Source organism: Mastacembelus armatus, chromosome 5 (genome assembly GCF_900324485.2).
Source record: "Mastacembelus armatus chromosome 5, fMasArm1.2, whole genome shotgun sequence".
NCBI classification, from domain to species: domain Eukaryota; kingdom Metazoa; phylum Chordata; class Actinopteri; order Synbranchiformes; family Mastacembelidae; genus Mastacembelus; species Mastacembelus armatus.
In genome coordinates this window covers 2,323,555-2,467,733 of record NC_046637.1, presented here as the reverse complement: position 1 = coordinate 2,467,733, position 144,179 = coordinate 2,323,555, and the positions used below count along the sequence as shown (strand labels likewise).

General features: G+C 40.2%; 8 protein-coding genes and 1 long non-coding RNA gene across 11 annotated transcripts; 7 read left to right on the top strand and 2 right to left on the bottom strand.

The window, feature by feature from the left end:
- The first annotated feature begins 63,561 nt into the window (after positions 1-63,561).
- Positions 63,562-65,047, top strand: LOC113129988 (nuclear factor 7, ovary-like). The gene has a single exon (XM_026306269.1). It carries the CDS (start codon positions 63,800-63,802, stop codon positions 65,045-65,047), a length of 1,248 nt encoding a protein of 415 aa, XP_026162054.1. The 5' UTR covers positions 63,562-63,799.
- A 2,471-nt stretch (positions 65,048-67,518) lies between these two features.
- Positions 67,519-69,335, top strand: LOC113130996 (tripartite motif-containing protein 35-like). Its single transcript, XM_026308027.1, has one exon. The coding sequence runs from the start codon at positions 67,759-67,761 to the stop codon at positions 69,169-69,171; it is 1,413 nt and encodes a 470-aa protein (XP_026163812.1). The 5' UTR covers positions 67,519-67,758; the 3' UTR covers positions 69,172-69,335.
- Positions 69,336-80,085: 10,750 nt separating this feature from the next.
- Positions 80,086-84,537, top strand: cyc1 (cytochrome c-1). The gene is made up of 7 exons (XM_026308033.1): positions 80,086-80,208; positions 82,015-82,205; positions 82,309-82,435; positions 82,619-82,776; positions 82,878-83,038; positions 83,162-83,262; positions 83,895-84,537. The coding sequence occupies exons 1-7, from the start codon at positions 80,128-80,130 to the stop codon at positions 83,997-83,999; spliced, it is 924 nt and encodes a 307-aa protein (XP_026163818.1). The 5' UTR covers positions 80,086-80,127; the 3' UTR covers positions 84,000-84,537.
- A 602-nt stretch (positions 84,538-85,139) lies between these two features.
- On the bottom strand, positions 85,140-87,094 carry LOC113130997 (nuclear factor 7, ovary-like). Of its 2 annotated transcripts, none has more exons than XM_026308028.1 (2): positions 86,995-87,094; positions 85,140-86,914 (listed from the first exon to the last, which is right to left on the bottom strand). In XM_026308028.1, coding segments are annotated over exons 1-2 (1,407 nt in total). In that variant the 5' UTR covers positions 86,997-87,094; the 3' UTR covers positions 85,140-85,509. The 2 variants fall into 2 exon arrangements, with proteins under 2 accessions (XP_026163813.1, XP_026163814.1); XM_026308029.1 differs by having other exon boundaries at positions 86,999-87,068.
- A 2,340-nt stretch (positions 87,095-89,434) lies between these two features.
- LOC113131005 (homeobox expressed in ES cells 1-like) lies at positions 89,435-91,120 on the top strand. Its single transcript, XM_026308040.1, has 4 exons — positions 89,435-89,555; positions 90,446-90,600; positions 90,746-90,847; positions 91,010-91,120. The coding sequence occupies exons 1-4, from the start codon at positions 89,435-89,437 to the stop codon at positions 91,118-91,120; spliced, it is 489 nt and encodes a 162-aa protein (XP_026163825.1).
- A 743-nt stretch (positions 91,121-91,863) lies between these two features.
- On the top strand, positions 91,864-106,709 carry ergic3 (ERGIC and golgi 3). Of its 2 annotated transcripts, XM_026308030.1 has the most exons (14): positions 91,946-92,033; positions 93,291-93,361; positions 94,177-94,264; positions 94,370-94,489; positions 94,888-94,984; positions 95,077-95,242; positions 96,025-96,082; positions 98,038-98,052; positions 98,845-98,876; positions 99,048-99,144; positions 102,533-102,597; positions 102,751-102,887; positions 103,086-103,141; positions 103,274-106,709. In XM_026308030.1, the coding sequence occupies exons 1-14, from the start codon at positions 91,946-91,948 to the stop codon at positions 103,351-103,353; spliced, it is 1,170 nt and encodes a 389-aa protein (XP_026163815.1). In that variant the 3' UTR covers positions 103,354-106,709. The 2 variants fall into 2 exon arrangements, with proteins under 2 accessions (XP_026163816.1, XP_026163815.1); XM_026308031.1 differs by lacking the exon at positions 98,038-98,052 and having other exon boundaries at positions 91,864-92,033; positions 103,274-103,359.
- On the bottom strand, positions 99,902-102,131 carry romo1 (reactive oxygen species modulator 1). The gene is made up of 3 exons (XM_026308041.2): positions 101,984-102,131; positions 100,436-100,566; positions 99,902-100,164 (listed from the first exon to the last, which is right to left on the bottom strand). The coding sequence occupies exons 2-3, from the start codon at positions 100,564-100,566 to the stop codon at positions 100,056-100,058; spliced, it is 240 nt and encodes a 79-aa protein (XP_026163826.1). The 5' UTR covers positions 101,984-102,131; the 3' UTR covers positions 99,902-100,055.
- A 10,718-nt stretch (positions 106,710-117,427) lies between the features above and the next one.
- Positions 117,428-120,796, top strand: LOC113131010 (uncharacterized). Its single transcript, XR_003295750.1, has 3 exons — positions 117,428-117,688; positions 117,794-118,014; positions 119,554-120,796. It is a non-coding gene; the product is annotated as an uncharacterized LOC113131010 (long non-coding RNA).
- A 15,392-nt stretch (positions 120,797-136,188) lies between these two features.
- mych (myelocytomatosis oncogene homolog) lies at positions 136,189-142,526 on the top strand. The gene is made up of 3 exons (XM_026308032.2): positions 136,189-136,439; positions 138,082-138,631; positions 139,646-142,526. The coding sequence occupies exons 2-3, from the start codon at positions 138,097-138,099 to the stop codon at positions 140,230-140,232; spliced, it is 1,122 nt and encodes a 373-aa protein (XP_026163817.1). The 5' UTR covers positions 136,189-136,439; positions 138,082-138,096; the 3' UTR covers positions 140,233-142,526.
- The last annotated feature ends 1,653 nt before the right edge of the window (positions 142,527-144,179 follow it).

Below are 144,179 nucleotides of genomic sequence, written 5' to 3'. Positions count from 1 at the left end.
TCATCATTTTTCTTTATTTACCCCCACTTTTCCGCTGATCGTACACACTGTTGGTTTCAGTGAATGAGAGAAAGGGAGAGAATTTTACAACATTACTTGTTTCTAACATAAAAAGTAAGTTGAACACAACAGCAACCTGACAGCACCATTCACTCTTAACAAAATGTCTTCACCATCTGCTGCACTGAGGTGAAGCTGAATGTCCAGGATTTGCTGTGTGTTTTCTTTTTTAATTGCATCTAAATGCTGACTCAGACGGCCTTCAGTCTCAGCAATAAGAGAAGAAAACTTGGCTTCTGCAGATGTCTTTCTCACACGTGAATTTGTTTTACTGTGCAGGGCGTTCGAGATTTTCTAAACTAAGGTTGTGGTCTGAAATCACCTAATTCTTCCTTCTGGACCCCCCTTTTGTGCGATGAAATATTATTAAGCCCAGTCCTATTCAATGAAAAAGGTTATCTATAAACTTCTATGTTGCTGCCATTTGAGCTTCATCCATCCGCAGAGTAAAACACCACATCTGATCTGATCTTTGCATGAAGCTGTTCTATAGCTCTGACATGTCATGAGTGCACCGTGTTTGCCAGAGGAACAGTCTTAAATTTGCTGCTATTGCTTCATCCATTATTAAAACTACATCATTTGCTTTTTCCACTGGGTGACTCTGTAGCTGCTCTACAGGAAGCCAGCTGAGCATTGGAAGGTTCAATAAAGTGACAGCTTAGTTTGTTCCTAAAGAATCAACTGGCTTCTCTCTGGATAATAAAGTCTCCAGGTGGCGTCTTAACTTGTTTGGCTTCATTCTGTCAGAAGATAATGAAAAAAATAATTTTGAGACACTCAGTCTTCATAAGCATTCATAGTACTGGTGATGCCAAGGGCGAGGTCTGCTTCACCATCTTTTCTTGTCACATTTGGAGTTGTTGCTCATGGTTTGCCATCTGCTTTACCTCTCTGTCTTTGTACAAACTTCTCCATGCTAGCAGTGCAGTGCCAGTTATATTTAGCCATCGCCGCTGACCCACTCCACACGGCACTACATAGTGAGGTTGTCTAATTGTAGTGGTGTCTGGATGCTGACTGTGTAAATATCCACTGTACAGTGCACTCTAAAGTTCAACAGCGAACGTAAATACAGACTACTTTCTGCTAACAATCCCACAATGCAACATTCTGTATCTAATTGCAGGGAAGGGTTTAACAGCTCTACAGCTGTTGGTGACCAAAGATGATGATGATTAGTTAATGCCTAAAATCTCAATTTACTGCTCACAACTGAGTGAACTACTGAGCGCACACTATGCAGTGAGGAGTGAATGAAGGAGTGATTTCAGCCTGAGGGGTCAGTGCCAAGCAGAAAACTGATCAGGTGATGTTCAAAAACAAAGACAAAAACAAAATGAATAATTAATAATTAGTCAATTAATAATTCCACAGTTGATGTTTGAAACTTGAAAACACCCTGTACCCACTAAGTCACCTTTAATCGGTGGAACCAACTTTCTGCCTTGAGCTCAGCATAACTAAAGATTATTTATCGTCATTCTACGTGAGTGAAAAGGCAAAATAAAAATCAGTTTAAAACTTACCCAAATGTCATCCTTCAATTACATTCTCTTATCCCCGAGACCAGTTGCCAGTTTTATGTTGGGAAACATCCACAATTATGATCACAGGCTTCCCAAAAGGTCTGTCCTAGACTCCAGTGGACAAACAGAGCTCCTTTAAGGAGCACATTATAACTTCCTCAGGACCTGAAAATAAACCTCTCTGAAACATCTGTTGAACCATCTCATTTTCTTAACTGAACCTCCTGAGCAACTTTCTACTGGACACTGTTCAACTACACACACACACACACACACACACACACACACACATTTTTTCCCACGGTGTGATTAGACGTTGAAAGTCTATCAGAGTCACCTGGGCTCGTTAACACATTGTTTTCTCCTCGTTAGCTGAGATCAAAGTCAAGGGCTAATTAATGAGGTTCTCGCCATACAGGCTATTGTTCAACCCCAGTCCCTGTAGTGATGCAAGATGCACACACACAGACACACACAGACACACACAGATACGAACACATATAGCATCTCCTGCACGCTCACACGTCACCTGGCTCACTCACTCGTATACAAGTCCAATCAAACATATGCTCCACCCACTCACCCACCACCGTACAAGCTGGTATTCACATTTTTCATCAGCACTGTCCACACTAACCAAGCAGTGAATTTAGACTGTGACGGACATGATGAATCTACAGAAAAAGAAACACTAGATGACCCTGCATATATATAATTCATCGTAAACTCTTTCATAGAAACCAATCAGTCATTGCCCTGGGATGGACTAATTGTTATTCCACTAATGTCAGAGGAGGCAAGAACACCTGTAACCATGGTAATGCTTAGAAGATATAAATATTAAAAATGTAAGAAAAAAAAGGACACAAAAGTCTTTAGATTTGAAATGAAAACTAGACTCGAAACTAAAAATAATATCCATTTTTATCAGTCCTAAACTAAATCAAAATCAGGTGCCAAATTTAAGACTGTTCTTAATAAAAACACCAACTGTTGTTGATTCACTTGTTCTTTTTAATCCTCTTAATGTGCGCACAGGGCTGCGGGAACATCATCTGGACTCTGTTCAGAATTTAATTTACACACTCACATACTGCTCACTGTGCTTTTTTTGTGGACCTTTCTTCTCTTTTTATCTTTCAGTGGCTGAGCTACTGACAGTATCTGGCACTGTGCAACAACTCTGCATTAATTTTATATGAATTTTCAGACTGGAAATAAGAGTCTGAATGCAAATCTAGTACTCTCCCAATGAACACAATGGATATAAATAACAAAAAGCAAGTGAATATTAGTGTCAGGTGAGGCTGTTTATAACCTCAGTAAAAATGGTGACAGCAGGGGAGGAGTCATAACTTCGCAACCCACATTAGAGACGTTTGATACTCATTTACATTTTTCTCAGCAAATGAATGTAATGTAATGTAGTAGGAGGATGCATTTTGTTAGTTAATTAGTTGACTTTGTCCTCTCCGTGTTTAACTGACACACAACTCTTCACAGAAAAATTCACAAAAGAATAAATGAGCATTGTGCAATCTGTGCTATACATTTTCTAAGCGATGCTATTTTCTTTCTCACGCCAGCCCTATTAAAGGACATGGTAAGTATTTCTATGGCAACAAACTGTCCAATCAGTGTGTGTGACAATCCTTGAACTACAGGATGTTGTAGTTGTCTATCACAGGTATTTTACATCTCACAGATCCAGTCCATGGGTTTCTCTTTCCACTGTGTTCAGACATGTCAATTATAATGTACAATCAACAGCCAGTCTTCCTTCACCTAATGAGTTAAAAAGCATCTTTCATCTGTGTTGTCACTTCAAACCATTAAAATAGCAAGGCTGCTGTAAAAATGTTGATAAATTTCTCCTCCATTATTGACGGAGGAGAGCTGGAACAGTTGAATACATTTAAACACTGGGTATACTACAGCACCTAGGTTCATTTTATTTCCATGAAGTTTGGGAATTTTCAGGGCAAGTGATTCTACAGTGTTCATTTTAAAAAATCCCATTAAATATCATCAAGGAATGCAGGACATCAGTGTATCAAAAATAGAAAACCAGCACCACAGAATTTATTTATAACTGAGTTTGCTGCTTTAAACAAATTGTGGCTGTATCATTGTGATCCAGAGAAAATGCACATTCCCCACCACAGACCCAAGAACAATTCTGGTTTTGTGCATATACACCTTATATGCATTTCTTCCTCCTTGTAAGAAACATCCCTAAAAGACCACTATGATTCAAATATGACATGCATATTCAATGCAACATGTTAAATACCCCTGAATGCACACACAGATTTTCCCACACAGCACCAATGTGCCTGCGGTGGTGAGGGTAGACATACTGGAAATGAGAGGTGCTCTGTAAGTGTGTAAGCAGGCTAATCCTCAGCAGCATGCTGTTAGGTAGCTGCCCCAAAGCTTCAGGAGCTGTGCGACTGCAGCTGTGCCCAGATCAGCATGTTGGAAGTTTAAAATAGCAGCAGAGCCGGTGTAATGTTCATACACATATACCCGTGGGCCATGAACTGTTGCCATAAACCTATTCTTCACAAAGCAGCGGGGTCTTTAAAGAGATCCCAGGTGGCTTTGAAGAAGTTTTAGTTTTAGCCAAAGAGGTGCCCAAGTGGTACTAGGGGTTCTTGAAGATGTGATTACTAAGGTGGTGGTTTTAAGGGATTTTTGAGTGACTGCTCAAGATCAATGGCAAGGTGACTGAGGTCCCTGATGGGTTCATAAAGGTCCTTAATGGCCTGCATCTCAGGGTTTTTAGGAGCTTGTAATAACTGAAGAAGGCCTGTGGTTTCTTTAAGGAATTCAGGTTTTCTTGGGTGGGGGTGTTCCTCTTGTGTACTTATGTTCCCATAGACCTTGATAGTTTCTTGGGATCTTGAGTTTTTGCAAGAGAGATCAGAGCACATGAGGAGGTTCAGGGAGGACTTCAAAGACTGTGATGAACTATGGTAGTACAGAGGAGAGGAGAGGAGAGGAGAGGAGAGGAGAGGAGAGGAGACAGATTCCCCTCTAAAACCCTGTTAGGTGACAATCTCATTTCTGTTTAGCTTTAAACAGTTTTTCAAGCTAAATAATAAAGGGAGAAAGACCCACATGAAGCCACCAGCCAATGTTGTTTGGTCATTGATATAACAATGTTTCTACAGAGCTCCATCTCCTTTCACATGCTACAGCAGATGTCCGCACTGTGGAGGCCATGTTGGATAAGACTTTTAGTGTGGACTGAGACACAAGAGGAAAACATGCGTTTACGTACTCAGCCACCTGACTGTAGCTGTGGGAGGGAGAGGGAGAGCTAAAACGAGGGAGAAACTGTGTGTTAAATAGAGCACAGTGTGTTTGTGTGATACTGTTTGTCTGCAGCTTTGTGGGAGGTAATTAAGAATTATAACACAAATATGGGTGACGTGTGTGTGTGTGTGTGTGTTTGTGCGTGCTGCTGTTACAGAGAAGCCCACCTTCCCTCTGCTACCTCTGGGCTGCTAAACAGGTTGACTGATTGTAGCAAGTATCATTTGAAGTCCCATGATTCATTTCAGGTGGCGAAGAAGAAAAAGAGGGAGTGTGTATGTGCAAGATACACCATTTAGGTTAGGAAAAAACTGTGAGTGTGTGTGTTTGTAGCCCTTGGGGACACAAGGATGTAGGAAAGAGGTGATTATTTTTCTCTCTTTAACACTATATTACATGATGGATAACCACATCCACTGGGGCACATGATGGATAGATCTCACACACATTTACACACACACTTTATCTCCACATGGAAGCCTGTTATTCTGCTGTCATTGTGGGGACTTCAGGACTTAAAGTCAACTAAACTGGGTATAAACAGCTTTGTATCCTTGGATTAGCACATCCGGCTACTGTACTCTGACTATCTTTTATGTGAAGACCCCAGCAATTTGAACTGCTAATGGACTACTTGACATGTTACTAATAATATAATAGTTTTTACTATAATAATGAAGTGTGCTGAGTAAAACAGACTGCTAACATTCAGCCAGAGAGGGTGCTGGTACACTGCTTTCAGACTATATTTAAGAATGGGGATCACATTTTATTTGCACCAGATGTGACTTCTTTTCAGGGTTCCATGGGATTCAAAGTGTTTTTGCACTCTTGATTTGTTACTACAACACATGGGTCCATCACACATGTTGATGCTGAGCACCAGCACAACCAGCCCATCAGAGAAAAATCAGCAAATTTTGATTGAACAATCACCGGATCATGGTGTCTTCCTCATGGAGTGTAAGGTCTGTGAATTTACTTTGAGAATTTTCAATTTTTATGAGATGAAATGAAGAGAAGTCTAAAGAGGAGGAAGCCATTATATTATTTATGTTGCATTCATTTGCCCCAAACTAAACTACCCATGATGCTCCACAGTTTGTCAATATAGTCACCAAGCTTCCAGGACACATACATGTTTGGTGCGATCAGGCACTTGAGGAGGACAATGGACTCGAACCATGTTCACGTGACCCCAAATTATGAAATACTTTACTTCTGATACCTGTCAGACTCAGCAGAACTTCACCTGGATGGATTTCCCTAAATGCAAAGTTGAATTAACTGTTTTTTATTGGTATATAATAAAAACATATCTACATATACTTGATATCCTCTGATGACCTGGAAATTAAGCACAAATCATTCATTACCATCATTACTTAATAATGACAACTGATGCATTTAAAGCAGCAACATTTCCCTGGAACAGATCAGTCGCTTTTCGGAAACAGTCCATTTGTTCCTAAGACCTTCCTGTTTTTAGCCCGACTTTGACTGCCTGCCTGTCTGCAGTTGATGAGACAAAATAAGATGTTCAAATGTGAAAAATCAGAATCTGCCAAAGACTCAAGTGAAATCTTGAACTTCTGTTGCTTAAAGATTTTGAAATACGAACATTTGGTAACAGTTCTCTCCTGGGACCATTATACCAAAATATCATTTGAGTATTCAAATTCAGGATGATAACTTTGTACCTACTTGTACCAAGAGTGATATTTCACCATGTTGACCCACTTAGACAAACTATTTCACTTTCTTGGATGTCAACTTCTATTACCAGGACATCCATCTCAAATATTAACATCTGCTATTTGGGGAAATGAAGAAATGTTTAGTATGCCTGCTGGGAATCAAAGCCCAAACACTGTGGGCTGTGACAAACTTTGTTGAAGCTTATGTGTTTGACTACAGAGGCTATGTGGTCCGTAGTAATGTTAGGGTTCCAGTAATAAGCCAGTAAGAAGTAATAGGCTAAAATTAAATAATGTAAGAAAAAGTAATGGCTGTGGTGGCTAAATATCAATTCCTTCACCTGGGACATTTACGGCTTTACATCATTTCAACACCTTGTTTCCTCACCACAGATGCTGATGTACCAAATGTACAGGCCTCAGCTGAGAGAGGGTTGGATTTTCCTGCCAGGTCAGCCAGACTCACTTCCTATTCTACACAAAGACTTAGTCTGGAATCTCTTCTGCTGAGATCGATCTCCAGGGGGTGGGCCAATGGACGAAGAGTAAACCAAGCAGAGAAACGAACGATATGACGCAAGCAAAGCAACAGTGAGACCAGCGAATGGTGTGTGGTAGCGTAGAGATGCTACCATAAGCTAATTGTTGTTTTTGTTGTGAAAACACGAAAACACACGGTGTTATCACCAGCTCTGTGCATATTTTTGAATGGAGTAAAGAGCAAAAGCCAGTTGCAGAAAGATTTGTGGACTTGGGACTGGCATTGAGAAACACATTACAAACAAGTCAGTGCATATGTGCAAGGCTTGTTTAAATCTGACTGGACAACTGGAACATGAAGCCCACCCCATAGCAGATAAATGGCTGTGACTGGCCCGGCTCTTTTGAGGCCAGAAGGGAAAAAGCCTCTCTATGTGGGTCTGCCTGGTCGGGCTATAGACTTTCAGCCTCTGGGCAACGTTGTTAGTTTGTCAATCACTGTGATCCAGGCTGAAATATTTCAGATTCCAAGATTAATTCCAAAAACTAGTTGTACAGACATTCACACGTTTAATACTAAACCCATGATGATATTTCCCATCAAAACACTTGCCTCTTTCTGCAGGAAGTATTTCACATTGTATTCTAATGGACTGAGGTATCCCTGATGCTATATCAGCATGCACATAAGTTAGATAGCCCAGGGGCTCTTTAAACTGTAACTATTCACACTGGCTTAAATGGTATTTGTCATAGACTGAATGAAAACCCTTGGTTTCCATTTTTCTGAGCAGTAAATTCATTTAGTATGCTTTATGTACTCACTTTAGTATGTGAGGTCAGGCTTACTGTTTTTCTTATATAAATGTTATTCACTATTGCTGTTTAGATTAACTTTCCATCTAAACTCATGTTGTCTTTTGTGCAGGCAGCTGCTGCAACCTTGACCGCCTCAGTCTCAGTCCCATCTCCATAGAGTCAGTCATCAAAGACAGATCTCAGTCGTTCTGTTGTCGTGTCGCTGGCACAGATAATAGAAATCATGCAACTGACTTTACAGTGTATGATTTTGCAAGCCACATCTAAATGTTTCATATTCTTTACTGTAATTATATTTATCACAGAAAGTTAAATTCCTTCTGAAAGTCCATTGGTAAAACAGAATACATATAAGTAATAATGATTTTGTCACCTATGAAAAGAACACGGTGTCAAGAACAGGGCAAATTTTAAAGTCTGATACTACAGCTCGAGCATCACGATCTACTTTATGAAATTACAAGCCTGATTTTATACAATTGAAAATGCTATAAACTGATACAAAGCCTTTCACAGGTCACACTAGTAAGCTGGGTAGAAAATGGCGTGGGAGTAAAGCTATTGTTGTTTCAAAATCCAATGATATAAACTACATAATAGTCAGAAAAATAACGAAATCCAGGAACAACTGGAGACTGGATGAAGAACCAGATTTACTTATCAATTGGCAGCTCTTTCAGTGCACAATGCTAGAGTCTAATACAAAAGTCCAGCTATAAATCTTCCCTTCATGGAGGTGATGATGCTCAGTTTTGCTGCATTATAGTGAAAACTGTTATTTCTATGAACAGGTTAGCTAAATAACAGAAGAAACATATGGTTCAACATGAGTTCAAAATGTATTTAAGCTAATCATTTATGTAATGGAAATCTATTTTCATCAACAGATGTGCACATCCACCAAGTAAATCAGACTTACAGCAAATATGGCCCCTTCACTGTACTGAGCTCAAGCACTTTCCGCACCGTCATACCACCAAATCTGAAATGAAACCCCATGCAAGAAGATGTGCGGTCTTGTGTATGAATATATGAGGCGATCATCTTACAAAGTTTGTAAGCCTTGTTTTTAAGTCAATGAAGGAAAGGTTTTTTTGGTTTGTTTATGACTCTGTACTCAGTTGTCCTTGAAGTCAAACCAAACACACCTCCTCCGCAGACAAAAGAGGCCTATTCAGCTGGCAGAGGTGCACACGCAGTCATTCAGCCTTGAAAAGTGAATGAATCACCAGAGCACAATACAAGTCTGCTCATTGTCAATCCAGTCACCTACTTCCAAGCTCACTCACACTGTCTGTTCGCCTGTTCTCCATGGATGGGGGGAGGAGTATGGGCATATGTGTTTCTGGGTGTTTCCACCTGAAGTTGGATTTCAGCAATTTTGCAGAAAAGGTAAAGCTGCTGTGTTTTGTTAACATTTAATTTGCGTTCCAAAACAACTGGAGGTAAATAATTCAACGTGACTCGAAAGTGGCTCCCTTATTGGAGAAAGCTTTGGAACCCATTGTCCTACTTACAATAAAATAGTAACTTTCCTTTGCCTTAATTGCTTGAACTTTCTAGTTGCATCCTGTAGGGGGTTCATAAGAAATAATTTTTTCTCCTACTCATTCACTGCTGGGCTTTTGTTGGAGTTGGATATTGCTGAGGATCAGTGTTCCTTCCTGGTCTCCCAGTATCTAATCAGCTAAAGAAAAATTTGCAGTAGCTCAGGACCCAGAGCCTTCTAGATCTCGACTATGTGAACACACCAGACTGAACTAATGAGCTGTCAGAAGAGCAGATGCTGTTCCCAACCCAGCTAGCTTAAATCTGTAGGTTCAAATTTGGCTAATTTTAGACATTACATTTCCATGTAACTGTATTATTACTGTCATTCTACTGTTACTGAAATTACCGGAAACCAAAGCGCAGCTAAAAGGAGAGCGGCACAGGGAGGAGATGGACCACTTGGCTGTGTGGTGTGCTGACAACAACCAAGAAGACCAAGGAGCTCATTGTGGACTTCAGGAAGGATGTACAGACACACACACCCAAGTGGAGCAGTGCTGGAGCGTGTTGCCAGCTTCAAATTCCTGGGTATCCACATCTCTAAGGATCTCTCTTGGAAAACCAACTGAGGGCTCTGAAAAAGAACCATTTCTCTTCAGACATCCTGGGGAACTTCTATGGCTGTACCACTGAGAGCATTTGGACCATCTGTATTACAGTCTGGCATGGGAACTGCTCAAACACTATCACAAAAAGACTCCTCCAGTCCGCCCATAGTCTGTTTGCCCTCCTGCCCTCTGGGAGGCACTATAGAAGCATCTGGACCAAGACCATTAGGTTCAGGAACACCTTTTTCCCCACAGCTGTTCCCCTGCTGATCTCTGCCCCCTGGTGACACTAATCTGCCTACCCTACTCAGACCTGAATACATGAACTGAATACACATACCCCCCCCTACCTGCACTGTTTAAATTATTGGTATCAATAGTATTGTATCACTCTCTTTGCACTGTCCATAATATATTGTAGATAACTGTACATACTAAGAACCATTGTCACATATGTTAAATTAGCTATGGTTCTGTACTGCACTTACTCGAGCCATCCTTAGGGGCCAGGGCTCTGTGGTCACCAGAACTCACAGGTGTTGCTGCTCATGGGTCACAGGTTTTCAAGAAATGTGTGAGGGTCTTCATATATCTGTCACAGAGGGGAAAACATGATATCACTCTTATCTTTCTAATGCTGAGGCTGAACAAAGCACACTCCTGAATGTGCCCTTAATTGAAATGAAGCAGTGATATGCATGGATGTATCTAAGGAAGCTGACTTACCTTGCCTTACTCGTCGATGCACAAAAGTGGAAAACATTCACATTAAGGAAAGAGTCAGAGTAAGCATTTTAAAAGATAAAAAGCATAAGTGTTTCTGAGCAGTGTGACACCGTCTCAAGGTAAATGAGGCCCTGCTACCATGCACTGGAATTTTTCATTTGTGTTAATTTAATCCAAATTGTGATTTAAATGCAAGTGTTTTCATGATCACATTGATATTATGTATCAAAGGAAGATGCTTTTGTAGCTACGAGTGCAGGAAATCAAGATGAACGGATGAACACAAAACAGAGAACAGGTCCCCAATAAATGAATGAGTGAGTGAATCAAAAACAATTTTGAAAATATATGTAGCAAATATAAAAAACAGTCTCCAGTTGAAGGTGAGTTTTTTTATATAGTAAATTTAGTAAATTAATTAGTAATGATGAAAAATAAAATTGATTCTGCTCTACTGGTCTTTTCTTACAAAATTTAAACACATTTCTAGTTGTTTACTTGTACTCACTTTTACTAATTACTTTGGGGAAGCTTATTGTTTTGTTGCTTTGAGCACATTTTTCATTTTGGTCTAACCTCATTACAGCAGATTTGGCTCCCTCCTGTTAGTCGTGTTGATGTGTGTTGTGCCTCGCAGGTAAGGCTGCTCCACCATGAGAGAGGGACATCTTCTTGCCAAATTGGTTTCAGGTGTTTCACTGCAGAAGTAAGAAGGTTACCAAGCTTGCCTGGTTGTTAGGGAAGTTGTACAAGGTAACGGCTTTAGGAAGAATCACACATGAATGAAACCTTTTCCTGCAGTGTCCTATGTTATTTAGAGCAATATGGCATTTTTCATTACATGTTCATTACAGTCTGCAAGTGTGACATGACAGGTCCAAGAGGCCTGCACCACTTCGAAAAAATATCAAACTTGGAGGACACAATAAGTAACTTCCAATCACCTGTTTTATGTACATTTTTCAATTTAAACACAAACAATGAAACACAATCTTTTAAAGGTTTCCTAAATCATACATCATGATGTACATGGAGTGTGTGACTTAAACATCAGATCTGTGTTGAGCAATAAGGAAACAAACCTTCCTCAAATTAATACATGAAATAAACTCACAGTAAATGCCAGATATCATAATGTTTTCTACACTGTTGCTGTGCCTCACTGGAAAATTAGCACCACCCACTGCTTATCTCTATTAACCGACTCCTAGAAACTCCTAAAAATAAGTAAATGGATGTACTCATTTGCATTTTTATGAAATTAAGTTAAAAATATGTACTTTCTATCCACTTTCTCAACAGCATGTGAACACTGATAGGTTAGTGATGGGTTAAATGTAAAGTAAAGTGGCTCATGCTTGAAGTTACTGCAGATTTTTTTCTTTATGAAACTTAGACCACGATTGTCCCCTAAGCTCAACCAACTCTGTCCTCCCAATAAAAACAAGTGCATCAAAATCTACGGTAAATGCATAAAATGTTAGAGTAACAAGTTCAAGCCCCCAGATGCCTGTAGTAGTTGTCACTCTTGTCCACTGGCAGTAAAGAAAGGGGTCAGGTAATGTTACTGGAGCCAAATATTTCACATCTGTAGTACATGAAACCGAATGTGAAACATTGATCTAAGTGATGTAAAATCAGAAAACAGCTTTGGCCATCTGATGATGTTGGTATATGATCAGAAAACATTTAAATGTGCTATTATGAAGCATATAGACCAAAAATGCTGTTTCATTTAGAGGATGCTGTCTTAAAGTACTGAGACGTAATACATTTTATTTTTTATTGTACTGCAGTTGCTACAGGTGTATAATGTATTTGGGGAGTAGATATCTTTGGAAAAGCAATTAAATACACTGTCCTGAAAAAGCACTGTTGGACTGAAGCCTGGTACATCTCTTTCAAGTAGAGCAATTTGGACACAGTAACAGTGTCATCATGTAACAGTGTGAAATTCGCAGTTTGGGTTTTACTTTTTGTATTCCAGCAACTTAAAATAACTACGCATAAAACGTAGTTAAAAAAATAAATACATAAAGTACACATAAATAGTAGTGGACATTGACTGCAGCAGTAATTAGACTGTGTTTTGAATTTGTTTAGAAAAAGCAATTATGCAGCTAAACAAAGACTATATGTTTCCATTTTTATATCAGTACTTATTTTTAGTTTTGCAGCTTACAAGTTCATTTAAAGCAAAACCGTCAGATGTGATTTTAAATGCTTTGTAATTATTTAAATTTAAATCTATTATTATCACATCAAGTTCAAGTTCAGACACTGATCCTCCTTATTGAATCAGGTCTTTATGTAGAAATAAATGTGTGCTCTGTGAATGGGTGTACTCAGGCACAGAGGTGTCTGTAGTTGTTCCTCTGTGGGAAGAAAATTGACTGTGTGTGATGAACAAAGCAGAGAAGAAACTCTCTCTCTGTCTTCCCATATCATTAATAAACTGGCCTTAATTGCACGTGAATGTCCTCAGAGTAAAAAGATATTCTTGTGTCTCATTTAAAAGACAAATCACTGAACCTGTCATCAATAATCTCACTGAGTGGGGAGACTGTAGGGGTGTGTGTATATGTGTGTGTGTAGTTCTATTTCTATGCTTATTATATGTCAGACTCAGTGTATTAACCTGTGTTATGTTGTAATTTGAGTTTTTTGAGGAGTTAGGTTAACTCTAACCCTAACCCAACCCCAATCCTAATCCCTAACCCTAGCCCATAAACCTGACCCTAACCCCTAACCCAACCCTAAACCTAAATCTAGCCCTAACCCCTATCCCCTAACTTAACCCTAATCCTAATCCCTAACCCTAGCCCATAAACCTGACCCTAACCCCTAACCCAACCCTAAACCTAAATCTAACCCTAACCCCTATCCCCTAACTTAACCCTAATCCTAATCCCTAACCACTGACTCTAAGCCAGTACCAAACCAGAACAAGTGAAGAGTGAGCCATGCCAACCAGTAGGTCCTCACTTAAGGTTTCATATTACATTAATACTCTTACCATCACTCTTGTTGCTGTAGTTGCAAAGTCTCTCTTGTGTTATGTGATGACTCAAACAGAAACTACAGTGTTTTGACCAAGTGCTAACAAGCTGCAAAAATACATGTGGAAAGGACACATCAAATTGGAAATACATTATACAACCAAACCAAAACTACCTGTATGTGACAACACAGTAATATCAGATGCCTCGCAGCCAAGTTCATGCTAACAAAGCTCCAGAGTACTGAAACAAATAATTAGCTACGGTAAGATTTATTGTGAAGCTAGCACGGTCAGTGATAATGTGGTAACATCAGTAATTTACACACAGACAGTAACTACACAAAAATATATTCTGTGGCAAAACAAGTATTAGTAAATAATTTCATAGAATGGGTAATATTGGCGAGTCAGATTGTTAACTTTGCTACACTGCTGCTATTGCTGCTACTACTACAGGTACTGCTGATACTACGGCAGTACTATTACTAGTTGTACCTCTGCCAAGCACAGATTTAGTCAGTGAGCACTGTTCTCTGTTATACAGCATGCCTATACTGCTATTGGTATTACTGTTACTATTATAATGCTTTCTACTACACCCCCTTGTCATATCTAAATAAAACATTGCAACATATTTCAACCAGAACAAAACTGATGTGCTGGCACTGCAAAGCAGCTTTTATTTCTTTTTTTCTTGTCTGATATTTTGTTCATGTAAGCCAATTAAATTTTATATACATATTTATATATATAATTCACAAAAGAAACAAGCAGGGGTGAAAAGAAAAAGATGGCGGTGAATATAATGACTCTGCAGTGTAAATACAGTGATATAATCAATTACACATTGGTTTATTATCAGTACAGTCTAATGATGACGCCATGCAAATGAATGAATGGGCTTGAATGGGAGGGTTTACTGAGATGCAGAGCTGGAAACAGCAACAATGAAGGGCTGGGACTGTACAATATTTGGCCAAACATATTAGCAGAGTTTGAACATATTTTCTAGGAGATGATTTGGTAATACTTCATAAAGTAATGTGCAGGGGGGGGAGTAAAAATTCCATAAACTTTCTTTATAATCGATGTTTCAGTTCTAGGACTTGAACCTCTTCAACTTTACTGGTTGAATCATCAGTAGAAACGATGAACAGCTAAATTAAAAATGATCTTGTTCTTTGATGAAAAGTAAAAAAATTGAGCATAATATTGGAGAAACACTAAAGATTATACTGTTGAGACAACCAGTACCACAACCAGCAGCTTCAGTGATTCAGGGTCAATGGCCAATCTGTTTTTTCCCCAACTACAAACCATTTCAAGCCAGAGTGGTTTATTCTGTTGATTAGGTTTTCCATAGAGACAGATTAATGGGTAGGTTCTCAACAATGAAGCTGAAAGAATTAAAAACTGGTGGTCATAAATAAGGAAAACTACTTTCACAAGTAGCCCCAGCCCAACTTCCATCATCAACAATGTTTAGAGGATGGTTGTTCTCCTAGAGACATTCTCACGGTGTCAGGGCTAGGCTAACTAACTAGTTAATATATGGCATATTGATAGTCTGCAACAGCTGGGTGCTTTGACAGATTCTATGGACCACTGACACTGAACCACCCTCTTCTCTCTTCTCATGAGATCTGAGAACATTCGTCTTTATTGCTCTCATTATTTTCCATCCAGGAGATCTAGTCCAGAATATTAAAAACTGTGCTTTTCAGTGGATGTTTGAAACCAGCAATCTTTCAAGTTACATGTGAGAAAAGAACTATAGTGTTGTCATCATCATCATCATCATCAGCTCTACTGATTAATTTTTGTGTAATTATACCTATTTATTTACTTCAGACTGAATCCTATTACTTTAAAAAATATTTCCTAAATAAACTGCACATCCAAGTTCATTTCTACAAGAAATATGTGATCAGTGAAGAGAAATCATACGATTATTGCCAAAACATTTATTGAAATTAATTAAATACCTTGACCTTTGACTCTTATATAAATGTGTTATCCATTTCTATCTGTTTATACATTTAACTGATGTGTTTATCCAGAGCCAATTACATTTCCTTCAGGCTTTACTCTCATGTACAATCACAGCACAAAAAAGCAAAGGCCAAAAATATCCTCATTTGCCTTATAATTTCAGGTTCGTCTGCAGGTGGAATTTCTGATCATGAATGGTGGAGGATTATATTCAATAGTATGTAGTCATCGCAGTCTAAGATGTCAAACAGTGTCCAACAGCAGTCAGCAGACTGTGGAACTAGAAAAGTGAGTGAAATATGTCAATTCTGAGGTGTGTAGGTCACATAGTTGGGTTGTAAAAATAAAAGAGTCAGTAATATAATGGCTAAATGCAGAGTGTGTCTGGTGGTGAAGGATGTTGAGCTGTGGTATTTGAGCTGAGGGGTAAGGAGGTACAGGGCATCAAGTCTATTTACCAGTTATGTTTCAAAGCCATTTCAAAAGCAAATTTATGTATTTTGTGATTTTTATTGGTCTAGAGTAAAAAATGAATAAAAAAATACATTTCTTCTATTTCAGGAGTTCATTAATGTCAAGGCAGATTTATTTAAACAACACATATCACACATAGCAGCCATCCAAAGTGCTTTTCACAGATCCAAAAAGTGAAAGAGACTTAGACACAGACACTAATGATAAAGTCAAAGTACCAAAATCTGCAGAATCTCTGATCTGGAAACCAAGAATGTTTGTAAAAAAAACATTGCGACAATCCATCCAGTAAACTGTTGGGAGGATATAAGATAAGACAGTCAAAGGCTCTGTGTTCACATTCACCACCCTGACTTCCACACGCTTCATCAAATCATTTTATATTCCTATTACCGTTACCATTTACACATGGCAATAGCAGTTTCATTGATTCAGATTCGCATCCATCTGATGAATGCACTGTAGGTCTAATTTCCACGCTTCTTCTACTGAAGCTCTGCTTATAGAAACACCTGAGAAAAATAGATCTTTTAGCTGCTAGATGATGGACTTTCCACTTCACCAGTTATAGTAGACATTTGTTTTCATTTAGTGTTGGGCAGGTAGTGCACCGTGGGATTATGATAGCTTATTTGCTGAAAAAGTGGTTGATGAGAGTGTTAAGAATGAACCAAAACCATAAAACCACAGGCTATAAAACCAAAACTAGGAGCTAAAAGAGACTAAATGGCTAAATGACTAAATGACTCTTTGTGGCTTCAGGACTACTTTACTCATCCATTCATCATCTATGCCCGCTTATTCCTAACTAGGGTCCCAGGGATCTGCTGGAGCCTATCCCAGCTCTCTCTGGGTGAAAGGCAGGGGTCCACCCTGGACAGGTCCCCAGTCCATCACAGGGTGATTGATTTATTGATAACATAAAAAATACCACCCTTATCTTTGAACAGGGTGGGAAAATACTATGTCTGAATAAAAGCACACAACGTGTTTGCAAAAGGTATGTCTGGTGTTATTACATTGCACCTCCTAACCTCGTGCTGTACCAGCATACTGCACGGTTCCATACGTCATTAACTAAGTCCTTAATTTACACTGCAGCTCACTTTCATTCTCTCACCACCTCACCTGTCACATTTTTTCTTTTCCTTTTCATCTCCTTTCTCTGTTCACATTATTTTCCTCACTGTCTTTTTACAGTACCACTTTCAACTCTTCTGACCTTTTGTTTTACTCACCTTTCCCTCTGTATCTCTGTATTTCCCTCTCACACTTTGAATACTCATTTCTGACTGCTTGTTTCATTTCACTTGGTTTCTCTCCCCTTTTCGTTTTTTTTAATCTGTTTTCTTTCTTTCTTTTACCTGTTTGTCACATTTATTTCTTCTCCTCTTGGCCTTGTCTCTCCTCACTCTCGATTGACATATATATGCAACAGAGAAAGCCCCCCCCCCGACACACAGACATGCACGTACCAACACACACACTCTCTCTCACAGCCATCAGAGGCTCTATTACAGCAGTACAGGAACCATCTGTTGGTCGGAATTGAATCCTGCTCAATTAGCATCTCGTTTGCATATGATTAGCATGTCATTAATGGAGCATTATGCAAAGTAATGTGATCACTAAACGAGTTTTGCTTCCCCCGCTGAGTAAAAACCTCTGTTCTGCTAATCGCTGCTGGCTCACCGTCCTCCCTGTCAAAGGGGAGAGTCTGTGTGTGTGTCTGTGAACAAATAGATGAATGTGATGTGTGTGTGAATGTGTGGTAATACATACACACCTGCTAGATAACTTTTGTGGTGTGTGCAGGGTGTTAGTGCAGAAGTGGGAAGTCATTGTTCTTAGGTTGTCATATCATTTAAAATACAAGACCGTTTCTGTAGGTTGCATTTCAAAACGTGGTGGTCTTACTGAGCCTGCAAGAGGGAATGCTGCATTACATCTGATTTGTAGCCTCAGTCTTGCTAGGCTAGTGGCTTAATCAAGTATGTATAGTGAACCTTCAAATCAGTCAGTCCTTAAATAGTTTAGTGATCCAATTTAACCCTGAAGTTTCTGAGAGCTCATGTAATGTGTTCTGCTGTCATAGAGACAATAAATTCTACCCAAGTGGGAACAAGTGAACACCGCCCCCCAACATCTTTCCTGCAGAAACAGATGGGGGACTGAATCATCTGTCAAGCTGGCAAATAATTTACCAAGGTCACCGACTGTCATGACAAGTCTCCCAAGAAGAGTGAAAAACGCCTGAGAAAATCATTTCAGTTTCTGCTAGAGCCTGACAGGAGGAACAGGATGACAGGAGAGATAGCTGCACTTAAAGCTGGACCATTATCTCCTGCTTCACAAGAAAAAAAACTAATGTATGCCACCACTAATAACAACTGCATTTCATTCTGGTGTTGTAGTTGCATTTCCCAGATATTGTTCATTCTGTCTCCCTGGCACGACTTTATGCACCAAGTCTCTGTAAATATTCACTGTCTCTCCTTTTTCCAGGCTGAAGCCAACATCATCACAGGTCACATTTGCTCACGCTTGTTTTTCCATGTGAGACCCACCAGCTCACAATAAACTTCAGCTTTGTTCTCCAAGGCCATTTATTGTTTGTGATCGTTCTGTTTATTTTACCACATCAGAACTGTAACATCAGATATTCTGAAATATGGAGGAATTTTGATTGACAGAAGACTAACGTGACTTGACTGCGAGGGTTGTTGTGATCTGTGTAGGTCTTATTTGGAGAACACGACTGACTGAACATATAAAGATTGAGTTAGTTTTAACAGTCAGGAGCTGAAATCATTTCTGCTGTTGAAAGATTTTAATTGTTTACCCTCTTGTTAATACAGAGCTAAAATTTACAATTAAACACCTGAATTCAGGAAGTGCAACATCATGCAGCAAAGCAAAAGGTTAAAGAGGGCACAACAGAACTCTAATTATTGTGTATGTGTTAGTGGATATAATCCAGGACATGGCATGGTGCGTGTGTTGGCCCAAACACAAGGACTCATTGTGATTATATCAAGGTTTTTGGCTCCTGAGTCTGAACTTCGCGGATGTTTTAGCTCATTAGAGCCACAGACTTAAACTTGACTCACAGTTTTCCTTTACAGCCGGGCAGTTTGCCCAACAGAAATTTTTATGCTTTATTTACACATTTTCCTTTAATTAAAAACTTCCACATTGATCCATATTGACTTTGGTCCAGTTCGGAAATCTGTGCACTTTTAAAACTTCTAATTATCTGGGAAAGTGCTTTAAATGTATGCACACACACACTCCAACTGGCAGGTGACCAGTAAAACTGCTGGGCCCACTGGGTCTTAATTGACCAGGAGTAATTTCTGTTTCCTTATTCCTGTGCTCTTCTTCAATGAGTTTGGGTTTGTTATCAAATGGAACTCACTGTTGTGTAGTTTGATATGGGCACAGTGTCATTTTAAGCTGTTAAATTAATGACCTTGGAAACACTTTTTAGTTTATTGTGAAAAAGTCTGAATCTGGTTACACAGGCACCAACTTGGTAAACTTGTTGGTGTCATCAAACCTAATTATTTTGTTTGTTTTTGACTAGAAAGCTCTGAATGTAGCTCGTTCTGGTACTTTTGTCTAGCAGCAGATGAATCTGACAGTATGTCAGTCTGTGGTAGCCAATCAAACAACAGTGTTGTGTGTGTTCATGGTAATGAATCAACATGTTTACAGGTGTTTTTCAACAACAGTAAACCAAGGGCCCAGAGGAATGAGACATCATGTTTCTAACACACACACACACACACACACACACACACACACACACACACACAAAGCCTGGTAGTTGTTCAGTTCACTAATGGTTTTTGTTGGCAACAGGAAAACTCTAGGATATTAAATAACATCCGTTTACACAGGGACAGGAGATATTCAAATAGGTTTGTGAGCATTTAACTCTTTGTCCAAAATGGGACAACACTTCTGAAAGAATGTTTGCAGTCCAGGTAGATACTGAACTGTTTTACATAATATATGGGAGAACTGATAGTGTCACAGTGATGATACACAAGCAGAGGTAACAATTCAGGGGAACATATCTAATGTTAATGAAATAATGAATTACCTATTAAACTAATTGTAGTCAGGAGTTTAGCTGTTACTTTACTATTCTTTTATGTTTTCAGGTCAAATTTGGTGTTTTTAGTTTCCATTTCTTGAAAGACGTAGACAAACTCATTCCTTTCTACACGACTGATCTAATGCCAATAAACTGTGAAGGGCAAAGAGAAACCTTCTACGTTTGGTACAGGATTGAACCTGTAGACAAAAGGATATCAGGAGTGTGTTTGGCAGAGATGTGGAGTATGACAACCTGCTGTCAGTGTGACCTTCTTCAGCTGGAAGAGTTTCCATCATGAATAAATTAACTCTGGATCAAAGCTGTAACCACACCGACCTCACTGGAGGTGCAGTAGATGAAACTGCACTTAAGTCAGAAAACATCAGTGCCCCTGTTTATTTCCGTGTTTTAGAAAGGTTGCACTTCCTTTATCTTTACTTCCATCTATACAGGAAGTCTGTTGTTCATCAGGTTATGACATGTCAGCTTCTGAGTATACTTTGGCTGTGTAAACCGCTTTTATGATGCAACCTAAGGTTGATTCTTCCTTTGCTTCGACTGATCTGTCATTTACAGGGTTAAAACCTGCCTTCATCTTATCTCTCTCCTCTTTTCATGGTCACTCAGGGGATTAAGTGCTCCTGTCAACTTTCTCCAGAATGACCTTTTGTCATTTTTTGCTTTTCTGACATCCAGGAGGTTAAATGCTGTAGCTCAAGGTTGCTCCATCTCTCAATTTATTCTCTTTTTAAATTCCTTGTAATCTCTCATATGCTCCCGTCACCTCGCTCTCTCTTTAATTTATGGCGCTAAGTGTTATATCACCTCCCTCATACCCTAATTTCTCTCTGGCTTTCTCATTAAAGAAATTATTTATTATCACTGTTTCGCCGAATTAGCTCCATCCTGCCAGCCAACATATGTTCTCTTCTTTTGACAAAGTACACGTCGACACAGACAAGAATTTACAAAAGAGATTTACACAAGGATGATTATTTTACACATACGCTGGGTGTTTAACACTTCAAAGTAATTATCTACTTCTGACACAACTGGGTTTTCCCTTTTACTTCTTTATACACACATCAGCCATAACATCATGATCACTGAATGGTAAAGTGAAAGACGCAGATTATCTGGTCACAATTGCACCTGTCCATGTGTGTATATTAGGTAGCAGGTGAACATTCAGTCCTTGAATTTGATTTGTTGGAAGCAGGAAAAACAAGCAGCGTCAGGGTCTGATTAATTTTGTGATGGTCGGATGTCTGGGTCAGAGCAGCTCCCAAACTGCAACTGGGTGTTCCCGCTCTGCAGTCGGTGGTGCTGACCAGAATTAATGTGCACCCATGTGCACCCATTTTATTATTTTCTATAGTGCGTCATGTTTGCAGTGTAGTCAGAATGAGTCAGACACACCAGTGAAAACTTTATGTTCCACATTACAAGGTCACTTTCTGAGAAGTCTTAAGAAAGTTCTATGCTGTCGATGAGAATTTGAATGTAGTGTGACTTGTGAATGGAATTAACAGGACTTGAAATAAACAAGTTATGTGTCTTTGTAGGTGTAGGCAGCCTTAGCTTGGCAGTGTTTATGTCTTGTTAGCAGCAAAGGCGTCATATGCTCTGACAGCTTAAACACGCTTTTGTCTTTTCTGCTTTTTCTTTCCTTCCTCTCTGTTTCTGATGTGCACTCCAAGAGGCAGGATGAGTTGCCATTTCAGGAAAACAACACAAATAACTCATCTGCTTTTTTTTTCTTACAACTCCAATGACCTGCATGAACATCTCTGCATCATATTTCTTTTCTCCTTCACTCTGTTTGCTTCTTCTCCATCCCATTTATTTCAGTTTGATTTATCAGTCAATTGCTCTGAAATCATCTGACCCTTTTTCAATTTCAGCCATTTGCTCTTTGTGCCTCCTGTCTGTCTCTCTGACTTAGTTCTATCGTCCATCTGTGGCTTTTATTTTATTATCTGTTACTTTATTCCACGTCCATCATCCATCCGCTGCCTCACTCCATCGGTTTTAATCATCCATCCTGTTCTCCCTGTTTATCAGTCCATCTTGCTTGTCACTCACATAGCTGTCATTTCTCTGCTTGTAATCCTTTCCATCTTCTACCTTGTCAATTACAGTTAATTCTTCCACTGAGACGTTTTCTGCCACTTGTCAGTGTTTTCTGGTGTTTTGTTCAAATTTGCTTTGCTATTTTTTTCATTCACCTAGGTTAATCTTAGGAGGACTTCATTTGCTTTATTGTCACTTTCTGGGTTCCTCTTCACATCAATTTCCAGACTCTTTTTCCAAAGTCACTTGCATGTTTTGGTGTTTACTGTCTTGTTCGAGGACGTCTCATGAACTGTGGGTCAAACTACCGCCCTGATTAATGGCTGACCCAATTTTCTGCATAAGGTTGTCACGCCAGTGTCTGAGTGTCTGTCACAGTTCAGGTATTGGGCAGGTTTAGGCAACAAGGGCACTTTGGTAGAAGTTTAGGAAAAGACAGTGGTTTGACCTAAATGTAAACTGAACATGTTTAGTCTCATATTTCAAGTCACTTCTTTATTTATTGAGAAATAATTCATGTTTTGTTCAGATGTTTACATTTAGTCTGTTTACTTTATGTACATTTCCAGTTAGAAATAGAGAAACACAGCAGCTGATCAGAAATATTGACACGTTCTGAAAACAAGTTTTTTACATTTACTTCAGATGGATTTCTTGAATCCTGGATTTGAACTCTTTAAATGCCAATTTCATAAGTGATGTTACAGGTTTGGGGAAAAACACACAAAATGATTTATTTTCTATATCAAAAGTGTAAAAGGGAAGTGTTTTCAAACAGTGCACAAGGGTTAAATCTATAGAGTGTTCAGCTCCCTTCACTCACTGTGGGATGTTTTTAAGTGTTGCCAATGTGTTGTCTTGATTTTTTAAACTGAAAGTGACTCACAGTCAGGTGGAGATACAGTGTATTCTCCCTGTTAAGGGTGGTATACTAGCAGGGAAATAAACTCTTCACCTCTGCTACACTTCTCCCTCTGGGGTCTCTGTTACCTCTTCTTTGCTCTCTATCTGCTGCAGGTTCAGTCAGTCCATTTCTATTCTTCTTCTCCCTGGAGCCGAAGTCTCATTTATCTCAACACCAGCCCTATCCGTCCATCCATCTATCCATCCATCTGTCCGTCCATCCCTGATGGGCTGATGGAGAGAGAAGGCAGAGCAGGAGGAGGGAGGTGGGGGTAGGAAAGCAGTGGTTATTCTCTGTGCTCCTCTCCCAGACTCTCTGTACGCATTTCTTTAATGCAGTTACTGTAAGGGGATGTGCAGTTTTGACATTTACAATAAATTATCAGTGGCCTGGCTGTGTGCTAATGCTTTTAAGTGTCATCTACTCATGGGATGTAGACTCAGTTGTCAGAAATAATTTTAAATTAAAAAAATATGTGGCCTGTAATAGACTAATAGCTGGGGCTGTTAGCCATGGAGTGCAACATGCTTTACACAGATCTGAGAATGGAAGAATGTGTGTGTGTGTGTGTGTGTGTGTGTGTGTGTGTGTATCAATACAAGTGAGTGCTTATGTGTTAGGCCATGGAGGGTTTATATTAGCAGACAGCAGTTTTGGTATATTTTTTCATTCTGTGTTCATATGTGTATGTATTTGTCTAGTCCATGGTAAAACAGGTTTCATAAACCCTTTAAATGTGCTGGAAAGTTCCTTATACAGCTTGCATGGATAGTTGTGCAGTGTTTAGCACTATCACCTCACAGCAAAAAAGGTCCCGGGGTCCAGTCCCAGTCTACCGTTCTGTGAGGAGTTTATATGTTCTCCCTGTGCATTTGTGTGTTTTCTCCCGGTGCCTTGGCTTCCTCTCACAGTCCAAACAAATGCAGGTCACACTAAGTGACTGTGAACGTGATTGTCTGTCCAGTGTTATCTAGTTCTCAGGTTTATTGTCAAATACTTGCTATTAAAATTGTATTAAAGGCTTAGCATAGTTCGTAGTTTATTCCTTAGGAAAATAGATTTTTCTTGAAATTTGTTGTAATTGACTTGAGTTCAAAATGACTACAGCCTTTATTCTCTGTGAAAAAAAGCACATAAACAAACCATCATTCAACTAAAGAAACGGATAGATGGGTAGTTTTCCCTGCTCATATCCACTGTCCCTCTACTGTTTTCTTTGTTTCCTGACTCCTGTTTTATTTATTTGTGTACCAGTCTCAATCTGTGCTGGGTTTTGATGTCATTTGGTTTCTGTTTCCCAATTCTCTTTTGTCTGTGTCATCCTGTTTTTCTCCATCATCTTGTTTGTGTGTCCTCCTGAGCTCTACTGTGGCTCATAGTTAGACAGTTTGCTCTTGGCATACATGCTGGAGGTATTTCATTACAGTGGACAGGTTGTGAGTGTGAATGTCGGTGATGACAGTCACCTGGTTGTGCTCTGTGCTGGATTTAGTTTTATTATTATATATGTTTATATGTAACTAAACTTTTAAAATTAACTGTATATTTCCTTTACAAATAATTCTATAAATTTATCAATGCTGGCTCCAGCAGTGAGCAACATAACGGCTAAGACACTTTCACCATGTTTAGTTCGTACTCTGGGCAACACCACCTGACCATGACCTACAGATCTGAGACACCAGGCTTGTAGCAGCAAACAGAGTGGCAAGTCAATCAGTCAGTCTGCTACTGTTGGATAAATTAGTGCCATCTGCAAAGCAATGATATGAGACAGCCAAACTAAAGAATATTAACATAAGAGAATGAAACAGGTCCCACAGCAGAATCAAGGAGAATCAAGACCTATTCTTCTTTCTTTAGTGGCTAAAGAGACACGACCTTGAAATGAAACAGAATTATTGATAATGGGGAGTAAAGGAGGACCAATGGCGCTTAATACGGCCTTGAATAATTTAGTAAAATATCAAGGTAAGGGGACCTGTCCAGGGTGTACCCCTGGCTTTCACCTGAAGAGAGCTGGGATAGGCTCCAGCTGATCCTCCTGGTTAGGGAAAAGCAGTACAGAGGTACAGTCAGGGGGATGAAATGTCACCTGGTTTGTTTAATGTAACAGAAGTGAAAGTGTCCATGGTGGCAGGGGAAAAACAACAGCTCTGATTGTGAGCAACTTATTGAGAAAGGCTAGTTGTTGACATCTTTGGATGTTAAGGAAATAATGTGAGCTTTACTGACATTGGCATTGTGAGCATGTAAACATTCAGTTCAATGCATTACTGTGTTTCACTACCACCTCAGAAAGCTGCCAGCCTGGCTGCAGATATAACAAATTATTAAAGCAGTACAAGAAAGACTTTTTTGCTGTATTTTTAAAAGGTGAGAGCCATCCATGATATTTTTTCTATAATTTTATGACATGTGTCTGTTAGCACATATTTTGTTATGGACATTTTAGCACCATGAGACCAGGCATTTATTTGACGAGCATGTCTGTACACACATAGTGACCAAGATTCAACCAGACCAATCTCAGGGATGCTGTTACCAGACACAATCTTGCACAGGTGTTCAGCTGACAATAAAATCTCCCACAGTAAGGATGGTTTTCTACATCCTTATTGCCACACTGTGCTATGTTGTTGGAACATAAATATTTGTTAATAAGGATCCAGAGTTTTTCTGTGTGTGCTACCATCGTTCTCTCTCTCTGGATCTTGTTGAAGGACTCTTATTTAGATCCAGTCATAACCTGAAGGAGCCCACATCAAAGAGACACCTGATTGGCGACATGCAGCTTTGATCACATGCTTCCTGCTCTGCCAGATGACACCAGCTGCTACCTGTGTGTGTGTCTTGTATAAATTGTGTGTCAGAGCTTTAGCCACACATTGTGCAGGAGACACTCAGTCTAAATCCTGACTGAAAACTGTTGGCATTCTGTACGATTTTGAGACATTAGTTCACCTTAAACCCGAGCTTTTTCTGCATGGGCCCCCTTTTTAGGCAGGGACACACACACCACCACCACCACCACCACAGATATACATGTCTTTTGCTTCCGAACTCCACTGGCATTTCTTTTAAATATTGTCACTCATACAAAACTGCAACTTCTTATTCTTATTGTCTGGATTACTGTCATGGTTTATATGCAGGGATCTATCAGTCCCTGATTGCACGGCGCCAACTGGTGCAAAAGAAAGAAGCTGTGACATGAGTGGATGAAGACTCAACCTCTGCTGTAACGTTATGTTTCCCTGAGACCCCTCTCACAAAAAGTTATGTGCTCAAGCATGTCTCATGCCTCCCTGCTGGAGTTCTGCCCCCCTTAGGGGTCCTACCCCTTACTTAGGCTTTAATAAGTGGTTCCCAATTATGTTTGCATCAGAAAGTGAAGCTATTGCTCTAACACAGAGATACGTTTGGTAAAGGTGGACAGCTATAGACTACTAATTACTGATAATCGCCTGTTTTGATGTTTTCTTGTAATAGATCTGTTTTAATGGATGAGTAATTTATTCACTATCCAACCCGGAGTCCCAATCCCATTACTCCATCGTGTTTCCTGTTTTGAAACCAAATATATGCCCTTGTGTGGAGGGAAGGAGAATAAATTGACAGGGACCAGTGAAGACACAGAGTGAGTTAAAGTGCAGAACAGCAGAAGAGAAAACGACTTGGAATGAATACATATTAAAGTTCAGTTCTGTCCGTAAGCAAGGCACCAATCTCACCCTTCAGCCTGCGTGCAGATGCGCGTCCCTAATATTGATGGATGTGCATTTGTGGCAACGACATACTGTGTGTACTATGATCTTTGCATGTATGTGCACTTTTATGTGTGCACGTTTGTGCAGCTTCCCTTGTGTGTAGTATTTTTTCTTCATTTGTGTATATCTACTTAGTGTGTGAGTCTCCCCGGGCTTTAGTAAGCCTCTATGTGATAAGTGCGACTCCCTGCAGCAAAGGGGAACAGCTTGCACAGTCAAACTTAGTCCAACAACTTTTCAGTGTCTGACTGAAATTAAATGCCAGACACAGCCTGACACTCTGCTCAGACCTCCAGCCTACAGATACATCCCTTTAACTGCCTTGTTGGGCTACACAGCTCTTTAATCTTTTAAGATCATCAAATGTCAGAGCAGACAATAAGAGCTTAATGCATTTCTGTGACCAGACATACAACATGGTTCACACTGAGAACTGGATAAAGGGGAAAGGAACAGGACATGAGAGACTGGCAGGAGTGAGCTATGTGGATCTTATTTTGTAGTTCTTTGAGTTATTATATGTCTAAAAAGTTTTTTATTAATTTTACTAACTTCATTTTGCACTTCACTCACTGGGTTAAACCCTGAGGTCTAGAAAAACACTAAAATAGTCTCAACTAAACCTAAGAAGACAAGAATTCGAGGCAACAGGGGATCATCCATCCATTATCTCATCCAGGCACATCCAGGGTTGAGTGATGCTGGATCCAGTTCCATCTGACACTGGGCGATAGTTAGGGTCCCCCCTGTCCATCACAGGGCTGACATGTAGAGACAGATAAACACATTCACATACACAGGCAATTTAGAGTCACCAATTATCCTAACCCCAAAGTTAATGTTTTTGTACTGTGGGAGGAAGCTGGAGTACCCAGAGAAACGTGCAAACACCCACAGAAAGACCCTGGGTCAAACAGGTTTCAAACCTTGAAACCTTCTTGCTGTGAGGCGACAGTGCTAAACATCACCACACAATGTCATCATCGGGGAATCAGAACAGAGGAGTCACTTCGTTTGGATATAAAACAAAATGAATGAATACACTTAAAATGACAATAAGAATCACCTGTTGCACAAGTAGAACCGTGAAAATCTGTTTCCAAATGGTCACATTCAATGTTCTCTTCTCGTTCACAGTACTTATAGAAACATATGGTAGTAACAACATCAAATGTCAGTGATTTTCCAAGGACCATGTGACGGCTGGTCAAGATGCTTAAGATTTTAAGCTCTTGCAGAGTTGGCCATGTTGGGGTTAAACATATGATGATATAGCAAATAAACTCTTACATTGTCTTGACAGACTGACTTTGGCTGACATTAGGTCATGCTGCCCTCACAGGCAAACATGTTTTGGATGGTGCTGGTATTCACAAGTCAGAAACTAGTAACTATGGTAACTCCTATATGACCTGAATGCTGCATTACCTCTGAAAGGTGGCTCTGAAAGGCCTGCAGCTCATAGTGAGCTTGGTGACTCAACATCACAGTGTAAAATAAAAACCACGGGGAACCTATTCAACTCTAATTTATTTTGGAAAGTTTTAAATTATTAATCCACAGCAGGGGCGCAGATGTGAGCGTGTTCTGAGTTGATTGGTGATAACATGATTTATATGAAATTCTTCAGCAGATTTGTCTATTGAATTGGCCTAAGTGATGGGTACACGTTTTTATCCTGAGGGAGAAGGGAATATAAGAATAGAAACGGACTGAGTTCAGCTCAAAAATGTGTTTGGATCCTACTGAGCACACAGACTCACGGTGGGAAATTGGATTAGTGGTTTCAGAAGTTTTACTGTTTTTTTTTTTCCATAAAACTGTGTCACTGTTGTACAATCAGTTCAGTAGAAAGCGCCTTGCTATGTGCGCATTCAAACTGAAAAGAGGCATGACCAAGATCAAGTCATCAATGAAAGAGAAACTAACATGAGTGCAGTCCAAGATCTCCAGCTACAGACTGATTTTCAGTTGCATCTGTAGACTAGTTACAAGTTCATAATGTGGTTATTGCTTATTTGACAGTCAGTCGGTAACTTGTTTTATTATTTTTGTTAGGTGCATTTTGGGTAAACATGTCTCTTCTCTGTCTGCAACCCTCACTTTTTACAAGCACTACTCCCCATCTCCCTGCCTCTCTGCCCGCTCACCCATATTTTCTCTTTGCACCTTTATTAGCAGCAGTGTCTTTGATCTGAGCGACGTAGACGTTAAATGTGCTGTGAGCCTCAGACAGACCAAACACAAGAGCAACATTGAGTTGGACTTGACGATATTTCCCATCATAAAGCTTTCAGTGGTCATGTGCAGGAGGATTTCCACTGCTGAGCTGTAATCAGAGTGTAAATGGACCAGCAGAGTCCAGCACATTATCCAGGCGGCTGATAAGTCAACACCAATGGGTCATTTGTTAATAAAACAGCAGCAGCCTTGAATCAACTGCAACAACGTGTGTGCAGAAAATAACTAGAGCTATTTTATAACAGAAAATAATAAAATAAATAAATAACTGGAAAATCACCTGAATTATTTATCAGCGATGTCTGATCAGTGCCAGGTATGGTACCTGAAACCTGATCCACATGATTACATCTCATCACATCCATTCCAAATGCATGATGTTATGTAAATAAAAATAATTTCTAGGCTAACATATGAACTGTGGGGGTTTTACACAGCATGGAACAGGTGGTCAAAGGGTTACTTAAATGTGTTGGGCTAAAGAATGAGTGTTTTTAGAGGCCTGTAAATAACTGCCAACAATTTGTTTTAGTGCTGGTAGAGGCCTGAAGATAGAGGACACCTGAACAAACATGTGGGGTCTTTTCCAATATGAGTCCACCCCTTTGTTGTCAAGCTATATAACCCTGAACTCTGTTAGTCTTCTCTCTGTGCGCACGTCATTAAACCTGAGATGATTCATCACACTTGTGTTTGTTTCTGAGACTTAGCAACTCTCAAATTTCCACGACAATTTGGCGACGAAGGATGGGATGGACATGCCGCTGACCAGCGCCTGTTCTGGACCGAAGGAAAAGTTCCACTCCGACAAACGGGGGCCTGGATCCCGCCTGAGGTCAGAACGGGTGGCGGACAGTGGATGCTCCATTCATTTAATAAGTGAGTACAGTGTTATGAATCATTTCTTTTGTATGTCTTTGGTAAAGTGTTGAATAAGAAAAAAACTAGGTGCGTGTATGTTAGCCTTGAGAGACAAGGTAGTCACCTGATCGTTGTAATCCCTTCATGGTAGAGAGACCATTGACTCTGAGGGACAGACGCCAGATGATGAAAAAATAATCCGCAGCTGTAATACATGTGATGTCTCAGATCAATACAGGTGAAAGTCAAAAATAAATAATAATATTAAGTAGATGATTTGAAGTTTTTTTATTTTTAGTCTAGGAGCTGTTTAACAATGCTTTTAATAACGGTTAGGGCAGATCTAAGATGAATCACAGTGAATGACAATAGAGAATTTTAAGGAGAGACATGTGGACAAAGGAGCTGCAGATCAAACCACCACCTTAAAATGAAATGTGTCTGTAAGACCAAATGCAAAGGGACCTCCATGCCTGGAGCTAACAGCCAAACGTGGTGGACATAAATCAAACTGTTCACACAGACATCATGTTCAAATGTCAGAAGACATGTTGCTCCTCTCGCTTTTGATAAGATTTTTTATGAATTTAGTTATGGGAGGATTTCCTCTATCATGGATGGAGCCAAATGTCCTGACCACTGACAGCTAAAGGTTTAAATACTCACAAACCTTCATACTAAAAAAACATGTGAATATCAAGAGTATTACTGTAATTTTACAACTCTTCAAATATAAACCAAGTTCATAGAGTACTAGCATACTAAGGCTAACACTATGAACATGATAAACCAGGAACCGGTAGAGTCGGAGATGTGGATGTTTGGGGCAGTGAAAGGTGGAGTCTGATGACTGTCAAAGACCTGCAGAGGTGTGCATGCCGAGATGTTAAAAGAAGTGAGTAGAAAGTGAGAAGCCTTTCTGAGTCTCAGATAAAGAGAAAGCTGAAAATCTAAGTTTCACGCTTTGTGCTCAACAGCGGGGCACCACTTGTGGGAGTAATTAGCACTGCAGCTCTTCTTTTGAAGTGAGCTTGAAGAAACAGTCGAGGGGAGAGAGCTGCTGCTGCTTGTGAGGGCCGCATGCTGACTGAGATATGAGGAGGGGAAAAAAGTGAAGCTGGAGGTGACGGTTTGATTCATGCAATCATGTAATTTGGCACAAAGTAATGCAGGGAGAAAGGATAAATTACATGGCCTCTGTGCAGCAGTTGAAAGGAAAACCCACTGGACTCATGATGAATTTTAGCTTCCAGTAGAGCTGCACCAGCATAACTGATTTCCAGAGCTAATGACGATGCCTTAACACCCTTTCACATGGAGTGTTTCAGAAGTCAAAGTGCTGTAGGAAACGCCCCATCAGACATACTGTGTTTACATCTATCACCACAATAATTTGTTCCACCGTGGAAGAAGAAAGAGCCAGTTTAAATATGCTTTGCTAACATAGCTGGTGAGTTATGCCACTCTGATATTAGTCATGCAGTGGAAAATAGAACCAGGGGTTAATATGGTCATAAAATCAACACCAGCAACAGTTTTTATCATGCAGGCTTCAACTATTCACTCTCATGAGCTTTAGGAAAATGTGCTGGGTCCATGTAGACCTTCGTGGAATTCATGTTCTCCTGTTATTGCTAACGGCAATTGGAAATATCGGAGTCTTTATTTCTGATCTTTTACAGGGAACAGACTGTCGTGATTCGCTGATCTTTTATGATTAGGAGAGAATAGAAAAGGAAATGAACCCAGGAACTAATGAAAATACACCATGTTTGATTTAACATGTTTATTACATGAAGAGCTAATTTACTGCCTAAGAAGTTATGTTCAATTTTCTAATGTGGAGGAGTGTTTGTGTCTCTGTGGCTCAACACTTCAAGCTTTTGAACTCTAAAATGACATAAGCAACAACAAGAAAAGCAGCATGACAAAGATTTGATGGACAAACTTCATTTTTCATATTTATAAGGAAAATCTTTCCAGTGGATATCATCCTCCCTTGACAGCACCCAAAGTTCTTCCTTTGTTCAATTTAATGCCTCCATATGGCTGCGAAGATGGCTTCAAAAGACGATTTAAGAAACCTGTGGGTGACGTCACAGATGCCAATCCCATGATTTCCCTAAGTCTATGAACATGACTTATTGTTTTGGACTGAATTTCATGTTGTTCATTAGCTGACAGCCAAACATTTCTATGTTTGCTGTCCTCAGGATACCTTCCCACAGTAACAGGCACAGGTGAGGTGAAAACACATTCTGGGTAAATTGGACAGAGACTGGGGCAACGTCCAGGTCCGGAGGTGGTCTCTGGTGAGCGAACAGAGGGAATATGCAGCTAATTTGCATGTTATCTTCCCAAATACAATTTGTTGGTGTCATCTGCTCATGTTTGTGAAGACAATGGTGACTGTGAGATGCCAGATAATCAGGACCTGAGCTTTTAAGTCCTCTAAAAATGCAGAGACTGATGTTATTTGGGCCTCTAGTAAATTATTATGTTGGAGCAGAATGTGCTAACACTCTTTCCATTTTCAGTCTGAGAGTGACCCGTTTTTAATGGGAACTATTTTCTGTCACACATTAAATCCATTAAAGGTCCAAAGCCAACAATTAACTGACAAGTACTGTCTGTGTTTCGTCTTCCTCTGTGCCACAGAGCTCCATTGTTGGTGATGAAAAACACATCAGTGAGCTTCACTGTTACACCGGGTAACATGTCCCTTCATTACCATAAACACACACTAGTAGTTTATTTTGACTCAGTCCCACATGCACATTGGAAATGTGTAGGCTGAAAATATGCAAACCTCAAATGTGGATTAATCCACAGTGGAAACAAAGACACAAGCTAGTTTTGCTGCGGTAAAAAAATATGGCTGTCTGGTGAAAGTAGTGGACTTTTTAAAAAAGTAAAGCTATACATCTGTGAGCTTTTAAGATTTATATCTTCACAATGTTTAAAATCAGCTTCACAGCTGGGTTTACATTAAAATTTGATTCTATCAGTTTAAACTAAATATAACAAAATATGATCTTGCTTCATCTTCTTGTTTTGTGTTAACTGACATCAGGCTGTTTCTTGGATCAGATGCTGCTCAGTGTGCAGAGCAGATTTCCTGTGAGGGTTTGAGCAGGTCACATTCACACTCAACATGCAAGTAAATGGAAATAAATTGCAGCAATGCTTACAGGGTGATCACATTATGGATCTACAGCCAACCTGTTCCCCAGGCTGTGGATGAGGAGTGTGTGTGTTGCTGGCATTTGTCAGCCGTCTGGTTGGCACAACCTGTACCCGGCAAGCGACAGGTGTGTCTATTTAGTGCTCACACACACACTAATTAAAAGCCTAACTCACTGTCTGCTCGGTTTAATCTGCTGTGGAAGTCAGAGGTTTCCAGGGTTGTGTGTCTTTGTGTATGTTCATACTCACACATGTGTGTATTACTGCTGTGGATGTGCCCGTTTGCTGTCCTCGAGATGACTTTTACCCCACTTTTAGTTTTTTAGTTTAATGAAACTCATCATTTCACAGTTTTAACTTATTTCCCAAGAACACAAAGACAGACTGTTTGTTTGGTTTTTTAAAAAGCAGTTCATTTATTTTCTTGTGAATCGTTACTATTTCTTAAAAATGGCCCTGGTGCCTCAGTAAATACAAATCACTACAGAAGACAAAAATATGTGCTCATAACACTGCAGCTCACCCAGTTCCCACAAAGCCCCAATATAAGAAACACAGTTTGTTTTGAAAGATTTATATCAAACAAAGGAGAATAAATAAGTCTGAAACTTTCATTTCACTGTGAGGCAAATTATAGGAACAGTCCTGCCATTTCTTTTTCATCATTGTGGATGATGTGGAAGAAATAAATAAAACAAAAAACAATACTTCTTGATTGCTAAGGAGAAGAAAAGAGGGAAGTAAAGGGCAAAGTAAAGTGAGGGGAATATTAGACCTGGTTAAAAGTTAAATAAAGTTAAATAAAGAAGTGAAAAAATGTCTAGACTGCTCAAGATACCAAGTCAGTTAAACTTCACTTAAACTTCAGGGGTGTTCGTCAGTTTCACCTGCTTTGGTGCTAATGAAAGTGACAACAGGAGCACAATGGAACTGTGATTACTTTCAAGCATTGTTTCTGTGTCTCAATATGGGGATCGCTCCCTCAGTTATCCTCAGGAGCCGCTATATCAGGACTCCAGTACTGGCTGCCAGTCGGGATGCTTGCATCAAGGCGCGACTGTCTAATGAGCTAACACCTCGGTCACCGGACGCTAGCTCGAACCGTGGCCATCTGACAGCCTGCCCCTCTGCCCACAGTGGGCTTGAGAAACCACGTTAGCTTTCCCCACACAACTAGCACTGTGGTTTTCTGGAGCACCGACATATTATTCTACATTTTAGCTCACTAACAAAAGACTTAAACACAACAGACTGTGATCTTTTTATGTTATGATTATGTTTTTCAGCAGGTTATAGTGAATTTGAATGTAAGAACATTGACATGGTGTGTGAGAATTATGCACTGAATCTTCAGTAAATTGGAGCCTTGAAATAGTTTGTCACCTCAGTTACCAATATAATGTAATGTGCCTGTGTATTATTAGATTATGTCAGTGGTACACTGTAAGTTCAGCACTGTTTTTTTAATTTTGAGTAATGGATGTTGAGTATTGCAATATATGGTATTATATATCGTTATCATATCGATATCGTATCGTACCACATTGTGACCCATGTGTCGAGGTACTTATCATGACGTCCTTAAAACCCAGCTCCAGTAACAACCAGCAGCAGCCCGGTATCTGCTCCTTTGTGCAAGGACAAGAGGAGGAGCCCTGTAAGGCCCTGCAGCAGGATACTAATGTACATGACTCTGACCAGACCATCAGAAACTCACTGTATGACAGGGGCATGAGGGCCCATCGTCCTCTAGTACGACCTGTGTTCACAGCCCAGCACCGTGGAGCTGGACTGACACTGAGTTGCCATGATGAAAGTGATGCAATTTGGATGAGCTTGTGATTTAAATGTTTCATTTTGATTTTGTGTGATTTTGAAAATAGCCCTCCATAGGTTGATGGTTTTGTTATGTCATGACAATGTTGAATTTTATAATGTGCATTATTAGCCTTTGAAGATTTTCTTACAGTACATACTGTACAATTCCATACGATGTATTTAAAAGTGAGCCAAGAACAGAGACACAGGAAAGAAAATAAGAAGATAAGGAAGAGGAGATAAGACGAGAGGAGAGATGAGGAACAACAGATGGGTCAAGCACAAGGAATTAAGGAGAAGTTTTCCATTTCCTCACATGGCATTAGTCTTCCCTGGAAAACACTCTCGAGAGGATGAGAGAAAAGAAAAAGCAGACAGAGATTTATGAGTGAGGGGAAGCTCCTGATAACACAAATACATAAGCCAATTTGCCACAGTGATAGTGGAGAGGGAATTAAATAAAAGCTTCCCACTTAAATGTGAAGGACTGCAAGGAGGAGGGTAGGGATGATGAAATAAAGCAGGAGAAAATAATTGAAAAGGTTCAGGAGGAGAGCAAAGGAGAGGAGAGGATTTGAGAAAAGAACCAAAAAGGCAAATACTGAGTCATTTTGTTTGCTTTGAATCAACCTGATAACCAGCTCTGTGTCAAAACACTCTCAATGTTTATTACTGCAGAGGAACATTTCATCCAGAAGCAACCAAAGCTCATTTATGTCATAATATTTAACATCTAGCTATATTTTGTCTCTTCAGGGAATTTTTTAATCCAAAAAAAAAGTGTAAAAAAAAAGCTACAACACCACCAGCATTATCCTTTAGGGTCAGAGAAAACCTTTTCTGGTTAATTTAAGTATAGTACAAGTGAAGTACTTCCCCAAATTTGTTATTTTTTATGAACAAGATGTTTTTCTTTTCAGATAAGTTTTTTACACAAGTGGGAAAATGTTGAAAATAACCATAACAATATTGTGAAAGGAGTGTAAAGGAAGGATGAGGAGGCAGTTTTCTAGCAAGTCATCCAGGGAAAGAATGAAGAGACAGAGGAAGGAGAAGGACAAGGGTCAAGAAAAGGTTATAGTTGAGAATGAAAGACAGGGTGGAGGAGAAACACAAAGCAGCAGGTAAAAATAAGAGGAAATGGGGAAAGAGGAGGTAGAGGGAAGGAGAAAGTCAATTAAGGGAGGTAGAGGAGATTGAAGGAACAGAAAGGGGAAACAAGCTAAGAGATAAGAGTATGGTGGCTTAAATGCGAAAAAACTGAATGTACTGTATTGATCCAAATTCCTCCCTCTACGGAGAGAAAACTGCTGGTGAGGCAGAAAGGAGGCAGGTGGCTTGTTGGAAGAAGGATTTGGTGGCTTCACTCCTCTTTGGCTGCAAAGCTCTGCATGAGAAAGAAACCCCTTTTTCCAGCAGAGAACAGTTAGAGAAACATTTCATCAAGAGATGATCACAAAGGGAGAAACCTCCTGCTGGCAATTGTCTCCTGGCTGAACCAGAGCTGAAGTTGTACTTTTTGTCTGTACACTCAGTAGGAGACTTTGAACATTGGTCCTCATCAGTTAGAAAGTCCAATGTTTCCTCTATAATGAACACACAGCGACAGTGATATTAATCTCACCTCCTTCTGACGCCTGGTACAAACGAAGGAGGTGATGGAATAAACAGTCACTTTGAACCCTAAAAGATTCTGGTTGTCTGTACTTGCCTCATCAGAGCCAGGACGGTCGTCTTGTTTCATCAGCTGGAAAAGTTAATTCCTGGTTACAAACCATTTCTGTCTGATGGTGAAAATGCTATTTTGAGCTGTGATTCATCAAAATCTGTATAGACTGGAGTTCAAAAGAAAAGCCCATTTCACAACACACAATAAAAATAACTCAGCACTGCCACAGTGTAAAACAAGAAGGAGCAAAACAACCTTGACGTGTTTCCTTTGGCATAGCCTGTTATTTCTCCTGCTGTAGCTGCATATGCATAATGACACTGTAGATCTGTTGCACGTTGACACCGACGGCAGGCTGTGGTTGATAGTGTTACAAAGCTGCACTGGATGTGACAGGCCTTGCAGCAAGAAACAGTCACTGAATATCACACAGAGGATCGCTGAAGTGTGAAATATCACATAATAAAACTGGCTCATAATGCCCGATTACATTAAATAGCATAGACTTTTAACTAGGGTAACATGTAATTCAGAAAGGTCCAGGAAAATTAAAATGGAAAGACAAATGATCATATTACAGACCAACATAGTGGGAAAAGGCATTAAGATAAAAACCTAAAGGAGAGACAAGTAATTAATGTATATTTGCATGATGTGCCTTGTAATCATCAAAAACAGGTTTAAAACTAAGAATAACAGCGTTACAGAGAGAACAGAGCCAAGGAGCTGTAGAGTTTCAGGCTAATCCAAGTTGTGTGCTTTTCTTTATTTATTCCCCCTGAGGAGGAATAAGGAACCTGAGGGTGTCAGCAGAATCCTCAGGCCCTGGAGACCACGTGGGATAAAAAAAGAGTTAATGACGGAAAACAGAGGAGGAGGAGAGAAGCTGGGCTTTCACACTGAGTCAGGGGAGGAGGACGAGGGATGTTCTGCAGGATAAAGACAAGGAGAAGACAGCAGGATGGTTTAAGTACGAAATGTGCATCCATTGCAACCAGTGTGTTATTATTTGAGAGCAGGCTGGTATTTTTAGGTAATCTAATTATTTTTGAAAATAGTTTCTGTAGCTCAGAACTGACAGAATGACCTCAATCCCTCAGTCTAGCAGAAAAAAATCAAATAAGTGCTAATAGTGAGTGCAGTGTTAATAGTCGTGTCGAGATGCTGAATACTGAACCTGCAATGATCTGCTTCTCTGTTTCAGTCCGGTTGCACTGTCGGATTTTGTTTTTGTAGCTTTGTCCCATATCTGTCACTTCTTGGTTATGTTTTTCAGTGTGTGTTTGTGTGTGTGCCTTGGCTAGCACTACTGCAGCCCACTCTACAGAGACCTTGGATAAAAAATGTGTGTGTGTGTGTGTGTGTGTGTGTGTGTGCAGGGTTGTAAACAGATGTTTGTAATAACTGCTGATTGCATAACACACTGAGGCTTCATTCTACCCTTAATGCAGGGGGATGTGCGTGTACTGGCTGTGTGCTGCTGTATTTTTATAGCAGTTAGAGGAAATGTGAAGTGATTAGGATGGGAATAGAATTAGGACTCTCATGTTTCTGAATGGGTGTAACTTTGGATTCTGTAACTGGGTCACTGGTCACTACCTGTGGATGTGAATGTTACAGGTGAGAGGCAGTTTTCTCATCCTAGTTATTACTAAGCAGCCCGTGGAAACAGTTTTCTAACGCCCTCTACAACTCTGCCTCGTCTTACACTAAAAGGTTCTTAGTCCCCTCTTTGTTGGAGCACCATACCAGCACCATGTTGCTTTTTGTCTCAGTCCACACTGGTGGCATTGTGACAGATTTATTCGTGATGATGATCTAACATGAACTAAGTGTTTGACGAAGGGCCTTATGGCACATTTGCTGCTCACAGTGTCACAATATTTGTCTCTGCCAGTTTCAGACTGCAGTGAGTGACAGTAAAATAATTCTCCCTGTTTTGCTATTGGTGATGTTCTTTGATTAGGACTGGGCTCATTTATTCCCTCTGCAGTTCTTCCTTATTCGTATGTACGGTCAAATGCTGACACACCTTCTACATCAAAACCAAATCAGAGCAAAAGTCAACATTACTTTTTATTATATTTATGTGAACAGACTTTGAGAACATAAATTGAAAGGCAGTACAGCTCAGGCTGCGTCAGCTAGCTCTTTGTTTGCAGCCTGGTGGTTCTGCAGTGAACCTCCATGATTGCACAAGCTCACTGGGAGATTTATGAAATGCGCAGCCACAAGGCCTCTAGAGGCTGTTGTCATCTTGTTATATGCATCCAGTTTCTTTGTTGATCCAGTCCAGTGTGTCATGAAACCAATGTATTTTACATGAGCGTGAAAATGGGCCGAGTCAAAGAGACCGTTTAGTCTCCAGCCTCAGGGGAAATTCAGAAACGCTGCTCTGCTCTACATTTATATTCTACCCTGGAAGTCCAGAGGGTGATGAGACTGGACATAAATGGCTTACACACAAACACACACACACACATGAGGAGCACCAATAGTGTGTCTGCTTTGTGCTTCTTCTTTGCTAATACTTATTTTTCTGAAATAAAACTAGCATAGCTCCATCGTATTCACAATTAGAAGGTTTTGTTTTATAAACATTTAAAATCAAAGTCAAAATCTAATTTACAACCAAATCAAATAAAACATATACAACCCAAATAATTATTGATTGCACTTGATTGTTACATGGTGCAAGTGTCTTTTTTGACTGATGGAAAAGTCTTTAAAACAAACAATCACCAGTAGTAGTTGAGATGCTGCAGGGTCTTGCTCTCATGTTTGTCTTAGTGCCAGTAATCCTGTGGTTTGTAATGAATGAGGGAAATTATACGAGTACGATTGTAATGGTGTTATTTTGCCTCCTATCACTAGATGGAAGAGGCCCACCTTACTTTTTATAGGCCTACCCACCCTATGTTTTCTGGCTCCGCTTGTGGCCATTATAGTATAGAGTACAGCCAGAACATCAAAAATTTACTTATGGCAAGTTTGTCAAAGGTGCAGAAGTTCAGAGCAGCGTCTGTGCTCTGTGTTTCTGAGTCTGTCTGATCAGGCCATTAGTAGCAGACAGCATAAAGTTGTGTGTTTACTTTTATGTCCAATTCCCTTATACATTCAGAGTCTGTGTGTCTCTGTCTTTGAGACAGTGTGCGTACAGTTCTTGTTTTGTTTGTGTGTGCTTTTTTGCAGAATTCACACTTGTGATCATTAGAACGTGTGACTACTTAGTTAGCAGGATGGAGGTTTTGCAGATTTATTGCGTGGTAGACAGCAGTGACATATGCTTTATGTAGGTGCTGATTAATGTTGCAGAGTTATGCTCTTTTAGGATATCATTACCGAGAAAAAGCACCACGCAACTGGGTCACATCAAATAAGTGATGAGTCTGGTTTGTTCAATATTTCACTTCCACAGAGGAATAAGATACAGTAGGCCTGTATTTTGTGATATTTATTGACAACAAGAAAGCAAAGATATAGTCAGAGTTGTAAATTTATAACAATCTAACAGCTAGATGCTGCAGCATTAACTGACACCCTGCAGCCCTGTGGTCCCTCTCTACACCCTGTTATTCCACAGGGTAAGAAACAATTACACAAAGGCTCAAAAAGCGCTTCACTGAGGATGTCACACCCATTAAACTGTCTTCAGTTTCATTTTCTTTAAAGAAAATTGCTGTCACTGTTAGTGCGTTATTCACTTATTTTCAACTGAGCTTCCCATCGCCTCATTACACTGGACTCAAGATCAGCAGCTGAGCAGTCATGCATGAAGTTCTGCATACATGATGACAGAAAACAGAAATAAAGTGGCCCCAGCACTGACTCATGGATGTACCGTGTAATTACACTATATCTTCTACAACCATTCAATTACTGAATAAAGAATCATGATAATCTTAATTAACCTTGACAGTGGGGAGGTTATGTTTAAGAAGGAGCAACTTAAATGAACAAGGTAATCAGATTTAATTATATTTCTCCTTCAGTGTTGTCACTGTTGAGCATCTTACGTGGTCTCTTTTCTCATTTACTTCTCTCGTTACATCTGCTGTAATGTCTTGGTCTTTCAGACTTTATGTCACTTTGTCATTAAACCTTTGTGATCTTTTCTAATGTAGCGCTTTCTGTGTACGCACTAATCAGTGAGACGCTGACTGACTGTACCTAACTTGCTCTTGAATGGTGGGGAAGAGGTAGTCCAGGCTCGGTCCAGAGGCCAGGATGCAGAGCACCCGGTAGCTGATAGCTAACAGTTGGCTACTTGGCATTAGCACTATCTCAGTCCCAGCCCCTTAACCAATCATAGAAACATGATGTCTCTCTAGACTGACCAGTCACATGGAGGTCAATGCTCATAAGGGATTTGTTGGGTTTTTTCTTTTTTCTGTAAAGTGCGTTGAAATGATTGAATTGTGATTTGGCACTATACAAATAAAACTGAATTGAACTGAATTATCTGACAGACCTTCATTAATACAGCTATAGACCACTGTTATGTGTATGAAATATTAACTCTGGAGCTATGACCCTGAGGTTATACGAAATAAGTGCCATTTTCAGGAATAATATAATTTGACCCTCAAACCAGCCTTGTGAAAGGCTCCTGTTTAAAGCGAGGCCATTTTTTAATAGCAGTAAGGATACTAGTATGAAACCCTGCTTAAAAGGTTCCTTTAAAATTGTCAGCTATTTAATAAATTAAAGACAGAAAAGGCACCAGAGTATTTAGTATATATATCCAGTTATTGTGACTGTCTTCTCATATCATTCTCAGTAGAATTAGAGCATTAAAACACTGGCACAGTGATGAATCCTAAAGAAACTTTGTGCAATTAAAATGCAGCTATAATCCTCATTATGCAGTTATTGAGTGTGATAAACCCTCCGCCTGTTTAGTGAAAGCTCTGTTGCAACTGACCAAAAAAAAGGATTTGTAAAAGTGACTGATTTAAAATTTTATCGATTGCTTTTAATTGTCACATTGTTGTATACTGTACAGTTTAATGCTGGGATGCTGCATGTGTTTGTAGAGTTTTTATTTATAAGATTAGTTTTCCTTTCATTTGTGTGTTTGAGGGGCTGCTTCAGTCATTTACCTACTTTTTATCAGTCAGTCCCACTTTTATCACATATTTTCATATGAATTGCTTTTACTTCTGTCCCACATTTTTCACGTCTCCATCTGTTAAACTCCACGGGGAATTGAATTTTTTTACCCCCACATGTAACTTTAGAAGCTTCTCAGCTCAGTTATTTTTGACACTGCTGAGTGCAGGACCACAGAGAAAAGGGAACTGATTAAAGGGGGAATCTGCAGAAAATGCATCTTAATGAATCCTTTTTTATGTCTAATTAATCATTTAGAGGAAATGCACCCCATGAATACTTTGTGTGTGAGAGTCGAGGCAGCTCAGAAAGCCTGATGGTGGGGAAGCTGTTACAGAGTGGTTGTAGGCGTGAACCTTGTCTGAAACCTGAAAGACAAACTTCTACAACAGGAAGCTGAAGCTGTTCAGTGCTGAAGAAATTCAGTGCATGTTTGAATCAGGAGGAAAACACTTCACAGACGCTCCATGTTCCAGTTATTGACAACCTGCTTTAATGATGCCAGTGTCATATATAACTGATGTATGCTTATACTAACAATTTGTATGTTTGTTTAGTACGTTATTATGGGTTTGAACAGTCACATCCACTTGCTAAACGCAGTCCAGTAAACTGAAGCGTGCTCTCATTAGACCTGATGCATTTGGCCTGCAGCAGCATGGATCAACATCAGCATATCATTATGTGGAGGGAGACAAGTGACTGGCAGACATCTCTGGGCCTCCTCATCTCTGGAGGCTCACTGAGCTTATTTGTCTGCTTCTCTTGTGTGTATATGATTTAATTGGTCTTTTCCCTTTTTTTATTTTCTGTTTCTCTTGCATGCTCAATGTTTTTCTATTCCCCATGTGACGTACTTGCTTTTGTTCCATCCATGTTTTTCTCCATATTCGACATAACGTGCTCCCATAAGCATTAATGAAGCTGTACAAAGTACATGTGTGCTTGTGCAAGTCCACGTATGTCCTTGTGCTCGTGCATATACAAAACCTGCTTGTGCAGCCATCGCTCCACATGCTTTATCCAGTCCCATTAGTGTTTGAGCCAATTAGCAGCAGCAGTAGTTTTACAGCTACACAGGTATCAGCTCTGGGAGCTTGTTGACTCATGTTAGCATGAAAATTCACATATTCAAAAGTATTTTATTGAATTGACTCAATCTGACTTTTATTTTACAAGATGGTCTCTCTTTGACAAAATTACATTTCCACAAGGCATGTTGATTCTTTGCTGGGCATGACCCTAATATGGTCACACTGCAAAAATCACCAAAAACAAGGAAACTATATAGTTAATATATAGCAAGTGGAAAATAGCTCTGTACTTAGAACAAAAGTACAGGAGTGGTATCGGACTTCTTACCTGTTTGCCGAGTCCACACACACAAGTTTTTTCTTTAGACTTTAAACTGAAGGCGTCTCACTCTTTCCTCATTATGCAGCGGTGCTCTACATCACAGGTAGGAATATCTGAGCATTTGTTTGTCTAGTTGTAATATTTAAAATGAATTTGATGGATTTTTGTCAGTGCTGCTGATGTAGTGTGTTACCCCCAGGAGCTGTCCTCAAATTTAAAACTGCAGTTTGAATGATTTTCAACTACACCCTCTACTTTATCTCTACAGATATTACATTGTTACATTTGTATGTACATTTGGTATGTAATATGGAACTGTCTGTCCTAAGTCTGAAGGAAACAAATTCTTATAGGGTCCACATTATTTATTTAAAAATATGAACTGATTCAGAGGGACATGCTTACATGGCACCACATAAGACCTGCATATGATTAAGATGAACATGACAGCACATTGACAGTGAAGTGACTTGTGGCCAAGTATCATGCTCAGAATTTGTGCTCTGCTTTTAAACCCATCCCAAGTGCACACACACAGTAGTGAACACACACACACAGTAGTGGGCAGCCAATGCAGCTTCCTGCCAGTCCTAAGACTCAAACCCGCAACTTTTTGGGTTACTAGTCCGGCTCTCTATCCATTGGGCCACGACTGGCCACGACTGACAGCCTGACGACTGACAGCCTGACGACTGACAGCCTGACAGGCTCATACTTAAGTGTCTGTGTCTGATGAGGCCTGAAGGTCTCCTGGAGCCGAGTGTCTGCAAACTACAGTGCTTATTAGGACAAAGTTCAGAAGTCTCACACAGTAAAGGGAACCTGCCCCAACCTGCGATTCAGACTCAGGAGTGTAAACAGGCTTCATGGCAGAACTAAAAACAATTATGATCATCTCTGTTGTACTATTGGAAAGTATCTCCATTCGATTTATTTGGTTCATTGCTTCTGTTTACTGAAGTAATGCACTGTTTTCTTCTAAATGGATGTGCGACATCCAGAACTAGATAGGAATCTACACCCTGATGACAAGTCAAACATCTCCTGGATCCTGGGTTAACCTCAGGCACCTTAGTTGCTCTTTCATTATAGTCATCTTTGCTGTTGTCGTGCTGTCTTTTGGAGATTTTTGTCACTGCTGTTGTCAGTTTCCCTGGGTTACACTTAGCAGCAGGTTTCTGTAGAGAAAAACAATGAACCTGCCAGCTTTTCTAATGTTTGTAACTGTCTGGAGACCAGTAGCAGTGCTTTAATGCTCAGAATCCAATTTGGACTTTTTGGAGTTGCAACTTTCTTCATGGAATCAGAAAGAATTCAAACTTTCCAGCAGAAAAAACATATTTTTCTGTATGAAATGTAACATTTTTCAGTCAATTGGTATGTTTTTAAGGCTGTCACTACTTAAGTGACGCAATTTCATGTAAAAACTCTTTGTAATCTACAGTATTTGCCCACTTTATCATCATCCTTCTACTCGAACATTTATTCATTCATTCCTCTACCTCCTCTTTTATTTCTGTAATCCAGTCTCCTCTAAACTTTCCATCTGCCATCCAGCCATTCATCCATCACCCCGACAGCCTCTGGAGTGCCAGTATATTTATCCTCACATTTCTAAGTCTCTAATTATCCACACAGTCCAGGCCCACAGCACCAGAGCTGTTTGTTAGCAGGGCTGACAGAATTAGACTGAATAGAAGAAGGTGTTTCCTGATACAGCATCAGAATCTATTGAGGTGTATGTAAAATGAACATGGCATGATTTCAGGAATTGATTCGTAGTGTCCAACAACATGGACATTTTAATGAGCAAACTCTCATTTCTCCTGTAGAAACAATCTGTTCATCGGGTTAAGGAAGCGAGTGTCTTATTCCTACACAGCTATCTTCTGAAGCACATGTGGAAAAACTGTAGATGAGACTGGTGTAGCAGACATGCTGTTTGTTGCTTTACAGAAATGACAGCCCTTAAAGCAACATATTTCTTCTACCCACGTGAAAAACATGATGTTCACTGCTCTTCGTTTCCACTGTTGAAACATTTGTGTCATCTTTAAATCTTGTCGGCCCGACAGATAAGTCACCCTGAATGCTTTCTAAAAAGAAATTAGCGCTGACCTGGGTGAGAGGTTGGTTTGTTTACAGTTTGTCTGATTGCCTGACTGCTCCAACGTGTTTTTGTGACGTCACTTTGTTCCAAGATCTCAGCAAATCCTTTAACTACACTGTTATAATACAATGAGCAGCAAGATTAAATGCTGGCAGGCTGAAATGTGGCTGAGACACTGAACCAATAGGGTCCATCTTAGTGGGAATACACATGTCTGATGGTGGCACTGCACAGCTGTCAAAATATAAGTCCCCAAATCTGTGAACACCTGAAGCTTCCACCAATACGACATAGTTTGCATAAAACCTTGATTTTATTTATTTTTTATTTTTTGCATATCATTGGTCTTAAATTGGAGTAATATGTTAAAAAAAAATATGTGAAAAGAAGAGAGCCTTCCCTAAACCTTTGACACAAACCACATCATTATCTGCAATATAATTCTATGTTGTAGCATTAAGAGCAATACAGAGCGTAGACCAACCTGTAAATGTAAAGACGTATCTGCATAACCTTTGGCCAACATGTGATCTGTGCTCTGGACCACAGTGTTAGACTCAAGAACAGACTAATGCTTCATCGGAAAAACTACAATTTCCAATACATACACAATGATTCATCATTGTTGGTCCAAATTAAAGGCGCCCTGAGACATTTTAAAATCAGTAGTGGAGTGAAAGGACGTTGGCATATTTCCCTTCATCTCAGTGGAAAGATGGAAAGGGAGGTCAGTGTTTTTGAGAAATATGCCCTTAGTTTGGAAAAACACAAGCTGCCAGCATTCACGGTAGACAGAAGCAACCAATCATTTCTCTCATTATCACACTTGCTGCAGTTAATTATACGAAGTACTGAGTACTAATTAGACAATTATGTATTTCTGGTTAAAAATGATCCACACAGCACCTTTAAATGATTATAATTATTCAATTTATCTTCGATGACACTGTGAGGCTCTGTGAATCCTCTCTGTGCTTATCTTCTCATTTCCACCTGAAGTAATTTGGTAAAACATGAAAGTGTGCTTGTGTGCTTGTGTGTGTGTGTGTGTGTGTGTGTGTGTGTGTGTGTGTGTGTGTGTGTGTGTGTGTGTGTGTGTGTGTGCGTGCACGTGTGTGTGTGTGTGTGTGTATACACGTCTTTCTCTGGTTGTGTGGACACACTCTGATACCATTCTTGTGTGGACATTTTGGCCGGTCCTAACAACTACAAATGGTTGTGAGGGTTATGACTTGGGTTAGGGTTGGAATTAGGTTCAGGTTGGGGTTAGTTGTGATGGGTTAGGGTCTAGGAAATGCATTTTGTCTATGAGTGTCCTCACAACTATAGTGAGACATGACTGTGTTAAGGTTCATACCCATCACTGTCAGCATGTGATGCCATGAGGTTTGAACGTGTTGGCTTGTCATGGTAAAAGGTTGTTCTGTTGAAATCATCTGCCAATGTGGCTCCAATAGAATAAAACTGACAGAATATGGCATCAGTTAATGCTAAGCTAATGTGCTGTTGATTTACTGTAGTGTATTTGCTGCATGCACTTTTAAAAAAGTACTGTTCGTGTTCATGTTTTCAAAGATTACTTTTGAAAAGCTACTGCGTCTTTCTCTGTCACACGAAAACACCACCATATGTGTCGCATCCGTTGACACCGACAGAAAGAAGGCTACCGAACTCACAGCGCTAATTCTCATGATGTTAGAGTCCAGCATGACGTCTGGTGCATTAGCATAACATGTAAACAGATTCATCAAAGTGTCAGTAGCAAAGGGCCTCAAACACCTTGGAGACTCACACAGCCTGAGTACACACGGAGGTTTGGACTTGATGGTTCTTGGCATTTTACATGAATGTATGACACAATAACATGACACGGTAAAGCAGTGTATATACTTTGTGTGTGTGTGTGTGTGTGTGTGTGTGTGTGTGTGTGTGTGTGTGTGTGTGTGTGTGTGTGTGTGTGTGTTTTCAGCATTCACTATTCAATATGTCCTTCAGGTCATGTTTCCCTCGATGTTTACTTTGAGGTGTCGGTTCATCAATAATCCACAGTAATGTCTCTGCCAACACACACAGTAACTACTTCCTTCATCTGGTCTTATTACAAATTTATTGTTCACACACATTCATTTTTTATTGCTCTTTGGTCATGACAACTGTAAAGAAAAATAACAAAATATGTGGTTTTGTCCTGTGTACACTCACAGAGATGCATACACCCATCTAGCCTGGCCAGACAGACTCACTCTTTTCCTATTTATATGAGTATTTTATATGAGTATTATGTAGTCTGTAATCTCGGGGGCGGGGCAATGGATGCAGAATAAACCAATGAGAGAAACGAACAATACGCTGACAACAACACTCCAGGGTACATTAACTGTAATAATAGTAATGGCTGTGGCCTACAATTGTTGAATATCAGCCAGAACAGCTCGTTAATGACATATATTTATGATGTTGCTGAAGTGTGTCCTGTCAAATGAGTAGTTCAATATTTGGAGAAATGCGTTTATTTTTACACGAGGCATCATAGTGATGTGGTGTTTAGCACAGCAAGAGGGTTGCAAGTTCAAATCTCATTTAACCCCAGAGCCTTTCTGAGTGAAGTTCGTGGGTAAGTGTGTATTAATTTCTCCACTAGTCCTTTCTTATTACAGCTGAACACCAGCAACCTTTAAGGAGATTATAAGGAAATAAAGTGGAAAATACAAGACTGGTAAAATAAAATGTTCTGTAATACCTCAATGGTATTTGATTAAAGTGGATGTTTCACTGGACTGTGATTAGGCTGATTAAAATAACTGAGAACAGACCTTGACATGACAGTTTCAATAATGGTGACCGTTTTAAATCTCACATACCTTTTTATATTCATAGTCATTGTTCATAGTCATAAATATTGTAATATGAATGTACTGGGGCATGAATAGAAGAAGTGAATGTTTTCTGTCCTCAGAGGCTCAGAGCTGCTTCTCATTCAGCTATTACACAGTTAAGTATTTTGTCTGATTAGTCGAGTGTTTACCAGCCAGGCCTGATTCCTGACAGAGCCACTGTATCCATCCACATATCCATTTTAATTAACACTTAATCACAATTACCTTTGTGATCAGCACCACAGTGGCTGAACACACTGCGTGTCCACACACACATTCATGCACACACTCCTCTAGAGCCTACAAAGGCTCTCTGTGTTAGAACATATTTTCCATTGAAGCTCTGAGAACAAAACATGAAGACTTAAAGTCAGGTTGGCCGACCTTTCTGCACTCTACAAAAACTGATGTGTAGCCTCTGTGCTGCACAGTGAAAAGAGTAATATCACACCCAGCTGGAACATCCATCCACATTTTTGAAAAATGTACGACAAGAAAGAGACAGCAGAGGGTTAGGGTCAGACTGGATGGAGGGACCGGACAGACTCTGTGGACTGTGTGGCTGTGCACAGGTTTTGACAGTATGAATCATGTTGTCATGAAGAAACAGCAAAGAGAGAGAGAGGACCCAAGTGTAGTAACAATGGGTAGACAGGCTGGCAGATGCAGTTGAACAGTTTATTATCAAAAACACAAGAAAACCTGGCGTTCTCAGAGTGCAGGCAAACAGTGTTAGACAGGAAGAACAGGAGGCCAAGGGGAACAGACAAGAGGCAACATCCAGAACACAACCAGAAGATCCAAAACCAGGTGATCAGACCAAGCTGAAGCCACAAAAGCAAAATCTGAAAATCCAAGATGAAAACCCAAAAGCATGACTGACAAAAAACAGACCAGTACATGGGGTAAATATAATTCCCTTAATGCTTAATGATGTGAGTTAAAGATGGAAATGAAAACAGAGAAATCACATTTTGTGGTAGAGATTTGCAAAATTAACTGGAACATTTCAACAAATGTGATTTTTTTATTTTTCTGCATTTTATTGGGATGTGTTTTTAATATTGTTCTCCACTCTGAGAGGACAAAAAGGAACATCTCTCATTATAATATAGTCCAGTACAACATCACCAACAACTAAAACATCAGTAATAAACACACAATATAACTGAATTGACACATTTCCAACAATGTCAACAAAAACAGAACAGCCCAAACTTCATACTGGCAGATTTTATGGCAGAGCTCTGGTGTTAATTTGCAACTGATTCCACAGATCGGCCTAATAAAGTGATTTAACACTCCCACTAAGGATTAATTGAATTTATTTCATATTATAAAAAAGCTCATTTAGCTGAGACTTCAGGATAAAACTAATTTCCAAGTGGTCCTTTTGGTGAAGGGGATTACACATCTACATGAAAAACAAAATAAAAGCACCAACTGCACCAACAGGAAGGTTTTCCATTATATCTAAAGATACACATACAAGTTGCAAACTGGAAAACAGGTTAAAAACCTGGACTTTGTTTTCATCTTTGAGGAATCTGGAAATACCATCAGAACATTTTCAGAACATCACCTGGGTAATAATCATACTTTAACGTCACACGTGCTGAACACTCAGCTGCTTTTCATTATGCATACTCAATGTAAATATATAATTTGTTTTACAAAGCTTCAAATGACAGTCATTCATTAATTCATAAATGCTTCATATCTACCATACCCAAACAAAATCTTAACCTCAAGATCCCCACTACGAAGCAGGCCCCTACAATCACACGCCATTCAAACCCAGCAATTATTAGCACCATCCAATCAGTAATTGCTCTGATGAGCTGACACTGACACAAAAGGTGGACAGATTTTAGATTCAGCTGATGTGTTCCAGGATTTTTGTGTGAATGATTTCTTTATCTGTAATAAATGCATAAAGGCATCAATGTGACAAACAAAATAAAAGCACGAACCCCACATCCACTAAAGACCTGATACTGAACCTTTAACCTTTACGCCAATTTATTCCTGCTGCTGGACCACTAAACAAGCAGAAGCACAGCTGAATGTACCCACGATTTGATGTTTTGTAGGTACATTTGACCAAAACAAGAGCAGGGTCTATACTTTTTCAGATGTGTTCACTTGTTTTCAAGGTGAATGCGTGTCTTAGCATTGAGCAATATAACTTCACAGACTGTGAGTCAATACAAATCAAGGAAAAAACAGAGAATCATAACATTTATGCTGTTTCTTTCAAGATAGTCTTCTTCTTAGTATGTATTTAGTTCTGTATGTTTAAAAAGTATCTGATTATGCAAAGCACTTATAGTAAATTTTCTAAAATTAGAAATGACTTTATAGGCAGTTTTATTAATTTCCTTTCACCTCTGCTGGATCACTATTAGACTCCATCAAGCTCAATACAGCATGTTTCATACTAACAAGATAGATCTGAGGTGCAGTCACTTTAACAATTGAATACATCCCCAGATATATTTACATGTAGTGATTCAGCTCTGCAGTAATTGAAAATCACACACACACACACACACACACACACACACAGAAACATTGACGAAGGGCAGAGTGGTGGTAATACAGCTTACATGTGCACATACAAGAACTCTATTACACTGTCTGCCTGCAATTAGAGTCAGGGTGATGGAGTGCACGCGTGCGCGCGCGCACACACACACACACACACACACACATCCACAGAGATCAGTGTATTTGTCAGTGAGTTAGTTAACCTCATTTGCTTTGCTGAGAAGAACAATCTATGGTCCCTTCTCAATCAGTAATTATAGATCTGCCTCTGTGTGTGTGTGTGTGTGTGTGTGTGTGTGTGTGTGGACACATGACATTTCTATAGCATTTGTGTGGAGTGTTCCATGCATCTAAATGAGACTGTATAATTTTTGCATGTGTGCAAAGTCTCACTAGTGCTCTGAACCAGAAGTGTGGAATCACTATTGATTGATTTGTGTTCACTGTCACGACACCCTGAGGAAGGCAGCATTCATTGTGTATTTTTTAGTGTATTGTCCCATCTGGTTTAAAGGCCTGTTATTTTTAACCATTAGCCTGAGTTCCTGGAAATGTTCTTATATTTTCTCTTTTTAAAAATAAATCAATTTCCCCTCCAACAGCACAAATAGTTGTGCAGGCTACCAGAAGTGCTCCTGTTTTTAACTCACTTTCTTCATACTGTATGTGCGGTGCAGACTCACTGCAGCATACCTCCTTTTAATGTCCAGATTTTCAGACAGTCTAGCTGGTTCTGATTAATAATGGTGCAATATGAGGTGTTGTTAGAGGTGTTGTTATGTGTCTTTCTGAGGATATGCTAAGCTAGGCTAACCCTGACATGACTACAGTTCTGTATTTAATGCACAGACCTGTGATTGATCTTCATATCTAATTTTTAAAACTAGAACTGATTAACTGTATTTTCACAAACATTAAACTATTATTCAGTGATTAGAGACTTGCTCTGCTCACTGAGCCAGCTTTACTGAGGCTGTGTTCAGCAAGTTTTCAGCAAGTCAAGTCAAATGTTATTTATGGAGCCCAAGATCAGGAATCGCAAATTTATCTCAAGGTGCTTTAAAGCAGGGCTGTGTGTGTGCATTTATTGTCATTACTGCCGATGCTAATTGCTAGCAGAGAGATTAATGAAGTAGTTTGCTTGTGTGTGTGCGTGTTTATGTGCACCCTCCATCATTTTGCTGTCGTTAGCACTTATACTAATTGCTACCATGCAGAATAATGAACTACGTCAGGGGTACCAGTTCTGTGTGTGCGTGTGTGTGTGTGTTTGTGTGTGTGTGTGCGCGCGCGCATGTGTGTGTTCACATCTAAAACTGTGAATGCATCTGTGCAACACTATCTACAGTTGTGTGTGCGTGTGTGTGTGTGTCTGCCATCAGTCACTGTCCTGTCATTAGCACTGGTGCTAATTGCTAGCAGACACTGTAATGGAGTGGTCCCTCAGGACCGTTCAGCAACTTCAGACTTCAGTGCAGCCAACACACAGCGACTGAGTGTCTAGAGGATTAATGAAGCAGGTAAATTATGTTTGCAGGTTAGCGTGTGCGTTAGAGTGAGACTGGAAGAATTAACGACAGCATCCCGTGTGTGTCCACACTTTCACTGTTGAGACTGACAGGAGTCCCCCTGTTCATTGAAACATAACTTTAATACAGTGTAACATAAGTTCCCATTCATTTAGATGCCATGAAGGAATATTCACACAGGATAAAAAATTCTGACAAGTATTTGTTCATAGTTATTAATCCAGTTTTGTCATTGTTATGATTATAATGGAAAATTATTTAATAAGGTATTTCCACCATGACCTTAAACAGCACCCAAAGGAAACAGTCAAAGCTCTGAGTGAAACTGCCCTTAACTAAATTGCTCAGCATGTTGAAGGACTTCTGGGAAGTTCTGAGGTCTTATTTGTTATAGGGCTCCGTGAATTTGATGTCCAACACCCAAAATTAGGGCTCAAACACCGTGAACTGAAATACAGTTCATTAGTAGCAGATGAAAAGTCTCAGGACTGGTTTAAAATTGCTACAGTAACAACAGGTCTCAGCAGCTTGTGGTATAAAAAAAGGGGGATAGGACTTGCTGACAAGCTGTTCACCCTTCCCTTCCATTAGTAAGCCAACACAGAATGTGCCACTGACAAAATCATTCGTTAGTGAGCTTGCAAGTTACCAAATCCAGCTCCATCATATCTGAGCAAACTTCGTCATTGATGAAGACCATGTCATACAGTTGAAAGTTTCAGAATTAGCTGCTAAATGGATCTAGGTTTGAATTGTTTGCACCTTTTCCAAGTTCAGGAATGGATTTTCAATTAAATTGCTCAGTAGCTCATGAAAAACAAAAGACCATGTGATCAATTTGTGTGTGCTTTCATGAGACTATTGGCTCACCTTGATTAAAGAGGACAGTCATATACAGTATAAGAGACTCACTGCAAACACTGTGGGTCATTCAACTTGGAGTGAACAGTAGCTGGATGTCAGCACAAAAGATAAATATTGAGTTGCTGTCATCCTGGAGCAAATATAGAAAGATCAAACCACAGTCCAAAAACTGAATGATGTTATTAAGGATGTAAAATATGTTTTAATATATTATCCATGGAATAGAAAATGTAATCTAATAAGCATATTGATGGAAAAATCCAGATGCTCGAGTTGCTGATGCTTCAGGCTGCTGTCGGCAGGGTTGACGTGGTGTCTGAACATTGACCACATGCATCAGTTACTTCTTTGCAAAGTCTTTGGACTTAACGATTCCTGTTTTAGGGAAATTCTCTGTCTGCAAATGCACCAATCAGCCGTAACACTATGAGCACCTGCCTAACACTGTGCACACAGGAGTCAATGCAGCAGGTGGTTGGGACTCTTATCACTCTGCAGCCCACTGTGCATCTTCTGTGAATCTGTTTGCTTCCACAGTTCTACTGTCAGGACGAGCACACCCCCCGTCAAGAAACTCAGATCTTTATTCTTGCCCATTTTTCCTGTTACAACAATGGATGTTCACCTGCTGCCTAACATACCCCGCACACTGCTCTGCCTTGATTTTTAACCTGGGTGATGGTTAAATAAAGTCCAATTTAAGCATAACCACATGCTGACCTCACATATTGTATCTCTGTCTCCACTATCCAAGGTCCTATCCTAGGTCTTGTTGCACTCTGTGCAGCAATTGGCCTACAACCCCCTATAACACTTCCTGAATTGGAAAATAATTGCCGGGGAACTTAAGTGAATTCATACGTCAGCATTTTTAGTATGTGGTGTTTGTTATTTTCAGGAAAACTGGACAGAAAAAAACTGGTGTTGTGAGGAGAGGTTTTTAAAAAAAAGATGTTCTTCAGAAGTCAGTTCAGATGGACTGTTTTTTTGCTGTTCACTCAAAGCTTCTTTTCTGGTAATTTATTCATGCACACAAATGTGGATGTATTTGCTCTGGTTTAAACATGTCTGTCTGAGATTTCTGCCTTTAATCTAACATCCATATCCCTAAGTAACTAAGTGACTTTGCTCTTATGTCAGCAAACCCCATTTGTTTTCCCTCTTTGATTAAAATGTCCATTAAAATTTGTAGATGCCAGCTGTCAGTTTTTCTTTTGCTTTAGTTATTTAAATCAGTGTTTCATGTCAAAAGATGATACCTCTAACCACCAATCAGTAGCTTTCTGATCAGTGAATAGTGAGTTTCCAGAATCCACAACTTCATAGGCCAGTTAGTTTGAAATAAAATGAAACAGCACTCTGACCTGACAGCTAACCTCCTCAGTGATCCTTACAGTGCACGAGCATGATGGACAAACACCATGTACAGTATGTCTGCATGAACGGTCAGAAACACACACCTCCTGTGTAATACGGCCCCTCTTACAGCAAATCTCAATCCCAGCAGTCTTGTTAGGTCTGACTGTGCTCATCTGTAAAACAGCCTTAGACACACATACAAGATCCACATACAAGGACAAAATAAATGTGTTGCCTGAATAAAAAAACAATGTCTGAGTGTGAGATTTAGTTGTGACTGAAGTACAAATGAAAAGAATAAAAGTCGTGTGTGTGTGTGTGTGTGTGTGTGTGTGTGTGTGTGTGTGTGTGTGTGCGTGTGTGCGTGCGTGTGTGCGTGTGTTTCCCCTCACACACCTGTACAAAAAATGAATGGTGAGTAAATGCATTTAGCTCCTCTAGTCAGACTGCACTGTCAGCTCAACATCAATCACCTGCTGTATCTCTCTCTCACACACACTCGACATGCAAACACACAAATGTGTCGACATGTTGAGTCTCCGAGTGGAACATCCACGTTTAATCACAACCTCTTGGCCACTTTGATCCTGAACTGTCTAAAGGGAATAACTGATGATTTACCACAAAACACCCACAGTTTATTTGGTGTGTGATACTGCGAACACTGAGATACTTTTTCTGGCCCTTGTACTTTCAAACTTATTTTACCATTTTACTAAAGAGCTGTGTTAAGTTGCTGTTGATGCAGACTGAACCGTTGCTGCTCTTGCTGCTTCACATTAAAAGTATTCTATCAGAAAACCAGCAGGAGGCCTCTGTTGTGAAACAATTACACTGCAGAAAATGCTTTTTTCACCAGTTTGGCAGAACATCCATAACAATGCTATTCTTTCCAAAAAAAAAAAAAAAAAGAACAACCACATACACATCTGGACATATTGGACCCTGGTTACTCAGCAGATCAGCTTTAAATATTGCAGGGACAAGCAAAAACATCCACAGACAGCAGCTCAGTGAAGAGCTACAGACAACATGCTGTGGTTTGTGTAAGCCAACAATCCTCCCACATGTCAGCCTTTTACCTCACCTTCCTGTGTCACCTGTGTGCAATGTCATATCAAAACTGGATAATCCAGTCTGGCATCAAACCAAAACTCCCTTACCAGAATCCAAGAGTTCACGCATTCATCCTTTTGTCAGCTCAAGTTCAGTACCAGAACTGACCCACAATCACTGCTCCATCCCTGTAGCCTGACCAACTCATAGCATTCATTAAACACATAGACTGCACAGGCTCAAATGTTTTTACACTTTTTTACACACTTTTTAAAATACAGGTCAAACTACACAGTAAACACTTCAAATCAATGAAAGGATGTGCAGGAAAGTGTCTCCAGACCTGTGTTTTTCAAAAAAGATTTTAAAAGTGACATGTGGCATCTCCAATCAGAAACTCAGAAAATGAAGCAGAAAAGCCTGTCTGTAACTGGTCTGTGACTGTGCCGTTGCATTTACATTTGACCTACATTGAACATTATTATAAATTCAACTGTGTAATGATGAAAAAACACTAACTTATTCATGAAGCGTATATATATTCCATCTACAAATATCTGTTTCTACACAGATCATCTACATTTCAACCACTTTTAAAGTATTAATCCAAATCTTCACTTTTCTCATTCATTTTAGTGCAAACAACTTGATTCTGAGTTTTCACATGAAAAAAAAATCTTGACACAGTTTGTTTTTAAATCTGTGGCAGATATCACTAAGTCACCTATATAGTCTTCCATGTTTTAATGCACAACAAACAAAGTGAGTTCATCATTTATGGCTCTTTGGTTGTATATTTGTGTTGTGTAGTATATTTTCTGGAAATTAGACGAACTTTCATTCAAACTTTATTCCTACCATCTCATCTCGGTCCTTTTGTTTTAACCATGCAGCTCTGCTCCTGTCCTGCTGCATGTGTTCTTTCACCACACAGTTACACAAACCAGGATATGAACAATCAATACTTCCTGAACGACACAGCATTCTCATCCTCTCTTTCAGACCGGGTGGACAATGGGGAGTCGGGCTGTTTTAGCAATTGAAGCGAACAATATGGATCAACCAAAGCCGATCAAGCTTGTACTGCACAATTGGACACGCATTCTTAGATCTGTCAATCACATTCACTTATGTGAGTCCAAGGCAGATATTGAGCCTGTAATAATAGTTTAATTTATAATTTAGGTCTGGTTGGCATCAGTACAAATGCTGCACATGACAGTGTAAACTCTTTGCAGCAGAGATCCCATCATCATTATCAATCCGCATTTTAACCTCTATAAGAACAAATTAATGGTTTGTGCTTGTCTTTGGTTACGACATGGTTTTTAAATTTCCTCTGATTCAGTTAAACAAATTGATCTTGGTCTGAATGAGAAGACGTCTGAATATAGAGCTGCTGTTTGTTGAGACACACACACACAAACTGACCTCGTTTCCCTCGTTTCCTCATCCTTTTTGTATGAAGAGGAACTTTGAGCCACATCACTATGTTAAAGTCACTAAATATAATTACTTTGATCTGTGAAAAAAAGTGAAGAGCTTTAAATTTAATAGCACACATTAAAGAGTTTTTTCAGAAGCTGTGTTTAAATCTGGAAGGATTTAAAGAGACAAAAGAGGACAGATGAGGTCTGATCCTCATATAATAAACAAAGAAGGAAAAACAACAATTCTGTTTGATATCCAACCTAAAAATAAGCTGAGAGTTCCTTCAGTTTGAATATCCATGATACTATAGCTACTTTCTCTCTCATCTGATCCACTTTGCCTTCAGTCTCTGTTATTGTTGAATATGTTGGCTTTAATGTTGGGGACATTTGCAGTGTGATCTGTAAGTGTAATGTTCAGGCTGCAGGTAAAACTTACCCAAATCTGAATTTTACCTCATGTGAAAAGGCATTTTCATTTACAAGAATCTAAACTAATCAAATGATTATGATATTTTTTCTGAATGACATGACATCCAGCTCCTGGCTCTTAAAGCTGACTGGGCTAAGAACCAATTACCTTTGCCCAGCCTTCACCTTAACACACTGTGTGGACACGTTTTAGCTCAGTGCTGCTGCTGTGAAGACATTTAGCCTTCAAAGGACTGTCTGAGGGTTAAGACTTGGTTTTAGGGTTAAGGCTAGAAATAGGGCGTGAATTACAATTAGCAGCGATGAAGGTTGGCAGTTGCATCGTCTTCACCTCGGCTGCTTGGACACACTCACACACTTCAGTCGGTGGCCAGCCTGCACATATGTTCTGCACCTGAGACAGAATAACTCTCCATAGCAGGTGGTGGTAGTCTGTGTCCTTCATTCAAACAGGGACCGTGGAAGACCTGTCCTGTAAATATACAGACCATAAACAAAGCAGCATTTGCTGACATTTTCACACTATTGTCGCTCACCACAGACAGTTTAAAGCCGACTGATAGGAAGCCGTAAATCGAGCTGCTTTGTCAGCTTCTGGTCTTTGTGTTGGGAAAGGGCTGGGGCTAAGAGCATTCAGAGTTAAGGTGTTTTCACACTATCCCTGAAAATCAGCTTTTGTTCAGATTTGTTGATCTTTGACTTGAGACGGGCTGACCTTTGTGGGTGCGTCCAATCACAGTTGGTCTGTGCATGAACTGAAAAAAACTCCAGTAATTAACTCTGTGGTTTTGAATTTCCCAAACTGTGCAATAACAAATTACCCTCATATGTACACCAGACAAAGACAGACAGACTATTTAACTGGTGAAACATGACCGTCCAGCTGCAGCTATTAAAAAAAAAACACTGAGTGTCTGAAACACAGCAGGAGCAACATTAGCGTTGTAGCTGTTTCTCTAAGAGCGTTGCACGGTCTTAATATTGCACCGACCAGCGTTAAGACCTTCGTTTCACACCTGTAATGAGAATACACCTTTGGAGACTGCATTATGTCAATGTGTGTCCACATACTAAAACCAGTGTGTGTGTTTGTGTGTGTGTGTGTGTGTGTTTCTGTTTGTGGGCTTTGATGGAAAGGCCAAGCAGTTGTTTTGGATGTAGCAGCTTGTCTGCTCACCTCTTCGCTTTGCCACCACTCCTTGTCTTTCATCCTACACTTTCTCTCCCTCTCCTTTAGTTTCCTCTCTTTCTTTTTTCTTCTACATCTGTTCTTTGTTCAGAGTGGTGGTCTGACTGCCCTCTATTTCACCTCTTTCTACAAGAGCTTGCATGTAGCCTGTCACTCACATTCATTCACCCACATTTGAGTGTCTTCATATCAGCCTCGGAGAATATTGGAAGTTAAATTCTGTCTGTGTGTGCCTCTTGTGGCTCATGCTCACACACAGTCACTTAATCCTCCCTGTGTTTTTTACTTCCTGCTGCTCATCAATGTTTGCTCCCAGCATATTTTAAGAAATCACTGTTTGCATCATATTTTCACAGACTGCTGGTGTTCACAAAAACCAAAAGATCAATAGATTAGAATTAACTGACTGCTCGTTTCTTCATCCCGTGAGATGGGAATGCGCCATGAGATGCCATTTATTCTGAGTAACAATCTCTGCTCAACATAAAGGACTGAGAGGAAAATCTTTCAGCCGAGCAGTCATGGATGGAAATGACTGCATTTATCTACGTTGGGGTCTGCCATAGAAAAGACGAGAGACAGTGAGGTATGAATAAGAGAGAGGGGGGGGAATCACCTTAGAAACTTTAAACCTGAAATTAAAACTCTTTCCATTGCTGAAGAAAAACATTATGAAATATTTATATGTAAAATCCTTTTCCGCTAAAAATGTTTTTCTTTTGCCTCTTTACTTGGATGCTTGACCTTCACTGTGCAGCTTGATGAAACTAGAAAGGTGTTTTCACATTCACCTACAGAAAGAAAAATATTTCTCTGCGCTTAATGTTTTTTGTCTCATAGCCAACTACTGATTTTTCTCTGAGAATAAAATACTGTAGATTCTTAAAGTGTGGCTTCAAAGTATTTCTGTGTAGATTATCCTGAGTAGCTGAACCTGTCTGCGTACTCCAAGCAAGATATGTTTTATTCATTCATTGATGTCCAAAAACTACTAACCATTTAACCCTTTTTAATGATAGAGACCAAATATAACACATTTTTTTCAAATGTATTATTTTTTCATACTTGAAATCCTTGGAGTTGGAGTATTTAAATCACAGTTATTACATCATATAAGTGATCTCCATAGCGATTTTCATCACTATACGTCTCACGTGAGCACTTCTTACATACAGTGTTTGTTCATGAGTCCATTCGTGATGCCTGTTGTGTTGCAGTTGCACCAATAATTGACAACGCACAACACTGGAAAAGTTCCTGTGGAGCCCATGGTAGAGATGTGAACCAGAGGAGCTCTGTGGCTCCAAATAAAATGTATAACAAAACAGAGAGCAGACAGCACACCGGAGAAAACCTGATGATGAAACTGAAAAGGAAGCAGAGACAAAGAAAAAGAAAAGTCAGGCTGAGAGTTGCCGGTATATGACGCAGCTAAGAGAATGCACTGCACGCCATAGCCAACTTTAATCATATAAGATATCAAAATTGTGGCCAGTGAAAATGCTGAGTGCCTAGTAACTTTAGAAAACCACTGGCCACTAGGCTGCTGAGCAAAATAATTCAAGTCCAGCCCTGCAACTAAAACCCTTTTCAAACATTGGAACGACTATACCTCTCTAAACTCACTGCCAACACCCATGTAGTCCTTTGTGTTTTCTCAACAAACTCCCACAGTGGGTTTCTCAATTTGCATACCAGCATCACATCGCAGGTATTGTGTCCTTAAACACTGGATTTTGCTTTTTATCCAGAAAAGCACTTTCATGGACACACCAGCCTTTTTTCACAACTGCAACTGCAACTGTTATGACACTAAAGCACAGTGGATCAACACCTGCCCAACTGTAGCACAACAGATCATTATCTGGTTAGCCACCATATAAATAAGTAGGTTAACATACAACTATTCTATTATTCCATTTTCTGACCATACAATGATGTGGAACATGCAACTGCCTACAAGTTTTACATTGCAGGTGTTTCTCATTCATGAGTTTATTTCATCCACAACTTGTTTTCCCATTTTATGTCTTCTGTCATTCCAGAACCCGCCACCAGTCTTTCCCACTACTCCTGGTGCCTTGATTCCCACATCACCAGCTCCGTATAAAACATTATTCCAGCACAGCAACATTCCCTCCTGCCAGACTCTCTATCGCGTCCTACCTGACATGGCTTTCCAGCTGTTTTGTAAGTTGTGTGTTTCGATTCTCTGCTTGTTTTTGTTCTGCACTCATGATTACCTGGGGCTGACTCCAGCCTGCTCACGGCCTAGTCTTTGATTTCTCTCCTTCACTCTTTTTTAACTGGAGAGCCTGTAGTAAATGTGAATTGCTAAAATTTCTACCTGTGTCTTCGAGACTTGCTACACATCTTAGCTTTGACAGAAACAGATGCTCCACCAGCATAAGTACACACACATGAAAACACACACATGCACATGTTGACACTGGTTTTTCTGTATACGTGCAGATGCTGCTTGGCATGATGCATTCCCTAACCCTTGACCCTAACCCTCAAACCAAGTGTTGACTCTCAAACAGGAGTCGATTGGATAAAAATGTCCTCACAATGCAGAAATCTCCTCACAGTGAAACTTTGTCCACGTAACCACGAAAAGACTTCCTTCCTATCACATTTATCAATACTCCTCGCTGCTTGATAACATCATCAGATTCACCGGTCGATACCTGCCACTGTTGTATCAAATTATAGCTCGTTGTTATCAATACTCAGCAGTGTGTTTATTCAGTTAGAAAGAAGGGCAGATCAATAACCACTGCAGCCAATCCTGAAGCCTTATCAATGCCAGGCGTCATCCTGACAAATGATAATGCACGCAGATCAATAGGTTGTGCTAATGATAACGTCGCCTTGTGACCCCTGGATCAGGAGATGGAAGTGCATGCAAAGAGACTGTAAAGTTACAGTAGATTTAGTGAATTTATCTAGTCCAGTGTCATTTTAATGTCAGAAATATGAAAAACATCAAATATAAATTCTAAACCAGTAAATTTTATCTTTCACTGCAAATCTGCATCATCTTTGACATGTACAGTTGCAATGATTACAGATATTTTTGTAGTTTGCACCATCAAGCCAGTTTTTTTTACAAGGTTTTTTTACAGACACGGTAAAAATCTTTTTCTTTTTCGTCACATGAACCAAGAACCATCTATAAAATGAAGTTACTACATTTTAGGGGTCAAGCAGAAATATGAGCTATTTTGGACAGGGAAATATTTTACCCTGCTTGGGCGCACGCTTTGTTAGAGCTGCAACTAGCAATCACTTTAAAATTGGATCTGGATCTGGATCACCTGTGGAAAATCAGGACATACAGGTTACTGTTGTTTCACTGAGACACAAAGAGACAATAACATTCACTACTGAAGAAGAAAACCACAAGGAGGATTTACTGGACAAGTGGATGGAATATAATCTGAAGAAAACAAGGTACTTTGATGAAAATTTAAAGTGGAGGGACTGGAGTGACATCTGACTGAGTTAGTCCCTGATCTGTTTGTATTTACACTCAGACAGAAAATGTCTGCACAATCAGAAAATTATCTCTCCTGTCCCATCTGTCAGGACATCTTTACAGTTATCTTGACATGCAGCCACAGCTTCTGAAAAGACTGTATGCAGAGATGGTTGAGAGAGAAAAGAATAAGGGACTGTCCAGTTTGTAAGACAAGAACTTTACTAAGTGAACCACCTCGTAACCTGGCTTTAAAGAACCTGTGTGAGACCTTTATACTGGAGAGAGGCCAGACAGCGTCAACGGGGTCTGAGGATCTCTGCAGTCTGCACTCTGAGAAACTCAGACTCTTCTGTCTGGACCATCAGCAGCTAGATCTGCAATAGCTTCAACTTTTGGCCTTCAGCTTTGCTTCATACATAGTGTAATGTGCACACGTTCTCATTTACCATCATTTGTCTTCTTAAATTTGGTATCTGGTCCTGTACTTGTATAGCACTTTTCTACACTCAAGTGCACTCAAAGCATTTTTCCATTATTTACCCATTCATCTAGTCGCGCACAGCCACTCACACAGTCATACACTGGTGGAACACGAACATTTTCAGGGCTGAGCTCAAAAATTCGGGGCTGAAACCCTGAATGATTCTGCTTAACACCACTGTCCTCTACAAACAGTAGCTTAAGACAAGGGGGCTTTGGCATGAGTACCACACCCGCCCAGCCTGCTGAAAAGTATACTTATTACTCCAAATACTTACTCACATACAATACTTTTTCTCAACTTGTGTGGAAAATTCAGTTTCACTTTCTGTGGCCCATCCTATGTATTGTTTTTTTATCCTAATTTGAAAAATGTGGATCTGGCAGTTGGTCCTGAGTAACCAGCCAGTAAACCCAAAGCAGCCTTTGACTTTCAGATTTTACTGACGTCTTTAACTGATTGTAGCTGAGCTGCAGAGCACCTTTAGAATTTCTTCGATAAGAACTGAATATAAACATTAATACGTTTTATGATCTTTAAAGAACAGTGGACACACCTTCTCACCACTGAGCACCAATTAAAGAAACTGCATTAATTCTGCATCGCTTCCATTAAAAACCATTGTCATTTTTTATTGACTGTGACGCATAAGAAAAGTCAGGCAGGTTTCAAGAATCTGATCAATTATTTTAATGCCTGGAAAATAGAAATTTATTGAAATCTGGTTTCTAAGGAGATAAAGTTCCCCACAGCAGTAACAGGAGGACTCTTGGTCCAGCCTTGCATTTTATCTACACGTCTACCTTCTGGAACAAAAGCGAAAGACAAAGCTCCGCCCCTTACCTGACTCATCTGACAGGAGACAAGCCAAGAAATTCGGATTATTGTGCTTTCACTCAGAAGAAACACAGACGCTATGAGAAAGATTCACTACAAAAGAAAAGCCAGGGACTCTACTGAAGGAAAACAGCTACGGTACACGAAGAAACTGAGAATACCACAAGTGCTGGAATTCTTGGAAAGTGGATGACAGCCAAGAAAAGGTTGAAAAGCAAAAGTACTTTCAGGTAGTTCTGAAGTGAAAGGAGTGCACTGACAGAGGTTTTATCTGTACCTGCTGTATTTCTATCATCACACAAAGAGAAAATGGATTCACGATCAGAAGAGGACCTCTCCTGTCCAATCTGTCAGGACAGAGCTCAGCCAGCTCCATCAGGGTCTGAGGATCTCTGCAGTCTGCACTCTGAGAAACTCAAACTCTTCTGTCTGGACCATCAGCAGCCAGTGTGTCTCATCTGTAGAGATTCAAAAACTCACAACAACCACAGATTCAGACCCATCGATGAAGCTGCACAGGATCACAGAGAGGAGATCCTGAGGTCCCTGAAGCCCTTACAGGAGAAACTGAAGCTCTTTGAACAAGCTAAAGGAAACTGTGATCAAACAGCAGGACACATTAAGGTCCAGGCTCGACACACAGAGAAACAGATTAAGGAGCAGTTTCAGAAGCTTCACCAGTTTCTACAAGAGGAAGAGGAGGCCAGGATCACTGCTCTGAGGGAGGAAGAGGAGCAGAAGAGTCAGATGATGAAGGACAAGATTGAGGTTCTGAGCAGAGAGATAACAGCTCTTTCAGACACAATCAGAGCCACAGAGGAGGAGCTGAAAGCTGAAGACGTCTCATTCCTGCAGAACTACAAGGCTGCAATAAGAAGAGTCCAGCAGCGCCCCCTGCTGGATGATCCACAGCTGGTCTCAGGAGCTCTGATAGATGTGGCCAAACACCTGGGAAACCTGACCTTCAACATCTGGAACAAGATGAAGGAGGTGGTCTCCTACACTCCTGTGATTCTGGATCCAAACACGGCTCATCCAGAACTCATCTTGTCTGAAGATCTGACCACTGTGAGATGTGGACAGAAACAGAATCTTCCAGATAATCCAGAAAGATTTGAGCCCCTAATCTCTGTCCTGGGCTCTGAGGGCTTTGGCTCAGGGTCTCACAGCTGGGATGTTGAGGTTGGAGACAATGCAGCCTGGTTTGTGGGTATGGCAGCAAAGTCTGTACAGAAGAAGGGGGGGGCAGCGTTGAAGTCAGGATTATGGATAATACTGTTCCATACAGGTGAATACACAGCATGCTCACTGACCGGTCCAGACACTGTTCTATCAGTGAAGAAGATCCAGAGGATCAGAGTGAATCTGGACTGGAACAGTGGAAAACTGTCATTCCATGAGTTTGATACCAACACACATATAAACACCTTCACACACACTTTCACTGAGAAGTTGTTTCCATACTTCAGCACTAACAATGACTTACCACTGAAGATACTGCCAGAGAAGGACTCCTCAGAAAGCAAAGGCTACATAAGTCGGTGGCCTTTCAGTTAATGCAGAGATCAGAACAAAACACTTGATTCTCCAACAATCATAATAGAGATCTCTCTAATTCTGAAATAAATGCAATAAATGTGAAGGAAGTTTGTCTTTTTGGAGCTATGATGTATATATACTGTGGATGGTTGAGGCATAACACTCCAATAACCAGTTGTGCTAAATATATGTAAGGCTTCTTGCCTTTCTGTGTTTCTGTGTGGAGTTTGCATGTTCTCCCTGTGTTTGCATTGGTTCTCTCCAGGTACTCTGGTTCCTCCCACAGTCCAAAAACATGTATAGTAGGTTGACTGGTGACTCTTAATTGCTCACAGCAGTGGGTTGTGTCAGGAAGGGTCTCCTGCAAAAAAACGTGGCAAATCAAATCAATATCATGTTTTCTTCATGTTTTAGAGTGATTGAAGTGGTTACATGATCTGCTGGAGTAATATGCCAAAAATAAATATTTCTGAAAACTTTTACAACACCCTACTAGTTGTGGGTCACATAAAAGCTTACTTATTTTTATCTTCCTAATTTTTCTTGTTCAAAAAAAATATTTACTTTCCTCCCCTATAATGCAAAAAATATCTTGGGCCGTTACGCTTCTTTAAGGTCAACATTTAACATCCAGCCTGTGCCTTGCACACCCGTTAAACTTTACAAATGGTCATTGCCCAAAAATGGAAAAGTCACAGCAGAAATGCAAGTGCCTATTTAAGTGATGGGAAAAACCAACACATTAGTATTTATCGAGAGCAGGATGAGTATCCATATAGCTAACATTGGCTTTAACTAACAGTTTCTAATAGCCTAAATACCACCAAGCTTTGTCTTTAATGTCAGGTTATTAATGTGTCCTCTGACAGAAACAGCTCAATGTGTGGATGGCGTGCTAAAAGGAAAATTTGGAGCTTCGCATTTTGAGTTTAACACTAAATATGCTGTACCCGGGCAGTTTTAGCATCTGAAATGATCAGGGCCTAAGTCAGGACTGCACTGGGCTAATGTTTTCTTTGGTAGGAGATAGGCATTGGTTGGTTGGGGAGGTTTTACCTACATATACAATCAATGATGTAATAAAACCTTATTACACAGACACACACTCAAAGATTAAATTTTCATCTACAACAAGTTTATTGTAGATAGCAAATTCTTTGGCTTTTGTAAATTTCTTTCAGGTCACCTTGGGCAGTGTCTCTTACAGTAGTCTCTGTATGGTTTATATAAATGGAATTATCAAGATAACATACTATACTTTGCCTGAGCAGTTAGTTTTCCTCTTTTAAATGTGCTTAAAACATTAGGATTTTTGTATAAGAAATAATTGTCTGTCAAACATTCCATGGCCCAAAATAATTTTCAAAGGAAGGCAAAATGTCTCAGTGGTCAGACTTACAGCACTGAGTGTAACTTGCATTTGGCAGAAAATTTCTCTCACTTCTTTGCATTGGAACCAGAAGTTAAATCTGCAATAGTTTAAACTTTTGGCCTTCAGCTTTGCTTCATACATAGTTTAATGTGCACACGTTCTCATTTACCATCATTTGTCTTCTTAAATTTGGTATCTGGTCCTGTACTTGTATAGCACTTTTCTACACTCAAGTGCACTCAAAGCATTTTTCCATTATTTACCCATTCATCTAGTCGCGCACAGCCACTCACACAGTCATACACTGGTGGAACACGAACATTTTCAGGGCTGAGCTCAAAAATTCGGGGCTGAAACCCTGAATGATTCTGCTTAATGACACCACTGTCCTCTACAAACAGTAGCTTAAGACAAGGGGGCTTTGGCATGAGTACCACACCCGCCCAGCCTGCTGAAAAGTATACTTATTACTCCAAATACTTACTCACATACAATACTTTTTCTCAACTTGTGTGGAAAATTCAGTTTCACTTTCTGTGGCCCATCCTATGTATTGTTTTTTTATCCTAATCTGAAAAATGTGGATCTGGCAGTTGGTCCTGAGTAACCAGCCAGTAAACCCAAAGCAGCCTTTGACTTTCAGATTTTACTGACGTCTTTAACTGATTGTAGCTGAGCTGCAGAGCACCTTTAGATTTTCTTCGATAAGAACTGAATATAAACATTAATACGTTTTATGATCTTTAAAGAACAGTGGACACACCTTCTCACCACTGAGCACCAATTAAAGAAACCGCATTAATTCTGCATCGCTTCCATTAAAAACCATTGTCATTTTTTATTGACTGTGACACATAAGAAAAGTCAGGCAGGTTTCAAGAATCTGATCAATTATTTTAATGCCTGGAAAATAGAAATTTATTGAAATCTGGTTTCTAAGGAGATAAAGTTCCCCACAGCAGTAACAGGAGGACTCTTGGTCCAGCCTTGCATTTTATCTACACATCTCTACCTTCTGGAACAAAAGGCAAAGACAAAGCTCCGCCCCTTACCTGACTCATCTGACAGGAGACAAGCCAAGAAATTCGGATTATTGTTCTTTCACTCAGAAGAAACACAGACGCTATGAGAAAGATTCACTACAAAAGTAAAGCCAGGGACTCTACTGAAGGAAAACAGCTACGGTACACGAAGAAACTCTGAGAATACCACAAGTGCTGGAATACTTGGAAAGTGGATGACAGCCAAGAAAAGGTTGAAAAGCAAAAGTACTTTCAGGTAGTTCTAAAGTGAAAGGAGTGCACTGACAGAGGTTTTATCTGTACCTGCTGTATTTCTATCATCACACAAAGAGAAAATGGATTCACGATCAGAAGAGGACCTCTCCTGTCCAATCTGTCAGGACATCTTTAAAGATCCTGTTGTTCTGTCATGCAGCCACAGCTTTTGTAAAGACTGTGTGAAGAAATGGTGGGAAAGGAAACCTATACTAATGTGCCCAGTTTGTAAGAGGAGATCATCAAAAACTGATCCACCTCGTAACCTGGCTTTAAAGAACCTGTGTGAGACCTTCTTACAGCACAGAGCTCAGCCAGCTCCATCAGGGTCTGAGGATCTCTGCAGTCTGCACTCTGAGAAACTCAGACTCTTCTGTCTGGACCATCAGCAGCCAGTGTGTCTCATCTGTAGAGATTCAAAAACTCACAACAACCACAGATTCAGACCCATCGATGAAGCTGCACAGGATCACAGAGAGGAGATCCTGAAGTCCCTGAAGCCCTTACAGGAGAAACTGAAACTCTTTGAACAAGTTAAAGGAAACTGTGATCAAACAGCAGGACACATTAAGGTCCAGGCTCGACACACAGAGAAACAGATTAAGGAGCAGTTTCAGAAGCTTCACCAGTTTCTACAAGAGGAAGAGGAGGCCAGGATCACTGCTCTGAGGGAGGAAGAGGAGCAGAAGAGTCAGATGATGAAGGACAAGATTAAGGCTCTGAGCAGAGAGATAACAGCTCTTTCAGACACAATCAGAGCCACAGAGGAGGAGCTGAAAGCTGAAGACGTCTCATTCCTGCAGAACTACAGGGCTGCAGTAAGAAGAGTCCAGCAGCGCCCCCTGCTGGATGATCCACAGCTGGTCTCAGGAGCTCTGATAGATGTGGCCAAACACCTGGGCAACCTGACCTTCAACATCTGGAACAAGATGAAGGCATTAGTCTCCTACACTCCTGTGATTCTGGATCCAAACACGGCTCATCCAAAACTCATCCTGTCTGAAGATCTGACCACTGTGAAAAATGGAGAGAAACAGAATCTTCCTGAAAATCCAGAGAGGCTCTATCTCTTTCCATCTGTCCTGGGCTCTGAGGGCTTTGACTCAGGAACTCACAGCTGGGATGTTGAGGTTGGAGACATGTCAGTCTGGGCACTTGGAGTGTTAGGGCACTCAGTCGTGAGTTCTCCAGGCAGACTTCCTGGATTATTCAGAATTGTGTACTGTGATGGTGAGTACACAGCAGACTCCAATTCAAATTCCAACACTGTTCTCCCAGTAAAGAAGAAGTTCCAGAGGATCAGAGTCCATCTGGATTGTGGAAAAGGAAAATTGTCATTTTCTGATGCTGAGTCTAACACACCCATACACACCATCACACACACTTTCACCAAGAAACTGTTTCCATACTTTAATGTTATAAACACACACCCACTGAAGATATTAAAAAGTCCTGTTGTTGTTAGTCAGACCCATTGCACAGCGTTCTATTGATTATTATAACGTCAGAACATCGGTAAACGATGGTTTGTAACACAAGTCGTCGTAGCCTACAGCATGTTGCAATTCCAGGGCCCATGCCACACGACGAGTGTGTTGTAAATGTTTAACTGTACAGGTGTGACACACATACTGTAGCACATGTACACTCAGTCATCATCCACGATCTTTAAAATGTTAATTATATCCAATGATGGTAAATATGTAACAAAAGTGACAAAAGTGTAGTCTGAAGTCTTTTGTGTTTTGTGGTGTGTTCTACTCTTTTTTTATTTCGCCTAATGTTAGCATCAGTTTGTTATTGTAACTGGGCTTGAGGTCTACTCTGATCGTTCATGCTGTATTGGATCTAATTCATAACTTTTCATCCTTTTAACCCTCATGTTTATGTTCGATAGATTATATTCATGCATCTTCTTTCAATTATGTTTTATTTGCTTTGCATTTTGGGGATGTGTGTATAGCTTCTCATCAGTTAACTGTACAGTTTGACAGGAAGAAGAAGAAGATGATGATGATGGTGATGATGATGATGATGACAACCCTATCTCATTGAGGTGCATTAGTTGTTATCCTTATCTAAAAAATGAAGAGCTGGTAGCTGGTCATGTGTAATCCTTCACCAAATCCTGGCAACTTCAATAAATAAGCATATTTGTCACCTGTACAATAACAGTAGTATAAGAAAGTGAAAATTGTAAAGCTCCAGAACAGAATTTTGATGTTTAAGATAAGAAATAAATGTCTGATGTGCAAATCAATCAAATATGGGTCAACTGTCTGAACATTTATTCTTATTTTGTTAAAATATAGTTAGTAGTAGTGACCAAACAAATGTGCGTGTACTGAGCAGTGCTGTGCTCTTCTCCTTCACTGCTCGTCCTTGTCAGGTTGCATTATGGGTAGCAGGTGGGCTGTTAAAGGTAGCGACGGCCTGCAGAGACCTTCAGGTTCAGATTTAACCTGTACCTGTAACCACTATTGACATCAACAGCAGCTTCCGCCTTCCTGCCTGAGTGTGTGGTGGTGAATGATGGGACTGTTCCCACTAACTGTAGTACTAGTTCTCCCCAGGACCATAACTCTGCAGGGTCAGAGATGGTTTAAAAAAGTATTTCTACTCTACCAATGTTTATTTTATTTGTGCTATATGTTTTTTGTCCTTCAGAATTAGAGAACAAAGCATCCGCATAATTATAATGATGCTCATGGAGCAACAAATCACTAAATGTGTGTTAATCCCCCACTGATAACAGTCCCCAACAAAAACACAATCAAAGTTACTACTGGTAAAAACAGCAGTGATCAGATTTTTATAGAAATCGCTGAAACTTTCTTTTAAAATGATATTATAATACTGTGAGCTGAAGGTTAGCATCCTCACCAGGAACCAATGGGCTTCAGGCTGACTGCAACAGACACTTTGGGGAAGTTAGAAAATATTAAGAGACTAGCAAGCTAATCTTAAGACTAATAATCTTGCTGGTTTGAGTCTTTTCATGGCATTTTTCACATTAAAACAATGAAAGCAAATTCACAGATTTCAGGGCATTATGCGTAAAAGACACAGGCTGTAATATCTGTGTGGATGTTTGTAGTGTGGAAATACGGTAGTTTCCATTTATTCAAAATGTTTAGTAAGAGTTGCCTGTCAAACAGCATTACATTAACAATGCATCTTTGCATCAAAACCAAACCAAACAATAATTAAACATAACTGAAGGTAAATGTAATGTAAAAATGCTCATAGACATAGAGCAGCCTGCAGCTGAGTTTTTAAATCAAATGAGCTAAAGAAAGCAACAACAGTAGAATAGCATCTGAACATCAATATAAAAGAGGAATGTATGAAGAAGAAACTGTGAAACCACCATTCTGTAGCCGGGAGCTCGGCCTGATTTAACGCATAGGGCAAAAGAAAGGCAGTGTGTTAAATATGCAAGAACCATACCAGCTTCTGCTCACGCTGTTAAAGAATTATTCTGACTCTCTCTGATTACAGGTATTGGTTCATAGTAGTCACACTAGATCATAGTGGGAACTGTGTGTGTGTGTGTGTGTGTGTGTGTGTGTGTCAGGTGATGTAAACAGACCCTGACTGCTGTAACCTTCCCTCCCTTTCATTCATTCTACACCGAGCATCCGTTTTCTCCCTTAATGCTGCATTTAAATCAAACCTGTTGTGTTGGATGTGTGTAGTCCGTGTGTGCGCTCGGTTCGGCTGTAGGGAAAGAGAAAAAGGGAGTTAGGGCAACCAGCTAAAGATAAAGACACCACCTGAAAGCCTCATGTGGACTTTTTATTTTTTAACCGAATTTTCTTTATTTTTATTGTTGTCAAATCAAGTTTTGCCATTAGGTTTATCCCTTGTTTTATGTTGAGAGGTGCTTGAAATATTCATGTTATAGTAAAATAAAAACTCGCGCTGAGTTGCAGCACACCAAGATGCTGGCAGTGTGGGTTGCCCATGAAGGCAAACTGCCAATTTTTCACATTAAAATCTGTTTACAGGACTTGGGGTGTACTATATATTACTCTACTACTATATATACCAATCACACTGTCTGTACATGAGCTGGGTCTGAAGGCCATAAGTTAAAAGAAAAACTGGAGCTGTGTAGTTAGGAAGAAGTGAGGTTACCTCACCGGTATCAGCTCTGATCAATGTTTCTAAACTCAGACTGTAGTGTCACCAGTGTCAGCGGAGATGTTAACTGATGCTGAGAACTATGTTTTAAATAATGGCACTGGTCACAGAAACAGTTTCAGAAGTTATAGACGTTGTTTCACAGCCCAGTCAGGGTCATTATTTTCTAAATGTCCAACTGCCTTATAGAAGAAAAAGACTTTCCAAAGTGTTACCAGCAGCAGATGCCCTTAGAGCTTTCAGGATGACATACAGACTATTAGTTGAGGCTGCTGTCAAAGTTATATTCAAGGTTAGTTTCTTGCATTTTGTAAACCTATTCATTCCTAAGCCAATGAGCACCAACATCAGGAAATTCTTAAGAAGCTGTAAGCTATATGTTACTTCAACCCCCTCTCACCATCCACCAATTTAACTCCACATTCCCCCTTTAAGACCACTTTGTCTTCAGCATGGCAATTCAGTGTGTGGAGTCCCTGATCTCAGTGATGCACTGTTAGTCTGACTTAAAGTCCCACATCAGCACAGAGCTTCAAATGCCCGGGTCCATCCCAGCTCTCCTGTGTTTCCCTCCATCTGAATAAAACATGCTGCTGAATCAATTAAACTTAAAACCAAAGCCAAACAAACAAAAAAGAAATCCTGGTTGAGCCCCGAACCTTGTTAGTTTGCACTATGCATCTTTTATATGGCAACTCTAGGGCAGAGCACTGACATGTTGCACCACTTTAGACAGTTTGGACAGTGTTAGAGCCGAGGAACAGTGGTGGGAAAACAGCCACCATGTTTGTGTGTTTGTCTCTCTATGATTGTTAAGGCTTGACTAGATTAATCCTAAAAATAATTCTTGTCATTGCAGAGATGCAAAAAGACACAAATTCACCCTGGGTGGTGAAACTGAGGCACAGACTCAAACACACAAACTACACAGCTTCGCAAATTTCTTCAAATCCTGAAAATGTACAGATTTCGACTCACAGAGATAAGAAGCAAAGAAGAGGGAGAAAATAACAGACGCAACAGGAGTTCTCAGGGAGGTTTGAGCTCAGACTTGCAGAGCAGTTACAGATGATTAGTGTACATATTAAATAATATCCTACAGCTAATGTTTGCCCACTTCATACATTAGTCATTTGTGGTGGTAAACGCTGCATACAGAAACAGTACAGAGGTCAGATCTGTGGGAGAAAGGCAAGGAAAAAATACTCTCACCAAATACTTAAGATCAGTTCCTCCACTCTGCCGCATTTGCTAAACAAGATTGTTAAAAGATCTGGATGGATGGTTTAAATAATTAGCACTAACTTGACTGGAAGATTAAAAGTAAAATGATGGGATTCCTGTTCAATAGACATCTGTGTGTCAGTTGTGCATAGTGTTAGTTTATTTTGAATCACTCTATGTTTGATGTTGTGATGAGATAAAAGCATTCAGGTGCTTGAAAGGGTTAAGAATCTTCCCATAAATCATTTTCAATTAAGAAAATTGGTGTTATTTTCTGGTTAATTTCCTATCTTACTAAAGTCAGTCTAAGTTTATTTAGATGCCATAATGAATGAACCAATGAACAAAATAAATGTTTCATTAAAAAATGTTGACAGTAATGTAGAAATTAAGTCCTGAAGGGGGCAAGACCTTCAGGACTTGAGAGTAAACATCTTCAAATAGTGAAATAATAAAGCACATAAATGAATTCAACATAGAAGAGGAAAACAAACTAAACTTGTCCAAATACCTACCCAACTCTTCCCAGAGCCCCAGCTTCATCCTCTCCCTGCTGTATTAATTCCACCTCTTCTCCTGCCACACAATGTTCATGCTGGAAAGCTGGAGTTAATTATTCAGTGATGCCGTGGGAGGCGGAAGAGATGGTTTGATGTTAGCGCTGCTTGTCAGAATTAAGAATCCATGGAGGGTCACAAATACACAGTGACCTTGTTATGAGTTTCAAGGATGGTGTGTGGTGAACAGACCACAATCATCAGCGCTCATTAATAAATATATTTATCTGGCAAGCTGCAAGACTCTGAAGGTCTTTTAACTCTGCAGAGAGTCATGCAAGGTCACTGGCATGCAGAGCAGTTTGTGTGCACAACAATCTTTGGTGTTTGTGTGTGTGTGTGTGTGTGTAGGAATGTGCGATTGTGCATAATCAATATGCACATTCTGTTCAACTATGATACATAATTAAAAAGGAGTTGGGTGAGAAGATCTATAGCACTGTCATGTCTATGCATTAAATATAGAGCTACAGCCAAGAAGTTTATCATTAGGATTGGACAGGAAGGGAACAGCCTGCCTGGCTCTGTCAAAATGTTGAAAACACACCTACATGGACCTGCCAGCACCTAAAGGTTGCTAATTAACACATTATATCTTGTTTAATCTGCACATGAAAAGAAATGGCAAGTTGTGACTCTACAGGATTAGTGAAACAGTTTTTTTGTGCCAGGCAGTGACTGTGTTCATGCTTAGTGCACATGAGAGAGGTAAGTGTCTGCATCACACTTCACTTCTCCGCTGTGCACCTGTGCTCTGTCTGTTCCAAACTGTGCTCCATGAAATATGGCTGAAAACATTTTTCCAGTCTGTAACCTGTGTGCTTTGCTGGTGGCTGTTTACACTACTCACTGTTTGCTTGGTTGGGTGTCCTGTTTGTAATTTCCTCCCTTTCTAACCAACAATGACACATTTACCTGATGTGAGCTTCTTCCTCTCCATCCATCTATCCATCCATTATCTATTCCTATTTTTCTTCCTCTCCATTTGCTAATATTTAGTGACTTTCACTTGGTTGGGAGTCAAATCCCACATTTCTTAGGCTCAGGTTGCTCACTGGGTGTTTCTGTTTTCATACAGCACCTCTCAATTTCTGTGCATACATTATTCAATCTATATCTACATTCATTGGTAACACTGTACCTGTAGGTAATCATGACGCTTCCAGCAACATGTTGTTGAAAAGATACTGAAATTATGTATTTTTTCACCACGTCTCTTAATTTCATTGAAACTTTAAATGACTGTGATGTGACTTTTTTAACCAGTGTGTGTTTAAATCTGCAAAATGTTTGGCGAGAATTCAAGCTAGGATACAAACCTATTCTTGTGTGTGGCGAGTACAGTAAACCACTGTAACACATTGGACATTAGAACAACAGTTATTTTATAGCTCTGCTTTCTGCCTTGAGAGTATTCGAGTGTAAAAGGTGAAAGATCATTAAAAAAATGAACACAAGCTGAAAAGAGGTGGTGAACAGCAATGAGATGTGATTCACTGAAGAGATAGAGCTTGAAAAGAGTATTTGAGATATAATGGGAAAAGGAAATTGTACATAGGATGTAATGCATCGATACAGTGATGAGCTAATGCTGCTTGATAATCTTGGGGTTTGATCCAGATCACAGCTCTCTGCACAGAATAAATCACTGAAACTTCAAACAAGGATTCAGTGGCAGCAACTTTTCTGTTCTCAGAGGAATACAGTGCATTTGGTGGTCGTACACCATAATGTGCAATTGTGCATCACGTAAATTTATGAAAATTATTTTATGTTCCTTGTTGTTGCTTGTTGGACACAGCCAGAGGGAGACATTTCAGTCAGAAAAGTCAGATTTAATGCATTTATAGCTCAATGCCCATGGAAAAAGGAACATTAGGTACAGAAACTGTTTTTTCTTTAGGCTCTTTAGACTTTAGGGGCATGAAATTCAATAAAACTGTGCAACATTTATAATTGTTATTGTCTCACCAAACACTACATTTACCAAACAAATTCACATATGTGGTCAACTTATAATAAATTTGTTCTAATCTACAAAACCAGCTGCTGGACATCCATGGCCATCACCAGTGAGAACAATGTTTATGGTAGTTATCCAGTGACACTGACCAACCATAACACTGGAACCTCGGACTGATGGAAAAAAAAAAAAAAAAAAAACAATTACTGATGCTTGTAAGTGGAGGCTTCTGTGCCAGTTAAATCAACCATCTGGTCTTTTCAGGTGCCATCATTCCTGCAGCCTGCACACATCAGTAAAATGAAAGTATAAGATCTCATTGACTTAGAATACAGATACATTTGGCTGTCACAAGTGATGCACTCAGGTACACACACCTCAACAGATCTCTGCACACTTGCCTTTGTTCAAACTCTCTGTCACAGCCACAGACACTTAAAAATACACGTCTCAACAGCTCCCACTCACATCGAGACTGATGTCATATTTATCTATGTACAGCCCATAATCTTCATGACAGCTAACATGTCTATAATTACACAGCATGTATCCACAGCAGCTATTAAAAATGTCTGAGACAATTACTTCAGCTGTTGGCTCTCTCTCAGCTGCCTACCAGTGTGCAAATGTCTCTTCCACTTTTAAAAAAATAATATGCCAATCTATCCAAATCTCGTTATGACCCTTTATAATGAATCTATTCAGTTGTAGCCCTTTAACTGCATATACAACTGCAACACTTGTGCATTAACACCAAAAAAAGAAGATTTTAATGCTGATTGGAAAACCAAACCTGGACATGCAGGATAAAATTACAAAAAAACAAGTATATCAATTACTTCAGCTGCCAGTGTGCAAATGCTAATCTTGTTGCTTCTTGTTTTAATTACTCTGATCTCATCTCTTGGGGGATCAGCACAAAATCTATAATTTTAATGCTGATTGAGAAGCTCCACTTTAATCTCTCAGGACTACTGCAGCACAGAATACATCACAGTGTGTCATTTTTTAACAAACCAAATACCATCTCTTTGCACAGTAAAAGTACAATTAATCACACAATTACACAAAGTACAATTAATTATACTAAAGCATATAGGAGGACAGCATGGTGGCTGAGTGGTTAGCACTGTTGCCTCACAGCAAAAATGTTGTGGGTTCGCACCTGGCTTTTCTGTGTAGTGGGTTTTCTCCAGGTACTCTGGTTTCCTCCCACAGTCCAAAAACATGTATGTCAGGTTGATTGGTGACTCTAAATTGCCCATAGGAGTGAGTGTGAGTGTGTGAGGTTGTTTGTCTCTATGTGGCCCTGTGATGGACTGGGGACCTGTCCAGGGTGGACCCCTGCCTTTCACCCAAAGAGAGCTGGGATAGGCTCCAACAGATCGCTAAGCGGGTATAGAAAATGGATGGATGGATGGATATTGGATCTAAGTAGACTATTCCTGGCTATTCAGCAGGGAGTATGGCAAGATATCACTGAGAATTTGCAGCTTTTGGCTCTAAACAGATAATTATGTCCATATTTGCCATAAGGCCACATCACAAACTAATTGCTGGTTTCAAACCTTAACGATGTCTATTACTGTAGCCATGACAACAAAGATCCACTAACCTTAACAATGTCCATATTTTCAACACAACCATGAGCTTTTTCTAAACATAACCAAGTTTTACTTGTGCTTAAAGCAAACATTTAACTTTTCCCATTGCACTGCCACATCATGTTTATATATATTGTTTAACAACCCTCCAATGGGCCACATCAGAGGGGCAATCCATTTGTTTAGGCTGGCTCTAATACTCTAATCAGCCCCCATAATGCAACAGGGGAGGGACATGTTAAACACTCAGATTCAGAGATAAATGCAATGTTTGTTGGACATATAGATGTTAAATGTTGCCTCATTTTAATGTTTCATTAGCCAGAACAGTTTGGAACCAGAAACTTGGTCAAAGCTCCTGAGAGGGCAGCTTGATAATACGCTGGGATACAACACCTCAACAGGTACAGTGGTTTCGATTGTTAACAAACAACAAAAACACCCATGAATGTTAACAAAGCAATAATTATAATAACTATTTGCTGTGTTTATTTTGCCTAACCTGGTGGTTTGTTTCTGACCTGTTTGATCGTATGACTGCTCGTGCTTCTTGAACCTCCAAATGGCAGCATGTTTCCAAATAGTAGAAATCAAATGGTGGAGTTCAATGTTTTTGCTGTGCATCAGCTGAACAGCAGCTATTTTGAAAACATATCGAAGTCACTGGTTTGTTTTTTCACAGCAGTCCAGTCGTGGGGTTTCTGATCACGTGTGACATCTGATGGTTTGAGTTTTCAGGCTAATCTATGGCTGTAACAGTTCTTACAGTTACATCTGAAGAGTTTGTACGCACATCATGTACCTGGTGGTAAGGGAGCTCTTGTCAAGCAAACATGACAGACGAAGACAGTGACTGCTGGAGCTGATGAATAGTTTATTACCTACCTGCTGTCAAACAGCAAACATCCATCTGCAGTTATACCCTTATACCAATGTCAGTTCATTCAAACAAGCCAGGTGTTTTTATGCATCTTAATATTTCAAGCTAGATGTTTGTTCTTCATTATTTAGATTGTATCTTCCTTTTTCAGCCCATGTTTGCGATGGATGTTATCATAGCACAACATTTGTCTGAAAGGTTTTGAGTTTGGATATGTTTAAAGATGCTTTGTGAAGTCTTTTCTGTGTCATGTGCATGTTTAAATACCTGACTCAGGTGAGGTGCTACTGGTCTCGCCAGCCCAAATTACCCATATCACTACACAAAAGCATTTTTTTGTTGCTGTGCCACATTTTTCCTTTCATTACAGGAACTGTAATCATTTGGTAGGGATGGGAGATTCCAACTCCCATTGCCTTTAAGAAGCAAAAAAAAAAAAAAAACATTCAAGTTCGCTGTATGCAAATCCTCCCATTTAGAAACCTATAGGTGACACTAAAAACATAAAGACAATGGTCTCTAGAGTGTATGTTATTATAAACTGGATAAAAAGATCAAAAAGACAAAAAAGAAACAAAACAAAAAATCGCCATAGTGTAAACTGAGTGACAGCCCCTCCAGCTGTTTTGAGCTTTAGTTTATGTCTGTTTTATTTGTTGATGTTGTGCTTCCACCTCCTGGAGGAGACAGGTACAACACACATTTATCTTTGGTTGTAGGCTGTTTTGTTCCATTTGTGCCTGTGATGCAGAAATAATTAAAGAATGGGTTCATAACTCTTTAGGTTTGTCTTAAAGCAATAGTCAGCTGCCCTTAAGTGTACTTCAATCATTTTTGCTGTTCGCTGCTGAAGAAAACACAAAAAAAAACACTAATATGACAGGCCCACCAATATATTGAATATATAGCAAAAAAAATAAATAAATAAAACAATCTAACTTTAAGACTAAGCTGATCTTCAGCTTTCAAAACAACACAGGGAAGTGGAAAAAAAACAAACATTTTATTAAAAAGGTTTATTAATTTGTGGCCACATATGAAGAAGGAAAGAACAAAAAAACAATATGTAAATAATGGAGTAAACATGTTGAGTCACCTTTGAAAGGTGCATGTTCCACCTGTGCTTCAATTAGGTTTTGACCTTCAGACACTACTGAGGTCAAGGACATGAATGTGCAGAGGGGGCTGTCCATGTCCACAGTGCTTATCATCACATATAGCTTTAAATAGCACAGGGGTTAAAAAAAAAACGTTTCTGCCATAACTAATATCATGTTACTATTGAGTTACTGTCTGACAGAAACTTCTTAATCTATGCCAAATGTTATGGAACAGCTGGATAGAGACTTTACAACATCTCCTTCACGTTTGATTTATTACAAATTGATCTTAATATAAACTAGCATTGTATTTGTTGATGTGTTAACTTTTATTTGTGGCATTTAGCAAAACAAAGCAAACAAAAAGGGTTGTGTAAATCCAGGTTGCATAAAATTTGTGCTAAGTTGGCCAAAATCAGCCCGGATAAGTAGTTCAGGTGTGTCGATTAGTGCTACCTACAAAATAAGAGTAGAAGACTTTCTAAAGTAACTACTGTAGGTAGTAGGGTCCTTAAAGCAGAGGTCATTAGTTAGATTTAATAACTGGCCAGCTCTTTTTTTCAGCTGTGTTCAAAAAAGCATAACTCATCTTAACTTGTCTTAGCTTATTTTATAGTTGAAGATTTTTTTTAAAAAAATTAATAACACTTATACAAAGCATAACCATACACAAAATTAAACCACTAAACAATGTAAGGCAGGCAGCTACAATATTAAATGCTGTGCATGTATTAATGGATCATGATTATAATTTCATAGTACAATATGCTGTGTAACAGTGTAACAATGACAATGAGCCATTTTCACAGCAAAGTACATTAAATAATTTTACTAATTATAAAATTATAAGTACTAGTTTAAGCAAAGTTTTATTTTGACAATCGATACCTCGGCGTGCGCTTGCTGGTTTTTATTTTGAAGGTCCAGACCGGAAGCGTCGTGGTGGCTCCACCAGGTCAGAGAAGCGCAGTGAAGATGGCGGCGCTACGAGTCGCGGTGCTAGCGGGGAGCGGGAGAGGTCTCCTCCGCACACCGACAGCTATGAAGACCCCTAAGGTTGGTCGGTAGATGCTTATTGTGTTTGTCAGCTAGAACCGAGTGTTTAAAACAAGTGTTTAATAGAAAGTGCCGCCGCCGAGTGTCCTGGCTCAAGCTAACATTAGCCTGAGACAAGGTCACTCATGCTCCCACTGATTTTTAGCAGTTTGCCAATGAGTGTGGCTTTACTTCCTCGAATATTGTGTCGGTCTTAGGATGTACAGATGGAAATGGCATTAATAACCCCTGATATTAAACATACAAATAATTATAATTTGGTAGCCATCGTTTTATGTCGCGAGTTGGCAGGTTAGCTAACCCGTCAACCACCCGGCGTGTGGACAAGTTGGTTAAAATCCAAATGTCGCCTCAGTTTCGTGTGTGTGTGTGTGTGTGCGGATCTGCAGGACAGAGGGTGGGATCGATGTGCTGGTGCTGGTTTCAGTCTTGGGTCATGGGTCAACTTGCATTTATTCACAAACGGCGATAAATAATGTAGCTAAGCTAACGAGCCTGCTAACGGGATAGCACTTCAAGGACTGAAAGGACTTCCGGGGAAGAAGAGGCGTCTGCAGCTGGATAATGTGCTGTGCTCTGTGCACATCTGGGGCCGCGACGTCAAACTGGACCGAAGCCTCCACGTTTCCCTGCTATGTGTTTGTTGACACCAGCGGATTTAAGCTACCAGTGACAAATGCTCAGTCCTGCATTAACCAGTCTGACCAGTAAAATGTAATTAAAAAGTAAAAGCACTGATTTGTACAATGCTCCTTTCTAGTTATGGCTGTCCCAAGTCCCTGAAAAACCAAAGGATATTATTTTGTGCATAGCTAAAGTACATCAATGTGGGTTTATAGGTAAGGGTTTTATTCTGCAATGAATAATGCTAGATTCAGATTAGAAGTAGATCAGTTCTTTTGTATGTAAAAGTTATTTTTAATATTAGTTGTCACAGAAATTTAGTGGAGAAATACGTGATACGTCTCTCTGAAATGTATTCACATAACAAATGAATCTTAAAGTAATTACATAAAATCATACTTGGGTAAATGTACTTACTCCAGCTTGCCCCCTACAGTCCAAACACAGGTGACCCTAAATTGCCCATAGGTGTGAGTGCAAGGTGTGATTGTCTCGAAGTATCAGCCCTGTGAGCGACTGCTGATCTGTCCAGAGTGTACCCCACCATTCACCAAATGTCAGCTGGGATTTGCTGCAGCAGGCCGCAACCCTGAGTTGGACCAAGCAGTATAGAGAATGTATGGGTGAATGTTGTCATGTGACATATGCTACCTGGTTATATACATAAGTAATTTAAAAAAAAAAAAATCCTAACATCACCTGGTTGCAGCTTCTCAAATGTGTAGTTTTCAGTTTTTCTTTGTCTGGTGCAATAATAAGCAGCAGTTATTATTTTCAGTGTTCATTGTCATTTTATTGACAGACAAATATATAAATTGAAAAAATAATCAGAATCAATAATAAAAATATTTTGTTGTATCCCTACTTTAAATTATGAAGTTTTTATGTGTTACTCCAGCTTGAACATGTTAACCCATAATGAACATATCATAGACACTTTATCAAGACCATTTCAGATTTAAGAATAGAAAGTGTGTATTCCCCCCCCCCCCCCCCCCCCCCCCGAGACAAAAAAATGCAAGTTGGGTTGCAAAACCAGTGAATTCTTGACATCTTCACCAAAGAATGATGCATTTTGTGTCAGTCATCTAACAGATTACCCAACTAATCATTTCAACTCAAATCTCATTCATGTTGGTTTTAACTACCTGGTACCTAATTGTGCTCCTCTTCCTCTCGTAGGCCAACATGTCCTTCGCCAGCCTGCCGCGGAGCAAAAAGGTTGCTCTGACAACGCTAGGTGTGGTCGCAGCCGGTGGTGCGGGGCTCGCTCTGATGCTGCACCAGTCCGTCAAAGCTTCCGAACTGGAGCTCCACCCCCCTCACTATCCCTGGAGCCATGCTGGACCTCTGTCCTCTCTGGACCATGCTAGGTGTGACACGCATACTCCAGAGTCATTTGACAAGTAGAGTTTTATTCTGATGGGGCAGTTGTCTTTGCAGATATTTAGCTCGATGTGTTCTTTCTCTCTGCAGTGTTCGTCGTGGCTACCAGGTGTATAAGCAGGTGTGTGCAGCCTGCCACAGTATGGAGTACCTGGCTTTCAGAAATCTGGTGGGAGTGTCACACACAGAGGCAGAGATTAAGGCCATTGCCGAAGAGGTGAGGCTGTGTGTAAATGGGTTTAAGAATAAGAAAGAGGGTCCAGTGTTGAGCTATTTCAAACATAATATAACAGTCTTTTTTATTTTATGGGGTTTACTTCTGCTGCCAGTAGGTGGTGACACCTGCCTGTGTCTGTTTCTCGACTTTTGGCTTTAAACATTTCTTGTATGTGGTGTTCAGTTTGAGGTAGTGGATGGTCCTGATGAGAGTGGAGAGATGTTCACTCGCCCAGGAAAACTATCAGACTATTTCCCAAAGCCCTATCCCAACGCAGAGGCAGCCCGGGCAGCTAACAATGGAGCTCTGCCTCCAGACCTCAGCTACATTGTCAATGCCAGGTAATGCCTGAAAAACAGAAGTTCACAGTTTAATCTGAAAGCTTCGAAGTCACTTTTGTGTGTCCTTGGTGCTTGTTTGATGTCTCCCCCGCTTCCTTCAGGCATGGAGGAGAGGATTACGTGTTTAGCTTGCTGACAGGATACTGCGACCCTCCAGCAGGAGTGTCGGTGAGAGAGGGACTCTACTACAACCCCTACTTCCCCGGCCAGGCCATCGCCATGGCCCCACCTATCTACAATGAGGTGCTGGAGTTTGATGATGGTAAGTTGGTATGTGGTGTGTATATGTGCCAGGCAAAGCATGACTTTGCAGAAGTAATGTAAACACATGCCATGTGCGGGAGAGTTAGTTGTACTAAACTCATGGTCCTGCTGTTTGACACAGGAACTCCTGCCACCATGAGCCAGGTTGCTAAGGATGTGTGCACCTTCCTGAGGTGGGCCGCTGAGCCAGAGCATGACCAACGCAAGCGCATGGGACTGAAGGTAGAACAAACGTGTCCTTGCTGGGTGTCATTTAAAAATGTCTAGGTCTAGTTCTAATGTGTTGATTAGTTTGGGTACAGACACCATAAAATACTTTTGCCACTACTTTAATCATTTTATATTTAACAAAATATACCAGAACTGTACTGTCGAAAAATGACACTGCACAATTCACTATTTACACAACACTGATCTGAAACTCAGTGGACAATGTCCACGAATAATGAAACGATGAATCCACAGGGAAAGATTAAAGTTTGCCAAAGAACGCAGAGTTCTGTCTGGGATTCTGGTCCTGTGTTATAGGATCTGATCAGGACTACCATTTACATGCATTCAAGTAACCAGCTTACTGCTCTAGTGAGCTGATGTTCTACATGTACTTGTAACAGATTATTGCAACTATAACTCACACCTTCTATTACATGTATGATGTGGCATTAGATAGGGTGATGTAGAGAACAAGCGGTGCCACCAAACACACCTATAAAGTAATTTGTTGTTTCTTGTGTTGAGGAACTTGGAGAGTGTAGTCTGACCATACTGAACCAATGCAATAAATTGAACTAGGCTATAAACATGGATTGTCGCTTGTTGTGGGATTAATCTGTGTGCTCTCATTCTCTTTCCAGTTGCTGCTGGGCTCAGCCATCCTCTTCCCTCTGATCTACTACATGAAAAGACACAGGTGGACTGTGCTGAAGAGCAGGAAAATCGCCTACAGGCCTCCAAAGTAAACTGAAACAAACACACCTCCACCTGGGCCTAAAACCAACCAGAGAGAGCTGCGTTCAATGACCCCGCAATGCTTACCTCCGAGTGATTGTACAGACACAGAACAACTGGCAGGTTTAAGTGTGTAGGAAATAAGACTATGTATAAACTATGTTTTTTTCCTAAAGAAAATGCCTTTTTGAAGTTGCTGGCATTATAGAATCAACTATGTGACGCATTTGTCTGTATCTGGAATATTGTGGTGCACGTTTGTGTCAGTGTTGTGGCGTTGTTGAACGCAGCCACCACAGGGTTTTTGTTAGATCTGCATCGAGTCATCACTGGCAGCAGTTCACATATCGGACGCTGTCAAACTGATAAGTCGATTGTCCAACTTTGTAATATACTCAGTAACGGTGAGAAATGGTTGCCCTCAGTTAGTAACATCTTGGGTGTGTGTAAGTCCGTTCTCCCCCGTCTTCTCCATAATACCACTCAGTTCATCAAATGCAACCTCTGAACGTCTGTTTTACTGTATAAAATAAATTATGTTAAAGGAAACTTCTGTGTGGCAGTTTGTTTCGTTTCTAGTACCAGGAGGAGTGGACATCACTGAACAAGCTTTTGATCACTACTTGTTACTTCGGATACTTTGGCTCGTTATAGAAATGACATCTACACTTTGTAAATATTTAATAAACTGGCAAAGTGAACAAACTTTGGAAAATTAATCTGATTAGTCTCTGATTGTTTTCTGTTGGTACTTACAGTAGAAAAGCCCTTTGTTGTTGTTATGCTTTAATGACATTTCCACAATGACAGTCCCAGGTGTCACCCTGAAAACCCATGATAGTCACAATCAAGTCAACCAGTTCAGTTCCAGGCTGCAGGTAAATCTCCTAATTTTGGGAAAGACACCGTATTGTACAAGTGTGAATGATTATCTGTGCAAGTGCCTGACACTTCTGTGCTTACATGGCAGTGCTGGCTTTGGTGTGTGAGTGTTGAGAATAGGAAATAGTTTAAAGCTCTTTGAGTGCACTTGGAACAGCACATTGTAAGACCATTTACCAGTTTGATACCATTTAGGACTCCAGCTGTTTGAAGAATCACATCTTAATTATAATGAATTGGAGATTTTTCACTAAATAAAAGTTGCATGATGTAAGATAGTTCCTATAAAACAATAACATACAGTATGTAACACAATCCGCATCATAAAGCAAGTTCAACTTAGTCTGAATTTCTAGATTTATATACCCCAGTCTTTGCTGTTCTTGTCACTGTTGAGTGCCATAGATTTTTGCTCTCGAGCATTTTGACCAGTTGAAGTTGTTTTTACCTGCAGTAAGTGCGTAGTCAGAAACACAAACAAAATACGCCATATGAAATGCCATGTTACTTGTTTCAAAAGGTATATACCCATTTAAAATAGCAAAACATATTTTGTACATTGGTCTTTTTTGCTAGTCGGAAATAGAGCTCTCTGTGTCAGAACACCACTGTGCCAGGAGTGGCCATTTCCAGGCAGTGCTAATGTGTCTGAACATGAAAAACCTTCACTGGTGTTATAATCAGTGGGCTTATATTTATAGTGTTAAAGTATGGAAATAGCTTCTCAGTAAATGTGTGTGTGAAGGTATGAATGTCTGTGTTTGAGTCTAGGTCTAAGAATGACAGTTTTCCTCTGCTCCAGTCCAGATGAACTCTGATCCTTTGGAGCTTCTTTCTCACAGAAAGAAGGATAGAAGGATCTGATAAGAATCGCGCTGTGTATTTACCATCAAAGTACCCTATTCTCCATAAACAAGATGGACGTTTTCCCTTTCTCTGGACAGACCCTGCTGCCACACCCACAAACCAGTCTGTGTTCTGTCCCACTTCAACATCCCAGCTGTGAGTCCCTGAGGTGAAGCCCTCAGATCCCAGGATAATGCGACAACAATTAAACCTCTCTTGGTTTTCAGGAAGCTTCTGTTTCTGTCCACATCTCACAGTGGTCAGATCTTCAGACAGGGTCAGTTCTGGATGAGCCGTGTTTGGATCTAGAATCACAGGAGTGTAGGAGACCACCTCCTTCATCTTGTTCCAGATGTTGAAGGTCAGGTTGCCCAGGTGTTTGGCCACATCTATCAGAGCTCCTGAGACCAGCTGTGGATCATCCAGCAGGGGGCGCTGCTGGACTCTTCTTACTGCAGCCCTGTAGTTCTGCAGGAATGAGACCGCTTCAGCTCTCAGCTCCTCCTCTGTGGCTCTGATTGTGTCTGAAAGAGCTGTTATCTCTCTGCTCAGAGCCTCAATCTTGTCCTTCATCAGGTGACTCTTCTGCTCCTCTTCCTCCCTCAGAGCAGTGATCCTGGCCTCCTCTTCCTCTTGTAGAAACTGGTGAAGCTTCTGAAACTGCTCCTTAATCTGTTTCTCTGTGTGTCGAGCCTGGACCTTAATGTGTCCTGCTGTTTGATCACAGTTTCCTTTAACTTGTTCAAAGAGTTTCAGTTTCTCCTGTAAGGCCTCCAGGGACTTTTGGAGCTTCTGTCTATGATCCTGTGCAAATTCATTGATCGGCCTGAAGCTGTGACCTACGTGTGTGTCTGAATGCAGACAGACAACACACACTGGCTGCTGATGGTCCAGACAGAAGAGTTTGAGTTTCTCAGAGTGCAGACTGCAGAGATCCCCAGACTCTGCTGTAACTCTCCTTTCTCTCCTCCGTATCATGCCCTCACACAGGTTCTTCAACACCAAGTTGCACGTTGCTTCATTCTTTGATGAGCTTTTTTTACAAACTGGACACTCCTGTACTTGTTTGTCCGTCCAGAATTTCTTCAGACAGTCTTTACAAAAGCTGTGGCTGCATGTCAGGACAACAGGATCTCTGAAGATGTCCCAGCAGACTGGACAACAGAGAAACTCCTCTGATCTGAAAGACATTTTCTTCCTAACAAAGCAGGAAGAAATAACAGTCAGGATGTCTACACTGACATGTTCACGTTGAGTAGTACTTTCTGTAAAACTCACATACAGCGTGTCTTGTTAAAGCAGGTTGACGGCAGTATTTCCAAATTCTCTCCTCTGACTCTTCTCTCTCTGTGATCGTCTGGTTTGATCTGATCGTGACTCTCATCAGATGTTTTATGGCTTCTGATAAGGAAGAATGCCAAGCTGCTACTGGCATGACTCCTGCGGCACAGGTAATGGGTGGAGCTTGAATGAGGAAATATTTGTCTTCACTGTGGATAGTTTCAGTGAAACACATTTATAACCACAAGAACTTTCCAATCAGTAAATGCCAGAAAATGAGTCTGATCGCTTAGTAAATTTTAAAATTTGGTGACTATCAATTGTACCTGTTCTGCTTATTGCCATATTGATATAACATCGACAGCTCTTTGCCCTTTTATCCAGTGATCCAAAAAAATAATGACAACCACACTGGTCAGGGTAATTATCACACAGATCAGGAGTAGGGAGACACACTTAGCTTGGTTCCTGCAAAGGTGAAATAGTTTTATTTATATATGATAATTTGCAGGATTCTACAGTGATTTAAAAAACAAAACAATTTGTGGATTTAGGGGAGTTATAGCCTTGAACTATTTTTATAGGATTAACTGGAGGCAGGTGATTCGCTGTGGCGACCCCTGAAGGGAGCAGCCGATAGGAAAAGAAGAAGATATCCTTGAACTATTTTGAGGAAACAGGTGGAGCAACTGTGTGCAGCTGCCTGGAGCGATTTGGCACCATTGTTCCTGTGCACATTTAAAAGACATTAATCTTTCGTGGGAAGAGAAACACTGACGCATGTTTTTTGGTTTTCCCCCCCAACAGAACAATAGTGGAGTAAAATGGAAGGATTTATAGCTGACAATACCCTTAAATTACACTAGAGCAATGTGTTGTTTGGATTCTCTGAATATGATGTTATAGTACTTTGATACTTTATGATTTTTACATTTACAAACAAACAATAGCTGAATATAAAAGAATAAAAAGACATAATATATAAAATAACATTAACTTTTCCAGGAGTTTTAAAATGATATTGATTTACTTTTCTTTTACTTTGCTAGTCCTACTGACATATTTGAATGCATGTTTTTTTATTTTAATTCTCTGTATAGTTGATATAATTGCTTCAGTAAACTTGACTGGAAAAGAAGAATGACTCTGTTGGCAAAGAGATGAAATTGTGTGTGTCTGCTAGCTGGAGATGGTGTCAAGATATTTTAGACCCTACATTTTTGTCAAAAAATCATTGCTCTACGTAAAGCACAATTTGTGGTTTACATACTGTAGTTGTTGTCTTTATGCTAAGCTCAACAAATGACCTCCTTGCTCCAGTTCTGCACTGGACACAAGGATGATTTCAGTCTATTCATCGCATTCTCAACTAAATATGTTTATTTCCCACAATTTGAAACTATTCCTACACCTATCACATGGAGTGCACATAGCTTTCCTGTCTGCCTGTAGTCATATCCTTACATCCATCCTGCGTTTCACCGAGGGATAAATAAACAAGTGTGCTGTTGGTTTAAAGCTGCTACAGGCCTTCATTAGGAGCTAGGAGCTAATCTGGTTCTGAAAAGGCTTTTCCTCCCTGCTGCTTCAACCTGCATTCAGCCGCTACGAGCTTCATCTGCATCACAACACACACAGATTAGGATAATAGCATTAGTGGATCATTATTATTGCTGTCATTAACATTATTATTATTATTAGTTTAAAACTCAGCCACAGACTTGTAACAGGAGGATGGGTGTGTTTTTAGTGGGAAAACTAAACTGATTTTCTACTTTGGTAGTTCAGAAGAAAAGGAAGTGAATTTGCTTTGTGTTTGTGTCATGACGGCAGTTTCTGAAAAAGGCTCCTCATCCTAATCTCACACATTCACTCACACAGTTTATCACCTGAGGGAAAAGTCAGATACGGACACACTTTCACACACTCACTCATATAGTACATACATGCACACACACAAACTTATGTTCAGGTGAGCTGTTTTTTTTCCTCCAACTTTGCAAAATATTATTCAGTTTTGTCAGAGTTGTGGCAGTTGATTGTACATAAGTAAACTTAGTGAATATGCTGTCTCAGTAACACACACACTCACTGAGCAGAGATTAGCTGCTGTATAGGGCCTCAGGGAACCTCATTCTCATGGAAAACCGCTTCTTAATTCTAATTGGTGGCCAGTGTAAATCCTCCACTGCCATTTAAACCAGCAGTTTGTCTTCCTGCTGCTTCCCATGTAGCTCAGACTAAACCATCCATTCACCTTTACATTAGACCTCAGGTCCAGAGTAAAGGCTCTACAGTATCAGCGCTGTTTTCATTATTTCTATTAGGAACAAATCGGCTTTTGGAGCTACTTGTTTTATCAGTGACGTCTGAATAACTTTGTTTTAGTTATTGTCAGTAGTTTTCTCATCACAGAGCTGTTTATTGATCAGTCATCATGGTGTCCACTCTGGAGCCTGTGACAGCAGAAAGCAGGCCGGTGTTTTCCATCGACTGGATTCTGGGTTTGGATCTGGAACGACCTGGAAACTGCCTGAAGCTCCACCGACCGTGGGCAGGTGAGGTTTTCAATTTGAACCTGTTTCTGTTAATGAAGTTGTTCAAGGAGTTGAAGGATCGTGAGTTTGAGGTGGAAGAAGTTTTCAAACAATTTAGATAAGTAGGAGGCTCAGTATCACACTATAAATATACACCATTACAAATAAAAATCCTGAATTTAAAATTTTACTTTAGTAAAAGTATTAGCAACAAAATGCAAAGTCAGAAGTCACAGTATTCTGTATGGCTCATGTCTCAGATTCTAATATGGAAAATAACATCAAATGGAAATACTCTAGTAAAGTACACGTATGTCCAAATTAGACTCAAGTTTAGTACTTGAGCACAACAAAATGTTGTACAATCTCATACAATTTTTGTCTCATCTAAATAAATGTGTTGTAGTCGACAAGACACAAAGCAGCACGATGTCCTGTGTAGGACTGTTCATAAAGGTTATATATATATATATATGTAAAAATCTGCTTGACTTAATGTAAAAATTAGGTTTATACTAAACATTTTCAGATAATATATTGCAAAAGTCAACTTTTGTGTAAATATTTGATTTTGACTCATTTTTGTAAAAATGTCTTCTGAGTGTGAGATGTGAATGTAATATTTTTATCGATATTTTCTGCAGTTTCCACAAAATAGCTGCTATATTACATACAAAAAAAATGTATTCATGTTTTCTAGTCTCTCTTGATTGATCGGGATATGTGCTGTTCAGCTAAACTAACCTGTAAACTATAAGCAAAAACTAAACTAAATGTCAGTATTACCAGTAAGAAATAAAAATGAGATTAACAAGCTAAATCAATGGAAATCTCCTCCATTTGGTCTAATGTCCTAAGAATGAATGAAGGTGTATAATTTTAATTTCTTTTATTTTTCTGTGTGAATCCAGAGATTGAAGCAGAAAAGGAGAACAGAGGGAACAGTCTCTGCTCTAAACAACAACACTGTCATCAACAACATCATCCTCAGCTGCTGAACTCTCCCAGGCCGACATCACACTGGTACACGGGACGCAGACCTCGCACTGCCTTCACCAATACCCAGGTAATCAACTGATCCATCCGTCATCAGAATTCAGTTATGTCCCAGTCAAGCTTGAGGACATCTGAAATGAAACTTTAGAAATATACACAAACACAACACTGAAAGCAAACACGGGTTTGTCAGTTAATCTCTGCTTGTTCTGCAGGTGAATGTACTGGAGATGGTGTTTCAGGTGAACTGTTATCCAGGTATCCAGCTGAGGGAGCAGCTGGCAGAAAGACTCGACCTGGACGAGGACAGAATACAGGTTCAGCCAGCACACACTTAACACTTGTGTGTGTTACTTAAGCCTCAATTCTAATGCAAAACTCGAAGTTTCTGAGGATATCAAAAATCTCATGCTGGTCATGAAGGAAATATGTGTAAAATGATGCACAAGATTATTCTCCTCTCTCTCTCTTTCCCTCAGATCTGGTTTCAGAACAGGAGGGCCAAGCTGAGACGTTCCCTCAGAGAAACCCGTCTGCGGCTGGTCCATGCAGCCGTGGCTGACCTTGGTACCAGACACGAGGTCGACTGAAGAGACGTGTGGTGACCTGGAGCTCAGCCAGCAGCTCGCCTCTCATCTCCAGCATGAGGTGGAGGAGGAGGTGTGATGATGACGAAGGTCTTGAGGACTGTAACAATGTCTGTAACAAATAAAAGTTGCAGTCTACTTATGATCTCTCATAAAAGTGTGAATATTACCACTTTGCAAATGAGCGTGTTTTTTTTACAAAAAAAAGTAGGTCTGTTCTGGATCTCTCTGTGTAATATTAACATGTCCTAATATGTGAATAGGTTTTTGTTTTCTAGGTTGTACAAAGTCTAATAAAAACAAATTAAAAGATGAACTAATTTAACTAATTAAAAACGAATTATATTATTTGACTGTCACCTTCATTACTTATCACTAGTACACACTATGTATGGCATTATTTGTTGGCTGTTATGTGCACATTTTTTCCTCTCATTCATAGTTGATGGATAAAATAATAGAAACACCTCATGGTGCAAAACATTTTTTTAAAAAATGAGCACGCATTTCAATTCTGGTAAAAACAAAAACCTTTTTTTCGTCATGTTTTATTTTATTTTATTTTATCATAATAAACTGTAAACTCCCTGAGTAAGACTAGCGTGTGTGTAAGCAATGTGTTCATGTGACTTTATGTCAATAAAAAGTAAATTAAATTCTTAACATTAAAAAGAAGAAGAAGAAGAAAGCAGGAATTACGCGGCCGGCTCTGATTGGTGCAGCCGTGCCCCGTGCGTGTCCCGGAAGTGTAAGCGGAGGACTGATGTGTGTGGAGTGCAGGAGCCTCTCGGTAATATTTGTGTCCCGCGGTGTTTTCTGCTGAAGAAAATGGATACGTTGAATAAACTGAAGCAGTTTGACGCTTATCCCAAAACTCTGGAGGATTTCCGAGTGAAGACGTGGGGAGGAGCGACCGGTGAGCGGCTTTAATTCATCAGCCTGTTAGCTGCTGTGGCTAACAACAAGGCTAACTCCACATTTGTCCCTTTAGTTATCAAAAATTTTAAAGACAGCGAGTCACAGTCTCAGCAGCGTCTTTACAACACCGAGGACAAACCAAACAACAGCAGCGGAAAAGCTGCTTTAAACCTCCCCGTTCAGGTGTGGAGCAGCAGCAACACAAGGCAAAGGATGAAAATGAATAGAACTGAAATGAATAGAAAGTAAAGCACCAGGCAGATGTAGATGTGGTTTCAGACAGTCCTCTGTGTTGTCTTATTCTGAAGTATTTTTCACAGCATCCTGTTTCTGAAAGAGCACACTGGGGATTTTTGTGTATTGGCCAAGTGTTTGAACACTTTGGGTTTCTTTAAGATGAGGTTTCACATGTCACAGCAGCATAGTGATCAGATAAACAACAATAAATTTAACAGAGGTGGTATTAGGAAAACTATTGACAATATATATAGTGTCAACATGACACTATATAAGTTAATCAGCATCTGTGACATCATTCTCACAGTGAGCGATTGTTTTAGTTATTATTCAGAATAAAAGTGTCAAATATTTTCTGTTTCTAAGATCTTTGTCTGAGTTGTGAGGACTTGAAGGTTTTCTCTGCAGAGAGACAAAACACTTGCAGACGTCACCTTCAGCTTCAGGAGATAGAGCAGGTCGGCCGTGAACTGAAGGAATGGAGGTTTAATTCCTGATTTCTTTAGTCCACATGTCAAAGTGTCCTCAGCCAAGACTCTGAACGTCCTATGCGAGGTGGCTCTGCTCCGTCGTTTGTTCTTTTTAGTTTGTTCACTTGTCTGTTGGCGTGTTTTAAATACTGAAAAATTGCTCATTTTTCGATTGCATGTACACTTTACTCTTTTTCTAATACTGCTTTTATACTGCACTTTACTGTTTTTGTGAGCTGCTTTAACTAGTGAATTTCCCCTGTGGAATCAATAAAGTGTGATCTCAAGTTGCCCCCAGTGGCTATTCCATGGGTGTATCTGTGTGTGTGTTTGTGTACATGTGTGTAGAAAAGTGGTGTAAAGGTATAAGACAATTTACTTTGGCCTGTGGAGAATTTTTAACTATTTATAGTGTTTTTAGACCCAACATTGAATGAAAAGAGCCATGACCAGCAAATGTTTGGTATTTTCTTTAAAAACAATGACTAAAAGTATTATCTAATATGAAAATCTGATTTCTAACATACATACTCTCTGTGTCTATGCAGTGACCATTATCAGCGGTGTCATCATGTTAATCCTGTTTGTCTCAGAGCTACAGTACTATCTCACTAAAGAGGTGAGTTTATCTGCATCTGATATCCCAGTCAACAGGATGCTCTGGGTGAAATTAAATTTGAGGCAGCATAGCAGGTTTGCTTCCAAAGCTAAATGAATAACCAGCTTCCAGTTGGCTTTCTCCAGACCAGGCATGTCAAAATATTCATGCTGCTTTATAATCTGCTTCAAAGCTGCAGTGATAATTGAACTAACCAATTAGTCAGCTGTGTTTTAATTCATTTGGTAATTGTGGTTTTTCAGCCAAAAGTTGTCAAATCAAACTGTTCAAAGCTGTTCATTGGTGATGCTGTTGATGAAGCTTTTGTAAAATAAGAATTGCAGGCAATGGAAAATAAAAAATTGCCAAATGATCCACAATTACTAAATAAAAAGTAATACAGACTGCCTAATGTTAAGATTGAACAGCTTTAACTCTTAAGGGTGTTTTCCCGTCAGACTGGTCTGGTAACTTTACACAGTATTCACTTCTGTGTGCTGAAGGCATCAACACAGGACACATCAACAACAATCTTCATTGTGTCGCTAACTACTGTTAAAAATTCACAAATCTTATGCTAGTTCATGCCATTTGTTGAGTGTTTTACTTTGTTTTTTAGTCTTTAAGCTGAATAGCACAAATTCTACTTTACATATGGAAAAAAAAAAGTTGGACTTCATTTTCTGTGGCTTTGGTGCAGAAAAGATGTCTTTAAAGGGAAGATGTATTGCTCTCACACATATGAATAATTTCAGGTAAATGTTTCATGCAGTAGTATCAGACATGCTGAGTAATGACTGGAGTTTAATTCTGCCTGTGTTGTTTCTTTTCTGCAGGTCCACCCTGAGCTCTACGTTGACACGTCACGAGGAGACAAACTGAAAATCAACATTGACATCATTTTCCCTCACATGCCCTGTGCCTGTAAGTAGCACTGCTGTTACCGTCTTGGTGAAGCCAAGTTAATGAGGACATATGTTAGGTGATTATAAGCAACACATCTCAGAATATACCTGTTTTCTCCCTCAGATCTCAGCATAGACGCGATGGACGTGGCTGGTGAGCAGCAGTTAGATGTTGAACACAATCTGTTTAAACAGCGGCTGGATAAAGACCTCAAACCTGTCACGGTCGAAGCAGAGAAACACGGTAAACTTTGACATTACTCCAACCTTTAACCTCCTCATATTGTTCAGCAGCTCTTTGCAGACATTTAGACCACAACATGCTGCTGCAATGAAAAAAACAAAGGACCACAGTGGTGTCATGACGCTGCTGTTCGTTGAAAATGTGAAGTTTGCTCCTGCAGCTTGTGTGATAAACACGGGAGTTAGCAGAGTGCTAAAAGCTACAAACTGAGAAGTGTTCCAACTGGCATGTGTGGGTGCAAATATTTAATGTGCCAACGCAGTGCTGGGCAACCTTGTTTTTTCTTTTTTTAATTGCAAGAGCCTGCATTAGGCCCCATGTTGTGCCAGGTTTTTGACTGAAGGGCCAAAAAATCCATGTTTGCTGGTTGATGATAACAACTTGTGCTTTTTGTGTAGAACTTGGTAAGGCTGATGATGGTGAAGCGTTTGACCCCAGTACACTGGACCCAAACAGATGTGAGAGCTGCTATGGAGCTGAGACTGAAGACCTCAAGTAAGACACCTAGACTCTGCTTGCTGTCTTTGTATTTTCTCTATAACCCTGTATTTACTTGCCTTGCCTGTGCCCGGTGTGTCTGTGTGCAGGTGCTGTAACACTTGTGATGACGTGCGGGAGGCATACCGGCGGAGAGGCTGGGCGTTCAAGAGCGCAGACACCATTGAGCAGTGTAAGAGGGAGGGATTTACACAGAAAATGCAGGAGCAGAAGAATGAAGGCTGTGAAGTTTATGGCTTCCTTGAAGTCAACAAGGTATTCCTGTGATTTCTTACTACTCTGTGAAAAACATCAGCTGTTCAGAAAAGAGCTACACAGAGAAATCCAATAGGTTCTGAAAAACATGTTATTCACTCAAATTGAATATTAAGAGGGAAAATGTGAAAATTAACATTCAAGTTTACTAACATGAATTTCACGTCTGTAATGCCATGGCCAACACAAACAACTAAGCAGATGGTAGAGTATTTTATATAGAATTGGAAAATCTGCTTAATTTTATGTTGAGATTTTAGCTTCTAGATTTCATAATCTAGTAACATCCTGAGTTTTCATACACTAGAAAAATGTTTGATTGATTTTAATTTATAATATTCAAAATAAACCATTAAAATAAAATGAATGATATTGTGATGGTATAGAAAGTTTTCTGTAAGAATAAAGTCAATATGTCTTGAGAGTCATTTCTAGGAAAACATAATATTACAAAAATAAGGTCATGCACTTCCAAGTAAAAGTTGTGTAGTGGTATCCTGAAAATGAAAATGCCTTTAAAAGCAAAATTTGTAATAATTCAAGACTAAGGTAATTTCATGCCTGTATGGGGAAATACAGAGGTGAAACATTAACATTAATTAGTGTTACATAAACCATAAGAATCTGGTACCTCAGTCCAAAAATACAACACTTAAACTGCAAGAACCTTTTGAATTTTTTACTTCTGACCTTTTAAAATATTCTCATTTAATTCTCTATTGTTTTATTACTGTGATGTCAGAGTGGATTATATTGTTCACCCTCTAATCTTTGTGTTGCAGGTGGCAGGAAATTTCCACTTTGCTCCTGGAAAAAGTTTCCAGCAGTCTCATGTTCACGGTAAGAACAGCTGTTCATTCATTCATTCATTCTAACATAACCATTGAGTGGGTTTTGAACTCATGCACTTTGTCATATGAAATACATATATTTTAGTTCACTTTTACTTTTCCTAATTACACTTTTGAGGGCTTTACGTTTACTACTGAATGCCTTTGTGTTCAGAAAGTTTTGACTGGTTTGTGTTTATTAGTGTCTGTTATTCATTCACCCATTAACCAGCATGTCCAGCAACAAACCATTCATTCATTCATTTATGCACAGAATAATTCCTGATTTAGATGTGGTGCTGGTTTCAGAAGTAGGCCAGGTCATCCTGTACAAACTAAGACTCATGTTTAAAAAGGTTTATCTCTTGAGTTGACTGAACTATGTAACTCATGTCCTTGTAATTCAAGTCAGAGTCTACAATAACAACTTGAAAGTGCTTCGTGTGGTTTGCAGACATGACTCTTGCGAAATTTCTTCGATTTAAATAGTAATCTCATCTCAAGTTCTTATTAGCTTTTTGCAGATTTAAGCTTCACCTCAGTCTATGTTGATTCTAAAATAAGCGACAAAGAAGCAAAGAATGCTTCCCCATGACCTCGGTCAATGTTGAGCATTCTTGCCTTTTTAGTTTCTTTGTCATTCATTTATTTGTGGAAAAGTTTTGTTATGATGCTAGTGTTTTTCTAATGGTATAATATTGTGTACTCCTCCAGACTGTAGCCTTTAATGTTTCTGTTCAGAATTGTTTTTCACTAGAGTGGAAAAGTCTCGGGAACATATTTTAGGCCTTGATGAATCTGTGAGACTCTGCACAGAAACTAAACTGATACAATTATTTTGCAGAAGCTCACGAGTAGAATCAGTTTATTTACTGTACTTGCTCTGATTGGCAGATTTGTTTTGTTTTTTAATCTAAAGGACATTATGTCCTGATACTGCATTAGTTTAACCCTAAATACTTCATCTGCTTTTCATCATAATGTGTCTACCTTCATATTTTTAATTTGCCTCTTTGTTCCACTGCTGCCATCATTGTTTGATCTGCCTTCACTGTGTCTTTGTTTTGTCTTGTCTGGACTGTTCTGTTTTGCCTTCTTGCTAAACTTGTCCTTCATCTAACTATTGAAAGCATGTGGTACAATAATCCAGAACAGGAAATTAACAACAACAACAACTGTCCATCAAATCAATATACCTGTAACGTCCACTTCACATTCAAATGTGCCACAGTTGATAGGCTGTGTCTTATCTGAACTGAACAGTTCTTGGCAACTGACATGGAAATGGTGGCTATGAAATTGTCTTTAGGTGTCCAAGAATCAATGAAAAATCCTGTACTATAGTAAAACCTTAGTGGGCTGAAGTTTGAGCTGCATTCATCACTGTTGCTGTTAGTTCCCTCCCAGCACCTTATGAAGTCAGGCTGTGTGCTGTCATTCATTTCGTTTGATTTGACATGTGAAGCTTTAGGGGCAGAAACAAGAGATAAGAATCACACTTCCTGAGGATTTGATTGTAAATGAGGCTGCACTCAAAGCTTTAGTCTGGACCAACTGTGTGTTTCATGTGTTTGGGGCTGCATGATTGCTCTGACAGACCTCGCACACACTGTACAGATACATAACCATCTACAATAAGATATTTTTCTGTAAAGTAACAACCTAGGCTTATAAATCAAAATGTATATTAGTGTTCAGCTTTCAATACTTTGAATCAGCCAAATCATGAACACACAAAAACCCAACTTTTCACCCCTGCTGTAACTTTTACAAGCTCAGTGTCCTCATCCGTCATCGTTTCTGTCCTAATAAAGTTAGATTTATAAAAATATTGCACATACAAAACTAATTTTGTCAGTGTTGTGCAGCCCTGACTGGCACCCTCACACACTAGCACACACTAACATAACTTGGTTTGTTGTCTACCTGCATCATTATAGTGACTCTTCTCTCTTCTTTCTGCAGTGCACGCTGTGGAAAGTAAGTCCATCTTTCTTTGCAGACTTTTTTATTTTATAAACGTCTTCTGGAAAACAGAACAGCCTCTCTTTGTTTTGAAAGTATAGCAGGTGTACAGTAATGTCATACTTTGTATGGACAGTTAGGTTCATATATATTAGGAAAGGTGGGAAGTCATTTGCTATTTGGCCTCTGTACACGACCACATTAAATTTGACATAAAACACTCCAGATGTGAGTGAAGACTTTCAGCTTCAAGGGGTTTGGCAAAGTGTGGCACTAACCATTTCAGTCATTTTTGGTGACTCATAAATGATGGGACCAATCCCTGACAAGCAGCTTCCTGGCCAGGTACGGCCTGTTTCTTCATTAGTCCAGAACAAATCAAGCAGATAAAAAGTCTGGAGTTGGTTTTGAGTGTTACATCTGCATTTGGAAGCTGCAAATGCCATTTCATAGTCCAGATGTGGAATGAAGTTGGTGAATTCACACCACTTTCCATACTGACACCAGAACTGTATTTCTTCAGTTTTTGTGGAGTTTCCCCAAACAGATGGTCCCCTGCAGGCAGCAGGTGCAATGTGAAGCTACTAACCGACATAAGCGTTTATGTGTGACTGTGGGCTTCAGCTTTATCTGCTGCCTTTCATCTATAAACTAATTAGAATAAATCAATGTCACAAAGGCAATAATTAATCACAAACTGATCAATAACTCACACCGCTGACAGATCTGTAACTGCAGAAATATTCATTTTCTTTACTAGACGTGTGTCTGATAAGTTTAATAATGTGATGTTCTGTTGGTTTGCAGTACACGACCTGCAGAGTTTCGGCTTAGACAACGTGAGTGACTCAACTAACGAAGTTTTCTGCAACTTTATCATTTCTTTGTTCTCTTTGCCAGTTTAGGGATTATGTTTTATGTTCATTTTATAGTACTTAATTATTGTGTGTGTCCTTGTAGGTTATCCGAATACCAGAATGTCAACTTCTAATTTTTCTGTCATCCTGCAGATAAATATGACCCATTTGATAAAACACCTGTCGTTTGGTAAGGATTACCCCGGCATCGTAAACCCCCTGGATGGTACAGACATCACAGCGCCACAGGGTCAGTGATTCATAGTTTTACTTTTTTCAGTATGATTCTTGGTTACACAGTATGTAGCAGCAATGCTAATGTTTAGTGTTAAATCTTCACATAAGATTTTGTGCAAAACATTTTTTTTTATTTTATCTTGTCCCCATTTAGTTTGAAATTTGGAGCTCTCTAATTGGAAACACCTGGCAGAGCTGATAATGTAATTTGTGATGTAAATTTTATCATGCTACTTTGTGTGGAGGCTGCATATGTGTAACAGTGCACATCTACACTGGGTATATACAGTCATACAAATGCACTGACTAACACTGACATTGATAGTTCAACCACAGATGTTTAGCCACTGGATGTGGAGCACTGAAAGAGGCAGTTACTGGTTCAACTTTGCATTCACAGGCTCAAGCATGTGACTTATTTCAGTCAGACACTCAATTTAAGAGTAAAGAGCTTCATTCTGTGTAAAAATAGAAATACAAGGAAAAGAGAAATGTTTGTACTAGCAGGTAATAGACCAGAGTAGAATGCAGCTACATGGTAAGTTGACTCACTGTGACACCTTTTCTTTCTGCTGCAATTATTGTTTCCCCTCCTACATGCAAAGTCAAACATCTGAATAGAGCAGCTTGACAAGTTCTCCAAGGGTTTCTGAGAGGCATTCCAGCTCATGTACAATTAGATAACCTGAGCAGAGAATTTGGCTTCAAGATAGAATCATGTTTTGCTTTCTCACTGTGTTTAGGACAAGTAGAACACACCCACTCTTAAAACCTGTTGACAAATCTGAGATTTTATTGACAAAACTGGACTGCACGTTGAGTGTGTGACAGCACTGAGTGGGCAGAGGGCCTAGGTAGGAGGTAATGCACAAGTCCCATAGCTGTATAGTTGTTTGACGTGGAGGCTGCTGTCCCTCGTCCTTCTCAGCAACGGATGCCCATACCAATGGCCATAAAGGTGCCAAAAGTCCCTCCACTCTGCATCATGGTCTTCCCTACTCCTCCCATCAGCTCCCTGCCACGCATGCCGATCCTGGACACAGAAGAGACCCTTTCAGTTTTTATGTACTTCAGAAAAAAATGCAAAAGTAATTGCAGTGGGCAGATATGAATGAATGAGTGAGGTAAAATTTAGTTATTTAGGCAGGTTGTTAGACGTTGTCAGTAATAGATACAACAGCAGGGTTTGGGTTTTACACACATAATAACCCAATTTTATATTTATAATGTTTGAGGACTAGTTGTGGCTTGTTTAAGTCCACTCAGACACTGCATAGTGCAGTTTTTGAATAATGAGTGCACACCTGAGACAGGAGAAAGTGCCAAACATTGCGCCAGCAGCCATTCCCACTGCGAACCCCATCATGAAGCCCATCTTGACCCGATCAAAACAGTTCGGCTGGGTCTGGCCATATGGACCGACAGCCACTGGCATCTGTAGAGGACAGAGAGACAGGGTACAGGTTCCAGGTGAGGCAGATCAGTATCATAAGACACAACAGAGCAATGCAAATACATAAAACTAACATGCCTGGGCCTTGATTCATTGTTTATATTGAAGCTAAAAATTGTCGAGTGAAAAATATATCTATATCTGGACTGCAGCCTTTAATTGATTCCTGCTTTTAGAAACTGTACAAGATTTTCTGGTTAAAACTCATTGTGCTTACACTGTCCATCTTCCTAAATGAGCTTTTGTTTGATAAAGTTACCACACAGGAAACCTGTGGCTACGTAAAATTCCAGCACATTAATACACAGAAGATAAGGGATCAACCAGCAGCTCATATTTACCATGACGTTCCCCAGCAGGTTAATCCAGTCATGCATAACTCAAGATGGTAAACGCAGTGTTTCAACTGTGTATTACTGTGTACATTATGTGTATATGCCAACATGCATAGTATGCTGTTTTTTAATTTAATATACAAGGTATCAACACAGTTTTCTACTAACTGGAAAAGATACAATGTTTGTTTATAGGTTTTTGAGTTGTTCCTGTTCTAACACCATCCAGATGTTCATTTTACAGCTATAAGCTTTTTTCTTGTCGATGTATAATATTAACCCAACTCTCAAATCCAGCATTTTTGGCACACACATGAATTCTGTACATGGTTAGTAAGGAGTTGGGACAAATTTAGTTTTCTGTAATGAGAAAAAAGCTCAAACCACACAATTCAAGCTGTAGAGAAACATTCAAGCTCCTCAGCATAGAGCTGAAACTTGAAGGTGATTTATTAATTGCCAATTACTGATTAATCATTTAAGTTTCAAAAACAAGAAAGCAGCTGTTTCTAGTTTGAAGGTTTTATTTTGGATTTTTGATTGTTGGTTAAACAAAACTAAATATTTAGAGTCATTCCTGCGGATTGTGAGGTAAAATATCACAAAATTGGCAATTTTAACTCATTTTTGTCATTTATCGACAAAAAAAAAAATCGACACAAACTCGTTACTTAAATTATTTATTACATTACAGTGGTCACTCATCAGTTTAACCAAACTATTAGGGTTATTTTGGGGTTTAAATCAGCTGGTTAACACAGGTTAACTAGTCTGAGTAATAATGAAACCGTGCTAATCCGTGTTAGCTAAGTGAGGCTAACGCCAGGCTGCCCTACTTGCGTTAAATGTTTGCAGTTTTCAAGCTGCTTTATTTCAGACCATAAAACAAGCGTCTCTAGGTTTTTATCTTTTGATATCAACCTGATAAATAAAGTGAAATATGTAAAAAAAAATCAAACTTTATCGCCAGGTTGTTGTGTTAGCTTAGCATGCTAACGTCACCTGTGGCCTTGACAAATAAACAACTTGTCTTTTCTCGACAAGTCGTGTGACACCGGGCTTACCTTGGGTTATGTGTTGAAAATGGGTCGGTGTTTAGCTTCTTAACCGGACAACTAGTCGGATTTCTTTTTACCGCAGTTGCGTTTAAATGACTGTGGAGCAAACCTCCATAACCGGACACAGGAAGGAGAAAGAGCGGAAGTGACTAAAGAGGAGAAATGACCCGGAGGAGAAATCAACAGCGCCGACCTGTGGCCGGTTTAATTACTGAGTTTAATGATCAAGACTAAAACCTCATAAACTCAATAGTTTCTGTTCAGTTTTTTTCACCAAGCATTTTCAAATATAGAAATCACAAAACTAATTCATTCTTAATGTTTCAGTGTTGTTTTGGGATGTGATTGGTATCAGATACAATATGTACAATTTAAACTAAACTTTGCAGTATATGTTTTTGCTGATACGTACTGTTATATTATTGTCTGGACTATGAGTCGTATTTTTATTTACTCCTCTGGCTTGACTCAGTTGAAGATAATACTGAGAAAAGTAAAAACACTTAAAATAACACTTTTTTTAGTTAAGTAAAGTTTTCCTGTTTCCCTAAACAGCATCAATGATGTATCAGTATTTTGTGAAGATCGTTCCTACCATCTATGTGAAAACTGACGGCGAGGTGAGTCAGACATCTTGTTCATAACAGTCCTTTGGTTAAAAAAAAAGTCAGTATTTATTTCCTAAAATTATGTGTCTTGAGTTTCTTTAAAGTTTTGCTGTTACCTACAAACCCTAACGCTGTTGTCATCTTTTTTTTTTTTTTTTTGTCCAGGTGGTAAAAACCAACCAGTTCTCAGTCACCAGACATGAGAAAGTAGCCAACGGGCTAATAGGAGACCAGGGGCTGCCGGGCGTGTTTGTTTTATACGAGCTGTCACCCATGATGGTTAAATTCACAGAGAAACACAGGTAGGAAACACTGCAGCACAAGAAGAATTAAATAGATTAAATATATTTTTATGAAAATACAGTCGAAAAATGTCACAGATTTAATGGGAATTTTAAAAGCTGGTTAATGTAAATGTAAATCCAAGTTTATTTCATGGAGGAATCACAATTATGTGAAACGTTTTACTAAACATATCCTGTCCTGCTTTCTCTGTTCAGATCATTTACACACTTCCTAACAGGAGTTTGTGCCATTGTTGGAGGTGTATTTACAGGTGAGTCCTTCAGTGTGAGCATGTCAGTTAATGCTGTGCGTTCCCTGAGACTGTACATCACACGAAAAAGTCTTTAGAAGTCTTAAACATCTGACACCCTTTCCTGTCTGTTCGTCTCCTTATCTCCCACAGTGGCTGGTCTGATTGACTCACTCATCTACCACTCAGCTCGTGTCATCCAGAAGAAGATAGAGCTGGGCAAGGCATCCTAACAGCGCCCCCGCTGGCCTCCAAGGTGCAACACAGACCGAGACATGGACACTGAGACAGAAAAACAGAAAGAATAAAGACACACGGGCAGGACGAGGAGTCTGGAAACAGGAGTAAGCAGTTTGTTTTCCCTTCCTCTGTTGGATTGAGTGAGAGAAATACACAGAGGGAGAGAGATGTTTCAAACCAGTCCGGTTTTCAATTTCTCTCTCCTCCTCCTTCTGGAAAAACACTGGAGAGGGTTTTATGGGTCTCTTTTAATTTTCCTCTCCACCATTAAAATCAGTGCCAGCAGCACCAAGTCAGAATCTGACTGAATCTGGGTATTTGAGATTGAAATTGAGCAGAGAGGAGGGCTCATCGGTTCAGATCCAGCCTCCAGAGGTTTATTCCTCCCTCTGTCCTGCTGCAGCGCTGGCCAACACTCAGATCGCTGCTCTCACAGTGTTTGTTAGAGGATGCAGAGGCAGGAGATTTTTTTTTTTTAAAGGAATAGGTCACCCTAAATCTTTAGTTTTCTGATACTCACCCCATGTAACCTGGACAGATATATTAAAACAAATCTCTACTTGCATTTCTTTAGGCTGAAACAAAGACGACCTGATTTTTTTTTTTTTTTTTTTTTTTTTTTTCTATTGTTTTTTTCTCATGACCACCAGAAAGTCATGTGACCTCAGTGAATTTATCTGTGAATTGTACTGACACTTTCATAAACACACACCACAGTTTCTTTTGATGCAGTCGCACCGTCCGCTGCTGGAAATACTCACTACAGAACCAAATGTGTTTTAATCCACTGCTGAGAATCAAATGTTTGAGTCACTTTGCTTAAAGCTTTAATGACCAGCAGTTTTAGGAAATTTTGTAGGCCCTTTTTAACCCTGACACTATATATTTGTGTGATATTTTTAATGATGTACATCTTCATTGGTCTGGGGCTAAAATTCATCAGTGCTGAGAGAGATACGCTCGGTTAGTTTTGGTCTTTTCCTAGGGTTTGTTAAAAGTAACAAAAATACAGAACATAACCAACGTCATAAATTCCCTCCACATGCATCAACATTTAAGTATATTATGAATGTTTTGCTGATGTGACACACTGATGGTCATACAAGAAAACTTCCACTATTGAAAGAGAACTATAATTTTAAAAAAACAAACCTGGGACTCCTGTTGTATGTAGTTGGTTTTGGGTGACATGTTTCTTTGAAGACTTAAGCTACAAAAATACTTGAAAGAATCAGTTTTTTGAAACAGCTAAAAAATGACACTGTAAAGGTGGAGTTTTTTGACCTCACTTGATTTAAAGCGGCCATCTGTTGCGATTTTTTTTTCTAATGGTGCAAGTGTTGGAAATAAGGAGATCCTAATAGAAGTTGGTGCAGTGTGTGTCGCGTTCATCTCTGTGCTGGAAAGAGAAGATATGAGGATTAAATAAAAGGTGAAACTGACTGATACAATGAGAAGCTCTGTATGGACGACCTGCAGTGTGAATGGAGCCAAACATCTTTCAGAGAACAGCCAAAATGTGCATTATGTTGTTTGGTTCCTTTAACTTCAGCTCAGTGGGTTCAAATCAGAACACAAAGATGAAACGTGAAAATCATTTTAGCTTTCTGTGATGTTAGTGACAAAGTTTTCAGTCTGTCCCCTGCCTTTCTTCCTCTTCTCTGCATCCACCCTCACCTGCACATTTCACTGATTTAGTGAAAATGAAGAGTGTTTCTTTCCCAAAGTGTTCAGCTTCCAGGATATAACGTTTCAAATTGATTCCCACCAAAAAACAGTTTCAGGTTTTAAGGGAAGTTATCTCACTCAGTGACAAAGTGAATGTTTTACCTTCTCTGAACGTCATCGGGCAGCAATTTGAAAATCAACCCCTTTATATGATTTCAGTTTTTTCTGTCTTGTGTGTTTTGGAGTGTAAATACTGTCCATCACCGTGTACAAATGGGGAAGGAAGATGCTAAATTCATCCCAGTCAAAGGAGTCAGCACAATGTCAGTGTTAAAAACTCACAGATGAAGATAATGTAGGGAAAGGGCTTCTTCTACTCGTGCTTCATTTCTTTAAGTAATAGAACACAACCTGCAGTTGAATGATATGTTTCTCTTTCTGTTTACTTGGTTTATGGGTGTTGCTAATGTCTCTGGATTATAACACAGCCATTACCTTCAAATGACGACTGCCCTCATCTGACCCCATGAGTCTTTCAGAAGTGTTACTCTCATCCAGAAACATTAGTGTGTAAATGACAAGGCCGGTGGGGAGGCAGCAGAAATCTCCAGACCACAAGATGACAGAGTTTAAATGTTGGATTGAGTCTGACTTTGTTCCTGACTCATGTGTTGAGTCACCATATGAGACCCAGATGTTTCTACCAGTTTGATCTTCACCCCATGTTTATTTTTGGCTGTCCTGAGTGTTAGACAGACAGAAACAGACTCTGGGGTGAGATTGTTGGTTTGAAAATCGTTTCTGGAAAGACCACACTGGTAGTTTCAAGTTTTCCAAAGCATACCATCAGTTTCTATATTGGGTGTCTGTTAGTTCATTTCAGCATATTAACGCAGTTGATTTATGATCCATTCACTGTCAGTCAGCTTTGTTATTCTTTCAGTTAAATCCTGTTAATGCTGTTTCTCTTGCTGTGTTCAAGGAGAATTGGAAATTTTGCAATCTGAAGAGTTTAGTGTCCTTTCAGTTAATTAGTTCATGGAAATAGATTTACTGGGATTTTGTCCAAATGAATGAAATGAATTTAAACACGTGAGATGTTATTCCATAAATCTCAAGACACTTCAGGCAGTCAATGGACCAACCTTCTTTTACATGACTTTTCTGACTTTCTCTTCAACTATTCCATAGAGTCTCCTGTGACAGAAAAAATACATTATGTAAGAGCAGCTCTGACTAATGCAGTGGTTTATTGTGAATCTGTGGCTGAGACTGAAGCTCCTGTGACTGTAGCAGGTTACATCAACAAATATTCAGAGTACTGTGGCTGTAAAGACACACCATGATGATATTTCTCCCTCCTGTGTTAAAAAAAAAAAAAAAAGCTTCTGGAGTCTGGATGGTGCAGTTTGGTCATGTAAGCATTATTCATGGATGGATGGTTGTTGCACCTTTTAACATCTAAATCAGGGGCAGTGGTTGTGTATGTGTGTGTGGTTGGGTGGGGGGTGTCCTGATGCTGGTTGCAGTGTGTACGTGTGTGTGGATGAGTGAGAGAGAAATGTATTTATATTTTGATTGTCCTCAAACCGTTTTTAAAATGACAGAAAATAAATGTTGAATACACCAGCTTCAGCTGTCTGCCTTCGGTTTATTTAGGATTTAATGATTAAAGTTTCCATTTTAAATACACTGGGCTGTGATGGTAATGTCTGTCATTTGGACATTTTTAAATAAAATCCATACACTGTCAGTGCACTATGTTGCAAACTGACCATTATTATTTTCAGATGAATTGATAGATTCATTCCATGGTGATGATTTGGTTTAGGGTTAGGTTTAGGTTAATGTTAATGTTAATGTTAATGTTAGAGTGACCATTAGGTTAAGTCTCTAAGTGTGTGCATGAGTCCTTCCTTATTTAGCAGCAGTTCCATCTGTCAACCATTAGATGGTGACCATGTGCTTCAGACCATGTTTATCACAGACATTTTTGTACTTCTGTCTTTGTGAGGACACTCATTAACTAAATGCCTAACACCCTCCAATAACCCAAACCCCACTGTCTCCCTCAAACCAAGTCCCTCAAACAAAATCCTCACAGAAATGGTTTTGAATAAAATTTGTCCACACTCTGTAATAAAGACATATATGCACACACACACACACACACACACACACACACACACAGAGGAAGTTACTCAAGCCGACTGTAATTTCATTCAGATGCTCTGTTCTTGCGTATGTGGGTCATTGTGTGTCAAAGCCACGTAAAGCTGAGCAGTCCAGCAGTTCAGTCCACAGAGAATAGTGTGATACTGGAAATATAATTATGTGTCTGGGGCGTAGTGCGCTGTGTGTGTGTGTGTGTGTGTGTGTGTGTGTGTGTGTGTGTGTGTGTGTGTGTGTGTGTGTGTGTGTGTGTGTGTGTGTGTGTGTGTGTGCGCGCGTGTGTGTGTGTGCGTGTGTGTTATTAAAGTCATCACGTTACATTTAAAGTCCCCACAGGAGCAGAAAGACGTCATCAGGTTCATCAAGGCTTTTGCTGCTCGTTGGGTTACGAGCCCATGTGAGGTCACTTGCAGACGTCGTGGCCGTGGCAGATTTCAAACACACATTTGTTTCCAGTGAGCAGTTATTTATCAGTGGGCGAAACGGTCTCAACAACCTGTGAAGAGGTTACCGTGAAATCTGGTGCAATAATTGTGCACCGGTCAAGAAAAATGATGGGATTTGGTGCAGACCCAGGATTTCTTAATAATGTGAAATACAGGATTTTAACAGTTTTCTCCTGAATCGTTGGATTCAGTTAAATGTAAATATGCCACTTTGCATTCCAGCTCATCCAGATTTAACATTTTGAGGTTTGCTCTGCATTCAGTTTAAAGCATAAAGTAAAAAGTGGAATTTCTACACTGATTCATTTTCCTGTGATTCAGCCTAGTAACACTGAGCCGCCCAGATGTTCAACCAATATTCTTGCTGCGGAAGCTCATACTTTTATTTTGTGGCTAATCTGTTAGAGCTTAGACACAAATCTGCAGAGATATGACACCTACTCTCATGCACCATATGAAATTTAACTAATAATTTACCTCTAATGGTCATGATAGTTGTCTCAATTATAGGTCATGGTAAATCAGCAGAGAGATACAGAGAGAAATGTTTAAATAAAACTAAAATTTACAGATGTCAAGATCATCTAGATCACGGGTGAGGCCAGTGCATGTGTGAGCAGTGTGGTGTGTGTGGTCATTTCAGTGTGAGATGATGAAGGAACCATGAATAAAGTCTTGTTAGCTGAGGTAGAAGCTCTTCCTGAGCAGCTCTGGTACCAGATTCTCACAGCTGCACTAATGTGACAGCTCCACCTCTGCAGGACAATTCAGACCAAATTCAACAGAATTCAAATAGACCGAAGGGGGTAGAAATCAGAAAAGCATAGCCACTCAAACAAAATGTGTCTACCAGTATCTCTAAAGTACACGTATCAGTATGTCCTATTGTTTTGGGTTTTTTTTATTTGACACCTATGAAAACAGTTTTAAATGAGTGTAGCTGTAGTTTAGTGGGTCATGTGCTGCACTCTCTCTCAGCTGGGAGAAGTTTCTTCCCCAAAATGTGTTTGTCTATCTGCTCCTTAAGATGTTTCTTGCTGCTTTGTGTTGTGTTTCTTACAGTTTTACTTGTGGGTTGTGGATTTCTCTGACTTCACTTCTGACTTTAGTCACAGACTGACTCTTCTTCCAAGGACATTTCAGGATAGTAATCTAGCTCTTGTATGATTTATTATATATATATTTGTTATCCTGACAGAAGTCTCCTTTTTAATCCATCCCCACACACACCACCTCAGACTGCCCCACCCTACAACAGACACTCAGTCTCTTATCTGGCGGTGAAGTGTCCACCCACGACCGACCCCTCACAAACACACATTTCACTGGAACTTTAGCTGAACATTAGCAGAAATTATCTGCTGAACTTAAGAACATCTGGGCCTGTCCAGTGCAAAAAAACAGATGTTACACAATAAAAAGACTGATGAGAAAACAGATCTTCAGTGACTGGAGAGGGAATAGGGTTAGACTGAAAATGGCAGTTTTGTGCTAGAGGAGGCTGAAAATAGTGAAAAACTCAACTTTTCTGGCAGTTTTCCGTTTGCTAGATTCAGAGGCAATGATGAAAAAACTTGTGAAGTTGGATCAGATTTTTGCACAAAATGACACATGGCAGGGGCCACGTGTTGATCGACACCAAAATAACATTTCCTATGTTGCTGTGATGACAGGCAGGAGATAGCTAGTGAGCTATATGTACAAGAAAACACACACACACTTTGTATTCCAGTGAACTGGTGAAATGTCGTCAGTCACCAGTAATTTCCCAATTTAAAGTCTGCACTATTCCAAATCCCCAGACCCTGCACTTCTGCATAAATCATATTAAAATGATATTTTCTAAGTGCCAGAATAACAGATGCTGAGTGGATCTTCAAGTTGACCTCTAGCTGTAGGAAAACTTGGGTCCCAAATGGAAACTGTGTCCTCCCACTCTTCTACCAACTTGTAATGCATGTTCATTTCTTCTGCTGCTTGGATTATTGCAAAGATCTCCTGTCGGGCGATTTCTAAACCCTGACTTGAGCCAAATATTGTGCAACATTCACAGATCCAGAGTCGCATGACGTCAGACGCCGCTAAATTACGATCCCTCCTGTCCTCTGGGAAGGAGAAATAGTTTTTAAAGCATTTTGTGAGATTGGAGTCATTTCCCATCCTGGAAGCATCTCTCCCTCTGCCAGCAGGCTGACTTACTGGCACTACTAGCATAAACAAATGTGATGAGATACAGTATCACTATGGAACAGCTCTCATGACCCTGAGATTTGCTGTGTTTTCCCAGTGCTTTTCCTGATGATCTATCTTCATAAACCTACAGGGAGGTTCATCTGAGACCTTACATCCTCAGGTTGTTGTCTGGGGCAGTAATAAAGCAGACAAAATTCCTGGAGGAGTTTCTGCTGTGGTGTGGTCAATATAACACCACCATCTTGGCTGTATTTAGTTTACAGCAACCACATCTCACTGCCACTGCAGCTCAATCATGAAAATACTTTGAAACTCACCCGGATTTAAAGCTACTCTACTTAATATCTTTTCAGCTGCTAGAGGGTCGAATGAGACTCATCACGCACACACTCAGCAGATTAGCTTTAGATGCTAACACATCCAGAAAGAAGAAGGCCCCATGTGGATCCATTGAGAGTCCTTTGGCTGCTTTGAACCCTCTCCATGTGAAAAAGCCAAAGCCATGTTAACCCTGGCTGTTGCTCTTTCTTTGTCCCACTCTCTCTGTGCTAAAGAACGCCGCCTCTTGGCTCTGGCAGCCACTGTTTCCCACTCTGAGCTGCAGAGACTCCTCCATGGCTGCTGTTGGAAACCACTACTGGCTTACTAACCTTGGCTAGGTGGCAGGGGGGTCTCATTTACAGAGCGGACTTTGCCAACACAGGGTAGACAAGCTGGAACAACAGAAAAGCTGTAGGTGGTATAGGGTGGCAGTACAGCTGGGAGACCCCATGGCCTGGCACTGTTTACCTGCAGTTATCAGATTGTGTGTCAAAACTTGTTTAATGCACCTTTAAATTACTGTCACAAAATCCTATTTTCAGATTTAATGAGAATATATGAGGTGTGTATATAGTGGTATCACTCCGTTTTACCAAGTGCAAAAAGCAAAGCATAGTCATAGCACTAAGTACAAATATGACAGAACCTGAAAGGAATGTGTTTAGATCTGCACATAGTTGGTATAAACCAAAGTATTAATAATTTGACCTGATGATTTCATGGTATTCTCTTCAAAGTTTTAGCTGTTTCAGTTTGAATCAAAGTGGCTATAAATGAAATACAACCAAAATCTTTAGCTAAAAGAGGCTCAAAAGCTCCATAGAGCAACACTGTTGATGAGAACTCTTTGTGGGTTTGTAAATTTGAAAGTTATTGAGTAGTGGAAACTGCAGGTGCATTTCATCAAACCAACAAGTGATGACACACAGCTAACTGTAAGTTATAGCTTTTATCTTCTTTCTCAAGTTAAAAAAAAACAGGCCAATGATGCCTTGTAAGGCTGAGAGGTCCTGATGGACATACTTTCCCACTATGTCAGCTGTGTGTGTGCTGGAGCTGCATTCACACATTCATCCACCTACTTCCTGTCTCTGGATTGTGATGCCATCAGTGAGAGCCAGAGCTCTATCAGCTGGGATCTACCAGCTATGGATGTTAGCTTTTGGGATTTACACTTACACTTACACACACACACACACCAGACACCGTGGTTTACCAGAGAAAGGAAAAGAGAAAAGAGGCGTAGTCAGTGATTCTACTGACCAGATGTGTTGGTTTGTGAATCAGAAGCTGCACTTGCAACACTCCGAAAAGAAAAAACAAATAGGTCTGAAGTGAGTTGATGTACCTGCTTATCTGCCAGTAAGTTCTCCACATCTTCTCGTCTATGTAGACCCAGGGTGTGTCCCTCCCTGGTTCAACTGCCTCACAGGTTCAGTGACGTCTGCATGTTGAGATTAGAACTGGTTAGAACTGAGAAGGGAATATTTCTGTGGGACATAAATCACAGTTGTTTCTATGACATTTAAATTATTATATTTCTGTGTGTGTGTGTGTGTGTGTGTGTGTGTGTGTGTGTGTGTGTGTGGAAATACCTGTTGGCTCATCTGATCTCTCAGTTCAGCATAAATTGTTAAAATGTCGACTTTCAGGACCACACTAGAGCTAGTGGAGGCATGTGAGGGGCAGCTGAAATCATTTTGGACATATGAACTTCCTGTACTGATTTCCTCTGCCAGCATGACAGATTTAGAAATGACCATACTTCCCTCACAGAGTGGACAGCTGAATTTGACTCACTGTGTTGTCTGAAGCTGGTTCATATCCTTCCACAACAAAATGGAAAATATCAAACATGAGCCCGATGCATAAACAAAGAGCCCACTACCATTTCATTCAGATTTTTTCATGCATTAGTCTGCCCCTGATCCACAGTGACTCACACTGTGGTTGTTCTGTGCTTCACAGGCTCATGGAAATCACTTCCACAAAGACTCCCAACAAATGAATCAGTAGGAATGTTCAAACTCAGCTTAAGGCACCATAGTTGTGGTTTGGCATAGATTATCTGAGCACATACGTCTTCACATTGAGTCCTGTCCTTCCCTCCAAGAAGCCACTGATTCAGCCCTTCCAAAACACTAATGGTTTGGGGCATTGTGGTGTGAGTGCGACTGTGTGTGTGAATCGGTGAACCTAAAATCCAGCGCTCATCAGAAAGTACTGGGCACAACTTTGGGGTCGGGCCCATTTTTCACTGTTTATTGATATATAAGACGAGAAGTTCAGTGATTAACCTGAAAACACAAAGCAAAGTGATAAACTGAGTGAGTGGTTAAAAAAAGAACTAAAAACTGTGAATTCATGTAAATAATGAGATGAAGTAGTTTCTTCCTTCCATGTTTTCTGCATCAGTAGAAGGAGATAAAGCCTTGAAAATGGAAGCAAAGTGTTCATCCAGGTGTTCCAACTTTGGGTGAGTCCTTCCAATAAGATGTGTGTGTGTAAAGGTAGACATATAGATACTGTGTTCCTACTGAAGCATCATTTGGTCAATACAGCACAGTAGGAAGTAGGACTGCACCTTGCTGTTATAATAGTGGGGAAAAGGCAATGAACATCAGGATATAACGTATAATGAGGCATATAGTGACGTGAGCATTGTGTGTTCTCTTTATCCATCGTGTTGTTCATGTATAAATAATGTTCACGCTCTAATTTTTACCTGAGAAAAATGTCATGTATGTGGAGCACCTGTATAAATGTGTTGATGTGGATGTGCCTCCTGAATATAAGTTTTGTTTACAAGTACTTTACTGTGTGAAAGTGAGGCTCAAATCAAGTAGCATGTAACGTCCAGCTCCAATCCGCAGACTGCTTAGTCTGAGCTTCGTCTCATAACATCATCACAAGGTCTTTAATACAGTGGGTACGGAAAGTATTCAGACCCCTTTACATTTTTCACTCTTTGTGTCATTGCAGCCATTTGCCAAAATCAAAAAAGTTCATTTTATTTCTCATTAATGTACACTCAGCACCCCATCTTGACAGAAAAAAACAGAAATGTAGAAATTTTTGCAAATGTATTAAAAAAGAAAAACTGAAATATCACATGGTCATAAGTATTCAGACCCTGTGCTCAGTATTGAGTAGAAGCACCCTTTTGAGCTAGTACAGCCATGAGTCTTCTTGGGAATGATGCAACAAGTTTTTCACACCTGGATTTGGGGATCCTCTGCTATTCTTCCTTGCAGATCCTCTCCAGTTCTGTCAGGTTGGATGGTGAACGTTGGTGGACAGCCATTTTCAGGTCTCTCCAGAGATGCTCAATTGGGTTTAGGTCAGGGCTCTGGCTGGGCCAGTCAAGAACGGTCACAGAGTTGTTCCGAAGCCCCTCCTTTGTTATTTTAGCTGTGTGCTTAGGGTCATTGTCCTGTTGAAAGGTGAACCTTCGGCCCAGTCTGAGGTCCTGAGCACTCTGGAAGAGGTTTTCTTCCAGGATATCTCTGTACTTGGCCGCATTCATCTTTCCTTCAATTGCAACCAGTCGTCCTGTCCCTGCAGCTGAAAAACACCCCCACAACATGATGCTCCCACCACCATGTTTCACTGTAGGGATTGTATTGGGCAGGTGATGAGCAGTGCCTGGTTTTCTCCACACATACCGCTTAGAATTAACGCCAAAAAGTTCAATCTTGGTCTCATCAGACCAGAGAATCTTATTTCTCATAGTCTGGGAGTCCTTCATGTGTTTTTTGGCAAACTCTATGCGGGCTTTCATGTGTCTTGCACTGAGGAGAGGCTTCCATCGGGCCACTCTGCCATAAAGCCCCGACTGGTGGAGGGCTGCAGTGATAGTTGACTCTGTGGAACTTTCTCCCATCTCCCTACTGCATCTCTGGAGCTCAGCCACAGTGATCTTTGGGTTCTTCTTTACCTCTCTCACCAAGGCTCTTCTCCCACGATTGCTCAGTTTGGCTGGACGGCCAGGTCTAGGAAGAGTTCTGGTCGTCCCAAACTTTTTCCATTTGAGGATTATGGAGGCCACTGTGCTCTTAGGAACCTTGAGTGCTGCAGAAATTCTTTTGTAACCTTGGCCAGATCTGTGCCTTGCCACAGTTCTGTCTCTGAGCTCCTTGGGCAGTTCCTTCGACCTCATGATTCTCATTTGCTCTGACATGCACTGTGAGCTGTAAGGTCTTATATAGACAGGTGTGTGCCTTTCCTAATCAAGTCCAATCAGTTTAATTAAACACAGCTGGACTCCAATGAAGGAGCAGAACCATCTCAAGGAGGATCAGAAGAAATGGACAGCATGTGAGTTAAATATGAGTGTCACTGCAAAGGGTCTGAATACTTATGACCATGTGATATTTCAGTTTTTCTTTTTTAATAAATTTGCCAAAATTTCTACATTTCTGTTTTTTTCTGTCAAGATGGGGTGCTGAGTGTACATTAATGAGAAATAAAATGAACTTTTTTGATTTTGGCAAATGGCTGCAATGACACAAAGAGTGAAAAATGTAAAGGGGTCTGAATACTTTCCATACCCACTGTATCTACAGATGAGGAATTGAGAGTCACCCTGACTCTTAATTCCTCCTGTTCATTTGTTGTTTTTGTTATGGAGGAACTGAAGGCAGCAGGCGACTCTGCAGTGAGTCAGTCCAGCATCTGGAGCTCTGAGGAGGGAAGTCTGGCTTTTCCGCAACCATGTATGTATGTATGTATTTTGGATATGAAAACATCATTGCACAATGTTCTTCATTCAGTGTCCTCAAAATGTCAAGTACTGAGTCTGTACAAGCGTCTGTGGTCTGACTGCTGACAAAGGTCTGTTTTCAGAAAAGTCACATTTCACCTCTTCATGAGAAAAATGTAAGCAAACATTAAAGTCTTTCAGGTGTTTTGTTTAACGACATCCTTCCAATCTACTCTGTTAATAATATTTTATACATAACTCAGTTCAGGTCTGCTCCATGTTTTCCTGGCCTTACCTTGTAGACTTTTTTATGGACTTGGTCAAGTCTCCAGATGTCTGCATTTTTCTTTCAGCTCTGCCCTGCCCACCTGCCTCCTATTAGCTATTTGCCACACCTGTCTCCACCTACCTGATTAGCTCCCTTGTTATATTTACTGGTTTGGTTCCTTTGTTTTTCAGATTGTCTGATTGTTGTGCTTCTCAGCTTCAGCGTCCTCAGAACCTGTTAGTCCCTGTTAGTCCCTGTTAGTTCCTGTTTTCCTGAGTAATCTGTTTGGATCTGAGTAATCTGTGGTTGCTGCCTGTTCCTCTGGATCTGTTATTTCTGTTACCTGTGTGTTTTCAGCCCCTTTTTGGACTCTGGTTTGGTCTCATGGTTTCTCCCTGCCTGGTTTGTCAGCCTCAGTCCCTGACAAGCTTAATTTGTTCTTGTTTCTTGAATAAACTGTTGTATTGTTCCTGCCAGTTTTCCAAAACCTGTGCCGTATGATTGGATCGGTCCATTTTTAAAACGCCAGACAGAAAATTATCTTAACTTCACAGTTAAACAGCCTCCACCTGTGGCTGGGTGGGCAGGCAGACACGGCCAGTTACTTTGCTGAGTGACAGCCTGTTTCACCTCATTTATGACACTCACAGTAAAAGCTAGAGCCCCATGACCCTCACTGGTCCGACTTACATTGCCATTTTGGGAAAGCTGTTTCCTGTATGCGCTGAAACATCCACAGACCTTTTAGAATTTACTCATTCTGGGAGGCCTTTTGGAAAAGCATATTTCTGGGCCAAGAAAAACGCCTTTTAGTCTTAATACATGGCTGAACAGGAGAGAGAAAATGCATTTGCAATTTAGCCAACTGGAGTCCTGGAGTCAGTCAATTTAGCCAACTTAATTTGGACCTAAACCTGGAGGTTCTAAAACTCAACTCAGCTGCAAACCCTCCCAGCTGGAGACCTAAGGAAGCCAGCAGAACTACATCATCTGCCAAAAGCAAAGACCACCATACGGGACAGTGCCACAGAACCATTGACAAGGCTCAACACTGGCAGACCCAAACACCCACTGAGACTGTGTTTGATTTCCTGCTGACAGTCCTGACACACTTGAGTTAAACAAAGACCACATGACTCATATAAAAGGCCCTGGCACCCTGCACTGCCACAGCAAACGCCACAAGACACTGAAGGACACAGCCATGAGCTTTCACCATGTCCAAAAACTCATGCAGACTGGATGGGCAACCTCCCACAACTTTTCTTTGCATCTGATGAACCTTCTACTTCCCTCTTTTACCTCATCGTGCTCTGTCTGCAGGACACTAACACTAGACTCTTGACAGCCTGGTCACATCAATATGAACATGTAATATCCAATAAATGTCCAAGTACAATGCATTAATGTGTAGATAAACCAAAACGGTGTAGATGTGTCGATCATCTTCAACAGGGAGGTGGTTTAATAGTCTTTCATTCTTTGACCTTTAACCTGCTTATTAGCAGTAGCTTGTTTCTTGCAGAAGCTTTTATAATGCATGAATTAATATGAACCTCACCAGCAACTATTCAGAAATGAATTTATAGAGCTAAAGAAGGTGGGTTTGATTTATCTCCCTGGATAATTAAAGATTCAGAAAACAATGAGCATGTTTTAAGATGTGCACATCTATTTATCGCTGCTGGATTATTCCGCAGCTCTAGACTGAAAATTAATGCACTTGATCCATAAATAAAATGTGCAGAGTCAGTAAACATCACCTGGTTTGATTATAAGGAAACAGTAACAGTGTCGTTTAAAAACTTTATTTATGGTGATTATTGCCAGATGTTTGATAAGTAGGTTGATGTCACTCTGCACAAAATATGAAGCTACTGTACAACCAGCAGCTTTACATATCTTATCTTAGCTCACTAATTAGTTTAATCTGTAAAGAAAAACTAATTGTAAAAACAAAAGTTTCTGGGCTCTGGGCTGTTGTGGTCTGTTATAAAAGGTATGTGTGTGTTCATCAGTGTGTGTGTTTTAGATGCATCTATGTGTGTGAAGAACAGCATGTGAATGTGTGTGTGTTCACAGGCATGTATTGCTTTCCTGTGAACCTGGTGTGAGTTTAAGAGAGAACCTCTAAAGGCGGACCTCCCCTTTAAATTCTTCCAGCTGAAACACTCACAGCATTTGTCTTTTCCTCTCCACATACTACACACACATTATTCCACGTGCTGTGTGGATGCCACGTCAGCTGTGTCAGCCTGACTCTGCACAGTGTGCACGCAGAGCTCTGTATAAGGCCGTCTCAGGCAGCAGGGAGCAGGCAAAGTCCATATTTTATCACCAGGCCCTGCTTTTGGCTGCTGAGGCAGGTTTGATATTTATGCAGAGCTGGGCTGTTACTCCTCACAGGCTCAAAGTCACTTCAGCCACGGCCCACTCAAACGTTTGCCTTTACAGTAGCTGGTAGTTGTGGTTTTCTGCAGTAAATACTATGGAATCAAATATGTATATCTATAGTGAGGAAAGCGAGCCGAGACTCCAGAGTCCTGGATTAGTATCAGGTAATAGAAGCAAGATCTGGTAGCTGTGATTTTGGTTGTTTCCTGATAGATTCAGTATCAATATTTTTGCAGCTTTGGGGAAACGTTTCCTCATTATGTTAACAGGAAAACAACACAAAGGATGCAAGAGTGTAGCACCTCTGCTAACCAGTTTCCTCTGTGAAAATCCTGGATGTCAGTATAAAAAACTGAGACAGATGAAAAAGAAAATTCAGTCAATCAATTTGGATAAAGGAGACAGACACTGGTGGACAGAAGACCACAGCTGGATGATGGAACCTTTTTTCTGGCGACTCACCCAGGATGATCTTCGTTGGGATGGGAAGGTGTAGAACTGTATCCATTTTCATTTTTTTGTTTTAATGTATTTTTTGTTGGTAACTTTTTTTATTATTATTTTTTATATTTTATTCAATGTTTTCAATTTTGCATAGTTGTGGTTACTGATAGTTAACTTAGGACTATTAAAAGTTGATTTAACTTGAATTAGTCAGAGATAGGCAGGATTTCTTTTGGTTCTTCATGTTTTAAATATATGCAAATATTATATGACCTGACCAGTGAAGTGCAGTTGTATGAATCTGGAACTGGACAAACTCCCAGCTGTAATATTCTAAATTTGAGTTATTAGTAAACAGATGTTTTGTTTTGTTTTCTTTGTGTAAACTACAAAAGAGTGATGAGCATCAGTGGAGGGGGATATCTGTTAGGCTCTCTAGACAGCAGAGTCAGGAGTAGACCCTGTGACGAAGCCTGACAAATCTGTTTTTCATTTTGGCCTCCAGAGTGCAGTGAGCTGTGGCCAACACATTCCTGCCTGAAATAGAGTGAGTGTAGCTTTACACCGAGCTGACCGGCTCAGCTGAGTAGCACAGATCATATCCTCCGTGATAATAGTAGCACATTTATTCTCAGAGAGGACTTCGCGCTCAGAACAGGGCACGTCACTGCAGCGTGCACGTGTGCAGGGCCAGCTGCTGCAGGAAGGCCAGCTAACCACTGCTGTTGGCGCCATGTCAGCTGAAACACATTTGCTGCGGTTACATGGGCAATATTTCTTTAGTCCTATTGAAATGAATCTGATTAGAGAATACAGCAAAACTGTTCACATAGATAAGATGTGCGGTTCAATCATGAAAGTCCTAAAGTCACAGATGCTCCTTTGTGTCACAATCCCGAAGTCACAATCCTGAAGTCTTTTAAAGACTCCACCAAAAACGTTGTCTCAGCCACAGACCAGGATTTGTTTCTTTCCCTCCTAGAAACTTGCCATGTCACCCTGCGTTCCCCAGGTGGAGCCGTCTCAGAATGTTTATTCCAACAAGTCAGATGATCAATGAATCAGATCTATTACATGTCGCAGGGTTACACCAACCATCTCATTCTGATTAAAATTTCCTTCTGGTCGGGGCAGTTTTATTCTGAGTGAGCTGTTATTCTTATTGTTAGTGGAATATTAGGGCCTGTGTAAAGGCAGCGATTGTCAGCTGAGGAGGAGTGCAGCGGGGACCACTGGGACAACGTGTTTTATGATGTCGTTAAATGTAAATGCTCCACATTTAAGAGGAATGCAACGCTTTGGCTTTGTGAGGACTGACAAATTCCAAAATGACAAATCGCCTGTCTAAAAATATCACATCTGAAGATGTTTGTTCATTAGTTTCATTTCATGTTTCTTCAAGTATTTCTCACAAAACGCAGCATTCTTCCTAGAGTGTATATCGTACAGCATATTGAATTTAAAGCTGACAAATATAGTTTAAGTATGCAGGCAAACCCAGCTCAGGCTCAGTCTGACCCTGTGAACATTTTGTCACGTTGCCAACCAGCTGTCTCAAAAAAGTTCTGCTGCTTTTTATTCTCAGAAGATCACCCAGTGAACCTGCAGGAGGAGCAGGAGGAGGAGGGAGGCTGTCATGTTCTTGGGTTCAGTCCGGGTCATGGAGAGCGGGAACAGCAGGGGAATGTGTGTGAGTGTGTGGCAGTGAGGTGCTGCCAAATATGGTGAGGGGAGTCGAGCATCCAAACATGTCTGACGACTGCAGTATGTTCCCTTTCAAACTGCTGGTGATGAGTGAGTGTGTGTGCGAGTGTCTGCTGGAAAAAGCTGCTCTTGTTCTTTAATGATGTTGGACATGTTTCATGTTTTTATCCTAAGACAAACTAAGAAAAACAGACTTGCATTCAAATCACATTTATTTAATCAGGCTCATGCACTCAGGCTAATCAAAAGGCCACTCAGGCAGCGATGATGCATAAGTCCTTGACAAATAAAGGGCAGCCTGACACACAACTAAACAACAGACATTTGCACAAAGTGACTTACTTCCCCCCCCCCCCCCCCATTTAGACAACAGGAGCAGCTGAGCTTCAGTGTCTTGACTCAGTCTAGTCTAGAGGTGCTTCCTCAAATCTTCTGGAAAAAATGGTAAAACTGGATGAATTCTTGTCTGATTTATCATTCACTGCAATTTTCCATCAAGCTCATTTAAAAAAAACTGGATGCATATACTGTTAATGTTTTGGAGAGGCCTCTATGACTTCACTGCTATTAAACCCTATGAGACTGTGAAGAAAGACTTTTCCATTGGAGTCTTTCTGATTCCTGCCACCAGTATCATTTATAGTTTAGAAATACAATATCCTAAGTGGTTATGTCACAATGTTCAACAACCTCCAGCCAACAGACAGATCTGTCCTCTCTCTCACACTCTTTGTCTCACTTGTAGTTTTCCTTCGAAAAAGTGTAAAAGAGAAGTTGGATCTGTAATGTTTTGGACGGACTGGTCTACTAAATGCAGTAGTGATGCAGGATGTATGAAGCTACAGCAGGGCACATTCAGGACACTCTCCCCCTTTTTTATCATTATGTATAGAACAATCCGCTGAAACCCACAGAGGAATATACATATTGGGTGTTCGGATCGTGATAGAACAATTTGTCTTTTCATTTCTCACCATCTTTTTCTTTCTATCTTTCTTGTAGTCCTAAAAATAAAGTCCTTGCCACCACACTAACCCCAATCTCCCTCCCTGTTTCCACTCCTCCTCCTACTGGTTCGTTCCTGGAGTTCCTAGAATCCACCACAGCTTCAGGGAACGTTGGGACGCTGCCATGTCCTTTCTGTCCGTCTCTCCACATGTAGTTCACATGTGAGATTGTCTGCAGCTGAACTCTCTGCTGTACGTTTATCTGCCAGTCTGAGTGGTTCAGTGCACATCAGTCCAGCAATCAACCTGTGTCTATGTCTGGAGAACGTGGTCTCAGTAGCATCAAGGTTTATATTAAATGAAACAGATAATCAAGTGATCTTCATTAATCAGTAGTTGAAAACTAAACCCGCTTAGATGTTTTTCAGTTCCATTTATTTTGATGGTATAAATTTGTAGAAAATTACAGTAAGCAATAGATCAAATGAATATGTGTAATGTAAAATGTTGACTCCTACCAGCAAACATTCAGACTGATTCCCCACAGCTTCACTGAGTGTCTTTGGATCTTTTAGCTCATTCGCTTTTGGGTTTTCAGCAAAGCTCTGCTAAGCTGTGAAGAATCCTGTACACTACCTACTCAGCATAAAACACAACACACAGACAAGCCGAGAGACTCGCTGCTGAAGACAGTGGAACATTTAGCAGATGTACAGCCACATGTTTGTCTTGGGAGCGGGTGGAGACCAAAGCAGAGCTAAACAGAGGCAGTATTGTACACAACCTACTGGGGATGTGTAAATACCTGCCTGTTTGCTAACATGTCACTGTTTGTGCTCCCAATAACCCCATGACCTTTCCTCTAACCCTTCCCCCAAGACAAGCTTTACTAAGAGAAGGCTCTAGGCTGTAAGAATACCTGGATTATCAGAAAGTGTGTGTGTTTAATACCTTGTAATCAATATTACAACATCTTGAGGCTGCTAGTAGAGTTTTAGTCTTAACGTTTGTGTTCATGCTGTACAGTTTCTGTTGTAGGTTTCGGTGAACTGCTGTGTTGCACATTTTCCTGCAAGCCGATTACCTACAGTATTAATTTTCCATGTAGGATATACTCACATAGACATACTGCGGGTGCTGGAGAGCCTCTGAAAACCCCCACTGTGTTCTTAGCTGAACTGGTGCGTGTCACTCAGGAGACACATGCGTCTCCTCATTCCTGAAAGTTGAGTTTTTTGCTGTTTTGTTTGCTGTTTGTGTGACAGCAGGATTTTAGCTCATGTGTAGCTGAACGTGTTGTGGTTTGACTGTGTCATAAAAATTGGAATTACTTGTTTTATATTTTTTACAGTGTAGGAGGATAAGAGATACCAAAGAGCTTGTGTGTGTGTATGTAAAACATGCACGGGCTGAAATAGCCAAGATCCTTATTGAGGCTTTAAGTAAAATTCCAGTTTTATCTAATCTGGTTATTTTCTGCCCAAAGTTCATCTTTTGTCTCATCAGAGCAGAGACTTTTTTTTTCCTAACCAAAGTGGATGAACCAGGCCACAGTGTGAAGAGTCACACCAAAGCATCCTAACCATTTTGTAAATGAGAGGTTCCTGTTTTGAGTTTGTAAAAATATCTAAAACATCTTGTTACTTTGTCATCACGAGTTATTTGGGTAAATTAATTGGAGAGTTGTCCATTTATAATTAAATCTACACCAACATAGTGTGCTAATGGTGAAGGGGTCTCAGTACTTCTGAAGCCACTGTGAAAGAAGGTGAATAAATCTCATCTCATGTCAAGAGATGCTTGAAATGAGAAGTGTAAATGTGGCAACAGTGGCAACCTTTAGAATAAATGGACGCTGAGACAAAATGTTCCCAAACTGAGATGAAGCAAGAGTTGTGACAGTAAAACCTCCAGGAGCTTGTGCCCCAAATAATCTAACAACCAACCGTAAAAACAGACATGTGACGAGAGCCTCAAGGACCCAGAAAAAGTGTCCCCAAGGGGCTGGATGGGTGTTCAGTCACACAAAGGAGCATCTGTGACTGTGTGCTCAAAGACCTGCAGGGGCCTGACTTCAGCTCAAAGGAACAGTGTGTTTTATTTAGGTCTGTGTACAATATTGGCTGAGTGACAATAGAATCAGTGTAAGCGAATGAGTAACTGATAAGTGGGGCAGGCCGGTGGCTCAGTAGGCAGGGATGACTCTTGGAGCCTGTGGCGGTTTGAGCCTCGCTGTTGGCTTCCGTCCCGTGACAGCTGCCTCAAAAATGAGCGTGAAATGTCACCAAACTAATCTTCAATAGAGAAAAGCTTTCATTATATCAGTAACATTATAAAGTTGTATCAGGAGCTAATTTCTTAAATGTCAGACTAATTTTTCAGGGAAGAGTCTAACTTCCTTTTTGGTGCTGACTCCTGTGGTGTTTCTACGCTGTGCTGTTAAACATGATAGGGTAGTGCCCTTTTCTTTGCGTGTTCATCTGTGACAGTTCATGCCACAGACCATAACACTGCAAACAAAAACAAGGATCTGATTAGTAATCGTACGTGCACATAGATCCCTTTTTAGCGCATTGGGGCTAAGGCGTAATGAGCTGATGAGCAAAACACTTTGGATCTTTATGCATATCCTCATTTTATTAATGAACATGTGTATTGTGTTGGGTGTTTTCATTGAATGAGCCTTACACCGATAAGTTGTATCAGTGTACATCATCTGTTTTAGAGATACGTGCAGAGAAGATGCAAAGACAGAACCCAGCTGTCCTCGTTCATGTCAGTGGGACAAACCTGGCAACTTTGCCACAGCACAATCATCCAAAAACACACTATGTAGCGCAAGGTGGCTTTTTGATTTACACTACACTTAAAAGTGGCAGCAAACTGAGGCCTGATTTTACACAGCGGTGTAAATGCTTAATGTGCCATCCAACATGACACATGCACCGAAAAGATACATACCAGTAACTTTGTCCTTTTCCATCTGTCCCCAAACACCCGTTCTGTGTTGTTTCATTTACACAGGAGGGAAGCAGGTGCAAAGCTCCAGCCCTGAATGGGCAGTCGAATGGGCAAAGAGCTACTGGCAGCACAAGATTGTGTCAACACAGTGTTATTTCCATTAGCTGCACGTACATATTTAAAGGTCAGAATTGAACTTTAACGTACATCCCTGCTCACACCATCCCTGTAGCTGTAAAGTCACTTCACTTGATTCAGATTTTGTGATATGAGAAAAGTGAAGTTATATACAGTGTATTGTAGACCAGAGCTGAGCTACAGCAGTCGAATAGGAGGGAGAAGGTTGGAGGATATTATGGGAGAAGGCTGCTCTTTGCTCATACAAACTACTCTTCATACCTCTCTGCTGATATCAATTGTTTTTTGTTTTATTTTGCATGCTGTGTTCAAAGATGAATCATGTGTGGTCTGCATGCAACAAGTTCTCAGGACTTGCACCTTATATAGTTCAGAATGTTCTATACTTTTTAGTATTAAAAAAAAAGAGGAAGAGAGAGTGGGTGATAGAGGCCTCTTCCTCTTTCTCCCGTTCATCCTGTTGCAGAGTCATGAATGAGTGGCTTCCTGGCAGACTGAATGGAGAAGTGGTATATGTGTGTGTAGAGCTTCTCATTCATTCAACAAGTGAATGTCAAAGTGCAGTTTGCTTTCAATTTAAACACAATGAACCAGTGCAGAGATCTGAAAACTTGCACAAGACCTGAAACTGCCTGAAAAAATTGACCTGAAAGTATCAGGCTGAGGATCTAAATTTCACAGCCTGACTAAACTCTGAGGAAATGTTATCTTAACTGACTAAAGTACAGAAAGGTTTTCGCTGCTGATGACCTGTCTCTGGTTAGTGTGTATATGGCACAGAGCTCCGGTGGAAGATAAGTAAGGTCCATGACTAAAATTCACTTTATGCACAAAGACAAAAACATGACTAGGCTTTTTTCTTTTTTCTTCTTTCCTTGCTATGCAAGGTTACCGTCTGTCATATTAGTCACGTGTTCCAGCTCTTTCTCTGTGATCTTTGGTCTGCATCACCAGATTATTCACTTGGCTTGCATCTGTGACTTTCCAGCATGTTAACTCTGTTTGTCACCTTTGACCTACACCACCCTTCCTGCTTCCTGCTTTGCTCCTGGATACTCCTCAGTCATACTGTCATTCAGGTTCCCCTGGATTACCTGGGTTTGAGCTTCGCGTCCCCTAGGACTTCATCTTCAAACCAGTCCACTTTAGATACCTTCACCTTTTATTTAATCATGCAATTAATGATCTGCAGTGCTGTATTTTAATATCCAGTAATTGGTGACAGATTCTCTGGTAAAAACAAGATTATTTAAGGTTAAGAAGTGAACGGTCCTTTCTGCCGCTTGACCTTACACAGGCCGAGGTGTGATCTAGACTTCCTCTTTTAGCTGTGACTTCAATGACTTGCTTTCTTGGAAACTTTCTTGTATATGCAAGAAAGTTTGTACGTACATGAGTGTGTGTGTGTGTGTGTGTGTGTGTGTGTGTGTGTGTGTGCATATGCTGCATAAGTGTGTTCTTTTACAGTTCAAGGTGGCTTGTTCTGCTGATTAGCAAGTCAAGGTGTAAAAGGACTAAAAGCAAAGAAAAGCTCAGTACTTGGAGCAGAACAGTAATGAATATCACTGTTGCAGCTCCACACCAGTAGTAATTGTAATATCTGTGGGACAAATGCAAAGTCCTCTTGGTTCAGTTACATTATTATCTAATTTTCAGTGCTGCCATATCTTTGTCAGTTTCAACAGCAGAAAGCTCACCACACTGGCATCATGTCTGCTGTCTCTGATTATCAGTAGCTTTTGTTGGTGCTCCAACAGTTTGTCTTTATCTGGACTCTCTAAGACCTTTTGATGACTTATTTCACTTTTGTCCATTGTCAGTAAATGCACCACTCAAAGTGTCACAGTTGAAGCGATGAGTGAGATAAGTGAGGTACAGATACGTAAGTGCAGAGGAGTGAGACATTAATAAAAGCCCCACTGTGATCTGGCCCTTCTAACAGCACTCGCACAGTCACAGATATGAATCAGATCTAGAACTACAAATGCAAATTGGTCGAGATGTTATCTGAAAACATCTGGTTTGGTTTGTTTATACTGTGAAAACATCAGGCTTAAAAAGTTTGATTTGGGCCCCTCAGCTGTAAGGTCAATGTGGAGGAATAGATAGAGGTCAGTGTTCCTATTTATTCTAACTGGCAGAGAAGTTTCAGATAAACTGCTGTTGATTCTCATCAATACATGAGGGAATAATATTACACATTGTCAGTCCAGGCTCATAGGTTCATTCATTTTCCTTATAGTTGGTGACGTTGTTGTTTTTTATTTTCCCCAAATCCCATGTAGAGACTAAACCCAACAATGAATTGTATATTCCTTGTAGTGTCTGTGTTCAGTTTATTTGTCTGTGCTGTAGACCTCCTTTGTTGCCTAAACCCCATCCGTTATCCAGACTTCTGCACTGGGCTGCATGTTTCTTTTGTTTTTACAAAAGAGGACCAAAAGGCTAAAAAAGGCTTTTCTCTGAACTAAGGAAGGAATAACAACATGAGAAGTTAGCAGACACTTTCTTTCTTCAGAGTATAAAAAGTGACAGCCCTTCTCAGGCCAGTTTTTTTTTTTTTTAAAAGAAGAAGGGCCTCATATTTTTCAGTGCAGAACAGACCAATAAGCTAAACCAGGTTTAGGATTCATTGTTGGCTTTAGTCTCTAAATGTGATTTATGGAAAATAACTGGCGGCATCCTCGAAGACTTTGAGCCTTAAGGTTAAAATCAGGTTTGAGTTCAGTTGTGATGGTGAGCGAAGTGTCCTCCAACGAGAGCTGTAGAAAAACGTTTGTCCTTTCATAGTGGGGAGTGTGTTCTGAGAAAAACACTCTCTCTAACGTTTCTTCACTTTAGGAGAAGTCAGGACTTCCAGTAACTGTGATAGCAGGCGAGTGTGTGAGGGGCACCAGCAGAAGGAAGTGTGATAATTTGTGCTTGTGTCTGATCTGATGCTCTGAAGCTTTTTTATCTGTGTGTGTGTGTGTGTGTGTTTGGACAGGTATGTTGATGCTGATACTACTGTTGGGATAAACAGTGTGTTTCTGTTTTCCACTGATTCAGTCGGGATTCACTTATCTGTCCTGACACAGCAGGCAACTGATTACACACACACACACACACACACACACACACACACTGTACATGCACAGGCAACTGATTTCCTCTCTGTTGAAATACAGTGGTCGCACACATCGAAATATTAAACCATTTCCTGATGCAGGACGTTGAAAATCTACCAATATCTGATGATGTAATTATTACAGTAACACTGGGCATTTTACAATCGGTCCATACAAATGAATGAAATAAAAAATAGCATGATGTAGAGCGAAAACCTAAAGATGCAGAGTGAGTTTGTCTAATGAGCAGAGGAAGTGGTGGGAATATTCTTATAACACCACAGTGTAGAAATACCTTGTTACAAACTTTTACAACAGAACATACATATCAGCATCAAAATAGTAAAAAAAAGCTATGTGGCTGTAGATATTATTATAATATTTAGGCACCAACTAACATTTATTCATTATTGATTCAGCTGTTGTTCTTCTGAAGTGATTCATCTCTCTAGGTCCTTAATAAGTCAGAAAAAATATTCTCCGAAAATGCAAGTTTAGATGCCCCCATTTCAGTCACAACATAACCAATTATATACACAGTGAATTGATGTTTGTGATGCCGTGTAGAATAAAGACTCAGCAGCAAACCAGCTTCAACCTGAACACAGCACCAACCAGACAGAGTAACTGAAGACACCTGTGCGTCTGTGTGTGGGGGGAGACCATAAACGTGTCTGGGAGCTAGTTTTCTAAGACCAGAGCTCCTTTAGTTCATGTGAGAATAACACACACACACACACACACACACACACACACTCACACTCACACACACTGTGCTGGAGAAAGTACAGCAGGATGCACTTTTACAAGTTCCTGGCAAAGCTGTGGTTGCTCCTTTTGATGACTACCACCAAACATGCTGAACCACACACACAAACACACTCGCACACCACATGAAGGCTTTTCCCAGAATAAATGCTCCATGGCTGCCTGCCTCTCTTCCTCCTCCTCCTACTCATCATTCTTCTTCCAGCAGCTGACTGAGGTCAGACGGATGCTCCCTCTTAGTTAAAGTCCTTGAAGGAAAAACTCCACCCGAACCCAAGCCCTGTAAAACCAGTTGCTGGTGGTCTGCCTAGGATTCTTGGCTCTGTTTAGTGTTTTTGTTGTATTGTTCTTTTCCTTGGCTGTTACGTTCAGACATTTCCAGTATGTTGGCAAATAAATATTTTCCTGGTTAGAAACAATAGTAATTGTCAGTAATTGTAACGTCGACTTGGTGTAGGTTTTTGTAGAGTCCACATCCACAAGTTCTAATGAAAACTGGTGTGTTTTTAAGACCCACACAGCCCGTGGAATTTATTAGCTTTTTATTGTTAGTTCATGTTCATGCATGGTGCTGAGCTACAGAAAACCCAGAAAATGCCTCTAAACATATTCAGAAGTGCAATCACATCCAACTAGAAACTTTTGCCCAGTTTTAGTCACTTTTCCATGCTCACACTTTTCCAGGAACCTTTTGGCAACTTGCCTTTATTGGACTATCACCCAGAAGACACAAGGTCTAGTTGTTTGTTATTTTGAAATTTGTTTCTCCTCCCCGAAAATCTTTGCTTCTTTTTAAATATTTAACACATCCATTAACCTTTCACAGGCCCAGTGGAATAAATCAGTGAATCTTGGATTTAATTAATTAGTACAGCCTCCATTTCACAGCATTTACCTGAAACATAAAGCATTCAGGGGGAGTCCAATTCTTCCAAAGAATTCTTCAAACCAAAAGTATCTGCATGGATAGATAGGTTTCTCTGCAGTTATCAGCTCAGACTGATCGCCTGATAAGACAACATGAGCAGGCAGGTCACCAGGGAGGATGGTCCCATCTCATCCAATTGCAGTTTCATCTAAGCTTGTGTGTTCCTTGGGCTTTTGTTTGGTTCTGTTTGTTTTCATTTCACCACCAAACATCCACACAGCATTTTCTCCACTCACAGGCACAGCTGATGATGCAGAAAACCATCACTGCCTTTAGATTGTAGTTTCTTGTCTGTCTTACCTTTCTGCTCAAAGTGTGTGTGGTCTTCCCTCTTCGTCCTCTGTGGAGCTGGGCCGTGACACTTGCTGAGGATATAGACAACACTCCAGTTTTGAGCGGCACTCTCTTCCTTGTTTTTCCTTATTTTTAATGGTAACAGCCAATGTCTCCTTCTGTTTATTTGACGCAGCCTAGAAACATAAATGCATCACTGCGTATGTGCACAGTTTCAATTTATATATAGCTCTACAAGATTAACATTTGGAGAGGACTGTGTGTGTGTGTCTCACTGAACAGTTTGGTCAAACTCTGTGGTCATACTATGAAAGCTGTAATCTCAGAGGAATGAAATGAAGACAAGGACCAGGCTCTGTAACCTCAGTAACCTGCAATAAAAAGCTCATTAGTGCCTAATTTCCATCCAGTTCCTCTCCCTTCGTTGTGGTAAAGAAGGTGTGAATGTTGTCATTGTAGCATCTTGAGGAAGCATTGATGGTAGTGGTCATTGATGACCGTGGCGGTGATTGATATATTGGCCTACTGTTGATCAGAGATCGGCAGATCATGTCTACCAGTCGCTAAAGCTTTAAAATAACAAGCAAAAACAGTAACAAGCTGATGAGACACTGCAGCAATAAAACCTGAAAATGTATTTATAATCGTGCATAATTATATGATTCCACCTAGACATATTTTATACTTGCTTTAATCACGTTAGTATATAAAGAGAAGCCTCAGGAAGTATTTCGATTTCACTTTTTGCTCATTTGTGTTGTACATTAAAGTGACATTTTGTCCATCAATCTACGCTAAATAGCCCATGATGACATATTATCCTTGTTTAGTTACTTCTGTTCACACAGTCACAGATTTCTGGCCTCACAGTGGACAGATGCATCATTTATTCTTCCCCCTTCTTGTTAAAATCTGCCAGCTTACACTAGAGTTAAGTTGGAGATTCCATTGTGTTCTCTTACTAGTTACTAACAGAGGCTCAAACAAAGCTCAGGGGTGGTCTACAGAGGTCTAAAGCTCCCATCATACCCCCAAATTAATTTCATTTTGAACCTTTTAGTCTTCGGCCTGAACCAAGTGTTGTCTCCTAATCACTTTAACACATTTCACGCAGCTCCCTCTGGACCACAAAAAGCTTTTTACAACTTTTTGACATGTGCAGTAGTGATCTAAGTGCTGCACACAGAGTTTGGTGTGTAACATCTGTGCATTTCCACAAGTAAGGAAAGCAAGTGGGTGTCATGAGATGGGCCAGTGATCAGCTGCTCACTTATTTCTACCACTGAAGTGGCCTTCAGCATGCTGATCTGCTTAGTGTCATCATGTTGTGTTTGGACAGTCCCAGGGGATACCAGACCAGTAAACTCTTTACCTTTATTTAATCAGCTAACCAGCTTCCCACTGACGTTAACAGCCCTCTTCCATGGGAGACCTGGTTGAATCACTATTGCAGACAGGACAGTCTAACATGAAAACTATGCATGAGGCCAAGAATGGATCAATTTACAAAGACAATGTGATAAAATGCACTAAAAGCAGAGACAAATAAAAAAGAACCATTCACAATACAATTTACTATGGTCTTAAATTCAAACAGTGATGTTAGGTTTGTTCATTTCATGATGCTCTGCAAGACTATTGGCTGGAGCTGAAAACCTGAAAGCTTCCCTTCCCATCTCCATCCATACGTTGAGGACAGACAGCAGACACATGGGATCTGAGATTATAAATGGAAGATGAACTCTGTGAAATACATTTGCAAAGATGTGAGGGATGGTTATCTAAAATTCTTCCATGGTAGAGTTCCTGCTTGTATTGTAGAAAGCACACAAGTCCAAAAGCACATCAGTGGAAGTCAGCAGGGTGAGCTTTACTCCACAAGAAGCCAAACAGAAACAGGTCAGGGGCAGGTGGAGTCATGAACACCTCCCATGTGCTCCATCTCCAAGGTCAGCAGTTACGTCAAGCTTCTGCTGGTAGGACAACATTTCTCATAATGTAGTTAAACCCTGAACAGACCACTAGCATTAGAGGAATGAAAGAGCAGTCAGCACTGTGGTGAGTCTGACAGCATCATTAGTCAAGAGGTGGATGATATTAATAAATGACACAGCATGTTACTCCTCAGACGTTTTCATTGGCCCTCTGCCGTGCACATGGATGTTTCCACAGTGGGAATAACGTCCTGCTGTGGACCAGCCTGAATTTCATTTTCAGCTCTAGTATGTGGTTTGTGAGGCAAATTAGTCAAGAAGCAAGTTCAGACTGTAAATAACCCGCAAGAGGAAACTGTTCAAGCAACCATGTGATTAAATAACCCAAATGTAGATAAAGGTGTATACCAATTATGTTCTTGATTATATTTGAATTCGTTATGTGAAATACATAGACTATAGTACTGTTGCACTAAACGTTCTGTATCTGTATCTGTCAAGTCCCTAAGTTAGCGCTGGAGGATTACTGTGGATTTTGCATTCTGTGATTTTTTATTTGGCTAAAATATCTGACAAGGAATCTGCACACAAATGATGTAACTGGCCACTGCTGCTTTTGCTTTTCTAATTGTCATAAAAGACATTAGAAAGCATTGACATGGTCAAGACTGATTCTACAATATCAACGTCCCTTATTTTTATTAGTGACAATTTTACTTCCACTACTAAAAAAGGGATTTGTGCATTTGCAGACTATGACTTTTTAAAATCCTAATATGCTTTTGCAATAAGAAAGGGATAGGAGTCTTTGAGGTGCAGTGTTGAATACAGATGTTTATTATTAAAGGTACCAAGTTACTTACAATAAATACTTTTTGCATGTTTAGCAAAAATCTGGGTTTCACACAGACTCTGTTCATGTCCATGTTTGAAGAGAGACCTTACAAATTAAATCCTTGAGGTTAACAAAGAGAAGCCACAATCAAAATCATTTGTTTAAAAGGTATTTTAACAAGTAAATCTACCCAGAGTGTATCAATCAACACCTGGTGAAACACGACCAGACCTCAGACCAGAGTTTGCGTGTGTGTGTGTGTGTGTGTGTGTGTGTGGTAAGGGACTATTCAGTAGCTGCTGCTGTCTAATTAAAGCAGGCAGACAGACAGGCAGCAGCAGCCTGTCTGTCTGCACAGAGACATACTGTAGGTTGAAGAGTCCTAATAAGGATGAGATCACAGCAGTAGGCACACACACACACACACACACACACACAGCGGTAATCCAATTCCCCGGTTGCCTCTTACCCCTGGGGCTTTGACTTTGTGTGTGTCCTATTAACTTTCATTTGCCGTGGAGTTCACTGAGTCAGTCATCCGAGTCAGTCGGTTTGTCGGTCAGTCAGTCACTTAATAAACTTTTTACCTCATCGTCAGCAGTTTTACCATTTAAATCCATCGAACCGGATGCCACTGATTATCATCATATGCTGCATTATATCAGTCAACAGAGTTCACATTTTTGTCTCTAAGCACCTCATCCTGCAACATCAATCACATCATTAAATATTCATCTTAAAAATTAAACTTCTGTACTAATAATACTAATATACCTCTACCTGATCTAAGCCTGAGTTTCTTCTTATTTATTCCATCCATCCATCCATCATCTATACCCCCTTAGTCCTAACCAGGGTCCCAGGGATCTGCTGGAGCCTATCCCAGCTCTCTTTGGGTGAAAGGCAGGGGTCCACCCTGGACAGGTTTTTATTTATTCTTCACATCACACATAGGTATAGCACACATAACAATTTATAGCATTTTATTTATTGCCTTCACCTTAGTGTTACAAGTCATAGCCTTGGAAATAAACAAAATAGTAAAATGCATCTAACAGTAATAAAACACGTAAACAAACTGATAAACACCAGATCCTTCAGGAAATCATTTTTAAAAATACTTTGACCTGCAGTTTAAAATGATCCCACTTGTGATCTGGAGATTTGAAGCGCAGACTCCAGCACGCCACCAGATGTTGTGTCCCTACTGCAGATGATCATGGGAAGATGTGGTTAAATGGCAGGAATGACTGGTCATAACTTATCATATGTGCAGCATCTGGAACAGGAAGGTTTTCAGTGTTAGTGAATATTTATTATTTTAAACAAGCAGTTTGTTTTTTCGACTGATGAATGAATGTCAAATCATCCCAGAGAACCACAGTGCAAGAGATGCTTTTTATATGAAAACTAAAATATCACCAGCAGTTATTTACTCTGTCAAGCAATTAATCATTTAATCAGCCAATGGTTGAGTAGCTCGCTGGTTTATACTGTCATGTTAATTGAAACCAGTCATCCAGTCACTTCACAAGCATTTTAACAAGTTAGTGAATCAGTCAGGTAGTCAGTGAATGAGCAATTTATCAATTAGTCAGACAACCAGTGAGTCAGTTAAAATGTTAACAGAGCAATGACTTATTTCAGTCGACATTTAAACCGGAAAAACAGGCAGGAGTCTGGAGGTTACTGAGCTCTCTCAGTGTTTCATCTCAAAAGTAGAAATGCAACATTTTTCAAAGCAAAGGCATTTCTCAGTGCAGAGAGCAGCTGAGTGAACCATAGTGATGCACACCATTCAGATTTCCTGCAGGGTTGCACAGCAAATGTTTAATTAACCTTGACCTCAGGTATTTGACCCAGTGGGATTTTGAATTAGGAAAACCTACACAGTCAAGAAAAATGAAGAAAACTCTCATTTTGTGCATCCCTGAATTCCTTATGTCCACTCTCTGATCTTACCTGGATTATGTAAAAGAAACTATTAAAGAATGGCAGAGGATATTACACAACTATGAATAACTATTACTGTGACTAATGTCACATGCAGTCATGTTTAACCATTTTGTGTTGCTGTTCATTTTGTGCATTGCCTTTGCACAGAGTCCAGGTGGGCCTCATTAAAAACAACCAGCAGTTAAATCTTGTGATTTTATTCCCTGTAAGTGTGTAAAATGTAGATGACTGTTTACTGATGTTTCCCCTTTGACCGTAATGAAGAGAAGCATAAAATGTCTATACCAGTTACGTTATTCCTATATACAGTATGTTTCCCTGCTGCCTGAGTTTAAATAATGAAAGCCCAGTAGACTGTTCAGGATAAGACACAATAAGTGTAGAAGATGGAGGATTTTCTTCACAGTTAAACTCATAACATGCTGGAGGGTTTGCTAATAAACCAAAAAGGCCCAACTTGTAGGACCCAATCATGTTAACCCATAAAATTAGGACCTACTTATTGAGCTATGAGCATTTTGACTTGCAGCTAAAACAAATGTTGTCATTCAGCAGACTTCACTGTAGACTGCACTGTGAGCGTAACTGTTAAACTAATACAGATGTGTTTGGGATAGTATTTATGTGTAACAATTCAGAAATCCCAGAATTAACCAGTTAGTTAAAAATTAAACCAGTGACTCACTCAGCCAGTCCAGGTTTAGTATTCCCAGCTGAAAAGAGGCCAGCAAGTCAGTGTGTCAGTTGGCCTGTAGGTGGCACATTAACTCAATTATTGGCTTCACACAGTTACCTATTTTGTGTGTGTGTGTGTGTGTGTGTGTATACCCACTGCTGCTATTACATAATGTCCTAGGTCTGCCATGATCTGCCAGAGAACCTCCGCCCTTCAAACATAACTGGACCTGCAAATTTTTTGTTCTTCACTTCAGTTCATTTGTAGGCTTATTCTGCATACCACCCCCATCTACATTTACCTACATTCAGCAAAATAGTTTCCATGTGTCAGGCTGCCAACTGTGCATAATTATTTCTAAAAGTGCAGGTAGGCAAAAAAAAAAAAAAAGGCACATAGTGTGAACTGCTTCAATGCATAGACCAGACTTGCTACAAATCTTACTGTTTTTACCATAGGTGATTAGTATTGATAATAGATATAGGAATAGATAACATATGTGAATGTTCCTATATTCATTTTTCTGTTGAATACCAGCTGAAATGTCATGAATAGGGCGTTTGTGCATTTAAAGAGCCGGATATAAATGAATGTGAGGGTCTTTTGTCAAAGTCCCTCACTCCAATAGTCTGTCCCTGTTGTACAGATTACATTTATCGCAGCCCCCCCTCACTTGCGCATTAAGAAGACCGATCGGGGTTAGGACCAAGGTTTGGCTGAGAATCAGGGGAACTACACCGGCAAAATCCGTGTCCATTGTGTAACGTGCTGTGCACGTGAGGAGCAACATGGGGCGGAGAAAGAGGAGGAGTTGGGGAGGGCTGCGGAATCTGATTGGTGCTGTGTGGGGTCCATCCATCCCTTTGCGAAGCCAGATCACTTTTTTTTCTGCGTTTCATCTATTTTGTTTTGTTCTAATATGAACTTTATTTTTATTTTATTGATGTGCAAAACTGCAGAAAGGCCCTGCAGCAAAATCATTAGCAACACTTTTTGAAAAGTGAGCAGTCAATGTAAACCATAGTGTAGTTATGGCATAAACATATTATTTCACAAAATAGTACATGCACAGTAGCAATCCTACTTGGGAGTAAATAGACCTGTTTAAAGTGTAAGCACAGCGTGCAGCAGACAAGCCTGGTGTTTTGCTTGAAAACCATGTGGATAAGATGACAGTTTGATAGTTGGTGCTTGTAGTTGTCATAGTAGTAGTAGGAGGAGCAGGTGGGAGGAGATGGAAAAGACGGACGGATGGTGAAATACCCCTGCAAGAGTTGGAATTGGAGGACAACGTGGCTCTGGAAGCATTCAGCCTGTCTTTCTGCCCACCTGTCTCCCTGTCACATTCCTGCAGATACAGAGAGCTGGGGGGAAACCATAGCCCACTATAACCTCCCTGCTCATATCACGCCGTAAAAATACCACTGCCGGCTAACTGTACCCACTACCTTCTCCACCGATGACTGAGAAAGTTGTTTTATTTTCTCCACCGTCATTCATGTATGTGTCGTAGCAGACAGTGAACGCACCACATACTCCGTTATTTTCCCAAAATGCTGCCTAAACAATAATAACGTGAGTTTTTGAATGGTCTTCGCTGTTTCTTGTGGCAATAACTGACGGCTTGAGTCCAGACAGACAGTAAGACAGACAGTAAGACAGACGGTAAGACAGACAAGCAGTAAGACACCCGGCTTCTCCTCACAATCAACGTGTTTCTGTCCCAACTTTACGCGGCACCATTTTCCTGGAATCCCAGCCTGTAAGATATCACTCCGCCAGACCTAGACCCTCCAACTTTAATGCGAAATTACCCATACACGCGGTCATTCTCGGTTTTTCCGCTCGGACTAAATCAAAACGGCAACTGAGGGAGGTTATATTAGCGATATTTACAACTGCCGCTAACTAGCGGTTTACGGTTCTTACATTTTGGCGCGAGTTTGTGTTGCGGCGGAAGCACACCGGCGAACGTCGTACATAAACCCAGCGACCCCCACGGCCACACCTATTCTGTCCCGGAGCGGCGGAGCAGGAGAGACACAAACAACACACATTAACACACCATGCTGCCCTGTTCTAACTTTAACTTCACACGCAGAAAAAACCACACGAACAGATCTTTCTAGTTTTAACCCCCTTCCTGTGGACTTTATTGTGGATATTTTGGAAGTTGCTTCGACTTTTCCTCGTTTCGAGTTTCTCCTGTACAGACATTTGAAGGTAAGAGATGCCGGTCGTTTGGGCTTATTTTGCTGTTAACTAGTTAATCGTGAGGGGTTTAGGGTTAACGTGTTTAACTGCGTGCAATTTGTGCTCTTGTGCATCCGAGTGTTGCATTTTTTGCGATTAATTTTTTGTAAAAATGGAAAATTAAAGGGAAAGCCGGTTTCACGTGGGCACCCGGCGTTGGTTTAAATAACCTTCACAGCGGGTTCATCTTATTAGGGCGTTGAGCTTCTCTCTTCCTGTGGATTAGCGTTTTTTTTTTCTAACAGGTGAAAATTGTGAATCACGCTGGAGAAATGATGTGTTGCGTGTTTTTATATTAAAATATATATATTTTTAATTTTTAATTTTTATTTTTTTTTAGGAGTCGCCGTTTGAAAATGCTCCCACATGGTGGAGTCTGTTGCAAACTCACGCAGTCAATGCGAGCAGCAGTGAGTCTGTGTTCGAAACCTCAATGAGAAATTTGTATTATTATTATTGTTTTTTAGACCAGGCTTTCGCCCCAGCTGTGTTTAGTCGCCGGTAGTTTTGGTCAAAGGCATGCATTCAAAATGTACTTTACTGTTATGTGAAGTGGGGCAATAGCATCATAAACATCATTAGTTACTTATTTTACTGTCTTGTCACGATGCAGACTAGTCTTTATTTACGTTTTGGCTCAGGTTTCCCAGGCTGTGATGGTAAAGAAAGGCAGCCTTTAACTCCCAGAGTCTGCAGCACACACACTGCTGCTTTGTTCTCCACCACTGCCTGAAATACACACACATACCATGAGACCTTAGGTATATTGTTGAATCCTCCCTCCACTAAAGAAGACTGATTCCCAGTTTGTTCCACTCTGTCTTGTTTTATTAGTTATAAGATTAACTGTGCAGCATTTACGGTGTAATTTAAAATGTTGTGACATTTAATGGTTTTAAATAGAAGTGTGTGTGTGTGTGTGGGGAGGGGGGGGCGGCATGTCCTGACTAGTTAATGTTATGCAGAGTCTCTGTGGCTTTTTAAATAAATACCCAGGCTTTGTCCTGAGCGAAGTAGTTTTTGTTACTCTCTAAAAAGAGTTGTGAAAGTTTGATTTCCTGCAGTGTTCAGCCATATGTGTGCATGTAATAGCAGCAGAGGTTTTAAGCCTTAAGTAACCAAAAAAAAAAAAAAAAAGGGACACAAAAGCCGCCCATCCTTTCTCTGAGTATTGTTTTTCATGTCAGCAGGCAGCTGGGCTCCATTTGCGCATGATTTTATGAACTTTCTGAAAGGGAAAATGTAAATTGTGGAAAGAGGTGTGAAGTTTTGTCCCCCGTCTGCCCCAGCTGTTCTATGATGTCATGGGGAGGGGTGGTAATCTTTGGGGTGATGGACCGGCCTCCTGTGGTTGCAGCTGGGCGTGGCTACAGTGATGTAAACACAGATAAAAGGTGGCATGCTGCCGGTTGGGGTCTCAGTCTGGAGGATCTGGTTTAAACTTTCACTACAACACGTGTCGCTGCTGCTGCTGGGATTTATTCTTTTAAACTCTGGCACAGTGCTGCTTTAAAGTCACTACTGACTCAACGCTGGATGTAAACTTTCTAAGCCCCACTACCTTTCTGATTTATATTTTTTTGTCTTGGTTTTTATTGTTTACTTCTCCCAGATTCTACAATCAAACATGTTGCAAAGCTTCGCACAGTCGCAGGATTGGCTTTACACAGAGCCGCTGCTCTTTGATGATGAGTTCTGCCAGAGTTTAATGAAGGACCTTCAGACCTTGCCGACACCGCCGCAGTCTCCCCCCATGAAAACTGGTCTGGGTTGCAGTAAACCTCTATCCAAGGAGGACCAGCTGAGCTATGTGTCGGACATCCTGCTGGAAGACCACGACATGCAGCTGAACTGGAACTTCTTTTACTCCGATGCTGAAGAGAAGGAGGGCGAGCCCAGCCAGCCCTGCTCTCCTCTCGAGGAGAGCGGCGAGGACTGCCTGTGGCAGTGCCTGGCAGCAGACAGAAACTTGGAGGAGAAGCTGGTCTCCACAATGCTCAGCACCAGCCCTTTGCTGTCTGATATTGACACCAGCATCTTTGAGGAGATTGCAGGCTCAACGCTGGATTGCCAGAACCTGATGGATACTCAGGAAACCAGCGAAGCCACATCAGACTATGGATCAACCGGTGGCGAGCTGTCCACCTATTCAAGTGACTCCGGTAAGTTCAGAACTTCATCCTCATCATTCAGTCACAATTTTAAGTCATATGACAGGCAAAATATATGGATTCATTTTTGTTTTATCAACTTATTGATCCCTGTTGCTTCTTATTTTTGAAAAAAATCCTGTTTTGTTTATAACATTGTTGTGCTCATAGTCAGATCAGACTTTAATCTCCTTCCTGCCTTGTTGGGAAGCTTATCAGTATAAACACTCCTCGCCCATAATCGTTTCACTGCCATTTCATTCTTAATTCGCTGTTAATGTTTAGTGGCACTGAGCCCAAATTGCTCTTTGCACTCGACTTATCTGGACACCTGCCGCCCACCTGTAATCCGCGGGAGCCTGCAAGACCTGAAAGCATTGTTAAGGCGTTGGCAGGCTTTTTGCCGTTGACTGGCATCAATATATGAGAGGATTTAGGAGAGAAAAATGCCTGTGGTGTGATGTGACTCATGTTCTGCGGTAACTGAGTCTTTATCCATTAACACCTAATGAGTCATTTACTGACTTGAGCCCTGTGGCATCCCTGGCTACAGACCTGAGGGGAAGTGGCAGATTGGCATTTAGAGTCTTTTAAGTATTACTCTTTGTTGAAATATGTGAACTTTAAAATGTTGGGATATGTTTTAATTTCATTTTTAAAAACTGAGCTATTTATTCATTATTAAATAAAAAAATTGAAGCACATTCAAATACTGACACTGTAACGGTTTATACACGTCACGTTACTCTAATCTGGAATGCCTTTATCTCATTAACGGTTTACAAACAGTTGTATGCTTCTGCATGTTTGTGGCTGTTTGCAGCAGAAGGAAGTATTTTCACTGACAGTGAGAGTGAGTGAGTGAGTGAACCAGCCTACATACTTTGTTGTGTACAATGTCTACATTCTTGTTTTGGTGTCAGTGCACCTTTGAACAGAGCAGATAAAGTTACCACAAGTCAGAAGTCAGGTTGTGCTAGAACCGTATCTAACCCTGCTCTCCTTTCTTATTTTTTTCTATGACAGAAGAGGAGATTGACGTGGTGACGGTGGTGCGCTGTCCCTCCAGCCCGTCCCCACTGCCCTCATTGGCTGACCAATCTGCTCGTCAGCAGAAGCAGGAAGAGGATCATCGGGCTCTCCAGCGTCACCACATTGAGATCCATCTTCAACACAACTATGCTGCACCATGTCCAGCCTCACCACCACCACCTCCCTCCTCATCCAACAAACGACCAAGAGGGAGTGACAGCTCATCACGCTTCCACCACTCTTCCCGCAGCTCGTCTTCATCATCGTCCTCGTCGCGGTACCACCACCACCACTCATCCCGAAACTCAACGGAGAACGAGGATGAGGAGGAACGGCGGCGGACTCATAATGTGATGGAGCGGCAGCGACGAAATGAGCTGAAGAACTGTTTCATGCGCCTGCGTGACAACGTGCCAGAATTGTCACACAATGACAAGGCATCCAAGGTTGTGATCTTGAAGAAAGCCAGAGACTGCATCTATGACCTGGAGGACAAGGCCCACAGACTGCAATCCAAGAGGGACAAACTTAGAGCTAAACAGGAAGAGCTGAAAGCCAGGCTGGAGCAGCTACGCAGCTAATGGGCCAGCGAGCTACATTTTTAGGTGTTTAAAGACATTATGGGTAGGGGGGCAAAGGTGAATGAGGGAAATGACTTTGTAAAAAAAACATAGACGGATAGGTGGAGACAATGGACGCACATTTCAAAGACTGATAAAAATAGATTTGGACTGTGTGGACTCAGACACACTTTTGGCACAGACAGACAGAATACACACTCATTGCCTCAGAGATGATCATTCTCATGCCTTGACTGCTGACTGTTGTAGAGTGTAGGAATTTTTTTTTCCCTTAGCTGAAATAAGGATGACTCAATCAGATTTGATTATAGCTTAGCTGGATGCATACTGAAAGATGAACAAAGTCTGTGTAATTGTTTTTTAATTCCATCCCATTTGGGAATCTTTTCTTTTGGGAATACCAATTAGTGCATCTGAAAATGAACAGAGGCAAAAGCAACTGTTGGGTCCAGTAACTGCAAGCCACCGCAACTCAGCTCAGTAGTTGAATGAAACTTGAATATTGTGTTTTCAGGATGTCTTGTAGCCATGATAACCAGTGATCCCTCCAGTTCACAGGTGCGTGTTGGTGGCTTTTGCAGTTATTTGATCAACTTCACCTTTGTTAAATTCAAGTTCTTCAGAGTGCATTCAGACCCATCTGGGCCTCAGGTTGCCCCTTAGGGCCCAACATCACTTTATCAGGTTAATGTGTATTATTGATAATACTGTATTGACCAGGTTTGATACTGTACACATAATTCTTGGCTTCTGTCCAGTTCACTCACTTTACAGTGTCTCTGTTTTTTTAAGGTGAAAAATGACGCTGCATATTTAAATGTTTGTCATTAATGATTGTTAAAATTCAGTTGTAGCCATATTAACCAGCATTCAGGATTTGAGGAGACTGAACTGGAAAGTGAACTGAATTGCAGGTTTTGTTTTTGTAGTCACCTAAAGTTGGGATGGAAAAAACTCTGCATACCATTTAATTCCTATCTGAAATAGAGTGACAGAGTCATGGTGTTCTGGAATAATATTTAAAGATTTGGATTGGAGGAAGCTGCAACAGCAGCAATACTGTGTCATGTAATTGTCGCTCAGAGAAACCATTTTGTTAAGGAAAAAACAAAAACATTCAATAGGCATTTTTTTTTTTTTTTTTTTTTGAGACGACCATTAGCTAGTGGAAATTGTTTAAATGGCATTGTTAGTCAGTGGCCTGCTGAAAGTCATTAAGATTGAATTTAGGACTGCATTATAAGGACAACCAGGAATATACTGTAGTTCAGTTACAGATCAATCACACATTTGAACAAATGTGACGTCAGATCTTAATCCTGTAATGATGGAAAAATATTAAGTTTTGCAATTAAATTATTTTTTTTTTCCTTGTCTACGTTTTGCAGCATATAGTTGTTGCATTAATAGGGGCCACTGACCATGACCTACATTCCCCTGGTTTTTAAAAGATGCACAGTCTTCATTGGTACCATTGTGTGCCCAGTTAAACTGTTGGACAAGCTGCTGCTGAGGGCTTATATCAAATAATATTTTAAGAAGGTAAACACTGAGATTGTACATGTTCACCAGAGCCTGTTGTAGTGGTTTAATATAAGGGTTTTGTTGAACTTGTATGTTGTGTTGGATCTGAATTTTCAAATTTCAATAATTGGGTTGAATGTTCATTTGAATGTGTTTTTGCCTAAATATTATTAATTATTGCCAATGTTAACATGCTTACTTGTGTCCAATGCCCAATGCATTCTGGTTTCTGAGAAGAGTAGTTCCTCCTTTAGTCTGAGCACACTTGAACAGACTTTAATTGATATGAGTGATGAGCAAGGAGACGTTGTGGTGTTCCGTCTTAAAGCATTCTGTTCAGGACATCTTATTTCCTTTAATAATTTGTCTGTTTAAAACCTCATCTTCATTTTTACATGAGCAAGTTTTGCAGGGAAGTCTCTCCTTCTTTGCTTTTCTCCCAGTCCGTTTATTTTTTCCTTTTTTTTTTCTTCCTGTTTTAAGATACAGCGAGGCTTTAACAAGACAGCAGGGATGATTTTTTTTTTTTTCTTAGCATGATAAAACCTACCTCCACCTGGCCGCGGTCTGGCCTGTAATGTTTTATTTTTGTGGTTTAAATATTGTATATATTTTACAAAAGTGTAAATATTTTGTTATTGTATCATAAATTATTTTAGTCTTTTTTTTTTTCTTTATTCATTTGAATTTGAGGTTTTAAATAAATGTTATTTTCAAAAGAGCACTTTTTTTCTTCAATATTAACATAATTAAAGAATTGATCAGTTGAACTCAGTGTGGCTTATATATACTAGTATACAATAACTGTTGCGTGTTTACACTTAGTCTTTTTATATTTACATATCGACATGGCTTTATGCTTCTTTAAAGGCCCAACTAGAGTGGGGCACTCCAGCTGGATGCTTTTACTGGAGGGCTTCTTGCGTCCTACATAAACAGACTTCCAAATTATACTCTGCAATCATAAACATCTTTCAGTATTTGGTAACAAAGTGGACGTTGCTGTACTGGGGATGTTTCCGTTTTTACGACCTTTTGTTAAATCCTTTAACGCATCACTGCGCGTGCCTTTCAGCTGTGGGCGCGTCACGTGCACCGTTAACGCAGTGCTAGCTAACCCGTGTGTTTTAGCCTTTGGATACCAGCGTTTTAAAACCTTTGGACTTAAGAGAAAAAATGTTTCCTGTAAAGGATATCCGGGAAAAACAAAAAGACACCGTATCGTCCACGTCTAGCGTCATACGGCATCTGAAAACTCCTCCAAAAGAGGTCAGTGACGTAGATAGTTAGCCTGTAAGCTAACGTTAGCTAAATTAGCCTGGAGTTAGCATAACATTAACGTCGCCGCTGTGTTGTAATTTCATGTGTTTTGGACTCACAATCTGCGAAACATGTCGTACTTTGTGTAGTTGTAAGCAGCCAAGTTGTTCAGGGAAACATGCTTAATTTAACCGCGTTCTGTGAGTCCCAGCACACATCTCTGGCTCACGGGTATTTGCTAACCTGAAAACCCGTTAGCTTCGATGCTGATTATTCTTGTCATACAAAAGTTTCCGCATTTCTGTGCATGTTCATAGATTTGTATTTAAAAACTAGTTTCTTTAGCAGCATATTTTATTATTTTTCATTGTTCAGGTGGCAAAACAGAGAAGTGGAAAAGGTGTATGAGCTGTTTGCGTTGGTGGCAACATCTCATTTAATGAAACATATGTTAAAAAAATAACTAAGCAAATTATGTTTAAAAGCTGTATGAACTGTGGTTTGTATACTTTAAACCCATATCAGTAACTACACTAGATGTACTGTAACTCAGATATATAGAGTGACTCAAAGACTTAAGACTTGACCTGCCTTTTGTGACAGCCCACCCATAGTATAGGTTGTTGGTCTATTTCACCTCATTAGACCTCTTCTCAGGACTGTGTGGTTGTGTGCAGACTTGACATCTCTTGAATTTTACTGTGGTAATGTGCTGAAAATATGTCATGATTGGAAACAGCACAGGAGCAGTTGTAAGCCTAAATTGTGGATGTGAACATGCAGGTCAACAGGAAGATTGTACAATTTGTAAATGATGCACCCTAGTAACAGTCTCTGAATTTGCACTCAATGCACAGAAGCAGCATCCTTTTCTTTTTGCTGATTGTAATACTGTGTTATGTACCCATATTAACAAATCAATGTATCTGATCTGAAACTGACTTGATAATGGAGAGCCTTTTCAACATCATCATCTTAGATCACTCATGATTGGAAGCCCTCATCCTTACTGAAATAAATGGGCAAAAAATGTAGGTCTGACCATATCATGAGACACAGTCCAGTACACCAACAGTCCTTGTTTTGTAGCAAAATAGTCATCATCACACACCTGTGACGCTCAGTGGTCCCTCCCAGGTGTAGAGGTATGAGAATGTTTTCTC

Bases quoted from the DNA above. Each gene is read 5' to 3' on its own strand.
- LOC113129988 (XM_026306269.1), top strand. From the start codon at position 63,800: ATGGATTCACGATCAGAAGAGGACCTCTCCTGTCCAATCTGTCAGGAC.
- LOC113130996 (XM_026308027.1), top strand. From the start codon at position 67,759: ATGGATTCACGATCAGAAGAGGACCTCTCCTGTCCAATCTGTCAGGAC.
- cyc1 (XM_026308033.1), top strand. From the start codon at position 80,128: ATGGCGGCGCTACGAGTCGCGGTGCTAGCGGGGAGCGGGAGAGGTCTC. The intron at 80,209-82,014 runs GTTGGTCGGTAG...TTCCTCTCGTAG, and splicing joins CAGCTATGAAGACCCCTAAG to GCCAACATGTCCTTCGCCAG. The intron at 83,263-83,894 runs GTAGAACAAACG...TTCTCTTTCCAG, and splicing joins GCAAGCGCATGGGACTGAAG to TTGCTGCTGGGCTCAGCCAT.
- LOC113131005 (XM_026308040.1), top strand. From the start codon at position 89,435: ATGGTGTCCACTCTGGAGCCTGTGACAGCAGAAAGCAGGCCGGTGTTT. The intron at 90,601-90,745 runs GTAATCAACTGA...CTTGTTCTGCAG, and splicing joins CTGCCTTCACCAATACCCAG to GTGAATGTACTGGAGATGGT. The intron at 90,848-91,009 runs GTTCAGCCAGCA...TCTTTCCCTCAG, and splicing joins TGGACGAGGACAGAATACAG to ATCTGGTTTCAGAACAGGAG.
- ergic3 (XM_026308030.1), top strand. From the start codon at position 91,946: ATGGATACGTTGAATAAACTGAAGCAGTTTGACGCTTATCCCAAAACT. The intron at 94,985-95,076 runs GTAAGACACCTA...GTCTGTGTGCAG, and splicing joins GCTGAGACTGAAGACCTCAA to GTGCTGTAACACTTGTGATG. The intron at 103,142-103,273 runs GTGAGTCCTTCA...TATCTCCCACAG, and splicing joins TGTTGGAGGTGTATTTACAG to TGGCTGGTCTGATTGACTCA.
- romo1 (XM_026308041.2), bottom strand. From the start codon at position 100,566: ATGCCAGTGGCTGTCGGTCCATATGGCCAGACCCAGCCGAACTGTTTT. The intron at 100,165-100,435 runs GTGTGCACTCAT...TTCTGTGTCCAG, and splicing joins GGCACTTTCTCCTGTCTCAG to GATCGGCATGCGTGGCAGGG.
- mych (XM_026308032.2), top strand. From the start codon at position 138,097: ATGTTGCAAAGCTTCGCACAGTCGCAGGATTGGCTTTACACAGAGCCG. The intron at 138,632-139,645 runs GTAAGTTCAGAA...TTTCTATGACAG, and splicing joins CACCTATTCAAGTGACTCCG to AAGAGGAGATTGACGTGGTG.